The sequence below is a fragment of the Urocitellus parryii genome, chromosome 4, assembly GCF_045843805.1.
Source record: "Urocitellus parryii isolate mUroPar1 chromosome 4, mUroPar1.hap1, whole genome shotgun sequence".
Taxonomy (NCBI): Eukaryota; Metazoa; Chordata; class Mammalia; order Rodentia; family Sciuridae; genus Urocitellus; species Urocitellus parryii.
The window spans coordinates 176,807,330-176,951,508 of NC_135534.1; the positions used below are offsets into that span (position 1 = coordinate 176,807,330).

Consider the following 144,179-nt stretch of genomic DNA (forward strand, 5'->3'; position numbering starts at 1 on the left):
AATTGCTGAGGCTGACCTTGAACTCAAGATTGGAATTCTTGCCTCAGCCTCCCAAGCTGCTGGGATTACAAGTGTGTGTGATGGCACCCAGGTATAGCAAAAATTTTAAGAGACTGAGTAACTGAATTTGGGAAGAAGTATTTGTGCATCTGAGGACTCTTTGCTGACCATCAAGTGATCTACATGGACGGCCTGTAACTTATCTTCACAAAGTCTTAGGGGACAGGCTGGACTGGATTAATAACCTGATGGTGACACAGGACACTGCGACTCTGAAAGGCAGTCCTTCCAACAAGCTGCCCTGATAAGTGGGTCCCCAGATTATCTCCTGTGGAGGAAGTACTGGCACCTCTGGGAAGGTCAGGGCCCTGCAGGGCCTTTATCTGACCTCTGGAAACTCCAGCAAGTGTCCAAACCAAAGAAAGCGTCCTCTAATATGCCTCTTTTAAAATATAGAACTTTATTTGGTTACTGAGATTTTCACAAGTTCTTGGTTCACAGAAAAGTCATTTCTTACAAAATAACAAAGGCAGCATTTTGTACAGCGACTCACATTGGGGCCACCAAACAGAAGTGCAAAGGACAGTGCTGGGGATGGGAGGGACCAGCGCTTTTGTGTCTGAAGTCTTCACGGAGAAGCCAGTTCTCCTGGCTCCCTCTACTTCCTTCCCAACCCACCCCACCAGAGCAGCACCTGGGGCCTGACAGAATCAGCCTGGGAAAGTGCTGGACAGTGACCCCAATAGGCTGGTGAAGGCCCCGCTTGAGAGGCTGAGTGGAAGGGGATAGTTGAGGTTGAGCTGGCCCTGCATCTGGACAGCCCCCTCAAACTGTGGGGACCCAGCCCCACTGGCTTTGGAACCCTGATACATTCACAGGACAGTCCAATAAAGCCCTTTGGGAGCTGGCCTTCCTCTCCTCACTCAGGCCACTACCCCCACCCTAGCTCTGGGCTGGGACCTGGGATACAGATGTGGCTTAACCTTTAGAGTTCACAGGCAAGTGGGTGGGACAGGGTGTGGACCCAGATATTTCTAAAACAAGGCAAAAAGTGCTCAGTGCCCTGAGGGAACAGCAGAGGGACAAATGGGGCTCAGACAGAACAACACTGTCATCTGAGTGAGGGGAGAGAATGTGGAGATGGCAGTGTCTAAGCTAAACCTTGAGGAATGGGTAGGGCAGAGAAGGGCATGCTGGGAAGAGGAACGCTGGAGCCAAGGCACAGAGTGGGGAACACGGCAAGGCTGGTAAAGGCAGGTGATCACCCATGAGAAGGTGGACATATCCGGGGCCCAGTACCCTGATCTGGACAGGCTGGGGCCTGGAGGGCAGCGGTGGGGGTGCACTCACATGAGGTCTGAACCCTGCAGCAGGCACTGGACTAACATCCTCCTGAGCTTGGGAGCTCTTTGAGGACAGTGGAGCTTCCTGCATCCCTGCACTGCCCAGCCTAACTAGCACCTGCCGCAGGCTCCTGTTTGTAGTATGTCCTTTTGTCATCCCCAGGGCAGCCTTCCATGAGGGACTTCCCATCCCAAGCCCCTTACTCCCTATAGGGCCACGTCCAAGTCAAAGAGAACTGTTCATAAGGAAGCCTCAAGAGGCAGCTGGGAGGCTGTGGGGGAGACCAGGGGCATGGCAAGTCCAGGAAAGGGGGCAATTCTGGAGCAGCTGTCTCCTTCCCGCCAGAATCACTTCCCTCCCTCAGAATTAAATCTCTTCCCTGAGAAGAGTCTGGATTTGGTGTGTGTAAAACAAGTTTCCCTATAACTCAGAGGAATCCTGACTCGAAAGCTTCATGAACTGTATGAGTCTCCCCAACTCTGCATAATCTCCACAAGTGCTGGGGTGACTGGAAACCCTCCGTTTCTGTTCCTTCTTGAAAAGCATTTTCAAGTTCCTTCCTGCTGAGGCCTGTGGAGCTGAAGGGGTCTGGAGGTACCTTGTTCTTAGTCCCCAGAAGGATTGGGTTGTGGTTTTCCAGGGAACGATGGGAAAGAGGAGGGAAGGGTGGAGTGTTCTCAGGCACTGCTTCCAGCCCAGGACCTTTGCCCCAGCTCTTCTGAGTGCCTGTAAGGGCCTGAGCCTGAGGCAGATGTCTGTCCTTACAGGATGGTGCAGAAGATGCTGCGGTTGCTGTGGTAGCCCCCTTCCACACGGGCTGTGATCCTGGTTGCCATGGCTGTCACTTTCTGCCCACTATGGGCTGCAGAGGGGCCCCTGAGAGAGTTTTCCAGATGAGGCCGTGCTGGTGGGTTCACCAGGCGCCATGTGTCAGACCTGGAAGTACAAAAGGAAAGCCAGTGAACTCTGGGAGGTCTGGGCACTTGCTGAACATTCTCATCTTAGGCTCCAGATCACTGGATCCCCATGTTACAATCCAGGTGTAGGTCAGCTGGGGGCAGAGACACATGCCTGTAATCCCAGTGGCTCAGGAGGCTGAGGCAGGAGGATCACGAGTTCAAAACCAGCTTCAGCAACTCAGCAAGGCCCTAACCAACTTAGTGAGACCCTATCTCAAAATACAAAATAAAAAGAGAGCTGGGGATGTGGCTCAATTGCTAAGTGCCCCTGGGTTCAATCTCTGGTACCAAAAAAACAAAAACAAAAATAAAACCCAAACAACAACAAAAAATCCGGATGTAGGTTTTGTCTCCTGAGTTAGTGATAACCCAGAGAGGTGAGACATGACATGGAAGAACAAACCTCCTGCATTCTAAGTCCTGCTCTGCCTCTAATTCTATAATTCTGCATGGAACCTTAGGCAAGTTCCCTCCGAAGACCTCAATTTCTCCATATTTAAATAAGAATCTGGAAATGAGATCATTTGATCTCTTTCACTATCCTCTTTCCCCCAGCTATGTGACCATGAACATTTATAGAAGTTTTATTCATAACTACCCAAAACTAGCAACTACCTGCCTTTCAGCTGATGAATGAGCAGATTTCTACATATATACATGGAAGTTACTCAACAGCAACAAGGAACAAGCCACTCAAAGCAACACCATGGACCTTGAATGGGCTAAGCCAAGTGAAAGAACCAGAGTCAAAAGACTATGTTCTGGACTGGGGTGTAGCTGAGGTTATAGGCCTTCACCACCACACCTGGCCTATCACTGTTACTTATTTTTATTTATTTTAATTTTTTTTTAATTTTGAGACAGGGTCTTACCGAGTCACTTAGGGTCTCATTAAGTTGCCGAGGCTGGCTTTGAACTCATGATCCTTCAGCCTCAGCCTCCCCAGCTGCTGGGATGACAGGCATGCGCCACTGGGCCTGGATATCACCATTATTTATACAACCGTACAGCAATACGATGACCACTCAGAACAGAGGCCCTCCATAAACAAGTGAGGCAGCTGTGCTGGTAACTCCAGCCACAGTTCATGGTGAGGTGCTGAGACCTCAGATGCCAAATATAAGATCACTTTAGAAGTGGAATCAAGAGGGGTCTGGTGACTGCCTGAAATTTGGTATTAGGGGAGAGGAGACAAAGAGGCTTGATGAGTGGGAGGCAGTAGTGACACCCAGAGGCACTGAAACAAGGACAGCGGCAGCAGCAGCAACTAGCATTTATATAACACCTCAGATGTTCATCTAGGTCACAAGATTTTATTTTATCCTAAATTGGTGCCACAAAACAGGTATTATTAACTAGATTTTACTAAGGCCTAGAAATGTTAGGTGACCTTTCCAAGGTCACACAGTGAGTAATTGGCAGAACGGAGATTTAAAACCCACATGGTCCCAACTGCTTTTTTTTTTTTTTTTTTTTAAGTTGCAGTTGGACACAATACCTTGATTTTATTTATTTTTATGTGGTACAGAAGATCGAACCCAGGGTCTTGCACATGCTGGGCGAGCACTCTACTGCTGAGCCACAACCCCACCCAGCCCCATTCCCAACTCTTAAAAAAGCTTTTCCTGCCAGGTACAGTGGCGCATGCCTGTAATCCCAGTGGCTTGGGAGGCTGAGGTAGGATGATCACAAGTTTAAAGCCAGCTTTGGCAACTCAGTGAGGCCCTATCTCTAAATAAAATAAAAAATAGGGCTGAGGATGTGGCTCAGTGGTTAAGTGTCCCTGGGTTCAAACCCCAGTACTAAAAAAAAGAAAGAAAAAAAAAAGTTTTTCCCTCACTGGGCAAAATCACAGTGGCGCATGCCTATAATCCCAGCAATTTGGAGGAGGACTGCAAATTTGAGGCCAGCCTCAGCAACTTAGCAAGTCCCTGTCTCAAAATAATCAACAAATAAAACAACACAACAGGCTGGGGATGTAGCTCAGTGGTAAAGTGTCCCTGGGCTAAATAACCAATACCACACACACACACATTAAAAAAAAAAAAAAAAAAAAAGTCGGGGGTGAGTCCTCAGCTCGGGCCTGTCACAAAGCTTGAAGACAGGTCTTTACCTGACCAGAGCCAACAGCTGGCAGGATGCAGGGAGTAGGGCAGCAGCAATGACTATTGGCCTGGTCTGGCTTCCCCAGCAACTTTGCTTTGCTTCTGGAAGACTAGTTTAGGCAGCCCCAGGCACTTACTTTTTCTTTAAGACCAGGAACTTGTTGTTTTGCATGATGCATTCTCGGTTATTTGAGATCTGCTGAAAGATGGTCTTGTTGCTCTTGCCCTGGAAGATGATGTTCTCCTGTACCAGGGCCTTGGCGCGGCCCCGCACTGCGATGCCGTAGGCTCGGAATGAGTGGATCCGGTTCTTTAGTACCTGAGAGAAGTAGCCAGAGCTTGTCACACCTCAGAGACTCACAGTGGGGGGAACCAGGCAAGCGAATGATCAGTTATAAAACCAAGGGATACAAAGCTGGGTATAGCGGTGCAGGCTTGTAATCCCAGCTACTCGGGAGGCTAAGACAGAGGGTTGCAAGTTCCAGGACATCCTGAGTAACTTAGTGAGAACCTGTTTCAAAATATATATATATATATTTAAAGGGCTGGGGTGAAGCTCCGTGGTAAAGGACTTGCCCATCATGAGTGAAGACCCCCATTCCTAACACTGCAAAAAAACAAACCCTTGAGGGGTTTGAGTATGCTAGGTAGGTCAGCACAGATCTACAGGAGCTCAGAAAAGGATATGGAGATCAGCCTGGGGGAACCTGGGAAGGCTTCTTGGAGGCGGTGATAGTCAGTGTGGAGGAGAGGAGAGGTATCCAGGAAGAGGGAACAATGTGCAAAGGCCTGGAAACAGGGGATACTGGTGCCAGAAGCCAGGGCCACTGGCCACCCAACTGAGGCAACAGTGAGCCCCACCTCCCTTCCATCACTCCCACAGACCTCAGATGCAAAGTCAAGGAATTCCTTTTTTTTTTAATATATATATTTATTTTTTAGTTTTCGGTGGACACAACATCTTTATTTAATTTATTTTTTTATGTGGTGCTGAGGATCGAACCCAGCGCCCCACGCATGCCAGGCGAGCACACTACCGCTTGAGCCACATCCCCAGCCCAGGAATTCTTTACTCTTTGCTTAAGTCACCGACTCATGGAGCTGCAGAACTGAAAACCACCTTTGGGATTATAATTCTGCAAAGGTAGGGACTGCATTTGTTTAGCTCAACAGGGAAACGCTCGCACTCAGCACACTGCTTTGCATAAAAGTGCTCAGAGTTTACAGACTTGTGGGGAGACAAACAGATAAAGGAACAGATATGGAGCACTGTGGGTAGTGCTGTGTGAGGCAGGGGTGGGCATAAGTACCACAGAAGTCCAGAAAAGGGGCCCTTCAAAGGCCTGGGGAAATCAGGGAGTCTTCATGAAGAAGGCGACATCTAAGGTGCACAGCTGAGGTAGCACAGAAGGCAGAGGGACTCTCAGTACACAGAGAATAGTGCATGCAAATGCCTGGAGGCAGGATTTCTCTCCTCATTAAGTACCTACTGGATAACAGGATCTGTACAAGATTATTCTGTTAGGGAAGGCGATCTTAATCTGGAGACCATGAAGATACATTGATACCTCAGGAAGCTTCCAACTCCATGAGTACAGGAGATGACATCCCCATTCCTGGCTTTTCTTTATTTTTTAGGTACTGAGGATTTGAGGGATAACTCAGCTCCTTTTATTTTGAGATAGGGTCTCATTAAGTTGTCCAAGCTGGCCTCAAACTTGTGATCCTCTTACCACAGCCTCCTGAATTCCTGGGATTACAGGTGTGTGTCACTCTGCCCAGTTCATTTCTGGCTTTTTGGGGGGAGGGCAGGAAGGGTCCAGGAATTGAACTCAGGGGCACCAGACCACTGAGCCACATCCCCACCTATATTTTTAAAGACAGGGTCTCACTGAGTTGCCTAGCACCTCACTTTTGCTGAGGCTGTCTTTGAACTTGCAATCCTCTTGCCTCAGCCTCCTGCAACTGGGATTACAGGCATGTGCCACCGTGAGTGGCCATTCCTGACTTTTTGCAGGTGAATTGTTGTTCCAATGTCTGCTCCTGTGTAAGGCCCAACCACATCTCCCAGGCCCAGTGTGGACAGGAAGGATTATGTTCCTACAGGGCTGAATGCTTGTGGTTCTGCTTCTCAGAGCACAGCATGAGCCAGAGCTGGCCCTGTGTCCCACGGCTGGGCCCTATGTCGGCACCACACATCACACACATGTGCATCTCCTCACCTTAGTGTCAGACCTGGGGAGCAACTGCAGACCACTGCCCCGGTTGCCAATGATGTCATTTTCGACAACGACAGTGCTGTCGCCCTTAGTGATGATGCCATGGCCTCTGTTGTCATATATACCATTGCCCCGAAGTTCCACCTTGCACTGGGCCTCCACCTTGACCCCACTCTGGCGGTTACAGGAAATGCTGTTGTTGGCCACACGGGTGAGTTGGCCGCTCTGGGCCACAGTGATACCTCTGTCCCCGTTGGCGTGGATCACATTGGTGATGACTTGCAGAGCCTCGCTGCTCTGGACATAGAGTCCGGAAGCTGCAGGCAGAGGGGGAGAAAGCAGGTCAGCCCCAACAATACCCGTCAAGAAAGACTTCCCTGAACTGGATGCCTCAGGAGAGAGAGGGGAAGAGGCAGTGACTCAGAGCTGGCCTTGGGTCTCATCTTCTCAGTGAGGAGAGACAGCAGGAAGAAACCCAGGAGTATCAGAAAAACTCTCCCTGCTGAAGCAAGCCCTCGTGAAAGGCAACCAGGGACACAGGCTAGGAGAAGACTCTTTGGCGCCCCTGGACCTTTAGCCTAAGCTCTCAACCCAGTCTTGAATGCCTCCTACAATAGCATCCTACTACTGTTTGTACCTCCTGTGACAAGGACCTCACTACCTCCTCAAGGCTGCCCATGCCACCTCCAGACAACTCTACCTGCTAGAAAGGCATTTTCTTTCCCATACTGAACTGGAATCTGCCTCTCTATTATTTTGGGACATTTTCTTCATCAGGGACATTCTATAATTTTTGAGTAGAAAAATTTGTCAAGCTAAGTAATATGGGTCTAAAAAAGGTGTTAGATATTTTGGAAAGGAAAAATGGTGCTTGGGGACGGTATGCCCAGAGACACTGTATACATGTAGGACAAAGCCCAGAGCCAGCAGTAGAGCCCCTGTCTTGTCAGGGACAGAGCATGGCACCAGACCTGGTGTGGGGAGGAGTCTGTGGCATTACATCTGCCCTCTGATGCAGCAAGAGAGCGGGGGTGGCAGGGTGGGGAGGGTGTGGGGAACAATGACTGGGACCCATGGAAGCAGCTGAGCTGTGAGCCTGTGAGTTTGAACCTCTCAGGGGCATCTGCCTGCAGGTTCTCCTGGCTTGGTTGAGAAGAGCAAAAATAAGTTGTGAATTATGTGGCTTTGCCTGTCTTGACGGACAGCATGACCACATGGAGGAAACCCTGAGTGAGAGGGGACAGAACTCATTTCCCAGAAAGGTGGGCTGGGGCTGCTTGCTGGCTGTTGCTCTCCTTGTCCTCTGTGACTCCCAGATGAAAGCCAGGGATGGAGTCCTTCCCCACTGGCACCCGTCAGTGATTCCTGCCCTATAAACATGTCATTGGGGATGGGAGGAGAGCAAAATTCCAAGGAGAGGATGGACAGATGTGTTCACAGTGTTCAGAAGTTCAAGGTGACTTGGGATGTCTGAATGGGAGAAGGAATTTCAGGCAAGAGGGAAGCTTGTAGGGTAGGAGGTAAAAATGTGGCAGAGAGAAGTAGCTGATGAGGTCACACTGGGACCAGTCTGCGGAGGGTCCTTAAGAGAGTGAGTTCTGCAGTTGGGGCTGGGGGCACACTCACCTCCGTTGTGATTAATACTGTTGGACTCCACAAGGGCTATGGTGAGGGGCCGCCGCAGTGGATCGTCCTCCTTCTCTAGCTCTGTCTCCCAGAGGATGGCATCCCCGTCCTCGCTGAAGTTCTCTTGGGCCCCATGGCCTCCAGGGAACTCACTGGAGCCATCCTTCTGGCTAAAAACTGCCACTCCATACAGGCCATTATAGCTCACATGGTTGCTGGTGACGTGGGGCAGGCTGGATGACATCATCCACACACCACAGCCCTTGTTAGCTGGGACAGGGAGAAGAGCTGGTTACTGACACTCAGCAACGGGTGACCCAGCACCGTGTCTCCCCAAAAGGGACACAGAAAGGCAGCAGCCTGGAATAAGTCACTTTAGCACCCGAGGCTGTTGGCTTCTCCTTCATACAAGAGGGAGGATAATGACCAGGTCAATCTCAAGCCAGGGTCATTCCATTAGGTATAAAAGTGCTGTCAAGCCACTCTGCCAGATCAGGAACAGTGGCAGTGCCAAGCTCTCCCTGTACGGAGGGAGTAGCCCCAGTTTGAATCCCAGCCTTGCCACATCCTAGCTGTGTGACCTTGAGAAAGTTACCAAATCTCTGTGCCTCAGTTTCCTCCTAACTGTACCTTTAGAAGGCAGTCAGGATTAAATGTGATAATACATAGAAAGGAGCCAGCAGAGAGGTGGTCTGAATAAATACTATCTGAAATTATTACTAGAGAGGGAGTCCAGAAAGATTAAGGCCTTGCCCAAAGCCACAGAGTGAGGAAGAATAATTCTCTCTCATTATCCTGTTTTCCCATTATATTTCCAATTTTCTGGAGCAACAGGAGAGTTAGATGTGTTGGAGCTTAAATAGGCAGCCTCTTGGCATAAGCCAGCTCTTGCTTTTGCTATTTTACATAGGGAAAAGCCTCTGCTCTGCTGACCTAATGGGCTCAGGGTGGATTATGGGTCATTTATAATAGATACTCTTCATTCTGCGAGGCCTGAGGCAGTTCTTGTTCCTCAGATGAGGTCTCTGAGGCTCAGGGAAGTTGGTGACTTTCTCAGGACCTGTAGGCTGGAGATGGAATGTGGCTTCCTGTCTCCTTGGAGGGGCTGGACCCCAGAGCCAACCCCTGGGAACATGCTCCTCACCATAGATAGTATTTCCTTCTATTAGTCCTTTGCCTTCGTCACCTACGACCACACCATCTGAGTAGCCAAAGCAGATGAGGTTACTCCTGAGGACGGGGATCCCTCCACGGCGGATGTCCACACCTCCCCACTGATTCTCACGGATGACATTTTCTATGAAAAGAGGTATAAAGAAAGTTAAAACCCAAAGGTCACCTGCAGTGCTGGCAATGAGGACTCACACAGCTAAGAGAAAGGACACCCCAGACCAGGGTGTCAGCAATCCACACCCCAGAGTTTGTCCATTGCTGCTTCAGGACCTTGTCTGCTTTCCCCAAGGGCAAGGTTTGTGTGTGTGCAACTCCTATACCCCCACCCACTGTGCCCAGTGGCCTTGAGACCCATGAGTAAGAGCAAGCTGGCTTTTGAACCCCAGAAGTAGAATCCAGCCATTCCTGCTCAGCCTCAGCTCCACTGACTAGACCCTTCTCCTCTCTTCCCAGGATCTATCCCCTCCTCCAGGAGTGGATTAAGAGGTCCCAAGTCAGAAGGGTGGTCCTGTACATGGCTTCTCCAGCAGGGCAGACTCGCAGCCTCCTGGGACTAGGATGCAAGGGCTCTGAAATCCTGCGTGACTGGCCCTGTTCTGTTTCTGTGTCCCCATCTCATGTCTCTCCCCCTTGCTTGCCACACTCCAGTCCTGCAAGTGATCTCTGCTCAGGCGTGCCAAATCTGTTCCCTGGGGTGACCTTGTATGGGGAGGTTTTTTCCCCTGGCTCTTTACCATCTTCTGGGTTCTAACTGATGTTTTACCATCTCAGAAAGGCCTGCCCTGACCACACAATTGAGCAACACTTTTATCATCTCATGCCAAGGACCTATAAAGCCCTTATCACCCCAGGCCAGTTTTACTTATATATGTATGCTTAAACTTATTCACTGCTTTCCCCCCTAAAATGTCAGTTCCTGAGAGCAGGGACAGCATCTATTTCATTCACTGCTGTATCTCCAGCTCCTAGAACAGGGCCTGCACAGTGAGTGCTCATTAAGTGGTGGATGAATGGCAGCTGGATGCAGTCAGGGAATTCCCTGGGCCAAGATCCCAGGCATGACTCACTCTGTGCTGAGCCTCCATCCACGCATCCTGCAGACTTGATCCTGGCCTTGGGGAATATGCTGCCTAACATAAGAGATGGACAAAACAAAGCTCTAAGAAATTAAATAAATGTCCTGCAGAGGAGGCATCCTGGGTGCAGTGAGTATCTGTGTCTAAGAGGAGGTCAGGGAAGCCTTTCCTGAGAAGGGATGCTGGAGCCAAGACCTAAAGGATGAGCAGGTGTTGGCCAGACAGATTTCCAGAGTAGGTGGAAGCCCATAGGACATCTGACATTGGTGCTTCTGGAATGACTGTGAGGTACCCATTGAGCTACTGTCAGCTCTGGGCCTGGCAGAGAGCAGACACTCCCTCCATGCTGTGCCACGCCCATCTCATGAGAAGCCTGGCCAGCATGAAGCCCATGACCCTGCGAGCTTACATGGAGTGGTGTAAGGTCCTGAAGCTGGTGGGGATGATACCAGGGGACAGTGCCTTGGCTGTCCATTGTCTTTGCTGGCCATGGCTTCAGACAGTTCCCATCCCATACCTGTGATGAGGCCTTTGCCATTCTCGTTCACCGCTATGCCAGCTGCACGGCCCTTGAAGATGTGGTTCCCGCTGAAATGGAAGGCAAGTAAGACAAAGAGTAAGGCTAGGGTACCGACATCTGCTTCAAGAAAATGCCTTCCTTGGTGGATTTCCCAATGGTTCAAGTTCAAAGGGGCATAAAGCAGCTCCTGAAGTCCTATAAGCCATGAATTTAGAAACCTTTGGTTGTCCCTGGGATAGCCTGACCAAAAACTCAGCCCATGACTATATAATGGAAGCACAATGATATCCAGTTCTTTGTGGTTCCTCTTTACTGTCATCTACACATAAACATAATTTTAAATAGATGTCACCGTGCTGCATGGACCACAGGTAAAGTCTTGATGGCATGAAGAATCCATAGGAGGCTGTGCTAAGCTAGCTTGGGGGTATAGGTCATTATCTCTCAATGGCAAAAAAGATGCTATGGCCTGCCTCATCCTGGCCATTTCAGGGATCTCAAACTTCATTCTGTGTCCTTGCCCAGAGTCCTGCTTCCTATTACAAAGAAACCAAAAGGGGAAAAAGCACAATATATTCTCTCAAGGTGCCTTCATTTTTTAAAAACCCATGACACTGGTCTCATCATGATATTCTTCACTCAAAACTCTGCAACAGTTCCCCAGCACCATTGCCCTATGAGCACAGGTTACTTTAGTAAGCTGGGCATGGTGGCACACACCTGTAATCCCAGTGATTTGGGAGGTGGAGGCAGGAGGATCACAGGTTCAAAGCTACCTCAGCAACTTAGCAAGACCCTGTCTCTAAATAAAACATTAAAAAGAACTGAGGATGTGGCTCAGTGGTTAAGCACCCCTAGATTCAATCCCTAGTACTAAATAAAAAAATTCATAAATAAATAAAATAAAAGTTAGTTTAATAAGTGCCTTTAACAGAAAAAAAATTATCTGCCTCATAGTAATAGGAATGGATAAAAATTTTGGAATATCAAAAAAATGGAGAGTTCTGGGGCTGGGGATGTGGCTCAAGTGGTAGCGCACTCGCCTGGCATGCGTGCGGCCCGGGTTCGATCCTCAGCACCACATACCAACAAAGATGTTGTGTCCGCTGAGAACTAAAAAATAAATATTAAAAATTCTCTCTCTCTCTCTCTCTCCTCTCTCACTCTCTCTTTTAAAAAAAAAATGGAGAGTTCTGAAACCTTCCAAGTGATAAATATCAAAGCCATGCAACACCTATAATGGAATAATGTTGGGGTAAAATACCTGCTACACATTATTGCCAGATATTTTATTAAAGTGAAGACATAACCATGTGACTCTTTAAAACCTTTAAACATTCCCCATTATCTTGCCAGAAGCAATTTCCCCTTCCTCAGCCAGGACCCTTCCTGTCTGGCTCAAGCCTTTCTCTCCACCATTCCTTCCCACTGGCAGCATGACAGACAGACTGCTGCCCAGCTATAAAAGGTCATGCTGCCATGACCCCTGGGCCCAAATTTCTTGGGACAGTCCCAATTCAATATATTCTGGTGTTTTCAAGTCACAGTGGACTGTCTGCCCACCCTTGGATCTGTGTTCTGCTGCTTCTTGCTCATGCTTTCCCTTTGCTAGGAATGCCCACCCCCAGCTCCACAGGGGGTGGGCATTCCTAGCAAAAGTCAACTATTTCAAAGTCAACTCTAGGGTCACCTCCAATGGGAGGCCTTCCCATATCCTCTAGTCAAAACTATTCTTTCCTTCTCTTGATTCCACTCTGTTGCCACCTTCTCCATACTGTAACAGGGATGGCAGATACAGGGTCCCAGTCCTGATACCTCTTTTCCCACCTGTGGCTCACATCACTAATGGATTCCAGCATGTTCTCATATGAGGCCAGATGTAGCAGTAGAATCTTAACACCGAGGCACCCGAGGTAGCCTCTATCAGGTGAGCAGAGTTGGCATGTGAGTGAAAATCTCTGTGCTATTCTCATCTTACACTGTATTTCTGCACATGCATGTCCTCCAGATTAGAGTAAGTGCCTAGTGAGCAGGGTCCACCCCTTGTTTACCTTTATTATCCCTTGTTAGAAAGGCTCAGTAATGTTTGCTGAATAGAATGCCTACACCCAGTTAACTGCAAGGGAGCCAGAAGCACAAGAGCAATCGTGTTATTGGGGTGGGATATGAGCAAAGTCTCTTCTTTATTTGCATCTGTACAGTTATTGTAGTGAACAAAAAAGGTTTTCAATTGGAGGGAAAAAAGGGAGTAGGGAAACAGAAAAGAGGGAGACTGTGGACTGGCCAGACAGTGCCACTTACCTCACGATTGGATTTCCGTGATACAGGATATAAATGCCAGCTTCCTTATTTGAAAAGATTTGGTTGTTCCTGATGACGCCTTTCCCATTGCCAAGGACAACAATGCCGGAGCGAAGGCCGTGGTGGATCTGGTTACACTGCAAGTGAAAATGAGACATCAGAGAAGATAGGTCAGACCTGCAGCAAGAACCCCTGTGCTCAATCACTGCCACCCGACTGCCCAGGATGAACATGGTGGAGAAAAGGTCACCAACGATCCTTATCACATGGCAAAAGGATGGGACCACGCTGCTGCCCCGCTGTTCCTGCACAGGTGCATGTATGGAAACAGCGAGGGAGACTGTGGGGGGGATTCTCCCCCCAGCCTCTTGGATACAGTTTCACTGGTATTTATTGCTGAGGTCTCTTGGGTTCCATTTGCAAGGCAGGCCACGGAAAGTTTCTGAGCCTCTTCAGAGTCAGGGTACCACAACTGTCCACTCAGGCCTCATCTCCCATGGCCAGGAAGCCCATGTCTCAGGGAAGGGGAGTGCCCAGGGTCAATAGAATGTTAGCTCAGAGCAGTCCAGAGGGACTATATCCAGAGAGGGACAGGAGCCATTTGGTTTTGGTCCTCATGTCTCATTCAGGAGAAGGCCTGTGGAAGGACACAAATGCTGGGGGAATCAGCTGTCCTGTGAGGGTCACAGGAAGTATTTGAGCTTCAGGACACTTAAAAGATATATATTTCTGATACTTTGTGTAAACGGAGAAACAGGCCAGGATTTTATAGTACATTTGTAATAGAGCTAGATCTGAAACCTAGTTTTTCTGTCTTCCAGTCCAGTTAGTTGCTTTTGTAGAGACTTAATATATATATTTTTAAATATGTATTTTTTTTATTTGTAGGTGGACACAATACCTTTATTTTATTTTTATGTGGTGCTAAGGCTCAAACCCAGTGCCCCATGTGTTCCAGGCAAGTGCTCTACCACTGAGCCCCAGCCCAAGACTTAATATTTTTTACATTATAAAAAAATACAAAAACATTGTCTCACCTTATTTCCTGAAATACAATCTCATTCTGCTCCTGCCCTTATACTGGGGATTGAATTAAGGGGCACTTTACCACTGAGCCACCTCCCCAGCCCTGTTTGGTTTTTATTTGAGACAGGGTCTTGCTAAGGTGCTGAGGGTCTCACTAAGTTGCTGAGGCTGACCTTGAACTTGGGATCCTCCTGTGTCAGCCTCCTGAGTCACTGGGATCACAGGCATGTGCCACCTTGTTGGCTTAATCCCACTCTTAAAGGCTAGGTAAATCTCTTCCAAAATGATTTTATGGAGACAATGATGGAGTTTGCTTTAAAGCATTTCATGCTGCAAGCTTTCCTTACTGTCACTTACTTTCCTGACACCTCCCCCCCACCCCGAAACCTGGTGCTGGGGATGGAACCTAGGGCCTGCCAGGCAAGCATTCTACCACTGAGCTACACCCTCAGTCTTACTTTCCTGATTTCTGAAGGGTTTGGCAGACCCCCAGAGGCAACCACTATCTGAGAGAAGTCCCTTGAAAGCTGACAAGCTCAGAGAGTGAGGCATATGCAACAGTATATCCACCCTCATCCCCACTCACAAAGCAAGGACTGAAACATGCTGTTCTGTTCTCTTCCCCCTCCACCTGCTAAGGTGATCTACCCCTCTTCCCTCTGCCTATAGGAAAGAGAACTCCTCTGATCTCTGGCAACAGCGATAGTAAGTTCCTAGGCCAAGGCAGTGCATCAGCCACCTGCTGTGTGACAGGAACATAGCAAGTGGAGTGGTGGACAGAGGACGCTGGCTAGTGTGTCTTTTTAAAAATAGTTAGGAATTTTCCTTTCTCTACGCTGTCATTGCCAGTCTAGATATAGACTAAGAACATCAACTGAGTCAGACTGCCTGGATTCAAATCCCAGCTGTCACTGGTTATATGGCTGGGCAAGATCCTTTTGCTCTTTGTGGCCAGTGCCTTCACTTGTAAAATGGGGATAATGCTTTGTCTACTTTCCAAGGCTACACAAGGATTAAAGAGGAATTAAGTAAATATCTACACAGTGCTTAGAAAAGTATCTGGCATATAATAAACTTTACACTTAAGGTTAGCTATTACTTTTCCAAGTGTACAATTTCTGGAAATCTGTCTCTCAGCAATGCCAGACTGAAAAGGGGGCTGGTTTCTTAGATCACTGGTCAGAAATTCTAAGATTTTTAAGTGGTTTTCACGTTGGTATAAAATCAAACTCAATATGTCCTCACAATATCCATGAACCAAATCATTTTCTGAACTATATATCTTACATGCCCTCTTGATTTTATAGAAAAGAAAGAAACTAACGAGGGAGTCTTTTGGGGGGCTTGTTTTTAAATCCAAGTGTCTTTTGGAGCAGGCACTGTGTATGTATTCTTTTTCTTTTGAGTACTGAGGATTGAACCCAGAAGGACTTTACCAAAGAGTCACATTACCAGCCCTTTTTTTATTTTGAGAAAGGGTCTCACTAAGTTGCCGAGGCTGGTCTCAAACTTGTGATCCTTCTGCCTCAACCTCCAGGGTCAGTGGGATTACAGTCATGTCCCACGGAGCTGGCTTTTGTGTCTGTATTCTTAAACTCAAAGCCACCCATAACCTATCAGGGCTGTTGGGAGGGCCCTGTGGAGTTTCCCTGTCCATCCCATGCTCTTCTTCTTCACTGATGGGGAAAGGGCAGGAAGCAACTTGTCCAAAGCCATTACTAATGTATGGAAAGACAAAAAGAAGCGGAGTCACAGGACACACAGAGAGGAGCAGAAACTACCTGCAAACAGGAAGCATGTAAATTCAAGAGGGCAACACTGATTTAAATATCCTCGGAAAAGATTTCTGAAATCCTTGAGAGCCAGCCTGAACAGGGGAGGAAGACAGAGGAAAGTACCAGGATGAGCGGGTTGGACTTCTTCCGAATGTCCACGCCAGCCTCTGCATTGTGGTAGATGTTGTTGCCCGCGATCAGGCCTCCGCCTTCCAGGCGAAGAAAGATGCCTGAAGCTCGGCAGCGGTAGATGTCGTTCCTGAGCATGACAATCTAAGCAGAAGAGAGAAAGCAATTTACTCTCCTATCACAGGGAATTTGTTAGAGATCACACACCTCAAGTCTTTTTCTTCCCAGCTAGTCCCCACGGGTGCCTACTGTTAACCACAGGTGAGAGGAGTGCCTCCCTCTGCACCCGCCCTCCCACCGTGAGCTCCCAGGACACCTGCCTGCCTTGGTATTGCCCTGTGGGCTCTTTACCCAACACCTTCACATTGCGGCTTTACAAACTTGGACTGATGCTTGGCTCCAGGGCTAAGCTGCAAGACTGGATGACGGGATGCAAAGGATGCTTACAGAAGACAGGATTCGGGGTCTTCAAGCTTTATGCACTAGGGTTGCACAAAGACTTCCCAGGGGTCCAGGGGCACAGCTGCTTTTAATGGAATCAAGTTCTAGATCTATCACTGCTATTTGTACCTTTCCAAGTATTCACCTGTCTGGGCCAGCACCAAATAATATACCACAGATTTTCCTGGACCACCTTCCCTTCCACTTTATGAAATGATGGCTGATTCTCAATTGAAGAACAAACCAACCAACAAATTACTTAAAAAAGAAGAAGAAGTCTACTTGTGCCTAACTTGAACCGATCTTGGTGTACTAGCTGGTATGGAAAAACCACTGAGACTCCAAACTAAGGGACAAATAGAAATACTGGTATAAGAAAGCGTCCTTTAAAGGAGGTACCAAGCTTATTTAGAGGATGTGTTTTCAATTATATTTTCTTCTTATATTTAGTAAGTATATGTGGTTTTAAACAACTGTATATTAACACAGTACATTATGATAAATTGTGTACTACTATTAAACAATATAATATATTAGGATAAATTTTGGGAGGAGTATAATGGAAGTCCAATTCCAAGGAGGTCTTAGATTCTTCTTATGATGGAAAAAGCTGCTCCTACACTTACAAGACAATAAGATAGTACGCACAAACATAATAACCTTTCTGGAACTCATCAGAGAGCTGAGGGTGCAGGACAACGAGTGCCATACAATCTGGTAAGAATTCTGCTGACATTCTTAATGAATTGTTCAAGGCTAAGTGTGAGCTAGGTAAAGAGCATAGAAACTGGTGGTAGCTGCCCCTATTTACTTCTCCATGGATCTCCCTGGGTGCTCATGGAGAAAGACTGGGGACAGGACAGCAGGAGACAACCTTTTTGGAAGTTCAGGTTTGGGGGAAAAGATAGCCGACTCTGAGAAAGGCACCAGGCCCCTCCTGGACTCTTCCCTAACTTTCCTATAACACAAGCCTTAAGTAGCTGGAATCTGGGATAAGAGCAGCAAACCCTGTGGCACCCAGTGAACAGCTTCACCTTTGGGGGCAGTGGGAGGAACCCATCTTGGGTCAGTGCCTCTGAGAGAGCACCCTTTATGCTGGGGGTGAGGTAGGGTCACTGACAAAGTCCTTTCCAAGACCTGTGGACATAGCACCAGCCCAGACTAAGGATGAACCAGGATAATAAAGAAAATCTGTCACCATGCTGGCAGGTTCACTTGTGCAGAGTGACATATAACAGCAGCCTACTGAAGCAAGGAGGATGAGAGCAAGGAGAGGCCTCTGCGGAGCAGGTGCAAAGGGAAGATTCAGGACAGACAGAACCAGCACAAGGTTGAGATAGAGGAAACTGAAGCCCACGGGAACTGAGGATAATCCAGATGACATCATCCAATTCCCTAAGAGATTGATCCCAAAAGAGCAAGCAAAAGCATTTCCAAACATCAACACAATTTGCCTCGGTCTCTGCTGGCCTATTATAGACACCTGACTTCCAACTACAAATTCCAACCCGCAGGAAGGAGAACATCACAGTCGGTGCTGCTTTTCATCTTGAAACCTCAAGTGACTGGGCTCCTTCTGCCAGCCTTCACCCTGCTGGGATGCTCTAGAGTCAAATGGGCTGAATGCAGCACAGAGACAGGCTCAGTAAGCCCCACACTCCCACACAGCTCCCTGCGTCTATCATGCGGCTTAGCATGCCATTGAACCTGATGCTGGGTACGCGTGAAACATTGTGGACCTTTTTTTTTTTTTAAGTTAAAAACCCCTGAATGTGGCCAGGCACAATGGTGCATGCCTGTGATTCCAGTGGGGCTTGGTTTTTTGTTTTTTTTTTTAAAGAGAGAGAGGAGAGAGAGAGAGAGAATTTTTTAATATTTATTTTTAGTTCTCGGCGGACACAACATCTTTGTTGGTATGTGGTGCTGAGGATCGAACCTGGGCCGCACGCATGCCAGGCGAGCGTGCTACCGCTTGAGCCACATCCCCAGCCCTCCAGTGGGGCTTGGGAGGCTGAGGCAGGAGGATTGCAAGTTCAAAGCCAGCCTAAGCAAAAGTGACACCATATTTCTAAATAAAATACAAAGTAGGGCAGGGAATGTGGCTCAGTGGTCGAGTGCCCTGAGTTAAATCCTTGGTACCAAAAAAAAAAAAAAAAAAAAAAAGAAAAGAAAAAAACACCCCAAAAACAAAACAAAAAAACACTGAAAAAAAAATATATATATATATATTTTTTTTTTTTTCAGGTGAAAAATACTAGAGCTTCATCAGGAATTTCTGGCCACACAACTCCTGCTAAAAGTCGCATGGAGGCAGTTATTCAAGAGGGCTACAACTAAGGCTGTATAACTTTTTGTCTGTCCATGTGGATATCTCCAGTGATGGCCTGCACAAAGCCAAGTCCCTACACGCTGCCAGCATGTCAGTGCACATCTTTCTCCAAAGCTCCAGATCCAGACAAGATGGCACATCTGCCAGATGTCACAAGTGCTGCAAACTCAAGGTACCCCAAACCAAGCTCATGTTCTTCAAACTCCAGCCATTGCCTCAGCTGCTTGGGCCACAAATCCAGGCCTCGTGCTCTCGACTATTCCCTGCCCAGGTCCTCCTTTCCTAGGCTGCCCTGTCCCCTCCTGTCTATCTCTGGACCACAGTCATCAACTGCTTCTCATGGACCTCCTTGCCTCCATCCTTGTTCCCCCAGTTAGTCCTCTAAGAGGTTCACGGAAGAAGCGTTTAGAAGGCAGATCTGCATATAGTTCTCCTCTGCTTAAAATCTCTCAGCAGGCTCCCAGCAAACCTCAAGGTCAACTCCAATCTTTTTGGCAAGACCTTGACTAGACTCCAGTTCACCAGTTTCCTTCCTTGGCAACTCTTGCCAACCTCATCTCCAGTTCTGGCCTGCTGAGCGATTTGTAGCTCCTTACTTCTGGGCCTTTATACATACACCCGGTGCCACACAGCTTCACCCTGCTAACTCTTACTCCTCCTGAATAGCATGGGCCAGGCACTGTTCCTCGAGGAAACTTTTCATGGTTCCTTGAGGCTGGACCAGATGCTCCCCTTTCAGGTCTCTTGTGCCACCCATGGCAGCTCTGTCATTGAACTTCTCACACTGGACTGTCAACATCTTTTTTTAAAAATGAGTTTATTGAGCACTGGCTATATACCAGCTTCATGGCTGAGCACTTTACATATGTGCCCTACAATAATTATCCTTGCTATGCCTTGGAGATAAGTAGTATCATTAATCCAAGGGACTTTAGTGGCAGATCACAGGCATATTCTTAATAACTATGCAAGGAGGAAAGCCCTCCCTGAGGGCTTGAACCAGACCCTTTGATCATGGTGCCTAAGAGCAAAACCATCATCCTTCCTCTTTTTTTTTTTTTAAATACATGTCTAGGGATTGAACCCAGGGGCACTCTACCACTGCACTATACCCCAGCCCTTTTTTATTTCTTTGAGATAGAGTCTAAGTTGTTGAGGGTCTTGCTAAGTTGTGAGGCTGGCCTGGAATTTGTGATCCTCCTGCCTCAGCCTCCTGAATCACTGAGATTTCAGAAGTGTGTCAACATGCCTGGCCACCCTTCCTCTTTTTTTAAAAAATATTTTTATTAGTTGTTGATGAATTTTTATTTATTTGTATGTAGCGCTGAGAATCGAACCCAGTGTGTCACACATGCTAGGCAAGCACTCTACCACTGAGCTACAACCGCAGCCCCCAACATCCTTCCTTTTTTATTTTATCATTTTCTTTTCTGTTTATAGTACACTTTTATGTTATGCTTTCTGAGTAATATCACCTCCTTAAATCCTCTTTGGAAGTGGGCTGGGTAATATACTACTAAAATGCAATTGCTATTAACCATTCTGGAAACCTGTAAGATCCATGTTTGACATTTGTACAGTGCCCTTTAGTTTACTGAGGACAATTTCTAATACTATGGCAACTGGATCCTCAACCTTAGTGAGAGAAACAAGGTAGGAATGCTTACTTCTCCTGTACAGAAGCAAAGGTAATGTGCACAGTGAATAACAGAGATGTGATACTCAAACCTAGGTGCTGGGCCATGCCTTCTGCAAGGCCTGTCTTGCACCTGCTCCTCAGAGGGGACCTCTCTCCTTACTTTCATCCTTTCCCTGCAGAAAGAAAGAAGCCTTTCCTGTCACCAATCGTGTATGAGATTTTTAGGCTGTCATCAAGCATCCAAAGTGCCTGCAAATGTAAGGTGCTGCTGGCAGCAATGGCTGGTGGTTTGCTCTTAGCATCAACTCCAGTGTCTTGTCAGGGCTTTCCAGGCCCTGGGTGGGGTGGCTCCTTTTTGCCTGAGTCTTTTCAACCTGTCCCTGATGCGTGGGTGAAGTCAGTCTCACATCCAGGACCCCCAGCACAAGATGTTTCTGCTACTGGAATGTCCCACTCTGTACCCCCTTTTCATCACACATGTCCCATTTGCCCCAGAACCTTCACTCACCCTGCTCAGCATAGACATCTCCTCTGGGAAGCCTTCTCAACTACCCTGCTCGAGTTTGCACGGAACGCTGTGATCATTTCTCCCCGAATTCTCTCTTACCTTGCTTCTTCTATTAGGACTTGGGCAACAGGTTTGAGAAGCTGTGTGATATAGTGAATGGAGGCAGAAGACCTGGGTGCTAGTCTCAGATCTGCCTCAAACTTACTGTGTGACCCTGGGCAAGACACCTTCCCTCTCTTGGCCTATTTCCTTTTCTGTGAAATGGGAAAAATTTCTGTCCTGTCCAAATCAGATGATGGACACAAAGTCCTGTGTGTGTTAATAAGATTTAGAAAAGATTATTTTTAAAATGCAAAACAGCCCCTCACACCCTTCCTACACAAAGCTGCAGGAGCCCGCTCAGCTATCAATAGTCATGTTTCTGGTGACCCAGTAAAGCTCATGTCTACACTCAGCACCTTGCTATTATGTATACACCGCACTGCGTAAGTCAAGTTCCGGAAGATGTTTCCTTCCATTTTGGCTCGGCCGTAGGAGCAGACAAAGACACCTCCCTTCCCGTCCCGGAACAGGCACTTGCGGATGAGGCAGCCCTGCACGGAGCTGGCCAGGGCCATGGCCTCCTTGTCCTTCTGCAGCTCCTGCTGCAGTGAGTGCAGCACCAGGCAGCTAGGCAGCTGAATGGATGCTCCTGGCAGTGGTGGGCCCAGAAAGGAGCCGCCCAGAACGGGGCGCGGGCCTTGCACTTGGTAGGAGAGTCTGTAAGTGAGCTGGTCCTCATCCTCATCCTCACCGCTGGGACTCAGGCCTCCATCGCTGCTTTCTGGCGTCTGGGCCACCCTTTCCCCATCGCTGCCCACGTCTGCCTCCTGGGAGCCAGCCTTGGAATCTGGCTTTGGGGAGCTAGAGGCTGGGCTGGTCGGGCTCTGGCTGCCTTCGATGACAATGTCACAGGTCCTTGGGCTCCAGGCCTGGTCCCGGCTCTCTAGGTCCAGGGACATTAAAAAGTCAGAATCCTCTGTGGGGAGCAAGCTAGGAGAGGACTTGATAAGCCCCAGTAAATACTTGTAGGCCCAATTCTTATCTGCTGATGGGTGACCTTCAACTGTCACAGAGTTGTTTTCGCTGCCCACAAATTCACAGTTTTCCAGAACACACAGGGGCACGTTGTGCAGGAAGACATGGGTGTTTTTGAAGGTGCAAAACTTCACTTGGCAGGTGCCTGGGCCATGAACCTGAATGTGCCCATTCTCAAAGTTGCAGTTGTCAAACTGGACATGACCTGATGTGGTCTGGAGAATGAAAAGGAGAAACCGGTTGTAAGAGGGCTAAACTTTGCTTTGGTGGTCAGCTCTCCAGGTGCTCTTTAAGAAGAGTAGAGCAAGGAGAGGCCACGTGTTCCATCAATCATCTCCCCTTCCCTACCAGGGCCTGAGCTGGGGAACTGCTCTGCACCAGACAGAACTGGGAGCTGCCTGCACTAGTTCCCCTCTGATCCCAAGGAAGGGGGACAGGAGTGGATGATGGCAGAAAAGTTCTCACTTTGCATCATGGCCTTCCTACATGTCTTCAGTGGATTCTCCTAATACTTGTGAAATGCTTAGTGAGAATTCCTCCCTCCCTTCCCTTCCCTTTCTTTTGTAGTGAAAGTTGGAAGGAGGGTAAAAGCTGTATCTGGAGATGTTGGGTGAGATGGAATTGACACATGTTAATAAGGGAGATAAAGCAGGAGAGGGTCACTCTGTAGAGGATCCAAAATGGTCAGAAGAGCCTTTTTTTTTTTTTGAGAAAAAGGTTTATTGCTTTGCTATCAAAGGAGAAACACAAGGGATTCCTGTCCCAAAGGCTGTGATTCTGCCCACACCAGGAATGGGGGGCTTATAAAGAGGTAATTCAAAGGCTACATTCTACATGTTCTCTGTTGGAGTTGTAATTCACTTGTTAATTTGGGAGACAGTCATTTCTGAGATCTTCTGATACCATCTCCAAAGTCTGGATTACTTGTTCCTATGGTGGGTGTGTACTCAGGGACAGATAATTCTGCCTAGGATGGGGAAGAAAGGTAATCCTGTTCCCCCGGAGATTAGGGAAAGGGAGAGATTAGAGCTCAGGAGAGCTTTGAAAAAAAAATTTGGGGGGTAGGAGGTGGCACTGTGATTTGAACACAGGGTCTCACACATGCTAAGCAAGTATCCTACCACTAAGCTATACCCTGGTCCTTAGAGGTTTGAATTTTTATAAATATAGGCATTAGCTGGGAACTGAGCAAAACCTTATTAATCCTCCAAAAGGCAGGGGAGTCCCTGATCAGTGACTGGGTTATATGAAGAATGTGTCAAATCATAGGCATTTCTCCAGGTCTCACGCTCTCAAGCGCTTTCCTTTCATTCCTGCCCTCTCTTGGGCCTGTAGGCAGGTGCCCTTCACCTGAACCTTCTGCCCTGTTGAACATCTGAACTCAAGGCCTCATGGAACCCTGATCACTGGTGGAGGAGAGCAGGCAGGAGGGCTGATCCCTACCTGAGCTGAGACAGGTGCTGGGAAAGGGTGAGTCTGTGCGGTGACTGATGACTGCAGTGCGGTGACTGCAGCAAGACAGCAGATCGCTTCTCTAGAGAGAGGACCAGGTATGCCGCCAGAGCCAGGAAGTCCTGAGCAGTGGTTAAGAGCACAGGCTCTGGAGGGTTGACCATGCAGGACAGCTCCTGGCTCTGCCTTTCTCAAGCATGAACATGGGGCAAATGACTTCACCTCTTTAAGCCTCAGTTTCCTTGTCTGCAGCCCAGGGCTTATTAGTTAATAAAGCATAAAGCACAGTGCCAGGTGCAAAGCTGGCAATAAAAGTTACCATTATTGTCTGGAGTCAGGAACACAAGGAACAGAGAGCCCTCAGGAGTCTGGGGTGGGGAGGGGATGCCCTGAACCCACAGCATAATTCATCTGGGCCTCTTGGCTCCAGGCCTGACTGAGAGGCAAGCTTGGCAAGACCCAGTTGCTTTATATTTCTGGGGGTGGGGGGACCTGTTTCTGGATCTCAAATACTATCAGATGCCATAAAATGAAGGAGGGGGTGTCTCATGATTCCATTTAACAGTCCAGCCACACCTATCCCTTGAAAAATCTTTAAAATTCTCTAGCAGTGGCCTCCCTTGAAAGCTTGTCCAAGAGCTGAAGTCCCCTTAACCTCTCCAAGTCCTTCCTTACAGCTAACTTATTTTTTCCTAGCTGCAATTTAAGTCCATCTTGTCTTCCTTGATCCTTTCTAAGGATAAAGGCCAGTGCTCTGGAGATGCAGAGCCACTGCTAGGGTCCTCGGGATTCACTGCAAACTGCTGAGAATCGTCCTGGTCTTTGCATTTTTTAGGAAAGGCCATTTCAGGCCACTGTGCCTCTTTTATGCAAAATACTATCATGGACTGAGCACTAATACATGCCAAGCACTAAGCCAAATGGTGGGCCACCCAGAGGCCCAAGGCCAGGCTCTTTCCCTTGAAGGCCTATGGCTACACTGCTGAGGGGGAAGCAGAGATTGAAATTAACATATTCTTCAAATAATTAATATATTATGAAAATGAGGGGTCTGGAATATTGTTTCTAGACAATGTTCCCTTTCCATGTCTGTGGACCAGCACACGGGAAACATATCAGACCTCAGAGGACTGTGTGTATAGGAATAACTATTGAACTCTCAATTCTAACAATTCTAACAGTCCTTCTAAAACATTCTGGAGTCAAAAAAGCAGGATTTTAAGCTTTCAAGGAATCCAACATGATGTGATTTTATAAGTGCTTAAATCAGGAGGCCCAAATTTGAGCTCTAACTTCACTAATTAACCACCTGAGAAAGTTACTTAGCATCTTTAACCTCTAGTACCCCTCATCTACAAAACAGGGACACCACATCTACTCTATCTGCCACAGTGTTTGTTGAGGGGATCAAGTGAGGCCATGGATGGAAAGTCACCTAGATTATAAATATGGGTTTTGGATCCTAGCTGTCCCTACTGAGTCTGTGACCCTGGGTATATCACTAAATCTTGTTGAGCCTCAACTTCCTTATCTATAAAATCAGATGTCACTACCCATCCCATCAGACTATAGGGAAAGTAAGTGAGATCACGGCCCATACCGAGTGCACATCAAGTGCTTCCTAAATGGCTAGTGGTATAATGACCATTACAAATGCAAGAGACAAGCTACTAATGGTAGTAATAGGGGAAATATAATTTTTACCAAATAGGTACATAATCCAAATATTGCAGAAGGTAGGCAAGATATAAGCTGTAGACTGTTGTGCCAGGAACTACCAACGCCTTCATACATGCTTTGCTCTAAACACATCTATGTGTTCATGGAAGGAATATGTTGGAATAACTTTTCCTGATCCCTTCTCCAGTCACCCTTGAGAAGTAGCCACTCCTGGTAAAAGCCTGACCTGCGTAGGGCGGGGTGTTCATGTGTTGAGATTTGCTGCCCCTGCATGACCTTCTCTCTGGCTCACCCATGAGCAGCTAGCTAATGAGTTCTCTGCTTCCTCTCACCATGTTGCAGCCTGGCTTGCCCACCAGGCTACTCAACCTGTAGCTCCAGAAAATCTAGTTGGAAAGGGAACAGCAGTTTTGACCCCAAAGCCAAGGCTCATTTTCTAATACACCTTTGATGGGGATAAAACTGTGCCCATTTCTCAATGGGTTCAGACCTCAGAGGACTGTGTGTATAGGAATAGCTATTGAACTCTCGATTCCAACAAAAATTGAGAAGAGGCCATGACCCTGGGTTCAGGGCTGGATGGCATCTACTGGATGTGACACCCACCTTATACATGATGGGTGAGAACCAAGCTGGCATGAAGATGAGGTTGCACAGGCGTGTGGTTGAGCAGTGCTGATCAATGCTGGCTAGCAGGGCCACCTCACCCAACTTGCCATGGCCTACAATCTCCACAGGCACCTTCAGGATGATTTCACCTTGCTCTTCGTACACACCTGGAAACAGCACAATTCGGTCATACAGGCTGGCCATGGCCAAGGCGCTGCCCAGACTGTCAAACTCATGGCCTGGCCCGACACTTAGGGTGCGTCGTTCCCTCCTCCTGCGGAATAGAGAAAAGCAGACAGAGGACTCCAAGTCCAGGGCGTTCTTGGTCCATGTCTTGGAGGCAAGGTAATGCTGCTTGAAGGCCTCCCGCCAAGACTCGGGCTCCACGTCAGGCTGGTTGGGCCAGTTGGGATGGCGGCACTCCGTACAGCCTAGGCACAGCTGCCGCCAGCGAGTACTGTCAAGACTGAGGATCAGTTCATACCAGGCCCTACACACCAGGCTGCAGCGGCCCAGATCAGGAAGGTGCAAGTAGGCTAAGATCATGCGCCACAGCTCCAGGGGCAGGCCTCCAGCCTCCATGGTCACCTGGAGAAAGATACAAAAGAGGCTTTTGTTTACCCTGTTTACCTTTCCCCTTCATAACATACCCCACCATCTCCCTAGGGATGAGCGAGTGAACAAGGCCCAGCCAATCAGTGATCAGAATCCTTCTCTGACCAAGTGTTAGAAGGAAGACTCTTTTCTCTTTGGTCAGACACTTTAAGGATATGACTCCAGAACTGCTGGCAGCTAGGTACCCCTCTCCGTGGAGAAAACCTTGTGGAATGAGAGCGAAGCAGAAAAGAATAGAGATGGAAAATGAAAAGTGAAAATGAGTATGAAAAAAGGTGAGTACACTTGTATGTGTCTGGTGGTGCCGAGTACAGATTCCTAAAGATACCCTCACATCTACGGTTCTTCCTTCAATCTAGTGAGGGGCTCCAGTGGCCTTCCATAAATCCCCTTTATGCTAAAACTAGTTTGATTTAGGTTTCTGTGACTTGTAACTGAAAGGGTTTGGATTCATAGAGGGGGAACCTACCTTTGGCTCTGATGGTCCTATGGGTGTGGATCCCTTAGTTTCCCTGGGAAGAGACCACTATCTCTTCATACCAGTAGGAAGAAGAATGGAGTCTGTCTGTCTCTCCTTATTCCCAGATCAAATCACTGCTACTATTTTCCATGTGGGGCAGCCCCTGGAAAGACTGCGTGGGTTTTGGTCCTGGCTCAGTCACTGGTTACTGATGTAATCCTAATGTCCTAAACATCTAGTAGGCTGGCTGCCCAGCCATCTGCCTCTTTGCTTACTCTGGAAAATATCCTTCTCTCTTACTGATTTATACCACACAGTTACAGAGGCTTCCTGAAGATGTGTATATAGAAAAATGATACCCCAACTCCTAAGCTGCAACTGATTGGCTGCAATTGATCCAAATGGCTCTTCGAGACCTCCGAGAGAATATGAGGTGCTATTCTAAAATCAGGGTAGTTTCCTTTCTGAGTGATGGGAAATGGATGCCTTCTTTCCTAGGCTATAAACTCAGGAATAGGCTGAGCTTGGTGGCGCACACTTGTAATCCCAGAGACTCAGGAGGCTGGAGGCAGAAGGATTGCGAGTTCCAGGCCAGCTCTGGCAACTTAGTGAGACCTTGTCTCAACAAATAAACAAACAAGTGGGCAGGGCCGGAGGTGTAGCTCAGTGGTAGAGCACTCCTGGGTTCAATTCCCAATTCTGCCAAAAGTAATAAATACACAATATTTAAATAAATACAAACAAACTCAGAGATAGTTGCTGGTGATCATTTTTCCCTGAGATGGGAGGCAGAAGTGGGTCTATAATGAGAGAAGAATGAATCAGAGACACAGAAAAAAAGCCGAGAAAAGAGCAGAAGCTTCCCGTTTCTCTGGGGCAGGCCTCACCTCAGTCCTCTCCCCAGAGCTCAGCTTTATCCTTGCCCTTTGAATGCCATCAGGTCTCTTTGCTCTTATAATAGATTCTCCTTTTGGCAAAGCTGACCTCATTGAATTTCTGTTCTTGTACCTCGAGCCCTCTTGTTTATTTTTATTTTCTTTGTGGTGCTAGGGATCACACTTGGCCTGACATGCTAGGCAAGCACTCTATCTCTGAGCCACACCCCAGGCCCCTCTCACTTATGCGTCAACTTGCCCATCTGAAAAACCAAAAGGGTGGAGGAGACAGATGACCTAGAGAACTTGCTAGCATGTCTCTAGACAACTGGAAATAAGAATTAGAACAGGGCAGGCTCCACGACTGACCTTCTGTCAAACGGCTTTCCTCCCCAGGACCTTGCTTTTCCTCTCAGTTTTCTGAAAATGGTGCTCATACCTATCAGGTATCTAACTCCAATAAGGTTAGAAGCACAAACGTGTGATCACATCTGGAAGAAATGCTCAGCTTCCTCAAGCCTGGTGTGGCTTGAACTGTACAGGTTAGTACTAGAGCCTGGGCACGGAGGCTCCTCTGTCATGGTCACTTTTTACCAGGTCCTCAGCAGCACTGGAGAAAAGCTGGGCTTTGGACTGTTACACTTCATAGAGAAAGACCATTCCCCTAGATAAACGCCACTTTACTCATGATGGTTCTGTGATATTGATATCTCCTGTCCCTCACTTCTTTCTTTAGCTGTATTGTCTTGGTCATTTTAAGAGAAAAACATTCTTTTATCCATTTCTGCATCAATTCTGTAGCTGAGTGATCATATCCATCTCCTTAGCTTCCACTACCACTGTACATATATGACTACAAAATCTGAATTTCCAACCCCAGATGTCTCAAGTTCCTTAGGGGAATGCACAATTTCCTGTTGGGCATTTCTACTTGGCTATTCCAGAGATTAAAAATAAATAAATAAATAAAATACAAGGGAAAAAAATCAACGTTATGTCCAAAACTGAACTCTGACTTCCATGTTAGGTTATGACTGGAACTGGAGTCCCCCTCTGGCATAAACAATTATAAAGCTGGATAAAATATATGAGGCAACTGAATATATACTCAGGCACTGGGCAATGAGCTGCTCAGGACCACCATTTTTGAGAAAAAGAGAAGGTGGGAGGTGAGTGCCACAAAGGCCTTTTTATCCGGGGCACTTTCTTACTATGGTGGGGAGAGATGGAGGCTGAGCAGAGTGGTGGTCTCACTGAGCGGCAGATTTGAGTTCTGAGCTGCTGAAGAGGCTGGTGTTTGCAAGGCAAGGTACCAGACCAGAGAGAGCAGCACAGCCGGGCTGTACATGTGCAGGCCAAGACTGCATGAGCCCTAGTGGCCTGCTATGGGGTTGAGAACCCAAAGGTGAACCTTAAGAGATCATGCAGAGCTGGGAGACAATGGAATTCTAGCCCAGACAATGTGGAGAATTCATTTGGAGTCTCAGGAAGAATTGGCCATATTCTAATTCAAATCTGAAGAATAAAAGCAGGCCTGCTGGGGATGTAGCTCAGTGGTAGAGCACTTGCCTAGGATGGATGAGGTCCTGAGTTCAATCCTTAGCACTGCCAAACCAACCAACCAACAAATGTGCAAAACCAACCAACAAATGGATACAATGACAACAAATATAATTACTCCTTCTCCTATCAAAACAACAGCAACAAAAACTATTAAAAAAAAGTCAGCCTGACATATTAAAAGGTTCTGCCATTGATTTCACCATCTGTAGAATGAAACTGAATGAACACTCTTTGAAAAAAGAGAACAAAATCTAGACACCTTCAACCCAACAGCCAGAAGATATACTTGAGTATGGCCTAGAAAAACAGAGTTCCAAGTAGAGCCACACATGTATCAGTCAACTGAGTTGGAAAAGGGTCAATGTAATTCAAGGGTGAAGAGCCTTTCAATAAAAAGCTCAATATTCACAGATAACAATTTGGTATCTGTATGGGAAAAAAATGAACCTTGACGCATACCTCAGACTATACAAAAACCAACTCATGATGGGTTGTAGACCTAAACATTAAAGCTTGTAAAACTTCTAGAAGAAAACATGGGAAAATAAAAATTTTAACCCCTGGGTAAAGAAAAACTAATAAACCAGTCTATCAAAATTAAAATTTTCTGTTCATCAAAAAATACAATTAAGAACAAGAAAAGACAAGAGAGAAAATGGGAGCAGATATTTGCAATACACATATGGGACAAAGGGCTTGTATCCAGAATGTTAAGAAATCGAGCACTCAGTAACCAAAAAGTTCAATAAAAAATAGGCAAAAGATCTGAACAAAAGTTTCACAAAAGAAAAATAAGCAGCCAATAAACTCATGAAGTTAAAAATCATAGTATTCACTGTAGGTTGAGCATCCCTTATCCGAAATGCTTGGGGCCAGAAATGGTTCAGATTTTGGAATATTTGCATACACTAATGAAGTATCTTGGAGATGGGCTCCAAGTTTAAACATGAATTCATTTATGTTTCATGTCTTAGAATCTGAAAATAATTTATGTGATATTTTAAGTAATTTTATGCATGAAACAAAGTTTTGTGTTCTGGAATTTTCGACTTGTGGCATCATGTTGGCATTCAAAATTTTGGATTTTTAGATTGGGGAGCTCAGACTGTAAAACCATAATGAAATGCCACTTTGTATGCAAATGGCTAAAATTAAAAGTACCCAAAGCATCAAATTAGCATAGATGTGAAGCAGCCAGACAGACCTCTCCAACATCACTAGTAGGAGTATAAATTACTAGCATCAATTCAGAAAACTGGCACTTTCTTCTATAGTTAAAGGAATTCCATTCCTAGATATTTACACACAAAAAATTAAAGCACATATATCCAAAAAAATCCCATCCAAGAATGCTTACAGCAGCTTCAATTACAATAATAAAACAACGAAAAACTGGAAACAACCCAAATGTCCACCAACATAATCCTGGATAAATAAATTGTGATGTATTCATGACAGAATACTATTCAGTGATAAAAAGGAATGAACTACAGATGTAGGCAATAATGTGGATGTATGTCAAAAACACGTCGGGAGCAAAAAAAAAAAAAAAAAAAAAAGCCATTCACAAAAGACTAAGTATTCATGTTATAATTCCATTTAGGTGAAGTTTAAAAACAGACCTAACTAATCTATGGTGATAAAAATCAGAACATTGCTTGCCATAGGGTCTTGAAGACAACTTTGGAAGTGAAGGAAATGTTTTATATCTTGATTGGTATATTGGTTACATGGGTGCATATGTTTGAAAAAACCCTCACTGGATAGTAGTATGTTTTAAAATGTGCAATCCATTGTATGTGAACTTCATCTCAGTTTTATTTTTTTGGTTCTGGGGATGCTTAACCATTGAGCTATATTCCCAGCCCGTTTTTTCCTATTCTTTTTTTTTTAATATCTATTTTTTAGGTGTAGATGGACACAACACATGCCTTTATTTTTATGTGGTGCTGAGGATGGAACCCAGGTCCCGCCCATGCTAGGCGAGCGCTCCACTGCTGAGCCACAATCCCAGCCCTTCCTTTTCTTTTTTTGAAACAGGGCCTCAATAATATTGTTGAGGCTGGCCTCAAACTTGTGCTCTTCCTGCCTTAGTCTCCCAAGTCACTGGGATTACAGGCATGCACTACCATAATAGTAGTTCATATTATAATCTCTCCATCCATCTGTATTCTATATCATGGTTAATGGCACCAGCTTCTTCCACCTGACTGCTCAAGTCAGTAACTAGGGAAAGCTTCTTGATTTCTTCTCTTCTCCCTCTTTTTCTCTCTTCCTGCTTCAGATAGTCTCTAAAGTTCTGTTTTTCACTTCCTTAAATTAATCATGTCCTTGTACTTCTTTATGGTTTTATCTTACAAGTATGCATTCCCATGTACCATAGTTTTAGTTTTGTCCTTAGGGTTTTAGCTTCATAGGTCTTTTGATTCTGATTTATTTTATTTATTTTTTTTTAGAGAGAATTTTTTTTTAATATTTATTTTTTAGTTTTCAGCGGGCACAACATCTTTGCTTGTATGTGGTGCTGAGGATCGAACCCGAGCCGCACGCATGCCAGGCGAGCGCGATACCGCTTGAGCCACATCCCCAGCCCATGATTCTGATTTAATCTACAGGTTCCATTCTCTCTGTCTCTTCTTTACAATTTATTTGTTGAAGAACCCAACCCTTTTAGCCAGTTTCCCACAGTCTGATTTTTCCCGACTGCACGCATACTCATGGGAGAGTTCAACTTGTTCCCCTGACATCAGTATTTCCTGCATGTTGGCCGTTGGATCCAGAGACTTGCTGGATTCCACTCCTGTATTCCACCCCCAGGATGCCTAGTAAGTGGTACTGCTGTCTTCTTAGCAGGAGGCACATTTATGGTTGTCTCTCTTTGAGACATCTTTTGCCTCATGTTGGTTCCACAGTCCCTTTGACACAACCCAGGAATCTCTGATAGCTTCTTAGCTCTCTGTTATGTCCAAAGTTCCTGGCTTATTTTATACATTTCCTGCCCAAACGTGGTACCAGTCATTTCTTTAAGAAGCTGTTTTTTTTAAGTATGGATATAATTGCAGATCTACATCCATTTATAAGAAATAATATAGAGAGGTCCCTTGTATACGTTGTTCATATTTCCTTCAGTGCTAATATTTTACAAAACTACAGTATAAGATCATACTCAGCATAAGGACCCTGATAATTTTATTCAGATTTCTTGTTTTATTTTTACTTATGTGTTTCTGTGCTTATGTATTAAGTTCTGTACAACTGTTATCTGTGTAGGTTTGTGTATCCACCACCACACAAGAAACACAGGATCCTTCACAATGGCCTTTTAAGTCACACCTACTTGATAGCTGCCTCCCCTTCCTCTAATCTCTGGCAACCATTAATTTGTCCTCCATTTCTGAAATCAGGTCATTTAAAAATATTATATAAATGGAATCATATAGTATGCAATCTTTTGAGATTAGCTTCCCCCCCCACACACACTCAGCATAAGTCCCTGGATATTCACCTAAGCTGTTTTGTTTATCAATAGTTTATCTCTTTAGAATGCCACATTCTTTAATATGGACATTCCACAGTATGCTTTTGTAGAATTTTGACAAATGAAGTCACATGTGTAATCCAAACCCCTATTAAAAAAGGGAACTCCAGGAAGTTCCCTGAGTCTTTTTGGTTAATTCCAACCCCAAGAGGAAATCATTGCTCTGATTTTCCACCATTAGTTTTGTCTGTTCTAGAATTTCCTATAAAGGAAATCATGGAGTATATATACTTTTGGAAGGCTTCTTACATTCAGCATAATCTGAGTTTTATCTCCTGTTGCATATCTCAATAGTTTATTTCTTTTTACTGTGGAATTGTACTTTACTGTATATGTTAATATATCATTTTCTTAAAAAAAATCAATTGTCCTATGATGGAAGATTGAACAGTTTCCAGTTTGACTGTTATAATAACGCTGCTAAGAATAGTTCCCAAAAGTGCTTTTGAGAACCTGTTTTAATTTCTTTTAAGTAAATACCTAGGAGTGGTATCAGTGGGCCCTTCTCCCAAAGAGGCTCTACCATTTCACACCAAGAATTTCCAAGAAACACAGTTCCTCTACAACTTCAACACCTGTTGCTGTCAGTCTTTTAATGTTACCATTCTGGTATGTAATGCTATACTGTTTTGGTTTTCATTTGTTTCCCTCATGACTAATGATGTTAAGCATGTTTTCAGGCAGTCATCCATGTATCTCCTTTTTGAAGTGCCTATTCAAATCTCTGGCTTATTTTAAAATCAGGCATTATTTTTATTATTGAATTATAAGATGTCCTTATATATCTTTTGCCAGACTTATGTTCTGTGAATATTTTCTCCCAGTTTGTGATTTGCCCTTTGTCTTAATGGGATCTTCTGATGAGAACTTTGTAAATTGAGTGAGTTCTTGTTTTACCATTTCTTTCATTCTGGGGTGTGTGTGTGTGTGTGTGTGTGTGTGTGTGTGTGTGTGTGTATGGATGGTACTAGGGATTGAAACCAGGGCATTCTATCACAGAGCTACATCCCTAGCGTTTTAAAATTCTATTTTGAGATAGGGTCTCGATAATTTGCCCAGGCTGGCCTCACACTTGTGATCCTCCAGCCTTCAGAGTTACAGGAATTACAGGTTTGCACCATCATGCCTAGCTAGTTTTATCATTTTTTCTTTCATGATTATTAATTTTTTTCTTGACTGGAAAACTTCTGGTAATCACTAGGTCATAAATACAGTCTCCTATATTTTCTTATGAACTTTGTGGCTTTTAACTTTTACTTTTGTTCTATGATCCACTGTGAACTAATGTTTGATATGGCATGAGGGGGTGATTGAGGTTCATTTTCTAAATTTTTTTCCTATGCAGCTATCAATAGTGTGGATCTATTTCTAGGCTATTATTCTGTTTCCCTGATCTCTTTGTCAATCCTAAGGCCTGCACCACACCACCAACACATTTCTGACATTTTTTTCCTTTCATGAATTGTGCATTTGATGTCAAGTTTAAGAACTCATTACCTAGTTCTAGATCCTAGAGATTTTTCTCTTGTTTTTTCCTAAAAGTTTTATAATTTTATATTTTACACTTAAGCCTATAATCCATTTTTTATTTGGAGATAAGATTCAGACTGAAGTTTATTTATGTATCTATTTATTTGTGTGCCTATGATGTCCAGCTGTCCCAGCACCACTTGTTGAAAAGGTTAGCCTTTCTCCATTGAATTGCTTTTGTACTCTTGTCAAAAATCAACTCAACATATTTTTGTCCTAGTTTCTTTTAATGGACGTTATATTTCAGAACCACAACCTGGGTATCAGACCTGCTTATTTCTACTGGCCTGGTCATTTTTCTAAGCCTACTTGGTAGACTTCTGTATCCTCCATAGGACTGTGAGTTTCTTTCAAGTAGGGTCTGGGTACTTATTTCTGAAGATTCAACACCCAAAGTTGACTCCCTTCTCAGTTCCAACTCTTCAGGACAAGAGAAAAGACAAGAAGAGCATTCTTAGCTATAAGGCACTGAGATAACTCCTGTGCCACTGTCCCAGGCCCTTTGAGAGCAGGGTTTTGAGTTTTCCCAGCCCATGGGTTCTTTCAATCAAATATGCCAATAAGTGATGATTTATCATTATCTCCAACCAACCACTAGCACCTCAGCAGGCTGAAATAACCTTTTTGTCTGACCCTCACATAACCTATTTCCCTCACGAGGTCTCATTTTCACATTCCACATCCATCCCAACTTTACTCAAGACCTTTCAGAAAGCTTTACAGGGCTCTGTCTCTAATTGTTTCATAATTCAAATGTTGCTTTTCTTATCACAGTGCTATTTGCATGAAGAAGGAGCTCTGACAGCAAGGCCACTCTGAGGGGGTTAAATACAATTCAGCCTCAATAAGCCCCTCCCTGTCAGCTGCAGCTGGCCCTCTGCGTCCACAGTTCCATATCCATGGATTCAACCAACTGCTTATTGAAAATAAAATTGTATCTGTAATGAACAGGTACAAACATTTTCTTGTCAATTTCCTAAACAGTACAATTTAACAAAACTATTTATATAGCACTGACATTGTACTGGGTATTATATAAGCAATCCAGAGATGATTTAAAGTGTATGAGAGTTCTGCCGTTGTGTATAACAAATTAGAATAAATTTTAAAAAATAAAGTATATGAGAGGATGTGCATAGGTTATATGCAAATACTATGTCTTTTTTTTTTTTTTGGTACCAGATTCTTGACCCCAGGGGTGCTTAACCACTGAGCCACATCCCCAGCCCCTTTTTGTATTTTATTTAGAGACAGGGTCTCACTGAGTTACTTAGGGCCTCATTAAGTTGCTGAGACTGGCTTTGAACTCACAATCTTTCTGCCTCAGCCTTTGGAGCCACTGGTATTACAGGTGTGTGCACCCAGCTATACTATTGTCACTTTACATGAGGGGCTTGCTGCACACTGGCAGATTTTGGTATTTGTAGTTGTGTGGCTATGGGGCAGGGGGTGGTATTCTGGAACCAATCTCCTACAGATGCTGAGGGATGATAATATGTTCTTGGCTTCCCTCAGTTACAAAGTAATAAAAAATATTATTTTGCTTTCTCCATATAAGTCTTGGTAACCTGTACTTGGTTCTCTAAATTCAAAGACTTCACATATTATACTTCTTCTATCTAGCCCCGACCCTTCACGCAGGCCACTTCTGCTAACTAGCTCAGATTCAGTCTCCTCCTTCCACATAATAGATGCCACCCCCTCCCCCATCACACTATGTCCCCACACAGTTTACACTTTTCTTTTTGAATGTCTCTATCCTCTTAAAAAAAAAAAAAAAAAACTCAGGCTGGGGTTGTGGCTCAGAGGTGGTAAAGTGCTCACCTAGTACATATTTTATTAACTGGTGACTTCAATTTAAAATCACTAGAAGAATTATATTATCCCCATTTTTATAATTTCCCATATGAAAGTATGCAAACCATCCACTATCCAAACAGTTCATCCCTGAGGGCCAGTTCATTTTAAACAGGACCAATTGCTGCATCTGGAAGGAATATCTTTTGATCATTATAAGAGCTCTGACCTACTTCTTCTTAGACCTCTTGTTCTCCACCCCATGTCCTACTTTCTGATTAGTTCTTCTGAGTATAACTGGGTACTGTTTTTCCAGGGAGTGCCATATACTATGTACTTTCCAAGAAGTTCTTTCCTTCTACAAGGAACAACTCTGACAGGTAGGTGTTTAAGAGTGAATGAGCTGGGCTGGGGATGTAGCTCAGCTGGTACAGTGCTTGCCTCTCATGCACAAGGCCCTGGGTTCAATCCCCAGCACCACCAAAAGAGTGAACAAGCTAACCTTAATCTACATAGCCTTCCAGGTAAGAGGCTTCATGTCTGTTCATGCAGGCCCCTCCCTGGGACCTCTGCTAATATTCCAATTCTTTGGAGGCATGTGATTTAAATCACTATTAATGAAACAGGAGTCCATTCCATGCTTTGGACATAATTGTTTCTGCCTACCTATGAGTCTTATTTAAAAACTGACCCCCCCATTTTTCTTCTCCTTCTTCCCAATCTTGGGGGAAGCAAGATTACCCTTTGTCCCATCCTAGGCTGAATTATCTTTTTTGAGAAAAAAACTACACCAGTAGGAGTGAAGTAATTCAAACCTCAGGGACAGAGTCAGTCGACTCTAAGAAATGGCTATCTCCCAAGTCCACAAGTGAATTATGACCCCTGAGAAGGCACACCTGGAATGTAGCCTTTGAATCACTTCTTTAAAAACCCTATTTCCCCTGATAGGCAGAATCACAGCCTCTGGGACAGAAATCCTGTGTTTCTCCTTTGCTAGCAAAGCAATAAAACTTCTTTCCCCTTTTTCTCAAAACCTTGTCCTAATTATTAGATGGGCACTGGGGACAGGACTGAACTTTTGATAATACTACCTGCATTACAACCACCGTGCTGGCCACTGAAGCTTGCCTCCCTGCCAACTTCAGCCTAGTTTACTACATCACATGTTCCACCCAGCCAACCCCTTGTGTGCTCCATGTTACATCTCATAGCATCCAGCACTGCCAATTTTGGTCCCAGATGGATTTGTCATGGCTACTCAACAGCCCATTAACAAAAACCTGGGCCACAGTTTAGTTAGAATACAGCAAAAATCCAACACAGCATCTAATATCTAGCAAAAAGTATATGCTTATTAACACTGCTTTTAATAAGCAGAAATGAATTTCTTTCCATCAAGTCTTTACCTCCAATTTTTAGGTGAATAATTAGTGTTTTCTTAATCTTACATAATTTATTTACTATGTAAACAGAGCTTTGGGGATCACCCTCCTCCCCATGAGATAGCTGCATCAACCTAGAAATTTCCACATATTCTTTTGTTGTTGTTGTTACTGGAGGTTGAACCAGGTACATATTTCCATGGAACTACACCCCAGTTCTTTTTATTTTTTCTTTTGAGACAAGGTCTCACTAAGTTGCAATTCTCCTGCCTCAGCCTCCTGAGTCAATGAGATTATAGGTGTGTGCCACTATGCCCAGCCTACACAGAGATTCTTTTTTTTTGGGGGGGGTACTGGGGATTGAACTCAGGGGTACTTAGCCACTGAGCTTCATCCCCAGTTCTATTTTGTATTTTATTTAGAGACACGACCTCACTGAGCTGCTTAGTGCTTTGCTGTTGCTGGCTTTGAATTCGCCATCCTCCTGTCTGAGCCTCCTGAGCTGCTGGGATTATAGGCATGTGCCATCTACACAGAGATTCTTAAGGTCTCAATGTGCATAAGAAATTAAAGAATAAAAATCCTTTTCATTCCTCAGTTTATTTGTTTTCCCACATGGCCCTTCAGGAATTGGGGGGACACGGGGATGAGAAAAAATGATAAGCAAATCAAGTGATAAGCAAATCAACACAGCTAATATCAACATGAGACAGAGAGAATTAAGCACTATTGCAGCTTATAGAGCTCCAGAGTAAAGAGAATATTTGAGGCAGATTTGGTAGGACTTCCCATAGAAGTAGATCTTTAATCATGGCTCTTGACTATCTGCCTATGAATCACCTAGGGCTTGTTCCTAGCACCACTTCAGGCCTCCAGAATCTTGATCTCTAGAGTAGAAGCAATTATGTGTGTTTTTAACAAGCTGTCTATAGATTGTGTTAGCCACCCGCCATCCATACCTCGATGCAGCATCCTTAACATATGACTCTCCTCCTTAGCTTCAACCCTTTCAGTAATGTGGCCTTTGCTGCGTCAGGCAAAGAGCAGTTATCTCAAAGAAGACCTGGGATCAAGTTGGAAGTGAACTTGAGCAAGTCCATTAACCACTCTGGGCCTCAGTTTTCTTACATAAATTGAGGATTTTGATACCACCCCAAAGGCTTATTGTGATGATTAAAAGAGCTCTTGTAGTGTGTGTGAGGTCCTGGGGTCCATCTCCAGCACCCATGCTGGGTGGGAGGAGGGTGGTGACCTAATGTACATCTGTTGGTAACTGATGCCTTTTGATTATTTCCAGTTTTTCCTCCAGGCACTTGATGAGATTTTGGTCTCTTGTCACTCTTGAAGGTGGGCAGGGCCATATGCCTAGAATTAGCTAATGTCTACCCGCCCTACCACTGATTGAACCCAGGGGCACTTACCCACTTACTCACATACCCAGCCCTTCTGGTGTTTTGAGATAAGGCTGCCTCAACCTCCCAAGTCCCCAGGATTATAGGCATGCGCCACTGAGCCTGGCTAGCAAATGGGTTTTTAGAAGAGATGAGTGTTACTTCTGGGTTACAGCATTTAAGATCCTCCAGAGCTCATTCGCATTCAGCTCTGGTTCTGCAACTGGCAATATATGATGACTACCCAGGTAACCTGAATCCTTGAGTGATTGAGGTATGGAAAACAGACCTTCATTTTGAGTTAAGGCATTAAGAACTTGGGTAGTATCCAGGTACGGTGGCACCCACCGATAATCCCAGCAACCTGGGCGGCTGAAGCAGAAATATCTCAAGTTCAACACTAGCCCCAGCAACTTTAGAAAGGCTCTAAGCAACTTCATGAGATCCTGTCTAAAAAAAAAAAAAAAGGCTGGGGATGTACCTCAGTGGTAAAGCACCCCTGGGTTCAATCCCCAGTTTCAGGGAGGGAGAGAGGGAGAGAAGGAGAGAGGGAGAGAAGGAGTAGGGGGAGGAGAGAAAGAGAAAAAAAAAACAACTTGACAATTTGTTACTATAGCACTATAGCATAACTTAATTATACCTTACTGATGGAGCACATGGAACTGTAAAGGGTACTATTATAGAGCCCCTGGACACCTTGTGATGGCCCATTCTATGGCTATTCCACAGTGACTTCAGTATTCTTTCCCAAACTGAGCCAGAGTCTAGCTCTCAATTACTTCCCTAGTTGATCTCAGTTCTGTCCCCTTGGAACACTGAGGTTCTCCCCTCTTACTCATTTCACGTGGGTAAAAGCCTTGAATGCCAGGCTCAGAGCTGGTACTCTATTATCGATTTCTCAGGAGGTGATCAGAGATACCTTTTAAGGCAGTCCATCCAGGAGAGATATGTTAGGTGGAAGAATAAAGGCAGAAACTCACAATTTTGCAAATGTTAAATGATAAATTTCTTTCCTCAAGATGACATGGAGGTATCTCAGAAATTCTGGACAAACCTCAATGTTTAAAACAACACAATTCACAATAGCTAAATTATGGATGGAATCAACCTAGATGCCCATCAACAGGTGAATGGATTAAGAAATAGTGGTGTGTGTGTGTGTGTGTGTGTGTGTGTGTGTGTATACATACATACATACAATGGAGTTCTACTCAGCCATAAAAAAGAATGAAATTTTGGTATTTGCTGGTAAATGGAGAATATCATGCTAAGTGAAATTAGCCAAACCCAGAAACTTAAAGGTCGAATATTTTCTTTCACATGTGGAAGCTAGAATAAAAATAAAGGAAAGGGGGAGGGAAGGGTAACATAAAGATCCCCATCAAATACAAATTAACAGATGAGCAAAAGGAAGTTTAGTAAAGGAAGGAGAATGGGAGAGGGGAGGGAGGACAGAAGGGAAAAGGGGGGGATCATGAACTGAAATCAATTTCCATGCATGTATGAATTTGTGGGGATGAACCCTAGTACTATGTATAACCATAAAGCTCTAATAATAACAATAATAACAAAGGGATTCTGGGCAAGGGTACCTGCTATGATTTGAGTGTGTCCCTGGGAATTCAGGTGTTGGAAATTTAATCTCCAAAGTCGTTTTAATGATATTTGGAGGTTGGGCCTTGGGAAGTAATCACAATTAGATGAGGTCATGAAAGTAGGGCCCTATGATGGTCTTAGTGGCTTAATAAGGAATAGAGACCCAAGCTAGCACAGTGCGGTCTCATCATGTGATGCCTTCACCAAGTTATGATGCAGAAAGAAGGCCCTCACCAGAGGCAGAGCAGATGCAAATACAGGCTCTTGTTTGTTTGTTTGTTTGTTTGTTTTTTAAAGATCAGGTCTTCAATATCAAGTGGGGAAATAGAAGAAGCCATCAAAAGACTACCAACCAAGAAAAGCCCAGGACCGGATGGATATACAGCAAAGTTTTACAAGAACTTTAAAGAAGAACTAATACCAATACTCTACAATCTATTTCAGGAGATAGAAAAAGAGGGAGAACTTCCAAATTCATTCTATGAGGCCAATATCACCCTGATTCCCAAACCAGATAAAGACACCTCAAAGAAAGAAAACTACAGACCAATATCCCTAAAGAATTTAGATGCAAAAATCCTCAATAAATTCTGGCAAATCGGACACAAAAACCTATCAAAAGGATGGTGCACCATGATCAAGTAGGATTCATCCCTGGGATGCAAGGCTGGTTCAATATACGGAAATCAATAAACGTTATTCACCACATCAATAGACTTAAAGATAAGGGGCTGTGGATGTGGCTCAAGCGGTAGCGTGCTCGCCTAGCATGCGCGCGGCCCGGGTTCGATCCTCAGCAGCACCACATACCAACAAAGATGTTGTGTCTGCCGAGAACTAAGAAAAAATGAATAAATGTTAAAATTCTCTCTCTCTCTCTCTCTCTCTCTGTCCCTCTCACTCTCTAAAAAAAAAAAAAATAGACTTAAAGAACCATATGATCATCTCGATAGTCGCAGAAAAAGCATTCGACAAAGTACAGCATCCCTTTATGTTCAAAACACTAGAAAAACTAGGGATAACAGGAACTTACCTCAACATTGTAAAAGCTATATATGCTAAGCCTCAGGCTAGCATCATTCTAAATGGAGAAAAACTGAAGGCATTCCCTCTAAAATCTGGAACAAGACAGGATGCCCTCTCTCACCACTTCTATTCAATATAGTTCTCGAAATACTGGCCAGAGCAATTAGACAGACAAAAGAAATTAAAGGCATTAAGATAGGAAAAGAAGAACTTAAATTATCACTATTTGTGGATGATATGATCCTATACCTAGAAGACACAAAAGGGTCTACAAAGAAACTACTAGAGCTAATAAATGAATTCAGCAAAGTGGCAGGATATAAAATCAACACGCATAAATCAAAGGCATACCTGTATATCAGCGACAAATCTTCTGAACTGGAAATGAGGAAAACCACCCCATTCATAATATCCTAAAAAAAAAAATAAAATAAAATACTTGGGAATCAACCTAACAAAAGAGGTGAAAGATTTATACAATGAAAACTACAGAACCCTAAAGAAAGAAATAGAAGAAGATATTAGAAGATGGAAAAATATACCCTGTTCATGGATAGGCAGAACTAACATCATCAAAATGGCAATATTACCAAAAGTTCTCTATAGATTCAATGCAATGCCAATCAAAATCCCAAAGGCATTTCTTGTAGAAATAGATAAAGCAATCATGAAATTCATATGGAAAAATAAAAAACCCAGAATAGCAAAAGCAATTCTAAGCAGGAAGTGTGAATCAGGAGGTATAGCGATACCAGACTTCAAACTGTACTACAAAGCAATAGTAACAAAAACAGCATGGTACTGGTACCAAAACAGGCGGGTGGACCAATGGTATAGAATAGAGGACACAGAAACCAATCCACAAAATTACAACTATCTTATATTTGATAAAGGGGCTAAAAGCATGCAATGGAGGAAGGATAGCATCTTCAACAAATGGTGTTGGGGAAACTGGAAATCCATATGCAACAAAATGAAACTGAATCCCTTTCTCTCACCATGCACAAAAGTTAACTCAAAATGGATCAAGGAGCTTGATATCAAATCAGAGACTCTGCGTCTGATAGAAGAAAAAGTTGGCTCCTATCTACATATTGTGGGGTCGGGCTCCAAATTCCTTAATAGGACACCCAAAGCACAAGAGTTAAAAACAAGAATCAACAAATGGGACTTACTCAAACTAAAAAGTTTTTTCTCAGCAAGAGAAACAATAAGAAAGGTAAATAGGGAGCCTACATCCTGGGAACAAATCTTTACTCCTCACACTTCAGATAGAGCCCTAATAACCAGAGTATACAAAGAACTCAAAAAATTAAGCAATAAGAAAACAAATAACCCAATCAAAAAATGGGCCAAGTCCCTGAACAGACACTTCTCAGAGGAGGGTATACAATCAAACAACAAGTATATGAAAAAATGCTCACCATCTCTAGCAGTAAGAGAAATGCAAATCAAAACCACCCTAAGATACCATCTCACTCCAGTAAGATTGGCAGCCATTATGAAGTCAAACAACAACAAGTGCTGGCGAGGATGTGGGGAAAAGGGTACATTTGTACACTGCTGGTGGGACTGCAAATTGGTGCGGCCAATTTGGAAAGCAGTATGGAGATTCCTGGGAAAGCTGGGAATGGAACCACCATTTTGACCCAGCTATTGCCCCTCTTGGACTATTCCCTGAAGACCTTAAAAGAGTGTACTATAGGGATACTGCTACATCGATGTTCATAGCAGCACAATTCACAATAGCTAGACTGTGGAACCAACTTAGATGTCCTTCAATAGATGAGTGGATTAAAAATGTGGCATTTATACACAATGGAGTATTACTCAGCACTAAAACATGACAAAATCATGGAATTTGCAGGGAAATGGATGGCATTAGAGCAGATTATGCTAAGTGAAGCTAGCCAATCCCTAAAAAACAAATGTCAAATGTCAAATGTCTTCTTTGATATAAGGAGAGCAACTAAAAACAGAGCAGGGAGGAAGAGCATGAGAAAAAGATTAACATTAAACAGGGACGAGAGGTGGGAGGGAAAGGGAGAGAGAGAAGGGAAATTGCATGGAAATGGAAGGAGACCCTCATTGTTATACAAAATTACGTATAAGAGGATGTGAGGGGAAAGGGAAAAAAATCAAGGGAGAGAAATGAATTACAGTAGATGGGGTAGACAGAGAAGATGGGAGGGGAGAGGAGGGGGGATAGTAGAGGATAGGAAAGATAGCAGAATACAACAGTCACTAGTATAGCAATATGTAAAAACATGGATGTATAACTGATGTGATTCTGCAATCTGTATACGGGGTAAAAATGGGAGTTCATAACCCATTTGAATCTAATGTATGAAATATGATATGCCAAGAGCTTTGTAATGTTTTGAACAACCAATAAAAAAAAATAATAAAGATCAGGTCTTGCTATACAAGCTGGCTTCAAATCCCTGGGCTCAGTATGTCCTCCTTCCTTGGCCTCCCAAGTAGGTAGGACTATAGTTATGCTCTTAGACTTCCTGCATTCTGTAACCATAAGCTAAATAAACCTGTATGTTTGAATTTTATGGTATTGGGGACTGAACCTACGAGTGCTCGACCACTGAGTTACATCCCCAGATTTTAAATTTCCCCACTCCTCTGCCAGACAGGGTCTCACTAAGTTTTCCAGGCTCACCTCAAACTTGAAGTCCTCCTGCCTCAACCTCCCAAGTTGCTGGGCTTACAGGCATGTGCCACAATGCCTGTCGGAACCTGTATTCTTTGTAATACCTGGTCTCGAATATTTTGTTATAGCAATAAAAAACAGACTAAGACAGCATCTGACACAGAAACTCCTGGGGCTTCAGGGTTCTTGGGGGCCCAAGAAGCCCACTGCAGTAGGAAGCAAATGGGCTACAGCAGGCCTCTCAGGGAAAGGAGGACACCCAGCAGGTTTGTTTCTATCCTTCAGATTTGCCTTCCTCTAAATAAGTCCCTGTCCCTAACTCCAAGGCTCTGAATCTAGAATGAAGCCAATAATTCTCCCCTTAGGACCCCCTGTGAGCTCAGATGCGGATTTCCTTTCTCAAATGCCACACTGCCTGTTGCTCCATTTGGCTTTATTTACTGTCTTACACCAACCCATGGGGATCCACGCAGCAACAGGGTTTCCATAACCAGGTAACACTTTTTAAAAATGTACTCTTCAAGTTTTGCCCTTCCTACCTGCCATCGGGGCCTCCAGTGTAGAATTAAAGAGTAACGAACATCCCCCAGGACCTGCGCACCCGGAGTGTGCTGCCTGAGAAGAAACTGGAAAAACACTGTCTGGGAAGTAGGGAGCAGGTCCTGCGGTGCGCCCCAAACACTTCCATTTTCTTACGTTCCCAAGAGTGTGGGCTCAGGGTGTCTATCTGACTCCCTCATAATGTCCCCTGTAACTGGAGGAATCCACATGCTCCAGGCCACCTGGTGTCCCCAGTCTCAGGAGGAGAGGCAAAGACCCGCTCTGGGGAGATGAGTCTCATAAGATTTGGCTCTCAACAAGCTTTCTCTCCTGCTTCCTAGTCCTGTAACTTGAGGCAAGTCTTTGAACTTCACAGGGTTGATTGACTTCCTCACCTCTCTGAGGCTAAAGATGGCTGCCAAGCCACACCTCATGCAGATTTTGAAAAATTCTAAAGAAAACAATCATTTATTCAACAAGTATTCATTGTCTACGCGCCAGGCACTGTTCCAAGTCCTGAAAAGCTGTAAACAAGAAAAGGACCCTACCATCCGAGGCAGACAACAAATTAAACAAATATTAATGTAAATACTATGAAGTAGGGGCTAAGGGGTACATGTGCGTGTAGGGGCTATTTTAGATAGGGTTGTCAAGGAAGGTCTCTGGGGGAGAGACATTTGAATAGAGATCTGGAGGACATTTCAAACATAACTTAAGAGAAGATTACTAGTGACAAAATAGAAGAGGTCTCCTGACCAAGTCCTTGGCTAGTTCAATGTCTAACGGGTGCATGACGGAAAAGGACTCACGAAGGGGATAGTGCAGATGAACACCCTTGGAAAACTACAGACCTCTGTATGGAAGGCACTGGAATGAGAGCTTTGCCTTGTCTGGTTTTGCTGTCTGCACTTCCACTGCTTCTGAGAAAGGTATGCTCTCTGGGCTGTTTAGTTTGCTGATCATCATGATGGGTGGGTAGTTGGGGTCAGGAACCGAGGTGTCTGTTCCTGAAGAACCTGTAGATGAAGCAGTGTGGTGAAAAGGGCCACCAGGGGAAACCTAGGTGTTAACAGAGGTTGGAAGGGAACTATGGTACAGTCAAGTTGCCTAATGTGAAGCCCTTTCTTTGGCTCCTTCACAAAACTGCCAGTAACATCTTTGCAGCTCACTAATGCTTTTGTATGAGTGGATTTGTGGGGTGGATGAAGGGGACGTGAGGAAACACCCAGTTACCCCACTGGAATCAACTATGTGAACAGTGAAAGGGCACGTGCAGACCCACGTTGGCCAGCTGGTGTGGGGCCTGAACACCATGAGGAAATTCACTGTGGTGAATTAAACACCTTCTCTGCTCTTAAGGAGCTCATGATTTTAGGTATGTTTTTCTTTATTTATTACCTGTCTCCCTGAAGTAAAATGTAAGCTCCTTTAAGGGCAGAAGCTTTTACTATTGTTTTATATTATGACTGGCCCACAGTAGGTGCTCAATACTGAATAAATGAATGATTATGCTGTTATCTGATACCTCAACACCACTCTCTCTGTCCCCTTCACTGCCACATAGATCCCTGTGGAATAAAAAAAAAAAAAAAAAGTAAATAAAGCCCAAGTATGTATTCAACACTGGCTGTGTGTAAGACCACACTGAAGGCACCATGAGGGGTCAGTAGGGAAACAGATCAAAGGTCTGGCTCCCAAGTCTAGTAATGACAAAGATATATCCACCAACCCCCGCCCCCCACAAAAAAAAATGCATAACAAAACCAAAATGAAACACAGTACAAGGGGAAAAGCCCTTAGTGCCACAAGAAAAGGGAAAGCCCAATGGGTGCAGTGGAGCATGCCTGTAATCCCAGCAGCAGAGGAGGCTGAGGCAGGAGGATGGCAAGTTCAAAGCTAGCCTCATCAACATAGTGAGGCTCTGAGCAACTCAACAAGACCCTATCTCAAAATAAATATTAAAAAGGGCGGGGGATATCTCTCAATAGTTCAGCACACCTGGGTTCAATTCCTGATAACCTCCCCACCCAGCAAAAAAAAGAAAAATTTAGTGATCCCAAGTTCAAAGCCAGTCTCAGTCAGTGAGATCCTATCTCAAAATAAAAGGGCTAGGGATGTGACTCAGTGGTTAAGTGCCTCTGGGTTCAATCCCCAGTACAAATAGATAAATAAAAACAGTTGGGGATGTAGCTCAATGGGAGAGCACTTGCCTAGCATGCATAGCGCTTGGTTCAACCCCCTAGGGGTGGCGGGGGTCGGGGGAATAAAAATGTGACTTCCAGCCAGGGAAATCAGCCAATAATAATAGAATGTAACAAAAAACAGCAGCAGTCACAATTGACTAAGCACCACTGTTTAAAAGGCACCATCTTGAATGCCTTTCATACATAATTTCATTTCATTCTCTCAACACCTCTTCAAAACCATGCAACTCAAAATGTGTTCCCATGAGCTAGGTATTTATTAGAAATTGCAAATCTTGGGCACCACCTCACACCTACTAAGTCAGCACTGGCATTTTAACAAGATCACCAGGGAACTTGTATGCACCATAAGCTTGAGAAGCACTGATTGAAAGTAGTTATTGTTTCATTTCACAGATGAAGGAACTAAGCCTGAGAGAACTTAATGCCTTTCCTCAAATCACTCTACTGGAAAGAGAGGATTGGAGCCATTGAAGCCAGGCTCATCCAAGGTCTTTGTTTTTAACCAAGCTTCACGGATGAGTCGGCATCTGAGCTAGACCCTGAGATATGGGTAGGACTAGGATATCCAGAGAATGGAGGGCAGGCAGAGGAGATGACAGCATCAGCAAAAGCCCTGAGTGGGGAGCCTCCAGCCAGGCTTAGGACATGGTTCTTAGTTCAGTCTGGCTGCAGCTCCAGGAGTCTGCAGTGATAGCAAAAATGATCAGTTTGGGGCTGGGGATATAGCTTAGTTGGTAGAGTGCTTGCACAATGCCCTGGGTTCAATCTCCAACACCACAAAAGAACAAGCAAATAAAGAGTGGTCAGTTGGTTCACACAGACACCCCTACCAAAGGGTATGGGAGCTGCTAGTTAATTGGGTGGGCAATGGAAGCTGCCTTGAGTGCCTGTACAAAAGGCTCTATCCCTCCTGCTGAAATGACTTGGACAGGAGGGGCTTAATGGGCTTCACATTCTAGTTTGGGTTCTGCCTCTGCTTCACTGGCTAATCTTGAGGGTAGGTGACTGACCTCTGTGTTCTTGTACCATAATTATTATAATAATAAAAAAATCAGAGTTGGCAATCTCAGTACAAAAATGGTGGGAGCTTAGGTTTTAATAAAAAAAAAAAAAAAAAAAAGGGATGGGGGATGATCCAGGGAAGCTCAGAACTCTATTTAGTACCAAAAAGTGTGTGTTGGGAGGTGGGTGGAGGGGTTACCCAATATTGTGAGGCATACAAAGTACCAGTGTAAGTACAAACTGTATTAATTGAACAACTGTAATAGATTAATGGTTTAAAATCTTAAAATCAAAGTAGATTTGTCTACTTTTGTGGATTTGGGTTTGAAACTGTTCTTAAGGACTAGAGAGTAAAATATGAACCACAAAAGCCCTGCACTTCTCCACCTACACACACTGTTGGAAATGAGACAAAACTGAAAACTTTGGAGGTGATGAACATTTCAGCTGGGCTTTTCACTGTTTCTTCAAACCTCAGGTCTCTACGCCCTGTGAAATAACCAGCTGTTTCTCATTTTCAGCTTTGACATTTGATGCCATTACCCAGAATGCTGTGTTCTGATGTGAGGGAGGTGTTTTCTGAGGGGTGTGAAGCCACAGGACCTTCTTCCCCTATTTCAGCTCACTGCCTATGCACCATGATTCTCCTAGGAAGAAGCATGGGGCAGGGAATCCTAAGACTGTGTTTTAGTCCTGATTCTCACATAAATTCTATGGGCAACCCTGAGGGGCCAGCAAAAGGTGTTTTAAGGGCTTACTAAATGGCAGGTACTCTCAAGAGCACTTCCAACAACTCAGAATGCAGGGGTAGTCTTATCCCTGGCTTCCAGGAGTACCTCAAATTTTACTGAGCTGCTAAGCAGCACAGGTGGGTTCCTAACAGGAATGGAGTCCAAAGCCTCTCCACCACATCCCAGGTCCTATCTTGCAGTGCTGGGGTCATTAATTTGTGAAACAATAGTATAGGGCCTATTAGCCTTACTATCCCAGATATGTACACCAGTAGACCATCAAATAGAAATGACATTTCCTGCAATTAACAGGCACTTGAGTATTGTACAATGTCTGAGTTGGACCGACAGTTCTCTGTTAGGAAGCCTTGCCCCAAGATTTAGGACCTCAAGCCAGAATCCATGAATCCAGGGCACCCCCACCTGGCAAGTGGACCCAAACCAACCTATACATTATGGTTGCTTCCCTCTGGCCTATCTCCAGGCAGTCTGATGGTCTGAGAAGGGATCTATCTAATTGGGGTCCCATTCCCACCATCTCCTGCTCCTCTCCAGACACAATCTACTTCCCAGCCACTTCTCTTTAATCACTCTCAGCTTGAGGCAATTCCACACCAAGTGATGGCTAATTTACTGTGACATTACACATTCAGTGGAGTCAGACCAGCTCTATCTCTGCTTCCTCATCTATAAAAATGGGGGTAATACTACCTTAGGGAGTTGTTAGGAGGATGAAAGGAGAGAATGGCTAGAACGCAGTTAACACTGTGCCTGACGCTTGGTAAACACACAACAAATGGTGATGGACTCCCTCTCTCCTATGACTCCTTCCTTTCCCTAAATCCATTTCTCTTTCTCTCTCTTCATCACATTTTTGGGAGGGGTGGAGGGTGTTACCACAGAATGAACCCAGAAGCACTTAATCATTGAGCCACATCCCCAGCCCTTTTTGAAATTTTGAGACAGGGTCTCACTAAGTTGCTTAGGGCCTAAGTTGCTGAGACTGGCTTTGAACTTGTGATCCTCTTGCCTCAGCCTCCCGAGTTGTTAGGATTACAGGCTCTACCATCATACCTGGCTTCTACATCACATTTTTTAAAAAAATTTATGTTTTAGTTATAGGTGGACACAATATCTTTATTTTTTTATGTGGTGCTGAGGAGCGAACCCAGTGCCTCATGCATGCTAGGTGAACACTCTACCTCTTGAGCCACAACCCCAGCTCCTCTGCATCACATTTTGAACCAATCCTCTCTACACCCTAGGGGGAAAAATAAGTTATACCCATCAGTTAAGTCAGAGTTTTCTGTTGTGAGGTATGGAATGAAGAGATCCAAAGAGAGTGACGCTCACTGCTGGCCTACAGGCAGCCGCTCAACTACCTGGCCAGCCAATGGCTGTCCAGACCCCACTGTTATAACCAAGGCAACAAGGTTCATAGCTCCCAATCATCCAATGGCAAAGAGAAGATGTTCTGCAGAAGAGGATATTGGAACAGCATTGGAAGCAAAAAAAAAATTAACCTAGGTGAGCAATGCCCCCCAAGTTTTGAACATCTGTTCTAGGCAGTCTTTTTACTGAAAGTGCAAATAAGGTAGCGCTTATTGTAAGGGTGTTTGTGGTCTACTAAGGATTACAGGAGCTTATGGAAATGGAAGACAAGGACCCTGGGAGGGCTGGGTCTCTCAGAGTCAAAATGAAAAGTCTGGATCCACAGCAGCTCCAAGACCCTCAGTAGCTCAAGTCCGTGGGGCTTTACTCATCTCATGCCTCAGCCACTCTGCCTGGGCCTGCTCCAGTCTCTTTACCTGGACTCGATGCAAACTTTTCTCCACCTCATCACCATCATCTTGCAAGGACTCCTCAAAGGCCCCTTCTCTATCTCACCATCTCTCTACCATTTCAACTTGTCTGTCAGTAGTCCCCAATTCAAATTTCTGAGAGACAGCATGCATCTCTTTTTCCTCACTGGTCACATCACAAGTCCCTGGTGATCCTGTGAACTGGGGCTATTCGTGCCTCTGATGTCTATCTCTGGTCCAGGAAGTTTTGATTAGAGGGTGGAGATGGAGCACAAGTTTATGGGAGAAAACATGGTTACCCGTATATGAACAGGAGTCATGAATGTACACGTTTCACTTGGAAAGAACTGTGAGGACAGCAAGCACCGGGGCTGACATGTTGACTACATCCACATGCCAGACAGCCCTACACCAGCCCTCCCTCACCTCTGCTGCTACAGACAACCAAGATGTCCCACCTGACAATGCCCAAGTGCTCAGTGGCTGGTGGTCAAAGGAACTGTCAGACCAGACTCCTCCTGTCTCCTTCCTTCCCTGTCAGTGACCTCTTCCCCTTTTTTCTTATACAGATTGAGTTCATTCCAATTGCAACCTCCAACCCTCTTCCTTCTGTCACTTCCCAGCCATTCATTACTCAGTGTAGTAGATGTGGTAGGTATAACTTTTTTCTGTCCAGCACACTTTGTTTTTCTTAGAGGAACTCTGCTCCCAGTCCATGTAGTCCTAATGGAGCTGTCATTGGCTATGCCTCAGTCCTCTACTACACAAGATGATACCTGACCCAAAACAGACAATTGGAATATCCATCCCCCTTGCCAGGAATGGGGGCAACTCAGGATAGATCATCTGAGGAATGCGGCCAAATATAAACAAGCAAGGTTGAGGGATTAAGAAGGAGAGATTTTCTTTTTAAAGTTCAGATAGTCTAAGCTGATCGCGTGCAACCAGTTCCCACAAATACCTACTTCTCTCAAGTAAATTCTTTGTTCTCTCCCCTTTTTTCTTTGTAGGTCCCTAAATGACTCTAATCAAAGCTGATACACTACATTTGCAACTAGTCTACTATTAGGTGTGAAGGGGATAAATGAAATTCAAGTTTCTAAGGTCCCTGCACAGTCCCCCCAAACAGTAAGGATATCACATCTAACTTTAATCTATCAACTTTGGTTAAATTAAAATTTCTGGGGTAACTAAAGAAGAGAAAGTTTATAACATCCAAAACAGGAGAAGTAAAAACACAAAAAAACAAAATGATTTTAAAAAAACCAAAAGAAAGCAAGCTAAAACAAAATGGAGGGGCGGCATGACAAATTATATATAGAGAACATAAAACAAGGAGGCAGACTTAAACCCAAACACAACAGTGGTGATATTAAATGAAAACAGACTAACCATTCCAGTTAAAAGACAAAGAGTCAGCCTATAAAAAAAAACAAAACAAACCTGCTGGGCATGGTGGTACATGGCTATAATCCCAGTGACTCCAGGGGCTGAAGGAGGAGAATCACAAGTTTGAGGTCAGCCTCAGCAACTTAGCAAGCCCTAAGCAACTTAGCAAGACCTTGTCTAAAATAAATAAATAAATAGATAGATAGATAGATAGATAGATAGATAGATAAGATGTAGCTCAGTTCTAGTGCACCCCTGAGTTCAATTCCTAGGACCTGCCCCCACCCCTGAAAAAAAAAAAAGTATGTGAGAGCCAATCTTAAAACATGGATACATAAAAGTTGAAACTAAAAAAACAGTAAAAATATAACTCATCCAGATCAACTAAGAAGGTGACATAGATCTACTATCAGATGAAATAGAATATAAGGCAAACAAAAAAAAAAAAAAGAAAAATCTACTAGGATAAAAAAGGGCAGCTTCCTAAGGATAAAAGGTTAACTCACCAGGAAGATATAACAATTTTACAATTATATGCACTTGATAATATGGGCTCAAAGGCATAAAGCAAAAAAAAAAAAGGTGAAATAAATTCATAATCATGGTTGGATATTTTAACACAACTCTATAATCTCATAGAGGCAAAAAATAAGAACAAAGACCTGAATGTGACTGATAAACTTGATAACAATGGCTTTATATAGAACAATGAATCCAATAACTGTAGGATGCACATTACTTTTAACCACACCTGGAACATTTATTAAAAAAAAAAAACAACTAATCATAAATATAGCCTTAACTAGGATTTCGAAAAAAATTAAAATTATATAGAACAAGTTCACTGACCACAATCAATTAACCAAAGATAACCAGAAGATACTCATAAGTTTGGAAATTAAGAAATGCATTTCTTAGATACCTATGGCTCAAAGGAGAAATCACGATGTGTGTGAAAGAAGCTCATTCACATACACCACAGAAAATGTCTATGGATATTCCTGGCAGTCAGAGACTGTAAGCAATCCGTGTCCATCCATCATAAAATGAATAAACACACTGTGACCTATTCATACCATCAAACACTATCAGCAATGAAAGTCAGTCAGGCTGCCACGTGGATGGATGCCACAAGCAAGAATCTGAGCGAAAGAAGTAGAACAAAATGCAAACAGTATGCTTCCACACATATGAAGTTAAAGTAGTAAAACTAAACTACACTGCTTAGGGATGTAAATATGGAGAAGTAAACTATTTAGAAAAGCAAAGGGATGGTTACCATAAAAGTGGAGATAGTGGTTTCTTCTAGGGGAAGAGGTTATGATTTGGAAGGAAGGACTTCGTATGTACTGGCAACATCCAGTTCTTGAGGTGGGGGTGGTTACACTGTATTTCCCTTATAAACCTTTGTGGGGTTTTTTTTCCTGTATGCATATTTGTTATTTTTCATACTAAAAAAAGTTCATAATAAAGATAACGGAATATATTGATCATTGTTTGATTCTTAGAAAACAGAGAACTATTGAAAAGACTTCCTTTTTTCTTCAATCACATAACCAGCTTTTTATTTTTTCCTTTTTGAGACAAGGCGGGGTGATGGATTTTTCCATGTCGCTTAGATTAGTCTCAAAACTCCTGGGCCCAAGGGATCCTCGTAAGTAGCTCAGACTATAGGTGTGTGCCACTGCCCCGGCCCTGGCCAAAATCCTTCATTTAAAAATTAAAACCTTGCCTCCCAAACCTCTAAGATATATGTCAAGTAAATTTTCAGTCCTGTATATTTTCATTGTCTAATCTCTTAGGAGTGTAGGCAGAGACAGTCTCCAGAGAACAGAAGTGTGTTGTCAAGGGTCACCTGAGGGTCCCTCCTACATGTGAAAAAGTAAGATTGAGTAGGTACCCAAAGTCCTAGAGTGGACATCTTGTTGAAGGCTGCCATTCCTGAGAATCCTTGGTTAATTAAAATGCTGAAGAGAAGTGGAACTAATTTACTAAAAGGACTTGGGTTAAATTTAGGAAAAGAAAAAAAAAGTTATTGAGCCCTTAAGCTCTGATAAAAGATTTGAAAATAGGATATCTTGGATGGTCTCGGCTGACTCCAGGAGACCAGGGAAACCCAGCCTGGTGACAGCACAAGGCCCAGCATATGGTGCTGTTGCCAAGAGCCTAGCCCAGAGACACTGCCTGCATCCCAATTGGCTACATTCAGCCACCCGCCTGCAAAAGAAATAGGAGAGAGAAAAATGAATAGTGAATTTTATACAATTTGGTTGAACTGAGGGAGAGGAGCAGCTAGACTATTTCTTTGCAGGTCTCACAGAAGCAGTTATAATTTATAGAAACAAAACCCAGGTGATATACATTGGAGGATTTAGTTGGCCTAGGTTAGACAGAGTGGGGGTAGGAAGCTGGAGATCTTGGGTTCTTTGGCACCTGTCAGGATGTGGAGGTTGCAGCCCTCCCAGCCTCCATGGCTGGAGGATGCCGTTCCCAATTTCAGATGGGAGGGACGGTGGCTCCCAACTTCAGTCCGTTTCAGTGCTTTGGAGAAAATGGCTAAGAACGTGAGCATAAACTGGGGGAAAAAGAAAAAAAAAAAAAAAGCTCTAACTTGGGAATCCAAGCATGGGATACTGCTGGCAGGGTTCTGGACCAAAAAGGGTGTCAAGCCACAATGACCGCACATCCACACATCTTTGGACCAGGCAGGACAGCTCCTCAATAGTGACACCATATAGCTGTGTCAGAAATAACAAAGTAGGTACACCAGTCAGACACTGTTCTCTCTTCTGGACAGTGATGGTTAAGACTAACCCCTATAGACTGCATAAGCCTCCAGAGGGCTTAGAATTCTCACCACTGAGGGCATTAGAGGACTTGGGAAACTACTTGGGGGAAAAAAAAACAACTCTGTGACTGCATTAGAACCCAACTTGTGAAATGAGACACACTGGTTAAACATTTAAATTAATAGACAAAATCTTAATGTCTCTCTTTATCCTACCTTTATGTATACAATATCCAACATTTCAGATGAGTGGGAAACTAATCATTAAGCTAACAGAGGGTAATAAGGGAAATGAACAGGCATCTCAAACAAAGCCCATGAAGGTGACTCAAGAGAAGGTTCATTCATTAAGGCAAATTGAAAGAACAAAATGCTTGTTGTACCATCTATTGTTCCTGTGTGACTGAGGCCCATAAAAAAGAACTAGTTTCTTTGACATTTCCTTTGAAAAGCGTTTGATGTCTTCTTGGTTGCCCGGGCCACTATCCCTTCTGCCTCAGAGAGCTCTTGCTGGCTTCCATGTACATTTTTATCAGAGACCTGCTGATCTGCCTCTTGATGTGGCAATGTCCTCAGTTTACCCAACTCTCCCTCCATCAATTATGAGGTCCCCAAGGCCAGGGTCTCTCTCTATTTTTATCTGTTCTTATTCCCACTTCTCTTGGCCCTGCCACCAGTGTGCATGTTTGTTGAAGAAAAGAATGAAAAAAAGGAAGAAAAGGAGGAGGAAAAAAAGGGAGAAAGGAGCGTATGTCTGTATTGCAACTGAAAAGCAACAAAAATCCAAGACAAATCCTGGGTGAACTGGTTGAGGACTTGACCAAGCATTGCTTAATAGCTACTTGTGCTATCATAAAAATACAATTCCCCTGATAACCATGGAAACCAGAATGAAGGCATTATGGTGAGGGTTGCTCTTTTCAGAAATTTAACAACAATAAGAGGCCTGAAACCAGAAAGACAAAGAAGTCCAAGTGTTCCAGACCAGAAGGAAATCCTTTCCTAAAAGCTCTGACAAAGCAGCTTTTTCTCCAGTCTCTAAAATCTCACCAGGCTTCCACAAGGGCTGTGGAACAGCAAGGGATCATGAAACAATTCAGGCCTCTTATGTACTGCTGTCCCTTGGGGCCAGCTGCTATGAGGCAAGCTCACTGGGAGCCGGAACTTATTGTTATTATAAAACGTATTGCTTGTAATGTTTATGTTATTATAAAACATACATATCCTCAAACTAACATAGCTAGTTATGGAAAAAGCCCCAAGGGGACAGAGACCATGTTTGTTTCATTCACAACTCTAACTCCGGTTCCTGGTGGGTGTACAAACACACAGTAGGGACTCTGTAACTATTTGTAGAATAAAGCAAAAATTATGTTAGAACATAGGGAAAGCACAGTGCCTGGTAAGATGTACATCCTCTCCACCACCCAGTGCCAACACTCTGTTGAGTCCTGAGCAAAATCAAAGTCCTGTCCTCATTCCAGGTCCAGTTTCTCTGTTTGCAAAAGGAGACAGCTGGATTACATGGTTCTCCAGGCAGCTTCCAGTTCTGACAGTCAATCACTGTACTGTGCTTTTTTTGGTGGCAGCACATGCCTGGCACTTTTCTCTCCCCCACCCTCCCAAAGGGAATCTGATACCCATCTGCTCAAGTAAATTAATGTTCCTATCCTGCCTGACTCATTTGGTAGGAACAACAGGTTCACATGCCATTGTAAAACAGAAGGCAAAGGGGGCCCAGAATGACAGAAGGGGAAAGGATTCTACAAACCAAAATGGCACTGTATTAGGACCACATATAAGTGTGATTATTCTACTAAACCTTACTACTTCAACAATGCTAATATTAACAGCACTATGTAATGAGCTTTCTGTGCCCAACGCCTCGCTAAGTCCTTTATATTTAATCCTCACAGCAACCTATGAGAAAGGACTATTATTTTCTGCTTTTAACAGATAAGGTTTCACTCTAGCCCAAGGTCACACGGCTACTAAGTAGAAGAATTAGGACTTGAACCCTGGGCTGAACGCCTCCGGAGTTCTGGCTCTTCAAATGGCTTTCCCATCTCTTCTTCACTCAAGTCCCATGAGGGAGGCAGGGCAAGGGTTACCCCTCTTCCTTAAAAGAGAGAGACTTTCCACTAGTACAAAACGCAGAAGACCCAGTGGGTACCCCGCCCCAGACTTGCTGGTGTTCCTAGGTGCAGCTTCTTTCCATCCCGAGAAGCACGGTTCCTGTTGGACTTAACACACTCGCAAAGCCCCATGGCTGGAGGCAACCGCGGAGTTACTGGCTCCCAGCAGGGTGGTTTTACAAGAGAACAACAAGACTCCTCCAGCAGAGGTTCCAGGTGGCTTTAGAGCACCCCCTCACCAGGAGCCAGGCCCCTCATTCCAAAGCCCCACCACTCGCTCAGCCTCTGCCAGGACCGAACGGCGCCTGCTTCGCGGGTCGCCTGGTGAAGCGCCCGCTGTTCCCGGGAGGCAGCCTCGAGGCACCCCTGCCCTCCCCCGGCAGTTCCAGATCTGGGAGTGGGTCACTCTGGGCCCGCGTCGGCCGCCGCTTACCTCGCAAGGAGTCCTGGGGCCGCGGTCGCGGTGCTCTGGAAGCAGCCCCCGCCGCCGAGCCGCAGCGCAGCCGGAGGACTGCAGCGCGCGCCAGGGGCGGGCGGACTGGCGCCCTCGAGCCCCGCCTGGGGCCGACAGCTGCCGGCGGCTCGTGCGGGCCGCCGCGTCACGTGACGCGCGGGACTGGGGCTGCCGGGAGCGGCGGCTGGCCCCGGGTTGGGCTCGCGACCACTGCTGCGGGGAGGAATTTCTGCCGGCAGGGGGCCGGGAGAGATGTGAAGGGGCGGACTGGGCTTCGGGTGCTGCAAAGCGAGCTTGGGGAAGGACGCTGCAGACTTACATTGCGTGGCCCCAGAAGGGGTAGAAAATAGAATCGGTGGGCGGAAACTGCAAGGAGGCGTGCTTGGGGGGTCAATACAAAGAAGCTTCTTCCAAGCACCCGAGTTATCTAACAGTGTAATGGGCTATTTCAGGAAGTGGTGTTTTCTTTGTGGACGTACACTTAGGGGCTGAACGACCCTGACCACTAGCTGAGGGCCAAATGATCACTGGGTGTATATATTAAATTAGTTATATGTAAAGGGCTTAGCATAAAGCATTCCACATAGTAAATGCTGTGTAACAGTGTTAGTCGCTTCTACTGCTGATTGTTATTATGGGCACAGAAGTGAACAAAACTGTTATGGCTCCTATTCTGAAATTCTCTGGGGTAGAAGAGGCAGCAATCAAGTACCATTTAAATAACATGTTTAGCTGGGGGCGGTGGTGCACACCTGTAATCCCAGCGGCTTGGGAGGCTGAGGCAGGAGGGTCGCAAGTTCAAAGTCAGCCTCAGAAACTTGGTGAGGCCCTAAGCAACTTAGGGAGACCCTGTCTCTAAATAAAATCTAAAACGGGGCTGGGGATGTGGCTCACTGGTTAAGTTTTCCTGGGTTCAATCTGTGTCTGTGGTACCCACCCCGTCCCAATCAACACATGTTTAAAATTATGGCAAATGAATAGAAGGAACTCTAATTTAAAACTGATGATTGAAACAAACTGAAACTAGGAGCCACCCCCCGCCCCCCAATCTGAAATTGGGAGTGACTTCCACAAGTTAAGAATGGAGGCTGGGAGAGCTGCAAACCCCCACTATGCAGGTGCTAACACAGGAGGACAACTAAATCCTCAATGTTTATCACCTTTTTTGAGGGGGATATTGAATTCAGGGGCACCCAACCACTGAGCCACATCCCCAGCCCTGTTTTGTATTTTATTTAAAGACAGGGTCTTACTGAATTGCTTGGTGCCTCAGCCTCTGCAACCACTGGTATTACAGGCGTGCGCCACCGTGCCGGGCTCCTATCACCTGTTTTTTGTTTCTATAAAATTATAACTGTGGGGCTGGAGGTCGGGAGAAGCAATCCAGCTGCCCCTGCCCCCCAGTTTGATCAAACTGCATAAAGTTCACTATTCATTTTTCCATCTTTTGTCTGTCGCTTAAGTAGGCAGGAGGCTGAATCCAGTCAGCCGGACCAGGCAGGGTCTCTGAGATAGGCTGTTGGTAACAAAATCAAGGGTGGTTGTGGAAGACCTCTCAGATGAAGGTGAAGTTAGCCAAATTTAAAGACAGGCAAGGAAGGCCTGGGTGAAAGCTCTTCGGCCAGGGTAGATGGAGAAAAGATTGCTCCTTTGGGAAATGTAAATGTCCAGTTTGTCTTAAGTTTTTTGAGTTATGGGGACAAGAGTGTGAGTGAGGTCAGAGAGGCAGATACTGACCAGATCATGCAGTCCTTAGTAGGATCTGATAAAAACTTTAAAATTCTATGTAAAAGGAATCCACTGAAAGGGTGGAGGATGTGGGTGATCTGATACTTTTAAAAATAGTATGGCAGCATTATGTGGAGAAAAGACAATAATTTTAGAGTGGAAGGGAAATTGGTTACTAAGACTTGGACTGGAGTAATGGTAATGGGAGTGCAGAGACATGGGTTGGGGATACATTATTTGAGGTAGTCAAACTTGGCTTGATGTGGAAAACTAGAGGGATTCCCAGTCTTCTAGTTAAATCTAGTAACTGCACCCACAGAGGTGCTATTTATTGAAATAGGAACTATTGTAAGGGGTGTATTTGGAGGTGGGGGAAGATCAAGAACTCAAATTTGGACTGTTAAATTTAAGATGCCTATGTATCATCAAATGGTGATTAAAGAAGCAACTGGACTCAGACCTCTAGATTTTAGAAAATATCAGTTACAGAAACCTTACCTACCAAGAATATTAAGAAACTGCTATACCAGATTAAGGTTTAAAACAGCTGACCCCGTGGGCCCACTGACCTGTCAGTCCCTGATTCTATATTATTATGTATTCTTTTAAATTGTATTCCAGCTACTACTACTATATGATGAATTTGGTAGGGCTTTGAAAGAGGCCTAAGTTACCTAAAATGTAGCTGGTTTTTGTTTTGTTTAGTGATGCTGGCAGTCGGACCCAGGGTCTTCCTTATGTGTGCTAGGCAAGTGCTTTAACACTGAGCTACACTTCAGCCCCTCGCTGCTCTTTTATAAATGGAAAAACAAAACACTATACCTGAAGACGATGATTTTTAAAAGTAAAGATGAAGCTGTACATAAAGCAGCCAGATAAAGAGAGACTACACTTAGGTCAGGTCAGATCAGAAACTCATACTACAATAAACTTGATGATTTATCTTATTATTGATGACTGGCAAAACATCACATTTAATCCTTTGAAGTGTCCCATTATATGAAATTGATAATCTACACAAGATTGTCAATAAGGAATTAAAATCATGAGTTGCTGGTGTGCCAGTCAACATTGCTTTGACATCTTTATAAAATAGCCAAGCTCCTAACAATCTCCCTTCTACTTTCATGATGCACACCCCACTGTTGTGTATAATTAATATACATCAGTAAAATAAACTATAAAATAACTAAGAATTTCAAAGGAGCATAATAGCAGCTTTCTACTAGGGCATGCTGTCTGGCTTCTCCATTAGTGTTGCAAATATTAAATGCCACATAGGAATTTTTGTTGTTGTTGTTGCACTGGAGATGGAAGCCATGACAGTCTACCATGGAGCTACATCCCTAGTCTTTTTTGAGACAGGGTTTCAGTAAATTGCTTAGAGCCTTGCTAAATTGCTAAGGCTGGCCTTGAACTTGTGATCCTCCTTCCTCAGTCTTCTAAGTAACTGGGATTACAGGCATGCACCACTATGCCCAGCGCTGTATGAGAGATTTGATTTTTTAAATATAAGTATTTAAATGTAAGAACATAATTTGCAAACTACAGTTGACTCCTCCCTTCTTTCTGCCCTCATCTGTCCTGTGCATGCCTCCATCTTGCTTCCTGTTGATTTTTCTCCTTCATTAAACTAGAGTAGATCTGTTTTTCTTTGTATTCTGGCAGGTAATTGGTGTACACTGTCAAATGAAGAAGGGAACATAGGTATCTCCTCAGTCATGTGAACTTTTAGAAAGATTAGACTCAGGCAGTGATTTATCCAGGGTCAACACAGTGGGTGTCTGTCATCCTTTTTGGCTGCCCTTCAGGGATCTGAACTTCCTTCCTACAGTTTGGGAGTTCCCCACTTATGAGCAGGGCATGCCTTTCACTATGGAAGTGGAAATTCCAGATATTATGTTTTCCCTTTGCTTTTCCATGTGATTCCAATGCTACAAGTTAAATATTCCCCAGATTGAACTGAGATCCAGAGACACAACAAAGTCTCTGAAATAATTCTCTGGTGACCATGACAAGTGCAGCAAGTTCTTTAGAGTGACACTTGCTGGTCAGGAATCTGTGCCTGTACCCTTGGCAAAGTAAGTGGTGGCACCTAATGCTCAGTAGGGATGGTGTGCTGACCACACCAGGTCTGTGATCAAATGGCAAAGGTGATGTTCTAGTGGCCTGATTCTCTAGGCTTCCTTGTGATGCTTAACTCTATTATCCTTTTAATTTTTTTTCCCTTAAAGCTGCCAAAATTGGATTTTAATGCTTGCAACTGAAAAATCTGACTCATACAGTCATATAATAAAAGCTGATAACCTAGGAATCTGAACTCCTAATTGTAGTGTTTTTTCCCTACAGACAGACCTCCACTTTCCAACAACCTACAATTTTTACATTTATTGATGTCCCTAAATCACTGTTTACTAAATTCACACTTTCATATGTAAGCTGATGAATGAACATTTCCATTGCCTGCATGGTGAGGTAGCTTACCAGTGGAACATTCAGTTTCAAGTGCAGCAGAATCTTTGTCTGTGTATCTGCTTATGTAATTACTCCTCCCTCCCCCATTTTTGGCCTGTATAGACAAGTGGAAAATGGAAATATTATTAATGTGACTGAGAAAAAGATGAAAACTATTATACATGTTTAAAGTCAATCTTTAGCCTTACTAGAATGATCACTGGACTAAAATCAGCTGTTTTTAAAAAAATATTTTATTAGTTGTTGATGGACCTTTATTTATTTATATGTGATGCTGAGAATCAAACCAAGTACCTCACACATGCTAGGTAAGCGCTCTACCACTGAGCCACAACCCCAGCCCCTAAAATCAACTGTTTTTATTGTTGTTTTTGTTTTGTGATCCTGGAGTACTCTAGGCAAGGGCTTTACCACTGAGGAGCTACACTCCCAGCCCCAGCTGTTTCATTTCTGAAGGAAACAAATTGTTAAGAATATGTTTTCCAACTCTGAAAATATTTCATCAGATGCTGTTTTTAAAAGATAAAAACAAATGAGTTTATGTTTTGATGTCTCCGTAACAATTTTATTCAACTTTTCTTAAGTGTGATTTCTGTTTTTGTGAATTTGTACTAAAGTAGGCAACTAGCACCACATATGCATATCTATAATACTGAATGTTTACAAGTAGCATGTGATTAACAACTGTTCATTGTCCCCTCGGTGATGTCCAATATGCAGAGGAGAAAAGACTGTTTTATCAAATTTATTATTTTTTTTACAAAAAAAAGTTACTGAGAGTTGTTTCTTGTACAGTGGAATTTGGAACTGCAGAATGTACACTAGCCAGCAGATGTCAGAGTGGGAACTGTTTCTTGAAATCAAGTATGAAAATATAATAACATTTCTGGAAGGACTGAGGGCTTTTTGCTTTTTGTGCTTAATCCATTTCAGTCTTACTGGTCTTCTTTCTTCTTCAAACACATTTGGTTTAACACTTTCAAAGGCTCCCACTCTTTTTTTAGGGTGCTGGGCACTGAACCCAGGGCTTTGCACATGTTAGGCAAGCACTCTACTAAGCTATACCTTCAGTTCTTCCCACTCTTTACCTTGCCAATTGCTTTTTGTCCAAATCTTAATTGATGTGTCTCTTCTTAAGATAGCCCTCCCTGCTTCTTCCCCAACCAAAGAGGCCCAGGCTCCCCTATCCCATGTTCACATGGCTATCTGAACTTTACTTTCGTAGCAGTTTTTATGATGAAAGATTAGCAATGGAATGATGTAATGTCTGACTGATTCCCCTGCTAGATTGCAAGTCTCCTAAGGGCAGGGACCATGACTGAATTCTCTACTATATGCCTCCTACTACACTGCCTGCCCCACTGCCATCACTGAACACAGTATGATTGTGAACACCTCCATTAGACACACTGCAAATGTGTTTCTAAGGCCTTGGCAATAGATTGTATCCAGAAAGCTAGTATTTTACTCCTTTCAATTTAGTTGTTATTATCCCCCCAAAAAACAAATGCCAAATGTTTTCTCTGATATAAGGAGGCTGACTCATAGTGGGGTGGGGGTGGGGGAGCATGGAAGGATTAGATGAATTCTAGGTAGGGAAGAGGGAAGGGAGGAAAAAGGAGGGGGCAGGGGATTAGCAAGGGCAGTGGAATGTGATGGACATCATTATCCAAAGTACATGTATTAAGAATCAAACTGGGTGTCAACCTACTTTATATATAAAGAGATATGAAAAATTGTGGTATATTTGTGTAATAAGAATTGTAATGCAAAAAAAGTACATGTATAAAGGCATGAATTGGCGTGAACATACTCTATACATAAAGATATATGTGTACTCTATATGTATAATAAGAATTGTAATGCATTCCGCTGTTGTGTACTTAAAAAAATAAAATCAATAAAACTAAAAAAAAATATGTTTTATTCAGTTTATTCTTGGGGCAGAAAAATATGAGACAGTACTTGAACTCAAATGTTTTTCAGGAACAGGGAAGACAACAAACTTTTGTCCTACAGTGACAACACCTGTTAGAGGGTCTCCAATATTAATTTACAGTGAAGTATCCCTTGCACAACACGGTCTGTCTTGGTCATAGTGGTTGTTAGTAAATTCAAGGAATAACTTTCCAAACATTTATTCTATCTTGCCTTCTGGAATACTTACTCCTTGACAGGACAACCTTTTTTATCTTTAACAACAGCTCTCTGACTTCCATCTCCATCTTCCCCAGGCCAAACACTCATAATCTTGTCAATCATTTCTCTAGCAGTTCCTTTAGTATTGAACTAACCCTCCTCTGGTAAGATGGCTACCCTTGAAGCATCTGTCAGACCTGGAGACCTTAATACCACAATTTTACTAATGAAACCTAAAACTGCTTTCATTTTTAGTTGTGCCTCTAATTCCCAAATTTCAGAAATAGAGACCTTTCGTTAAACTAATTTACCAGGTAACCAGAGCAGTTCTTGAACTAATTAGATCACCTCAATGGTTCTGAAAAACAGATTTATGGTTCTAAGTCAAAAAGTCTTTGGAAAAAGCTTCCTAGGTGATTTGGTTTGCAACTTGTTTTGGAAAGCACCTCTGTATGTGATGCCTGAAAGTATGTGACATATATAATTTGGTACTCTTTCCTCCATTATATCTGAGCCTCTTCTGTGGCAGGGAGTCCATTACCACAAGGTACCAGTGTATGAAAAATCCTTCCAACCCTCTATAGGAAGTGTTCTTTGATTCTCAAGTACATGACATCCATCACCTATTTATTCTTTTTTTTTTTTTTGAGAGAGAATTTTTTTAATATTTATTTTTCAGTTCTCGGCGGACACAACATCTTTGTTGGTATGTGGTGCTGAGGATCGAACCTGGGCCGCACGCATGCCAGGCGAGCGCGCTACCGCTTGAGCCACATCCCCAGCCCCCTATTTATTCTTAAAAGTAATGACTAGAAACTCAGTTATCCTTCTAACATAAAAGATAGATTTACCTTAGAGTCCTTTTTCTACCAACAAATAAGTATTAAAAATATAATATTTTACCATGTTATTTACACATGGAATTGAGAAGAAGCAAATAAAAGGAATATTTTGAGTCTAAATAATTTAGTGAAAAGATTCTAACCCTTCCGCTGCTGTACTCTGTAAACTTAGGAATGGGAAAATAATTAAGGGGGGATCTAAACCTGATATACTTAAGAAAGAAAACATGTTGAAAGGGAAGAAAACAAAAACATTAAATACTTTGTTAAAGCAGGTACCCCCTTTAGTTAACAGAGACACTCAGTACCTTCTGTTTCTTTCTCTCAAAGGAAAAAAGGACCCAGAATGAAGGGGTCCTATTTTTCACAGTAAGATCATCAAAGGCAAATGGCAGCTGTGGTGAAGCAACAGCAACCAAGAGCTGGCTTCACCTTCAGGTAAGAGTGCTGCACCATGGGCACCCTTTAACTCATGAACATAAATGAAAAGCAATTGCTCTTTCATGGTGGTAATTTGTAAAGCAGTTGAGTGCTTGCAAACAAAGTGAGGGTTAGGTTAAAGAGGAAAAAGTAATTGTTGCAGTAAATATTTTTCTCTTCCAACTTCTTCAGCAGCCTTGTGTCACTGACCTAATAGCACTTTATAAGAATAATTCTTTTCAACTTAATACCTCAAATAATCAGAGGCAATGCAACTTGACTTCTGTGAAGAAAGGCTCCCCTAAACTCCTACTGTTGTATCAGATCTTTCAGAAGTCTCCAGTTTCAGCGTTATCCCGTGAAATTAATTTGTTGATATCACAAAAACATTTGCACTTTCCTCCTAAATAAAGAGCATAAATTGTGGTGGAAGGTCCCTTCCAGGCTACTCCATGAACACTTAGTTGTAAAACCAAAAAATTCTAACTTACCACCTCTTGTGGTAATACTCTGAAAGGTCACTGCTGGTAATTTCTCTCTCTCTGAAAGCAAAACACAATGAACGGGTTCTATTTTTTGCAGTAAGAACTTCTCTCTCCATTCAAAATGAAGGAAAGATATTTGGGGCATTAGAGGTTTCAGGATTATTGCTGCTTACAACTGTCCTCAGTGGGACTGACCCCTAGATTCCCTTCCTGCCTTCTCGTCCTCATGCAGCTTGTGTATCATCTCAGACATCCATCAGTTCAAGTCATCCACATGGCAAAGGCACCATCCTGGATGAATCTAATTCTCCACCTTCTCCAGGTTTGCTTCTTGGCAGAGCAGTGCCAGAGAAAAATGCCACATCCAGCGCAACTGCAAATTAATGATCACCAATCTGGGGCTTACGATCACCTGACAGACAATCTTACCTTTTTCTAATTACCTTATTTTCACATTTCCCACAAATAATTATAACTACTCCATTCTAATTCTTTGATTCAACAAATATGGAGTGCCTACCGGTTTCCAGGAATTCATCTAAGTTCATAATGAATAAAACACACAGAGATTCTGGCCCTCATCAAGCATGTATTTAATAGGGAAAACAATTAACAAAATAATTAAGAAAAAATACATTAAATGATAAGAAAAATAAGGCAGGGAAGGGGGAGTATGAAATTCTGAACAGGCTGTAATTTTTAAAAATTATTAGAGTGTAGGGCTGGGGTTGTAGTTCAGTGGTACAGTGCTTGCCTCACATGCGTGAGGCCCTGGATTCGATCCTCAGCATCACATAAAAATAAATAAGATATTGTGTCCATCTACCACTAAAAAAAATTTTTTAAAAATAGATTATTAGGGGCTGGGGATGTGGCTCAAGCGGTAGCACGCTCGCCTGGCATGCGTGCGGCCTGGGTTCGATCCTCAGCACCACATACAAAGATGTTGTGTCCGCCGCTAACTAAAAAATAAATATTAAAAAATTCTCTCTCTCTCTCTCTCTCTCTCTCTCTAAAAAAAATAGATTATTAGAGTGTAACATAAATACAAAAGAATGCCATAAGCACATAGCTTGCTGGATCTTCACAAGCTGAAATATTCTATGGTCTATAAAGGAATTGGGTTAAAGCCTCACTCAGAAAATATCATTTGCTGGGCATGGTGGCACATGCCTGTAATGCCAGTGACTCGGGAGGCTGAGGCAGGAGAATCCCAAGTTCAAAGCCAGCCTCAGCAATTTAGCAAGATGCAGTCTTAATTATAAAATAAAAAGGGCTAGGGATGTGGCTTAGTGGTTAAGCACCCCTGGGTACAATCCCTGATACCAGAAAAAGAAAGTTATTTAGACAAAGGCCTGGAGAAAGCAAGGCACTTGAAAATCAAGAGAAGAGCATTCCACGCAGAGGAAACCTCCCATGCAAGGTCCTGAGGCAGCATCATGTCTGAGCTGTTTGAGGAAGCAAGAAGACCAAGGTGGCTAGAGCACACTGAGGTAGAGTCTACAGAAGACGTGACTAAATTGTTCAGAACCTGTAAGCAACCATAAAGGCTGTTTGTTTGGGATGGGGCGGTGGCTCAGCGGTAGAGCACTCACCTAGCATGTGCAAGGCCCTGGGTTCAATCCTCAGCACCACATAAAAATAAATAAATTAAATAAAGGTATTGTGTTCAACTACAACTAAAAACTTAAATGTTTTTTTAAAAAGACTGGTTTTTAGTCTGAGTGCAACAGGAAGACACTGGAGGGTTTTGAGTCACATTTTCTGACTAGGACCATTCTGATTGCTGTGTTATAAAAATATCGCACAGGAATAAGGGTGGAAGGCAGGATACTAGTTAAGAGGCTGTAGAAATAATTCAAAAGAGACAACGGACACAGTGGTGCACACCACTAATCCCAGTGACTCAGGAGGCTGAGGCAGGAGGATCACAAGTTGGAGGCCAGCCTCTGCCACTTAGTGAGACTCTATCTCAAAATTTAAAACAAAATGAGCCAGGGATGTAACTCAGTGGTAGAGTTGCCCCTAAGTTCAATCCCCAAAAAAGAGAGAGGGAAAAAGAAAAAACAGAAGTGAAATGACTGGACTGGATCATAGTAATAGAAATGAAGTTGGTGAAGTCAGATTTTGATTGTAATTCAAAATTAGGACAAAAGGATTTCATTAGGGACTGGTGTGGGGTAAAAAAGAGGAATCAAAGATGATTATCAGGTCTGTGGTCTAATTGACTGGAAAGATAAAAATTATTTCCTGAGACTTAGGCACAGGTTGCATGAATGGAGCAAAAGACAAGTACTTTGCTGTTTAGATAAGTCTGAAATTAAAGGGGGTGGGCTAGACTAGATTTAAAATTTGGGAGTTTACAGCCCAAAAATGGCACTCAGTACCAAGAGGCTGGATGAGAACAAGTTGATGTGGAATCTGTAGACAAAGAGGTCTGAGGACAGACACATGGGGCACAGCAATTCTCAAAGAAGTTGGAGAAATGAAAAGAAACCAGCAAAAAGAATTTGAGGAAGAGTGTTAGAGAAGAATTAGGAAAAGTGTTGTGATGAAAGGCCTGAGAGGTGCTTTCAACAATGGAGCAGTGTGTTAACTGCTTCTCCTGAAGGTGGGGGTCAGTGTCAACCTGGACAAGAGCAATTTCAGACTGATGGGGATGCAAGCCTGACTGGAATGGGTTCAAGAGATAACGAGAAAGTAAATTAAGCATATTAGCAATTCTACTGAGGCATTTAACTATGAGAGCAAAGAAATAGAATAGCAGATGAAGACAGGCAAGTGGTAGACATTGTGGGAACCACCAACACCCAGCACCAGAATTCACTCCCCCTGTGGCTGGAGTATTGGCTACTGAGAGCTCACAGCAAAGCTGCCTCCCCTTCATACCAAGCAGCACACATCCACGATCAAGTCCTTTAGGGGTTCAAAGGATGTCTAAAGCTACCACTGCAACTAGAGTGATCAACATTCCCATCTGCTCAGGACTGAGGGATTTCCCAAGATTTAGGACTATGAATGGTAAAGCTGTGATAGTCCTGGATAGTAGGGCACCTAGTCAGAGGTGTATCACTTGTTTTACTCACTCCCTAAAAGGGTCTCTCCAAAGACGATTTGCACCATAATCTCAACATTCTCACCAGGGAACAGATAGACTTTAATCAGCTGGATTTTGCCAGGAAGGACAATGAAACCAGGGGGAGGAAACAGAACTGAAGGTGTATTCAAGAATGATCACAATGATGAAATGTGAGCAGAGTCCTGGTAGGAGGGGAGAAGAGAACAGATGGTAGGGTGAAGAGATTATAGGGCTCGGTGGAGTCAACAAATTATTTGTATTGGCTAAAAGAATGCTTTGAATTAAATCTAGGTAATGACTACAGAGTTGAGTGACTAAGGAAATGACCTCCCAAAGAAAGCAAATATTTGCACAAGGGAACTCTCAACTATTCCACACCAAATCTAAACCCTCATTGTATGTGGCAGACCTAATGCCCCCACCCCAACATGCGCCCATGTCCTAATCACCAAACCTGTGAATTACCTCTTATAGCAAAAGGAACTTTGTGGATGTGATTAAGGATTTTGAGGTTCAGAGATTATTCTAGATTATTTGGGTGTTATGATGTTACCACAAGGGTCCTTACAAAAGGAAGAAAGTTCAGTCAGAGAAAATGTGACCGCACAAGCAGAGGTGGGAGTGAACAGCCTTCAGAGTGGAAGTGGCAAGGCAGAGTCTCTCCTAAAACCTCCACAAAGAAAGTAGCTCTCCTGAAACATGGATTTTAACCCCATGAAATCCATTTTAGACATCTGACCTCTAGGACTGCAGAAATTCAACTAATACACTGGTGTACTCTCTTGTCTAAACTTGTTCTACTCATTCCCTAAAGGGGAGCAGCAATAGGAAACTAAAACACTGATGCACTCCTTCTTCCTTTTCCTGTTTTGTAGACCCATTCTCTTCATACCTACATAAATTCCTCACCTGTTCTGTTACATTTTGCAACCTTTTATCTGCGGCCTATGTGCTCATTCTTGAAATATTTCCAACCCTGAATTATCACACACACACACACACACACACACACACACACACACACACACACACTTTCTCTCAGCCACACCATGGTTTTAATTAGCATCTAGCTAAAAGAAGCTCAATACTTATTTATTTCAAATCAAAGTATTAGAAATATTTGGATATCCGAATGTCCACTCAATTATCTCCATCTCATGAAAACTTGCAACTCAGGTCCAAAATTGAACACATTGTCTCCCCCTGAAACCCTATTCTTAGTTCAGTAATTGGTACCATCAACTCAGCTATTTAAGCCAGGAATCAGAGAGTCTTTCTTGATACTTTTCCTTCTTCACTTCACTGATTCAATATTGGTCCACTCATTTACCCCCTTAATTTCCCCCTTCAAATCCAGTCTTCATACTCTCTGTCTAATGCTGTTTAAAGTGGGCAACTCTGAACTCCCCGCCTTGAAAAACCCGGCCTGGTCCTACCTTCTCTACCTTTTCCCTTAGATGACCAACTGACCCTTCAGGTCCCTAAAATCACTCCTTCAGAGAAGCTCTCTCCAGCAAGGTTAGACCTTTCAGATGTCAACTCACACAGCATCCTTTGGTAGATGAGAGACCTCAAAGGGCAGTCCCGTGACTGTCCATATCCCCAACTTTTAGCAAGGTGCCTTGTACATAGTAGGAATTGATAACTTTGATGAATAAATGAGTAACCTATAGGGCTCTGTAAAGCCCAGACTATAATAAATCATTTTCCCTATATGATCTGCAATAGAGTAAATATCTTACCTTTCAAGTAATAAAACACTTCTGTGATTTGGTCACCATTTTATACTTTGCTAACTTCTCTGTCTTTTAACAAGGTAGTCCATAGGCCAAATCCAGCCAGCCATCTATTTCAGTAAATATATTGAGACACTGCCCACACCCACTCATTTACATATTGTCTTTGGCTGTTTTCACAATTGCTTAAAACAAGAGTTTAGGCTAAAAAGCCTACCATTTGACCCTTAACAGAGTTTGCTCATCTCTGCCTTTATGGGTTCTTTGATGACTCAATTTATGAAGTGATCACATTAGAGTGAAAGAATAAAATGTCCAGCTGATTTCCTTTCTATACTATCTATAATACTGAACGGTGCCTGGATCTTACAGGTAGAGACACACTTTACATTAAAAAAAAAAAAAAAGGTGTGGGAAGAGAAAAATGTTCAGATTCCAGTATTCTTCCTTTGTGCCAAAGGAAGGTTCAAATTTACAGACTCCCAAACTACTGAACACATTAACTGTAATGCTAACTTATTTCAAAGAGCAATGAAAAAGGCAGTTTTTATTCATTTTTTTAGGTGTCTATGAACCTTTATTTAATTTATTTATATGTGAATCGAACCCAGTGCCTCACCTGTGCAAAACAAGCACTTTACCTAAAGGCAGTTTTTAAAAACTGTGCTACTGCCAGCAGTGGGGACATTAACTTAGTGGCCACATTTCTAACTATTAAAGTGGTATTCATCTACCACAACCTGATTGTGGGGGATTAACATTCCTCTCTACCATCTCTTTTTCTTCCAATGTTCCCATTTCAAGAGCATCCAATTTGCTATGGTTTTTTACTTACTATTTTACACTACACAGATTAAACAAACAAATAAAAAAACCACTAAGCTATATATGTATATAGTCCAACTATTTCAAGTATTGAGATCTCTCAGAGGGTATGGCCTGAATTTTGAGAAACTAGTCAAAAAACGAAACCATTAGATTTTTTTCATATCACATAACATTGGAATCCGGAGTAACAATCACACTTTTCCCCCCTCTCTGCAAAAGCATCTAAGGATAGGATTCCATAAGCAAACATTAAAAGTCCCCTAAGCCTTGACCAGCTGCTATTTATTAGCCATACTGAAACTTTCAGAATCTCAACCTCTCCATCTGTTGAATGTCATCAATGATTGGTTAGAGCTGATTCCAGACAATGAATAATAATTTTGAAGTCTGTATACAATTAGAGGATCAGCATGCTATCTCCTAGCAACTGGAAACATGAATGAACTTGTTTAAGCAGTGAATGTCAGCACAAATCGCTTCTAAACACATTACTCCAAACACTAACAATTAATAATATTTAACAAATGTCAACAATTGTGCCAACTGCCCTACTTGCATTTTCCCATTTAATTTTTACAATATTTTGAAGCAGGCAGATGTTTCTATTATCCTAATTTTACAGTTAAATAAAATGAAATTTAGAGGTTCACTTGCTGAAAGCCAATCATATCATAAGTATCAGAGTCAGGACTCAAAATCAAGTCAGCCTGTTTTTCAAGCCAGTATTCAAGAGCGTGATACTATATACTGTACCTTCTCAATTAAGTCAGAAATAGATATAAATGATCACCATGAAACAAAACAACAGGGTTCAAAAATTACATGCTGGGCTGGGGATGTGGCTCAAGCGGTAGTGCACTCGCCTGGCATGCGTGCGGCCCAGGTTCGATCCTCAGCACCACATACAAACGAGGACGTTGTGTCTGCCAATAACTAAAAAATAAATATTAAAAAAATTCTCTCTCTATCTCTCCCTCTCCCTCTCTCTCTCTCTCTTAAAAAAAAAAAATTACATGCTGTCTGGGTAAAGATGGGATTCAGCACATGTACATACTTCTCCTTCCTGAAATTCCATTAAATGACAATGAAGTTTTTTTTGTCTGTTTTAAGGTCTAACAAAAAAGATAGAAGAAAAGACAATATCAACAAAAAATTAAAAGCTGGAGAACAAATTACAATAGTAAATAACAGAGTAGACCCAAGGAAACTGAATTCTGAGCAAACAGTAGGAAAAGCTACTGAATTTGAACCACAGAATTTCTTAAAGGCTCAGGAACTGGTGGCTTCATGTGTCTCTGGAATGTGAACAGGTAGAGACCAAAACAAGAATTGATTAAAAGTCTAAGTAATCAGATACCCTCTGCAACTTTGTACACAGCTGAACAGCCTCCTTTTCCCAGCTCACTCTCCAAATTAGAAGTTTCTTTTCTACCTGGGCACAATGGAGGCTGAGCCAGGAGGATTCCAAGTTCAAGGCTAGCCTCAGTAACTTAGCAAGACCCTGTATCAAAATAAAAAATAACAAGAGCCATGTAGTTTAGTGTAGGTGTAGTTTAGTGGTAAATTCAATCTCCAGTTGTGTCAGGGAAAAAAAAGTTTATCCTTTGGAAATGAGTAAAACAGTTTGGGTTGTAGAAAGCTGGGCACTTTTGGCTGATATACTGTATTTAAAATGCAGAGCCTCAATAAGCGAGAATAGTGAGACACACACAATATTCTGGGCCTCACCTCAACCCTCTCCCTCACTTGGCTGCCAGAATACTGGCAAGTCATTCATTTTTCACTTAGGAGCTTGGGAGAGTCTTTGCTGAGGAATGACCAGTTCAATAGGAAATACCTAAAGAGAGGAACATAAAAGTTTTTCCAATTAAATGACCCAATAGATTACCCTTCAGCAGAGCCCAGCATCAACAAACTCCATCTATTGAGAGTCTCTAATCAATTTGTTAGTATCCTATTTTTAAATATGAGCATACAACTAATGTCAAGCAAAAATCAACAAAAGCAATTTTAGATAAAACTGGCTGACTATAGAGGAAAAAGAAAACATCAAATATAGCATCATCCTACAAATAGAGAAAGAGGGAAAATAAAAGGGGAAGAAATCATCAATAAAATTGACAAAATTTCTGAGAACTAAAGGACATAAGTTTCAAGTTTAAACTGGTTTAACAAGTGACCAGCACAGTAAATTAAAATAAAAACACACCAAAGCGTGTTAACATGGAACCTAAGATACTATGAACAAAAGATTGTTTCTAAGGTAGGAAAAATTTAGGTCTCCCAAAAAGGTCAGGCATCAGAATGGTTTCAGATTTCCCTGTAGCAACACTGAAACTTAGAGGCAATGGTTCAATGCCTTTTTCTGAAGGAAACAGCTTTCCAATCTAGAACTCTATATTCAGCAAATTATCAAATATGAGAATAAAATAAAGTCTTTTCAGACCAACAAGGTCTTAAAAACATTTACCTCAAAGCCACCTTTCCCCAAATTGAAAAAGGGCTCTATCAAAATAAAGGCATAAATGAAGAAAAGATAACAGAAAGCAAGAGATCCAACATCAGACAAGAGGAAAAGGAATTCTCACAATAAAGGCGAAAGGAGCTGAGTGCAGTGATGAGTGGTGCACAGCTGTAATCGCAGCAGCTCAGGAGGCTAAGACAGGAGAATTGTGAGTTCAAAGCCAGCCTCAGCAACAGTGAGGCACTAAGCAACTCAGTGAGACCCTTTCTCTAAGTAAAATACAAAAAAGGGCTAGAGATGTGGCTCAGTGGCTGAGTGCCTCTGAGTACACCCCTGGGTACTCACCCCAAAAAGCGATCAGAGTTCCCAGGTTATAGCCATTTGTCAGGCACAGAGGTTATCAGTCTAGAATGGGGCAGATCAGAAGGCTCCAGGAAAAATTTATTCAGGAAGATGAAACTGGGTGCCCAATGAAACCAATAATGTGTGCAGTTTAGACAAATGGCAAAAAGTTTCATTAATTTAGAGGAAAGTTCATAGAAAAATGAAGCCTATGGGCTGGGGATGTGGCTCTAGCAATAGCGCGCTCGCCTGGCATGCGTGCGGCCCGGGTTTGATCCTCAGCACCACATACCAACAAAGATGTTGTGTCTGCCGAAAACTAAAAAATAAATATCAAAATTCTCTCTCTCTCTCTCCTTTCTCTCTCTTTAAAAAAAATGCATCCTCAGGATGTCTTTAAAAAAAAAAAAAATGAAGCCTAGGCGGGGGAAAAAATTCATCAGTAGTCAATGAGCAATTCCTATAACAGAAAAACAATGAAGTAACAATACCATCATGCTATTTAGAAACACAAATAGCTAAAAAGGGATGAGTGTAGTTGCCTCAGGGGAGGATTATCCCCTTATGTCAACAAACCTGGAGGACTATTTGACTTAAGAATACGGCATTTTTCTCCTTTGGTGGTACTACATGCACTCAGCATCAAGCAGTACTATTGCTTTCACAAAGACTGCTTGGCAGTAGAACTTAACATTACTTTATCAGGATTGGCAAATTATCAAATTCAAGACAAAAAGAACAATTTAATTATTACAATGTTGTAATAATCTCACCAGTGATTGTTGTTTATCAGCAGAAAGTGGGATAAGAAAAATAAAAACCCAAATTTTCTTAATTGCTATGTTTATTAAAAATATAGACTAATAGTCCTGTGATTAAATGTCATTGTGGTTGGGTGCTGACTTCATAAGACATAATTGTAAGGGCCTCTTCACAAATATACTCTGGACAGAGTAAAAATGTAAACAGAAATGACTGACAAGACAGTGCCATTTCAGACATAATCCCCTTATAATTAATGAAAGGGAGTTTGACACTATTTACAATCATACCAACATTCAGAGGCCAAGTATCACAAGCATAAGGTCACACTATAATTACAAGATGTCTTTTCATACTTTCCAAATTGTTGTATATTTTAGCTATGAAGGTCAGTAATCATAGCCCAACTTGTTCTTAATAAGTAGAATTTTTATGTCCATTCAATCAAAGAGTCTCTTACACCATTCTGGGCCCATTCATTTGCAGATAGGAGGAGAAACTGTAACCAGGTTCTTCATATCATGCATGTACACGTGGTGTCCAATCTTCATATGCTGTCCAATTTCTTTAAGATAAATGGAGCTTAAATAAAACAAAACACCCAAAATTAGTTTCCAGGTCTATCAGTCCCTAGGCTACATGTCAGAAAAGACTTGGGGGTGGAGATCCTTATAGGTTTAATTGAACATGTTTTTGAAAACAACTCTAAATGATGGTAAGGCCTTTGCTTGTAAAAAACAAGCAAGAGATTTCCCACCTTCCAAAGCAGCTCATTTCAGTGCCATTCAACTATAATTACTATAAAGTTCATTGTTATTCTATTCAAAATTTTTCATCCAGGTAGTTCTCCCCCTTAGGGCCATAAAGATGTACTCCAGCCTTCTTTCAAATGACAATCCTTTACTTTAGTGATTTATTTTAACTGTAGAAGGAACTCTAAAGACTCATTTGATCCTGCCATCTTGATGGCTGCTCTTAGCTAGGGGACATCTTGCATTTAAGGCAGGAGAATGGTAGCTGCAAAGAAGACAAAAAGTTTCTGGAGTCAATCAACTCTAGGCTCTGCTTGTTATGAAAAGTGGAAAGCATGTGCTGGGGTACAAACAGACACTGAAGATGATCAGACAGGGCAAAGTGAAACTGGTCATCCTCCCCAACAACTGTCCAGCTTTGAAGAAATCTGAAACAGAGTTCTATGCCATGTTGGCCAAAACTGGTGTCTATCACTACATTGGCAATAATAAACTGGTGTCCATCACTACATTGGCAATAATATGTAATTGGGTACAGTGTGCAGAAAATACTACAGAGTATGCACACTGTCTATCACTGATCCAAGTGATTCTGATATCATTAGAAGCATGCCAGAACAGACTGATGAAAAGTAAAACATACAAAATTTCTCTTAATAGGGCTGGGGATGTGGCTCAAGAGGTAGCGCACTCGCCTGGCATGAGTGCGGCCCGGGTTCAATCCTCAGCACCACATACAAAGATGTTGTGCCCGCCGATAACTAAAAAATAAATATTAAAATTCTCTCTCTCTCTACCTCTCTTTAAAAAAAAAAAAATTTCTCTTAATAAAATTTGGCAGAGCTTGTTAAAAAAAAAAAAAAGACTTATTTGAAAAATGGCAGACAATAGGGGCAAAAAAGAAAGAAAAAAACTACTGAAGTAAGAAACAAAACTTACTTTGTTCTCTCTTGATGAACTATATATCACTTATGCCCTCCAGATCACAGCATCTTATTCAGTTACTATAAGGGTCTAACAAAATGCCATACACAAAAATATCTAGAAAATTAAATGTGATCATATAGGTTTATTTATTTATTTATTTTTTGAATTTTTAATATTTATTTTTTTGTAGTTATCGGCGGACACAACATCTTTGTTTTGTATATGGTGCTGAGGATCAAACCCGGGCCGCACGCATGCCAGGCGAGCGCGCTACCGCTTGAGCCACATCCCCAGCCCAATCATATAAATTTAAAGAAGTGATATTATTGTCCTGTGTAAAAGTGCTGTGGTCACAAAAAAAAAAATAAAAAAAACAGATGAACTTCTTTCTTAATATACACACTTAAAACATTTTATTAATATGAAACTAAGCTATTGAGATCTGTTGGAAGTTGATAAAGTCAGTAATACATCCAACCTTCTCTACTAATTCTTAATGGGGGGAAAAATCCACAAGAAATGATGAGTGGATAAACAAAACTCGGTATATCCATACAATGGGACCTTAATCAAATATAAAAAGAGGTTCTGTCACAAGCTGTAAGTTGGATGAACCTTGAAAACGTGCTAAGTGAAATAACAGACACAAAAGGTCACATATTATGTAATTCCTCTATATGAAATATCCATAAAAGGCAAATCCATACAGAAACTGCAAATAAGTGGTCGCCAAGGACTGGAGAAAGGGGGAAATGGAGTTACAGATTATGGACATAGTATTTTTTTTTTTTTTAGAAGAAAAGACAATGTTTCTAAAATTGATTGTGATGATGACTGCACACTTCTGACTATGCTGAAAACCAGTGAATTGTGCACTTTAAATATGGTTGTGTCATATACAAAATTATGTCTCAACCTAAAATGTGATAATAAGTAATTACAATTAAAGGCAAAAATCATTAAGAAGAAAATATTTTACTAGCAGCTAGATCAGCAACAACAAGTTAGGAGGAAATAAGTACATTTGGGAGTTATAAAAAGTTCTCAAGGGGGCTAGGGTTGTATGTAGTTCAGTGGTAGAGTGCTTGCCTAGTACATGTGAGGCACTGGGTTTGATCTTCAGCACCACATAAAAATTAATAAATAAAATAAAGGTATTGTGCCCACCTACAACTATATATATTTTTTCAAGAACTTTCATTGATATATGTATATATATGAATGAATGAAAGTTCTTGTGTGTGTGTGTGTATATATATATATGAAAGTTCTTGAATGAGCAGTATTATTTCGTGTTTCTATTCCCCAAAGCTCCCTCTCCTGGGGAAGCAGAGCAATACAGGGAAAGAGTACCCAGTAAAGAAACATCTGAATGAGAGAGACCTCAGCCTCAATGAGTTCAGACTAGGCCTAACAAAAGACTTCTACAGCATGACCTTGGTATGGCCTTCAGTGATTTGACTTTTCCTGCCTCTCCATTCAGACCAGACAACAATATACAAATTTTATAACAATGAAAAGGATACTGTACTAAGAATGAAGTGACAGCGGCAAGTCATTTCTGAAACAATAAAATTAGAGAACTGCTCTATAAAGCTGCTTCCAGTTCTTATATTCAGTGTACTGTAACCCTATGCTTTATGTTCCATTTTAAAATCGAATAGTCACTTACAAAAAGGATACAAAGAATCTTAGGCCCTACTCTCCTCAAGGAGTCACTGCCAAGACCGATTAATGAATGTAACTTTCTGCCAACTGTAAAGATCAAATATTTTTCTATTTCCACCAATCCTATAAACTCGTTTTCCTCTCATTCCTTCCCCCAGAAGCAATTATTTACTTCACTTTCTGTACAAATAAACAGCAAGGAGGCAAAACCTTTTGCATTTCAATGGTCGGCACTACAGGAGGAAAACCTGGCACGGAGTTAAGAGCTTCGGATTCTAGGTCAAGCCCATTCACTGAATCGCTGGATGACCTTGGCCAGCCATTTCCCTAACTTTGGCACTGTTTCTTGGTCTCCAAAATGAGAGAACTGCTCTAGGATAAGCTTTGAATCTCTTTGCACTCACTGTTGAGGTTGGGCGAGCTAGGATGAGCTAACCTCGCGCGCAGGGACACCACCACGTGCGCTTCGGTGTCCCAGTCAGACCCGCAGACTCTAGACTGTCGTCGCCCTCGACGCGCACACCTCTTGCTCCCGTGACGGCTCAGCTCGGCTTAGCTCCCCAAGGCCTCACAACGGCCTGGGGAACTAGAGGTGGCTGGGCGGTGTCGGCAAGGTGGTCTTATGGTCACTGCCCGGGAGGACACTTACTGACTCTCAACAGGGCCACGTAGATAAGGAAGTTCCGTATGGAGGAGATCACGTCCTCACGCATCTTCCGCTTCATCTCCTCCGGGTCCAGCTTCGGCGCAAGGCCCTCGATCCGGAACATCGCCGCTCTGCCTCACCAGCTTCCAGCCGCAGCGTTCAGCTCTCCTGTCCTCACTAGCCGCCTTGCACCCGGAACTCGGCCTAACCCTACTTCCTGTTCCCGCCCCTCGTTTCCGCGCGAGGCGACGGGAGCCTGCGAGGAACAATCCTCATCCTAATCCGGTGGCTCTGAAGAAGGGCGTCCTGAAGGGGGCAGCAGCAATCTTAGCTACCAAGCCTCGGGCTCCTGAAAGTGTTCCTTAAATATTCTCTGCCTTTAGCCAAAAAGTGCCACCCTGCAAAGAGGTTTCAAAACCTCCCGGTAAGGGGCTATGCGCATAGGTTCTACCATAAATAATAGCTGACATTTATTGAATACTCAATACGCTTCTCCCTGAATTACGTATTACAGTCTTTATTTCCCAACACAAACGTGCTTTAAAATACCTCAGGTAAGGAAAAAAAGTGTTGGGGAAGAGAGATGAAATATTAGCAAGTATTGAAAACTACTTAAGCTGGTGATTGGTATATTATTTTGGTTAATTATTCTAGTCTTTCAAACTTGAGTGTTTGAAGTTTTCTGTGATTTAAAACAAAAAGGCAAAGCTGGTGAAACTTGCCAGAGACAGGGTTTTTAATATTTTCCATATTATTGCTGTATTCTCATTTCTGTAGTTACAAATTATTATATAGGCCTAGTAATAAACAGCCTGTGTAATGTAAACCAAGTTCAAAACTGATCAATATTTACATATTGGGAGAAGGCAGCTCAGAAACCAAATGCACTAAGTCATTATATTACTGTTATTGACACCTTAACCCAGGGACCCTGCCTGGATCCCAGCTGGCTGAATTCAGCGCCCCAATGCATAAGAAGTAGTTCAATTTTATAACAGAGCCCTCCCAAACAAATCACCATAGGTCTGTACTTCCTCTTAGTGTTTATTCCAAACAAATTGGCACTTGACAATCCCTATCAAACAAATAGTTCAAGAAAGAACTCCAAATTGATTTCAGAGAAATACCAAATTGTATAAAAAGCTCCAGAGCAAACAGAACTCTCAGTTCATTTCATAGAAATCCTGAGTGGGCTAGAAAGCTCCAGAAGACAGGTAAGAAAGGATAAGGTTGAACGGGCACTGCCAATGAGACTAGGGGACAGTTAAACTTTGGGCCCATAGATTACTAAAAAAATATTTTTCCATTTTATTAAAGTGGCAAAGGGCAGTTGGCACTTGTTTGAAGGAAAAGAAGGAAAGTCCCACAATTTAAATTCAGTTTCATATTAGTTCCCTTCCTCCAGAGTAGGCTAGCCACAGGTGGCATTATAGTCCCAGCATGTGGTGTCCCTTCTGTTACCTATGGCCTAGCCCAGGGACCTTATCTGGATGCCAGCTGGCTGGATTTGGTTGCCTGCCCACATAAAAAATAGATAAAAGATGGAAAAACTGGTCAGTTCAATCAAATTGCATAAAGTTCACTATTCATTTTTCCACATTTTATCTATTTCTTAATCATCAGGTGGCTGAATCCAAGCAGGGTCCCTGGGCTAAGCTATAGATAATATTGCTGAAGTGAAGGGGCAAGGTTCTACTGCAGATAATTACATTGTCAAGTTGAATTCTCTTTCCTCTGCACACTACTGATACTGGTAGTTTTAACAGTTAGTACCTGCAAGTGTAGACATTCCTGGAGTCAGAAAATAGGAGTTTAAGGCAATCAGACTTTCTGTCACAAAATCATCAACCCATTGTTAATAGGCTGTTACCTTGAGTTATAAATGCCAGCTAGCTGTATATAATTTCCAGACATGAACCAGATGACTGCAAATTTACTCACAAAATTGATTTTTTAGAATGTTTCTTCTTGACAGCACATTGCATTGCAACAGTGAATATATATATATATATATATATATATATATATATATATATATATTTGTAGGTGACACAATACCTTTATTTTATTTTTATGTGGTGCTGGGGATTGAACCCAGTGCTTCACTCATGCTAGGTGAGCACTTTACCACTGAGCCACAACCCCAGCCCCAACAATGGATTTTTAATAAGTTAAAAACAATAATTTATAATTTATCAATTAACTGTGGCAACTAATAACTGTAAGCTTTGCCACTCACCTTCATGATTGACAGAATGAAAAACACTGGGTGAGAAAAAGAACTCATCTGCTTATCCAAACTTAAGTAAGCTTTTGCATCTATAATTCATGCAGTGGAATAGCACAGGCAGCTCTGGAATGGGAGAGGCTGACACCCAAGAAATAGCCTCCAGTCAGCCATTTGTGAATGTTTGGAAAATCTTTGCTGATTCTGGGAAGCAGCAGGGGCCACAGAAATAATTTGATCAGGAAAACCTTAGACATGGTCCTTAGATCTGACACCACCACTCACTGTCCATGTGAAAAGGAACAAGTCTCTGTGTCACTGCAACTTTACTTCTTTAGTTGTGAAGGGAGGACATAGCATTAAATGTTCCTGACAGTTCCTTCCAGTTCTAATAGTCTATGCATTTTGAATTCTAATCATGACATCTAGGACATAATGATTGGGAGTGTATGGATATCATCAATGTGATCAGAGAGCAAAATAGCCAGTATGTACATTTGCCATTGTAGGAAGAATAAGGCACATCTGATCCATCCGAGTGGTGAGGCAAAAACAGATTGGGAAGGAAGAAGTTCTTATTCTGATGTTCTTATTATATGATTCTAACTTAGACCCTAATGCTAGTCTAATTTAAATAAACAATTCACCTATGGAACTACCATATTATTTTCTTTACTGAGATGCTTTTGAGTAACTTGCCTGGATTTTTAGGGAGCCAAAGAAGGGAGAAACTACCCATAATCAGATTTCTTGTTCAAAGAACAGGTTTTTAAACTTTGAATTTTATTCAACTAATTCTAGGTTAAATAGGTACCAGTAACTTGGCAGATAATGTATTAAACCGCTACGCTAGCCTGTTAAAAGGCAGAGTTATTCTTATTCTCACAACAATGTTTTAGAAAGGTCTGGTGCTTGCCTGCCTTTTGAAACAGAGGAGGGTAGTGGATAGAAATGTAGAGCAGCTGTATCTTGGAGTGAGAGACTGGTTCTGAATACAGTCTAGGAAGGTGAACTTTCTGTCTCAGATATGTTCATTCTGGTAAACTTGGCCTTCCCCCTTTGCATGCCCTTCTCTAGCTGTAATAAAGGAAATTCATTAAAAGAGGTTAGGATCCTTTCGTTGCCTTTTAAAAAATGTGCTTATTCACGTATTTGGCATATAGGTGGTGGTATTGACCAGTTACAGAGGGTTTAGGTGAGGCAAGTTGAGAAAACTTGCTTCAGGCAGTCAACATTGTGTTGAGCTGTTTCACATATTACATCCTTTATTTTTCATCATTGGGATAACGAAAAGTTTGGGCCTAAGCTTTAAAGTCACCTGCAGCTCTAAGATGCTTCACTTTTGCTCATTTTTCCTTTTCTGTGTACATAACCTTGAACTAAAGGCTAAGAGCAACCGATGTATTTGGATTTGCCATGAAAGGCAAAAATAAAATATGCACACATAATTTAATATTGTTATTTATATTATTTGGTCTGATCACAGAGGAAATGGCAGCTGATGTCATAGCCTCTTTTGTTTTCCATTTAGATCCCAGGAGGGATTTTGGAGCCATTTCCTTTGCCTCAACTTCCCAGACAGTACTGCCTGCAAGCATTCAGAGTGTACAACCTCCCCATAAGAGAATTAAGTGCTTTAATTTCCTACACTGGGGAAGAATTTGTATTTGCAAGGTCAGGCATTGATTTATGACTCATGACTGAGGAATAAATCCAATATAAAATCACAGGAACCTTGTGTTTTCTGATTTATAGGGAGATATGGACTTTGGGTATTGAATAGTTTGACTCTCTGAAACTGAGGCCAGAAGGAAGGAAGCTAGTTAAAAACAGAGCTTCTTGGAACTAGGGTAGGTCTCTGAGCTCCCTCTTTGATGCTTTTCACCATCATACCTTGTTATTTCTGATACTTTGTGAACATTCTCACTGAAAATTCTTCCTGAAAAAGTGAAGATGGGAAGAATGAGGTGCTGTTTGATCCCAGTTTTGGAGAGCCAGGACAAACGATGGCTGCTATTCACCCACAGGCTCAGGGAAGCCCTTCTTCCCACACTTCCACACCCACCACCACTCGTTAGTCTGGACTGTGTTATTATCCAGCTCCACACCTCTCCTTCCTCATTCCTGCAGGGGAACATGGCCTGGAATTCCTCAAATAAACATGGCTTTTAGATCCACTCAGGACCCAAAATGAATGACACAAAATCCAGGACAAGGAAAGTACCCTCAGATTCTCAATAAGAGCAGTTCTGTGGTAGATGATAACCAGAGTCCTCACCTAGCAGATAGGACCTCAGCAAGAAGCTTCTTCAGGAAGGGAGACTTTTGAACCTTAAAGAATGAGTAGAACTTTCATAACCTTCGCCTTCCTGGCATTTGCTTCCTATAATATCCTTTTCTCTGTTCTAATTTTTAGAACTTTGTTGTCTAGGTGACCTTTGAGCATGTGCTCTCCTTCCAAGTGAACTCAAGTACAAGGAACATATTATCGTTTATTATTGAATCCTCCAACAAACCGAGGATAGGTATTTATACATGATAAAAACTCACTAAGTGCCCCTGAGTATAAGAAGGAATGAATTTCATTTACACAATTTAGAATTTTAAAATGAGTAGCTGTGTATATATTAGGTTGAAAGGAAATCATCCCCAAAAGAAATTAACCCAAAATTCTCTATAATTTATTTATTTATTTATTTGAGAGAGAGAGAGAGAGAGAGAGAGAGAGAGAGAGAGAGAGAGAGAGAATATCTTTTTTGTAGATGGACACACACAATGCCTTTATTTTTATGTGGTGCTGAGAATCAAACCCGGGTCCCGCGTGCGCTAGGCGAGCACTCTACCGCTGAGCCACAATCCCAGCCCTCTATAATATTTTTATATAGCTATTTTATTTCTGACTATTTTGGTATAACTTGTTTTTGTTTGACTAAATAAAAGTTCTTTAAATAATTGTAGAATGTCATCTCGAAGTTAAAGAATGACCTTTAACATTTATTTTCTTTACTATTAGCAATATAATTATGTAAAATCCATATCATATTTTTAGTAATTTGCTTTTCCCACAAAAGTAAATGCTTATTATAATAATATTTAGAAATACAGAATTAAGGAAAAAAGAAAACAATCCCCTTAGTTCCAAAACCACTATTGATATTGGTGATAATCCTTTCAGACTTTCTACCAGCATTCATTCTCCATCCCCTTCCCTGACGTTCTCAGGATGATAGACCTGCCTGATTAGATACCCACTCATTGTCTTACAAGAAACACAGTTTCCTAAAGGCAGGGATAATTTTTTTTCTTGCATATCGAAGTTTAATTGCTATACAGATTGTGAATCAAGGAACATGCACATATTTCCATTACATAAGATTTATAATTCATTAGGGGAGAATAAAGGCCTTAAAATATGAAACCTTACCTTAACCATTTTCTTCAGAGGGTCTCCCCAAATCTCAGGGTCTTCTTCCATGCTTGACCTCCAACTCCAGAATCCCTGCTGCTGCTTGAGCATCTTCACTTCCAGGGAGCTCATCACTCTCCTGGGAACTCTAGTTAGTGCCACACCAGCCTCTTCATACCATGTGCCTGCTAGTCCCAATTATGTTCTGAAGAGTATGAAATGCAAGTTTCCATTTTCCCCTCATGATTCTGTAGCAGCAACCTTAAGTCTTCCCTGATGCTTTTCTCCAGATTAAAAAAAATTTTTTTCAGATTTTTATAAAATTTTGTAATTTTCTCTTACTCAGAACCTTAACTTTTCTAGTAAACAATGATGGCATGGTTTATTCTGAGCTATCTGGCTCTATGTCCTCCACACTATATGCACAGGTACACATACACATTCTAAAGGGGACTTTTTTATTCCTGAGCAAGGACCTCTAGAACTCAAAGCCAGAGACTCTATTCCTTACTCAGAGATTGTCCTGGAACAAGAAGAGTGTGCCTGGATATTCATCTCTTCCCTCAAATCTCTCCCAGTGGTGGGTGGAATTCCCTGACCACCCATTGGAGTTCTTGACTTTCTCACTGAAGACCAGCTGCAAGAAGTATTAGGAGAGGCCTTGTAGCTGCAGTAGAAAAACATGGGCTTTGGAATGAAGGTTGGGTTTCAATTCCAGCTCCTTTATGAAGTTGTTTTGAGACCTTGTGCCAGATGTCTAACCTTTCTGGGGTTTTGTTTCTTCATGAGTAGAAGAGGAACATAGTATGGACTTCAAACTGTTATTTAGAGTGCTAAATTAAATAATTTATTTAAAGTGCTTGACTTTTGGTGGGCATTTTATAGATGATAGCTAGTACTAATAGTAAACAAATTTCCATTAGAAAAATTATGGCTTAGTTATACTCTAAATGGAACAAGTAAAACATTTTTTTACTACAACAGTATCTATTATCATTTGTCAGTCCCATTTAAGTTATCTCTGTGCTCTTATTCAGAGTAAATCTTTTTAAAAGAATGACAAGCACTCATAATCCTCTTGTCCTCACTTCCTATTCATTCTAAAGCCCAAGGACAGATTAAGCTTCTGGCTGCATCCATTCTCTGAAACTGCCTCTTTGAGGGAGGACCTTATTGCCAAATGCAAGGATTCTTGTGAGTCTCAGTTTCTCTGCTGTTGGCTAAATGAATGACCCTTTTAGGAAAGTTCTTCCCTCTTTGCATCAGGGATACCACATTCTCTGGTTTTCTTTTTACCCTTCCAGATGCTTGACAGCCTCCTTCTATATCTCTTCCTTGGGTCATCTCTTACATGGCAGAATTCTTTTAGGTTCTTTCTTGTTTCTCTTCTACACTCATGAACAATCTCGTCTAGCTTCAATTACAATCTTGAGAATGATTTACCACAACATGTCTCTACTTTATTTCCCCCCAGAAACGCAGACCTGTATGTTCAATCAACCTCTTGATTTCACTGTCTCCTCTGCTGTCCCATCAGTACCTCATGTGTCACCTGTACAAAGTGGAAACAATCATCTTCCCTTTGTCTTAATCCATTTTGGGCTGCTTGAACAGAATACCTGGGACTGGGTAATTTATAAAGAACAGAAGTTTATTTTCTCACAGTTTTGGAAAGTCCAAGATCAAGGCACCAGCGTATGGTCTGGTCAGGACCTTCTTGCTGAATCTTCATAGAACTTGGGAGGCAAGAGAGAAAAATCCCACTCCTGAAAACCCTTCTTATAATGGCATGACTCCGTTCATGAGGTCAGAGGCATCATGACCTGAACACCTCCCCTTAGGCACGTATCAACACTGCTGCATTAGGAATCCAACCATAGCACCCTCCTAATCAACCTTCACTCCTGTGCCCTGTAGCCTAAAAACTGGCACCACTATCTATTCCCTCCAGTTGCTAAACCAGAAATCTGGAAGTCAACTTGAAGACACATATCTAAGTAACCTCTAAGTTTTGCCAATTCTGTCTTTTTAAGTATGTCATATTCTTTCTGTCCCCTCTTCCATGACTTTTGCTCTGGCCATCCTCCAATTGTCTTTCCTCTTCTATCTTATCCCTGCTGGTATACTTTCCACCTTGCAGTTTTAGTGTTATTTCTAAATATAATCTTTGTATGTCAGCATCCTGTATAGAATAATTATTTTCCATTGCCCTCAGAAAAATGTATAAATGCTTTGGTCCAGTTTAGAAAGTTTTCTATTGATCTGCTCTCCATCTCCCTCAGTGACATCATCCCTTTCTACCCCCTTCCTCAACCTCGTACCTCTTCTTCTCTCTTCCTTTATCCTCTTTTTCTGATCAATCTCCCACCCCTATCCTCACATACTGAACTACTAGTTGTTCCCCGAACTCACCAGATTCTTTGTTTTGTATTTTTGCATATACTTTGTGATTAGAATTTCTTTTCCTATCTCTTAAAATCTGTCTAAATCCTAATATCATCCAGAAATAATCTTAGATGTCAAAACCTCTCACCTAGTTTAATAACAGCAATGGGTCAGTGCTGGCTCCTTACTTGTAATAGTTGTACCTGTGTAATATAAGGTGTTCATACTAGGGAAATCTGGGGCATGGGGTACATGGGATTCTTGGCATTCTCTGTGCATTTTGCTGTAAATCTTATATCATTCTAAATGAAAAAGGTCTTTTAAAAAATGTCTCCACTAGCTCTCCTGTGCTGGCTTAGATGTGTGTCTATGAGACCTATGCCTACTCATGTCCAAGTGTCAAAGCACTTACCTTAGTATCTTGTCATTGTCTATGTGTCTGTTTCCTCCACTGAAAAAGAGAGAATCCTGTCTTCTCATGTTATAATCCTTGAAGCTGGTATAGGAACTGCTCAGTTTATAGTTAAATAAGTTGATTTTGGGGGTCAGTACCAAAGCTTTTGTTGTAGAATAAAATAAACCTGAAAGTATGGGAAAAATAACTTAAAAATTTCAGAGGTTATAAACAACTTGTAGGCTCTGCTTGCTTGTCGGCATGAGTGACTTGGCAGACATGCAGTGATAGATGTACTTGAACATTAAATGCATCCCTATATGATGATCATGTTTCTGAGAGAACCACATGACACTCATTCCTCTATAGGTAAAGGGCCCCAGGCCAGCAGAGCTGAGTTCACTCCAGGTGAACCCTGCAGGCTGCTGACACATCCCAGAAGGGTGTGAACTGTATGTCAAGTGTACAAACGCCAACTAGGGCAGAGAGCAAAGAACTGGTTGGAAGAAGAATGATACCATAGAGTGATGAAACTCCAGTTTGGCAATTCTATTCCCAGCTCCTAAATGAATGAGCTTTGTGACCTTGACCAAGTGTCTACCTCTTCATAGGTTCCAGAATTGATGCTGGTAAAATGAGGGTTTGGATTGGCTGGTCTCTCGAGTTCCTTCCAGGACGGATGCTCTGTGATCACCTCGAAGATTGTGGACACCAGTGGAAGAAAGCAGGTGTGTATTAGGAGCATGTGGCAACTGAGCCATTAGCTCCAGATCAGCAGAGGTTTTTTAGCAAAAAGGAACTAAGCTGGAACAGATTTGTTTAAGTCGCCCTGGAAGTAGAGAGCTCTGGGGAACAATAACTCACCATAGTATCTTAAGGATCTAACTCAGATTTCTCAGAAGGAAGCATTTCTAAGGATTGGAGTCAGTAGAGGCAGGTGTTAGAGCCGTGCTAATTTTCACTTAATAAAATGACCATATCTGAGGAAACTCTTTATGCTTATTAGCTGAGAGTCTACATCCTTCACTTTGCACTGAATGTATCCATTTAAGTACTAGAGATGATACAAAGAGTACCACCTGAGTTTGACTAGGTTAGGTATGACAGCAACACAGTGTCATTGAATGGTTATTTCATAGATTGAGATTATTTGGAATTTAAAATTGCCATAGCTCAAGTTAAAAAAGGTTCAGTTTATTTTGAAATTTACCCATCTTAGCTGGTTGGTAGTGGCTTTGAAAATCACGTTAAAGATTCCTTGAGACGCACTAGGAAATGTATATCTGCCTAATTGAATAATTATGTCACAATCAATAAATACTACTTTAAAAAACTTAGCACCTGGTAGAGAATTTAGAGTCAGTAGAGAAGAAAATAATATTATGATTGTTAAAAATTCTGGGAAGATTCTTTCTCTTCATTAAGAATTCCCGAGAGGCGGGTGAAAATGATTCCCAACTTGGTTTTTGAAAGAATTGGAAATATATAGGTACAAGGTTTGCTCTGAAACACAGGCTCCTGGATCATGGCAACTCCTTTCAAATCTGGCCCTTCATCTGGGCTGACCAAGTTTTTTCTCTTTAGAAAAATAGTTACAAAATGATTCACTTGAATTCAGAAAAGTAGACACTAGCTGTAACTCTAGAAGATTTTGGATTTGAATCATAGGGGACAAGCCACCAGTCAAATGTAAGTGTAGGGATATGTCCTTCTTGGAGGACCAGCACCAAGGGGGCCAGGAGCAGAAACAAGACCCTCCCAAGAGATGAGGGAACCAGCTAGAACCAGAGAAAATTAAAGGAAATGGGCTAAGCTTGAGGTTTCCGGGAAGAAAAGCTGAAGCATTACTGGGCATTTACTCTGTGCCAAGTATGGTCCCAAATTATTGAATATTTTCACATCAACCATCTGAAGCAAACTGTATCAGTTTACAGTGGAAAATGATGGTTTAGAAAGGTTAAATCTTCACCCAAGGAGAATCAGGTCGTACGTTGTAGAACTGTAATACAGATCCAGGCAGTTTAGCTGCAGAGTTGTTGGTATTAATCAGCATGCCATAAATTTTCAAGGTTATATATGACTCTTATTCATTCTGTGTCTCCAGCACCCACCTTGAGGCTGGGGAGGTAATGGACTTTGTTGAATGTTCCTCAACTAAATGGAACCCAGCAGGCTCAGCCTGTGCCCAAACCTCATACCTGTAGTCTGTGGGAGGTTGTTTTTGGCTCATTTATTGATTATGTCATAGTACTGGGAGACACTGAACACTGGACAGTCCCTGAGGGCTGGGCGGCAGAAGCCTAGTCCAACAGCTGATTGAGGATCTTGGGCAGGATTCCCTTCACTGAACTGAAATCGAGGAGGAAAATCATAGGTACTCAGGAACCCAGAGCTGAGGAAGGTGAGGAAGCTGCCTGATTATTCTACAGCATACATTGTGAACTCTACACCAGTCCTGTGCTGGGCACTGGCCACTGTAAGCATAGAATTAGGCAATGCCTATTCTGTGTCCTAGAGGAGCCCCAGACTAGTATGAAGAGGGCTGTCTACCCGTTAGGACTCTGGAAATTTCTTTAGGACCTCTGTTTTGGCTTGTAGAGGCAGATAAAACTAATTCTAAATTCTGTTGTCACTCTCAGTGAAATTTTAAATATTCATTTCACTGCCCACTAACTGAATGCAGGAGACAGGTCACATAAACTTCAGACCTCAGAATGAACTTTCTGGAGCAAGGGTGTAGGGGCTAAGGCTGCAGCAAGGCTGTGTAGACAGAACCTACAAAAGGACTTTGCAATTAACATGGCTAGAGAGATTGTTAGATGAGATAAGGGGGAAAGAAAGAAGGAACCGTGCTCTTACATTCACAAACACCAGGACCTATTTATCCCAGCAGAAAAGGGCATTTATGCTATGGGTAGCCCTGGAACTTTCCTTTGGGTCAGGTCTCTTCAGTGATGAGGAAATTTGGGTAGTCTAGGGATTTCTTTGGTGATAAAGGTGATGTCAGATTTGACTGGATGGCCCAGTTTATGCTTCTTCCTCTGGTGGCATTTATATTCCCTTGTTTCACCCTCTGAAATATTCTGGTTCAGATGATAAATTTTATGTGCCCATGAACAACAACAACAACAACAACAACCAAAACCTACATTTTTCTGGTGGGCCTGAGTTCTAAATTTTAAAGCCAAAGAGTTGTTGAGGTATAAACCCCTCTTTCTAGCCTTTCCCACTCTCACTACTATGCTTGTGTTTGAATCAAGTTCTTTCCTTTTCCCTTTCAGCTTGGCTGGAAACATATAAAACTAAAATGTATTTAAAGTTAATAAAAGAGGTATAGGGTACAAATTCATTAAGTTCTTGTTACAAACTTTACCAGCTCAGAATTATCAGTTCTTGGATCTTTTAGTTCTACTCCTCCTGGGTTTCTGGGGTACCTAACCAGGAAAAGGCAGGATTGGGGTGCTTATAGGCAAGCATATATATGAGGGGGCCCTCAATCCGTCACACATGCTACTGGGCTGGGGGACCTCTAGGGGTTAGTTCTTGAGGTGTTCTGCTCTCTTGACTCCTGGGAGGAAGGGTTATTTTTTTCACATTGGAGCAGCCACTTGAAGCATAGGAACAATGAATGTAGAAATTATTAGAAATTTACAAAAGAGTCAGAGAGAAGGAATGAAATCTGTGCTTCATGAAGTTTAATTGAGCAATGACCTCCTCATTAACAGTAATCAGTTCATGAGGGTTTTTTTTTAAAGATGGAAGATAACAAGGATTCAGGGGAGGAGCCCTTCTCTGTGTTATTGTGTGTTTTCTCTCTGTCCCGGTGCTATTATGTCTACTTGTGTCTGTGTTGTGCTGCTCTTGCTAAATTCATCAAAAGGAGATTTTATAGTCAAAATTCAAAGAGATGTAAAAATAATGAGAAATCCCATTGTTAAAGTTCTGATGTTAGATTCTTATGGCTTCAAAGATTTAGAAGTGTGTAATAAAACCACATCAGCTTTTGTTTCTACTTTCCCAGCATACAACAGCTAAAGATCTCTGAGTAAATTAATAGAAGATGGAAAAGTGTGCTTCTTCAAGGAGAGTTCCTCTGAGAAGCTTGCTATTTCAGGTAGACACAGGTCATGGCTTTTGTGAATCATTTTGAAAAGGAACCAGATAAACTTGTGACCTGTGATAATATCTATAGCTATTGAAGTCTAGACAGGGCAGCCAGTTCTCATGCTTCATTTCATTTAAACCTCCATTGTCACCAAGGCCACAGGAATGGCTGGGAACTCTTCCCCATAGAGGCCTTGCTAGAATTCAGTTTCCCCTGATAAACCGCCTCATTTTCCATGTTAGATCCTCTCCAAAACTTGTAATAAATTCTGGGTCAGTGAAGTAACATACTGATTATGTAAGAAACTCGACATAATCTCCCAACCAAGACTGTGGAATGCAGGATAAAGCCTTCAGACTTTTAAACTCTGTTTGCTGGAAACCTTTTCCAAACACACTGGCATGACTTGAGGCCTTGTTTTCTTTTGCAAATCATTCCTGGGAACTGATACCAGAGACATTTATTGATCCCAAAGGCAACCACATTCCTGACTTTATAGTAATGAGAAGATTGGAATTTTAATAAAAATTATAGGTAAAATGTGAGGTAGGCATCTTATATGTATCATCTTGTTTAACTCTCCAAATAATAATTATTATGTAGATATGATTATATTATTCCAAGTTTACAAATGAACATTGTTATAGCCCAACATCCAACTGTCCACTCAATATCTCTGTTTAGATGTTTAATAGGCACCTCAAGTTTGTTTTGTGAGGTGTTTTTCATGTTGCAGTGTGGTCTCAACCCTGTGGCCTCAAGAAATACTCCTTTCCTTTTTAAAAAAAATATTTTTTTTGTTGTAATGGACACCATAGCTTTATTTTACTTATTAATTTTTATGTAATGCTGACAATTGAACCCAGAAACTCACAGGTGCTAGGCAAACACTCCACCACTGAGCTACAATCCCAGCCCAATCCTCCCTTCTTTAGCTTCTGAGTAATTGGGACTACAGGTATGCACCATCTCAAGTTTAAAACGTCTTAAACTTGGCTCCTAATATTCCCATCTCATCCCCTTGCCCCAAACAAACCTCATCCCAAATAATGGCAACCCCCATCTTAAAGATGCCGATGCCAAAACGCCTGGAATCATCTTTGACTCAGCTCATAATACATCCTCAGTCTGGTCAGCAAATCCTCCACAGCTACTTCCCTGGTTAGACCTCCTCCTCTCTCACCTGGATGATAACTTCCTTCTGCCCATGTTCCTTTCAAGTCTGTTCCCCTCATGGTAGCCAGAACTTTTGTTAAAATGCAAGTTTGCAATCTTCCAGGACTTCCCATCTGACTCAGTGGAAATCAAAGCCCTTTCAGTGGCTACAAAGCCTCTCAGCAGGGGCCAGTTTCCTTTCTGACCTCATCTTCTCTTAGCCTCCCTTTACTGGCTCTAGCAACTTTAGCCTCCCGGCTTTTCTTCAGGAAAGCCAAGCCTCCTCCTGCTCCAGAATCTTCATCTTCACTCTTTCCTCCACCTAGAATGCTCTCTCCACCACATCTGCACAGGATTTGGATCTGCTTCTCTCTTAGGTCTCAACATTGCTTTCCCAGAAAGACCTACTCTGAAACCCTATTTAGTTTACTGCTCCCCACAACAGCCTGCTTTGTTGTGGGGAGCAGTAAACTAAATAGGATTATTTATTATTCCCTGCTTTGGTCTTCTCAACCATTATCACAACTGGACATACTATATATTTTTTCTTACTTATTTAATTTGTTCACTGTCTCCCTGCGATAGAATATGAACTCCATGAAGGTAGGGATTTTTGTTTCTTTTCTTTACCGATACATCCCCAGTGGCCAGAACCGTATTTGAAACATCACAGTAAGTATAAAAGAGACACTCAAATTGTCGAATAACTGAATAAATGAGGAAAGTGAAGCTTAAGACTTGCTTGAGGGCTGGAGATGTGGCTTATTGGTAGAATGGTATAGTAAGCACAAGGGCCCTGGGTTTCTTTGACAGCACAAATAAAATAAAATAAAATGGAGAGGGAGGGAGACCACTTAACTTTACACAATTATTACATGGTTAAACTGGGATGCAAACTTAGACACTTTAATTTCACATCTGGGCTTTAACAATTATGTATGTAGTAGTGCATGTGGCATGTGCTGGATAGTATGAGGCTTATATGCTTCCAATTTGAGATGTTCAATCTTGAGGCTCTTATGTGTAGTCTGCATTTTTAGAGTACCATGTTTTCTGTACCATATCTCAGTCACCATCTCATAACATGGAATGCAGAAGCTTTCAGATTTGCATTTTTTTACTAGGTAACACATTATAAGAAATTTGAACTTGAAAGGGCATATCGTGAAAAGCCTTCCTTTAAGAATATGATCAAGGGCTGGGGTCGTGGCTCAGAGGTAGAGTGCTTGCCTAGCATACATGAGGCACTGGGTTTGATCCTCAGCACCATGTAAAAATAAAATAAAGGTATTGTGTCCATCCACAACTGAAAAATAAAAGTTAAAAAAAAAAGAATAGGGCTGGAGATGTGGCTCAAGAGGTAGCGTGCTTGCCTGGCATTCGCACGGTGCTGGGTTCAATCTTCAGCACCACATACAAATAAAAAATAAAGATGTTGTGTCAACCGAAAACTAAAAAATAAATATTAAAAAATTCTTTCTCTCTCTCTCTCTCTTAAAAAAAATAGAATATGATTAAGAAAGGCCCCCTGAGAAATTCTGAGGAAAAGACAGTATTTTTTTTTCTTGACCTAGCAGGTGGGTACAGGATGGCTGTTTTATTTAATTTTTCTTAACTATGCACAAATGTTTTATATATAAATTTACAAATGCAATATAGTTTATAATTTAAAAAGTTTCCTTCTCTTTCCTATCATTAGCTCCTCTCTGGAAGCAACCAGTGCTACCAATTTCTTATGTGCCCTTCCAAGGGTATTTATATGTATACTACATATTTATTTTCATTCCTCTATTTTTTAAAAAGTGTGTATATTCCATAAAAGTATAATATTAATTATTTTTAAGTGTGAAATTCAATAGTGTTAAGTACATTCACATTGTTGTGCAACAACAATGTTCTTCAGAACTTTTCATCTTACAAAACTGAAATTCTATATCCATTAATAACTCCCAATTCTCTGCTCCCTTGAGCCCAAGGGAACCATCACTTTACTTTCTGTCCTCAAGATTCATCCATACTGTAGCATGTGTAAGAATTTTCTTCCTTTTTATAGATGAATAACTTTTCATTATATATATCACATTTTGTTGATCTATTCATTTGTCAATGAACATTTGGGTTGCTTCAACCTTTTGGCTATTGTAAACATGCTGTTGTGAATCTGAGTGTATAACTATCTCTTTGAAGCCTGCTTTCAATTCTTTGGATGGAGACATAGCAGTAGAATTGTTGGGCCATTTAGAAATTTGATCTTTAATTTTTTTTAATACTGGGGATGGAACCCAGGGGTGCTTTACCATTGAGCCACATCTCCAGTCCTTTTTATTTTTTTTTTTAATTTCAAAATTGGATCTCACTAAGTTGCTTAGAATTTCCCTAAGTTACTGAGGCTAGCCTCAAATTTCTGATCTTCCTGCTTCACCCTCAGAGTCACTAGAATTACAGGCATGTGCCATCCTGCCTGGCTGATTTTTAATTTTTTGAGGAACTGCTATATCTGTTTCCATAGCAGCTATTCCATTTTACATTCCCACCCGACCTTTTTTATATAAAAATGGTAGCACACCATTTATACTGTCTTATATCTCACTTTTTATTTTTTGTTTGTTTTTGGTACTGGGAATTGAACCCAGGGTCTCTTTACTACTGAGCTGCATTCCCAGTCCTTTGTATTTTTTGTTTGAGACAGGGTCTCACTAAGTTGCTGAAGGTGTCCCAAAGTCGCTGAGGCTGGCATTGAACTTGCGATCCTCCTGCCTCAGCTTCTCAAGTTGCTGGGATTACAGGTATGTGCTACCATGCCTGGCTCTATATGTCACTTCTTTCATTTATCATATCATATATCTTAAGACTATATCATATCTGTACATAAATAACTTTGTCATTCTTTTTTTTTTAAAGAATGATTCATTGCATTCAATTTATGGGCATACTAAAATTTATTTAACCAGTTCCTTGTTGGTGGACATTAAATTTGTTTCCAGTCTTTTTCTATAATAAATAATGCTCCGTTCATACCTTTGTGCAAATGGCATTTTGCTTGTGTAATATATATATATATATATATATATATATATATATATATATATATTTGTAGAGTAATTTCCTAAAAGTGGAGGGACTATGTAAAAGGGTGTGTGCATTTATAATATTGATAGATATTGCCAAATTTGCACTCTCATCAGCAATGTATGTGAGAAGTTACAAGTTCTTAGCTTTGACTTCACAGATACTGAAGTTGTATGCAATTGTTCATGTGTGAACCTATGTTTTCTCCTGGGGAAAGTCCATATTGTTACTACCATATTCCCACAGGACTCAAAATCTCCCAAAAGGTTAAGAATCATTGCTTACAGAAGCCTTGCACTTGAAAATAAAATGTAAAGAAGGAATTTATTCAATTTATAAATGATTTTGAAAGGCTTCTTTGCTTTTCTAAAGGAATCACTGAAAATGTCTTGTGTATTTACAATACAGTGACGACAAAGCAATTGAATACATGTACTTATTTTAGTAGACTCTGTGACCCAAGTGTATCAGTTCTAAGAGGATTCAGAGTAAATCCCACTACAATAAAAACTGGATAGGAAATGATATCTGAGCCTCCAGCTAACACTTTTTTATTTCAAATACTAATATCAAACCTGTGTACATAGCTTTTGGGCCTGTTATGTGTGAGATGTGGTATTTGGAAACATTTTTTACATATTTCAGCACACAGATCCTAATGCAGAGCTTAGTTCTCAGTAAGCCCTCAAGGTTTGGCTTCTGTATTACTCCTCTCCCTTTACCTCTCATTCTAGTATCTCAGCATTTCACAGACCTGGTTATATGTTGGTCACTAAGTGATTCTCTCAACCAAAGAGCAAGCCAGTAGTAGATAGATCAGCCTGGATATGGACTCTCAGTGCACTAAGATCTTAACACTACTGATCTCAGGCCACAGCATGCATGCAAAATACATATTCTGCTTCATTCCCTCCACCATTTATGGGCCTGGAAACTCTGACCTATATCTTAGGGGTGTTATGTGGATTAATCTGTAAATCATAATTAATAATGAAGTAAGCATTAATTATTGTTATCACTGTCAGTTCTGGCCTGGCTTCCTGACTTGGAGAAAGAACCTGCTTGCATACTGGCTCTCTGTAGGAGTTCATAACACCCCACAAACCTGTGAGGGGTGTGTCCTCCTTTAAAGTATGCTAAGAGTACTTTAAAGTCTTTTAAAATATGTGAGTGCACACTGGAGAGGTGTGCTGTTTGTAAGTGACTGCAGGGAACCTGGTCACTGTCCTCATTATCAGAAGGGCTGCCATAGAGCAAAGGATGTGGAGTTGTCTTTCATGGGTCCAGAGGGCAGAACTAGGTCCAGTGGGAAGGCAGATATTAGCCCAAGAATAGAAAAGGACTCAAATGGCTAGAGAAATTCAACTAGCACCCTAAAAAGCAGAGTTCTTCCCATATTTTCAAAAATTATTGAATACCTGTCATGTGCAAATCATTGTCCTAAGTGCAGGGGGAACCCCCATGTGAACTGGGTAAGTACTGTGCTCTTAGAGAACTTATGGTGTAACAGGGAAGACAAAATCCATTTATCCATCCACTCAATGAACATATGCCAAGCACCTATTATGTGATGGGCATCACAGCACTGGGGCTACAGTAGTTAACAAAATAAAGACTTTGTATCTTACAGATAGAAGATGAAACTGACAATAAGAATTCCTAAAATGTGATTTTAATTTTTTTTGTTTTAATTAGTTACACATGACAGTAGAATGCATGTATGCACTTTAATATTTTTGATCTTTAATGCTCTTAAGAATCACCTTGGAATCTTATTTTAAAAAAAGATTGTTGAGTTTCACTCCCAGAGAGTCTGATTCAGTAGGTCTGGGGTGGGATATGAGAATTTACATGCTCCTTGACAATGCTTAAGTAGCTGGGTGGAAGACTACACTTTGAGTAGAGCAACCTCTCTGGTGATGATTGTGGTGGGGATGAAATCAGGTTTCCCAGGACAGAAGAGTTACTGTTACAGTCAGGGTCTGTGGTGGAAGCTGGTTTTTTTTCTTTTTTAATTAAAAAGCATGATATTAATGTTACCCTTTGAGACCAAAATTAGGAAAGTTAACATGAAACAAATAAGAAAAATGAAATGGCTAGTGGGGATGTGATTATGACTTAAGAAAGCTTAAATGTAACAAATCATATCATACTTTGATGACTGTTAGTATAAATGGAGTAGTCTGCTTGGAGCTAGAAGTAGTAGTCTGCTTGGCAGCTCAGTTACACTGGCCATTGAAAGCATTCAACCCATACTTTCCCCACACTCTCAAGGACCTCTTCTCTTGGCTTGTCCCTACCAGGTTTGAACTGAAATGTGACTTTTCCAGGAAGGCCTGTACCCTCACAGTACTATGCACACAGTACTTCTCCAAGCTGGAATTTCACTTTTTTTTTTCTTTAGTGTCTCTCTTCTCTACTAGACTGGAAGCTGCATGAAGGAAGAAGCCCTGTCAGTCTTCTCCACCATTGTGTTCCATTGCCTGGCACATAGAGGCACTCAGTAGATACTTGCTAAATGGCAAATAAATAAATGAAAGACTGAATAAATCTGATTTCTTAAGAAGGTTTTCCTGCAAGAGAAGAGAAGCTCAGAGCAAAGAAAGGAATTTTATTTCTGATCCTACTCTATGGCAACACACCATCACAAGATAGGAAATGCAGGTGAACAAGAGATAAACTATGGGACTTCTGAGTTGGAGTAACAATCCTGGAAGCAGTTATGGAAGAGAGAGTAACTAGTCTGAGTCTTGAATCAAAGATGAGATTTAGCATGTGGAACTAAGGGGAGGAGTAAGTAGAGATGGACAACACAACAGAGCTGCCAACTTCAGCATTCTGACTGAGTGCAGGGGAAGAGTAGAAAATATCATGGGAAGGCAGACTGGGATCCCAATTACAGAGGCATAAAGAGTGTGGATTTATTAATCTGGGATTACAGGCATGCCCCACCATGGCTTTGCCATGGGAGGAATCTTTGCATAACATGGTGGGGGGAGTCTCTCCCATCTTTTATGTTCCAAAAGGAATGGCGTGAGCAATGACAAGGACTGAATGACTCCTGGGAAAGGCCAGCTGGAATGTTTCCCAAAGACTTGCATAATAGGGCATTACTTCAATGATCTTGCATGGTCCATGTCTGACTCTCTCCATCAGGCTCAGAAATCTGATTTGCCAGCACTCCGTTGTAGGTCTAAGCTCCCAAGGCTACTGTATATAACCACGACACTCACTTAGTAATTTGCAAGAAAATTAGAATTGTTGAAGGTAGCAAATGTCCAAGTCCTAGAACAAGAGTGTTCTAGCTCTGTAGGCAGGCCATATGAAAAGTCCTATTATAATCTGGGGTCAGTTTATTAACTCTGAATAAGAAATACAATTACCAAAGGATGCTCACATCCAATGACTAGTGTATTCATTTCCTGTAGGTGGATTTAAACTTATAGTTTGAGAAGCTAAATTATAAATAGTTTGCTTGATAAGTTTGGAATTAAAACAGGGAAAACATTAAAAGAATGTTTTATGGCATCTGGCCTGGACCTCTATATGAAGAGACTTGTCACCAGAATTACCTCATCATCTTTCTTTCTTTTTTTTTTTTTTCCTTTCTTGTACTGGGGATTCTACCACTGAGCTATACCCCCAGCCCTTTCTATTATTTTGAGGCAGAGTCTCTCTAAGTTGCCGAGGCTAGCCTTGAACTGCTATCCTGTCTCAGCCTCTTGAGTTGCTAGGATTTCAAGCATGCACCACGGTGCCAGGCTACCTCAGTTACCTTTTCAGTCACCGTCTTATTAATTTAGCTCCTTTGTACTGGATGGCATTAGATAAGCAATGCCAAGTTTTGCTTACCCAACCTCCTTGGGTTTTCATGGCTAGTCAACCCCCCCTTCTGATTGAGCTTTCCTTAAGATTCCATCAAGTTTTCCTGGTCTGAGAACCATTCTGTTTCTTTAAGGTGACTTAGCAAATCTCTGCTCTAATCCATTATGTGTTGATGTCCTAGTTTAACTCTCAGAGGACAATCTCATTTCTAATTCTTAGAAGATCATTCACAATTGCTCTGAAAACTGACAACATTTTATGGCCCTGAGATTCCAAGTTGATAAGGGAGAGCCCCAGATGGTTTAGAACAATCTTACTTAACATTGTCAGAATTTCAGACTAGATGAAACCTCAGTGATCATAACCCTTTCCATTCCATTCCTGTGTTTTTTGTAATGAAAACAGAATCATTCTTTTGTTTTATCCCATCATCTTTAAAATTCATAACATAAAGAGGGCACTGACTGGAATTGCTCCTGGTCACAGTTAATAAGGGACAGAGACAGAGCTCAGACCCCAGGCCACTCTCTTTTATATCCTGCTGCTTTCCCATGGGCAATAAAAAAAAATAGTTTTCTTTTTAATTCCCCCTACAATGAAAAGAAACATCAAAAATAAAGAGATGGGCATGGTAGGGCATGCCTGTAATCCCAGCAATGCAGTAGGCTAAGGCAGAAGGATCACAAATTTGAGGCTGGCCTGGGTGACTTAGAGAGGGCCTGTCTCAAAATAAAAAACTTAAAAATGTTCTGGTGATGTAACACAGTGGTAGAGGGTCCTGGTTCAATTCGCATTAAAAATAACACACACACACATACACACACACACACTAAAAAAAATACTGTTGAATTTATCTATTTGAAAGTAAAGCACATATTTTAGATGTTAAGAGTTGGTATGAAAGCCATGATTGAGAATTCTTCCAGAAATAGGGTTTGATTAACAGAAGAGCCCAGGCCCATCCATATCTTTAGGAGGGAGAACAGCAGGATTAGACAGATCTCAAAGAGCAGAGCTGCAGGAGCAGGAGCAACAAAGACCAAATCCTAGACTGGAAGGCCTATCCCATTGTCGAGCCCAGAGCTAGCAAAAAAGGTCCTGCTGTTGCTTAGGGATGTTGCCACCAAGCTATAGGGAGCATAGGTATGAATGCCTCTTTTTGAACTCAGGAATCTTTTCCTTTAAACACTTGTGGATGCATGAAGATATCCTCTTCCTCATTGCTTGCTTTCCCGACTACACACAGACAGTGTTCATGATCATTACTGAACACCCACACTGTACCAGGCTCAGGACTAGGTACATTATTTTTCTTACAAGTTAAATAACTTGCCCAATGTCACTAATATATGATGTAAATGGGTTTCTGAGTCAGGTCTGTTTGGGTGCAAAATTCAAGGCTTTCCAGTTGTGCCACATTGACCCTCAATATCTTCATGAGTCAACTGAGAGACACTCTGAACGCAGAAAGGTAGGAAAATGTTGCATTCTGTATATGTGGAAGCCAAAGATGGCTCATTTAGAAAGTAACTTATCTGGTTAAAATTCAGGCTCCACCTCCTGCCTACTATGTGATGTAGGATAAGTCTTACCCTCTCCGTACCTATTTCCTTACTTGGAAAATGGAAATAATAGTACTCAAACTGTAGGGTTATTGTGAGGATTAAATATGTTAATATAAGAACAGTGCTTAGAAAAATATCTGACACATCAACATGCTCAGTAAAATTAGCTAGTATTATCTTTTGATTAAACTGGAGTCTCGACCTCAATCTTAATCGAACCACATGATTGGATTCTGGGGACTTATGGCAGCTTCATTAATTCCATAATTTTAAGCTTATCTCTTGAGATTGGTTTATTTATTTACTTTATCCCTCACTCCTTCTTTCTTTCTTACCAGGGATTGAACCCAGGGATGCTTAACTGCAGAGCCTTTTTATTTATTTATTTTAATTTTTTGAGACAGGGTCTCCCCAAATTGCTTAGGACTCTCTAAATTGCTGAGTCTGGCTTTGAATTTGTAATCTTCCTGCCCCAGCCTCCCCAGCTGCTGAGGTTACAGGCATGCACCATCATGCCTGTTGAGATTCATTAATTTCTAAATGAGTCATTTTAACCATTTTAAAATATCCCCACAGTTGAAAAATCAGGCCTCATCTGGAATTCTGGGATCACACTGTCTGTGGGTAATCACTGCAGTTTTCCACTGCTCTACTTTCTTCCACCCTTTCCTAGAAATGTCTGCCTAGGGGGACTATGAATTTACTGGATGGTTGCCCTGTTGTGGGTCATAGAAGCCCTGTGGTCTTTAGATCTTCCCATAAGATCCCATACTTTTAATGCTTTGGAGCTCAGCAGGCTCCTGAGAAGTTTGCCAGTGATGGTCCAGATGACTAAGCTGGCAAGAATAGGTGGGGCAGCCCCAGCTGACTCTAGCAGAGAACCCAGGGCTATTGGTACAGATGACTACAGACCAACTAAAATGGTGCATGAGATAGTTAAGGACTGCTCCAAAATGCCACAGCTCTGAGGTGTCATCAAAATGCCAGATAATGACATCTTTGGGCACGGACATTCTGTGACATAGAATTGAATGACTTAGGTGACAGGATTCAAACAAACAGAACAAAACACCTGCAAAACATAAATTCAAATTCATACTTTTCAATTGAACCTTTAATGTAGTTCAGTTTCAAATACTTGTAAAACTTACTCAGGATACAAAATAGTGTTGGCTGTTACAGAGACACACCAGTAACACTCAGTCCCTGACTCAGGAGTAGCAGCTCTCCATCCCCACCACCACTTCTCACCAGTGGTGACAGTCTCTTTCACCTAGACTACTGCAGTCACCCCACTAACTGGTCTCCCTGTCTCTTTCCTTAGTCACAATCCATGTAAACAAGTTTGGTTACATAATTGTTCCACTCAAAACTTTTTCCCACTGCCTATATATTAAGTGGAAATATCTTCTTAATATTTAAAGCTCCCATGTATTGGTCTAAATTAGCCCTTCCAGGTTTATCTCTACTTCACCATGTACTCTACAGGCCATCCTTATTGGTTTACTACACTTCTCACACTGTCTCATTCTTCTTGCCTTCTCTAAATCTCTTATATAGTATATCTTCTGGTTTAGTCTCTAGGGAAATCTTGCCCATCTTTCAAAGCTTATTTCAAATGCCACTGCTTCCCTAGAACACTCTGTGATGTTTGCCTCTCCTCATGAGTTGTGCCCATGTTCTCCTCCTTAGCACTTGGTTTATCTATCCCTTGTGAGGCATAGCTTTCCTCCTGTGAGTTCCCTGAGGAACTGGTTCTGGGGTTGACTTTGTCATTTTCCTCTTGCACAGCACAGCCTAGCACAATATGTATATGAAGTGAGTTATACTCAGTGGAATGGAGGAGATAAACCTAGCCCAAAGTGACTAATACAAGCCAAAATGCCACCAGGGTTCTGCCACAGTCTGGCTGGGCACAATCAGGAGCCACTTGTCAAAAGAAACAAACTTTATTTTTAGAACCACACACACACCAAACAAAACTGCTACTCAGGAAAAACCTTGAGAGCCCAACTGCCACCACGGGCTTCCCCCAAGCCTCTCCACCTCCCCCCCTTCCTCCTGCTCTTGAGGCCGATTGGCTGGGTCGCGTGGGCGGAGCCAAAAAGCCTCCCAATGAGCAGCTCCGTGGTCTGAAAGGGCAGGGAAACAGCCCAATGAGCATCACCGCAGAGGAGCCAATCAGCTAGAAGTTGCTGGGGCCGCTGTGAGCCAATCATTAGCTGGCAGTCTGAAAGTTTGCTGGCGCCCCTTCGCCCCTTAGGCTGTGGCTCTCAACATCTCCCCCTCTCTGTTTAAACAACAAGCATGTGGCTTAGGGACCATGCCTGCCTTAGGTTGTCCAATAGTACATATGGTCCTTACCCGTTATCGGATGAGCTGACCTCAAGGCGTCAGCCTCCTGTCTTAGGTTGGTACCATTGCAATTGGATCTTACCCGTCACTGACTACCGGTCCAGTATACAGCCACACCTGTGGAGAGGTCTTTGTACCAGCGGGGGGGTGAGGTTCTTTGCCTCACCTCTGTTGGCCCCCAAATTTTAGCTGAACGATCATGACAAGCATAAGGGAGGAAGATACACCAAGCCAATTGACGGCTCCTTTTGGAAAAATTGTACCACCGATGACATCATCAACAAAAATACCCCAACACTACCACAAGTCGCTGCACCAACAGATAGTTCACAATGCATACAGGTGAGTTCACAATGCATACAAGTGATACATAGTCCAGGCAAGTTCTGCAAGCAGTTCAGTGATGGCTATTGCAGAAGCAGTAGATTGGTTTTATCTTTGTCTTCACCGGCACTGGGATGAAGATAGAAATTCTGGCAATAATGGCTAAAGAAAAAATTATGTAACATTCCAGAAGGCACTAAAAGAAAACAATTTTCTTAACAATTTACATTGGAGGAAAAGAAAAGAAGGTAAATGGAAGAAAGACTGGCATATTCATGTAGACATGGAGGAAGGCCAAAGCTGCAGAGACGTTGAATCCGAAGAGATATAGAGATGTGCTGTGACCCTATCATATTGTCTTCATGGATTAGCTTTGATAGAGTGAAGATATTTACTAGCTGTATACTGCTTTTGTAGATGTCAATTGACACTGAGTAAAGGTAAAGGAAACCCTGTCCACTTGTACCCTTTCTCCCTCCACATCCTAAAACTGGTGCTGTGGTACTTTACTCAATAAGAAATAATTAGGAGGCACTTGGGAACTGCCCTCCATTCTTACTCTGTAACAGAGGGTCATTGTGATTGCTGAAGGTTTCACTAACACCAGGACCATCAAATGGCCACTTAAGTAAAGGTAGCTCTTAACAAAACAAAAACTAAAGCCTTCCAAATGAGGCTAGAATTCCTTTTCCCCCTTCACTTCTATACAATAGAGAAATTAGGAGTGGAACTCTCCCTTTTGTGTGCCTCCAGGTCAGAGCATCATAGCATAGCAGAAGGAGCAGTGACTCTGGCATCACCAAGAACCATGCAGGATTAGCAGTTTTCCCACCTGCAAGGCACACAGATTCAGGCAAGAGTCTCAATCACAGAGATTCATTTCCCTCATCCATAAAATGAGAATAAATAGTATATTCTTCACAGGGCTGTTTTGCGAATTAAATAACATATACCATAAATTCCTTAGTTCAGCATGGCAATTGAAGAAAATTCTAAGTAGCTATCAACCATCATGATTATTTAAAAAGCTATTTGGGGCAAGTATGCAAGGACTCAGTGAAGTAGACAGCTGTTATATGATATTGTAGAGTCCTGTTAGATATTCCATTGTCTGGCAGAGCAGTCTTAGGGCAATTGATATTACTTTCAACTCCTGCCTTCATTGTATCCTTTTCAGATGCTTGTACTTAAATGCTACAGAAAGCATCACACAGTTATGTTGTGTTTTTAGCAACACTGAAATGACCTACTGGCTCCCAATCATCCTCAGCATCCTACTCCTGTCCCAGGCCCTGTGTACTAGGAGCAGATAACAATGTATTTTCTTTCCTATAATATTTTAGATTGTGTGTTTGCAATAGCACTTTGAAGTACCCAACTCCTGATGGATAGCTTTCAATGTTTTTTGTTTAAAAAATTCTGTGCTTCTAAGATTATTTGACATCCTTTAGTTTTATTATTTATTATAGTTTTACATGTAATTCTTTTTAGTTTGCTTGTTATCTATTTTGATATAGAAAATAAAAACATTTCTCACATGTATCTAAAATGATATCAGGGAATCTGTTTGGAGGGATGAAGGAAGAAAAACAGAGGGAGTGATTAATTTTTCATACATATAGGAAAGTAAAGAATGAATAAGGAAAAAAAAGGGAGGTAGTGGGCAGGAAAGATGTACATTAGGGTGGACCTTCAGTAATTGTTCACTGAACAAAGGAGTGAATGGTAACAGAGTGTTAGACTAGAAGAGAATCAAGACACAATAGCTCTCAGATCCCTTAGTAGAGTGGAAGACCACCCAGAGGAACTTAAAGTATAATTTAGCAGAAAGTGGTTACATCATGGGCACATTTACCAACAGCACAGGTCAAAAGAGGGGATGGCTGGAGGCTTTTGAAGGGGATTTCTTTAGAGGGAGCAGCTGGTGTGCAAAGTGCCATTCCTGGCCCCAGGGGTAAGGGATATATGGGTGCCCACTTCACTTCAACAGGACCCCTCGGAGTTTAGACTATGCTATCTGCAGTCAGGGCCCAGGGGACTGGGCTGACTCCTGCCCCGGAAATTTATTGCAAAAGAACAGAGGTGGCTAATGCTTTGGCAGCAGAAATGCTGCTACTTGGGGATTGGCCAATACTCTCAGAATTTGTTCAGGCAAAAAATGCTCCAAGGAGCAGCTCTGGGCCCCTGCTGGGGAGAGCCGGAGTGGGAAGTACCATAGATCTGTCTGGTGGGGAGTGAATAGGCCCCAACAGAGGAGAAGCTGGATGTGGGGTTTGGGGCCTGGGGAGGAAGTTCCTGCCAAAGTGGATTTGGGGATCCCCAGGTCAGAGACCATCAGGGGTTGAGGTTGAAGGGCAGGGACAGGTCTCTAAGGAACTTACAACTGTACCACATAAGCGAAAGTTTGTTTTAGACAACCCCTAGGCCTAGAAAATGTGAGGCCATCTCACCAGGGTACCAATCAAGCAAGCACTTTTCATTGGCTTTCTTTCTCTTCCCCTCACCCCATTTAGCAAGAGGGTGGCAGCACTATTTGCTCTTTGGAGCTTTTGAGGAAGCAGGAAACAGGCACAGCAAGTGAAGAGTGCCACCACCATCCTTTGTTTATTAAGCCCCAGCCTCCTTTTGTTCTCTTGCTACATTCATGACCTGCTCAAAGCCTCAGCCAGCTGTTCTGCTGAGAAGTGTTGATAATGCGTTCATATTCAGGCATAGACAAGTTAGAGTTAGCTATATATTTGTTTCCAGGGACAGTGTTGCTCTAACAGTGAAAGTGCCTGGGTTCAAAGAAGCAATGCCTTCATGGTAGGTTTTGGGTATCCAAAGCAGGCAAGTGCTAAAGCGATTGCTTTAGGAAGAGGCTCCCCAGATTCCTGGGAACTATACTTGCCCCTGTATTAATCTGTCTTGTGTTACTATAACAGAATACCACAGACTGGGTAATTTTTAAGAAAAATTCATTTCTTAGAATTTTGGAAGTTGGGAAGTCTATAGTTGAGGGACCGCATCTTCTTGCTGTATTATAAGGAAAGGTATCATAGGGTGAAGATGCTGGAATATAGGACTGAGGAAGCACAAAAGGCAATTTCACTTTTATAATAATCCCTTCTGTTCTCCTGGTGATTAACTCACTCCTTTGATAAGGACACTAATCCATTCATGAGGACTCCACCACATGACCCTATCATCTTTTATTAAATCCCAGCTCCCAACACTCTTACCTTAGGGAGTAAGTTTCTAACACATCATTTTGGGGGACACATTCAAACCCTGATTCAGCCCCTGAGTTCTGGACATGTGGGCAGTTGCTTCATTTGCTTGAGATGCTGAATGCAGAAGCATATTGTCAACTGTAAGGTACCATGTAGGCATGGGCCAGATTTGTTATCATTGTTCTTTAATAGGTGCAAATAACAGATTGGTAGACTCATTAAAGGGTTAGTTCCCACTCAGTTGCCTCCGCTCTCCTTATCAAATTATCTCAACTTGAGCACCCCAAAGAGTGAGTTAGTTAGAGTTAGTAGTAACCCTCACACGTCAGACAGACGAATTCTAAAAGTTCAGTCCCTCACAGGGCATTCCTTTTCTTCCTTTTGTTTCCTGGCACCTGTTCAGAAGCATTTCTTTTTCGGAGCCCATCAGTCCCACCTTGCAACTGAGGCAGAAGCTCCAGCCTGGCCTGGGCTTTTTTGTGTGTGTTAGAAATGATAAGAAACAGCTGTCCTCAGATTAATGCCATCATCCCTGCTATGATTCAGCTATTCGGCTTGTGGCAGCAATTGCGTGTTAGATGAATGTCTTTCTAAATTCAATCACTTCAAAATAAATACATTGCAGTAGCCTCATTAGACTAAATTTGATGCAAGAGGATGGGACTGACTGATAGGAAATGAAAGAGAAGTAGGATATTTCAAAGCTGCATGCATCCATTTGCCCTTCAGAAACCCCTTCTAGGCCTTTCTTCAGCTTTAGCAACATTTAGTTGTTCTTTTTAAAAAATGCTATATGTGTGGCACTACTTTCCCCAAAGAGAGAGATTTTTTTTTCAAATGGCATATGATAATATAATATATGACAAATTAAAGGATAGTCAAAATAGGCAAATATGGGCTGGGGATTTGGCTCAAGTGGTAGCGCGCTCATCTAGCATGCATGAGGCACTGGGTTCGATTCTCAGCACCACATGGAGGTGAAATAAAGATATTGTGTCCACCTAAAAACTAAATATTAAAAAAGGCAAATATGCAGATTTCATGTGGAACCTTCATTATAACTCATACTGCTTGTTTAGTAGGTCATTCAAATATTTTGAAATCTAACCACATTAGATACTACATTAAGTGCTAAGGGGGTATGGAATTGAATTTATCCATGCATTTATTCATTTAGTGTGTACCAGCTGAGATCGCCTCTACACTATGTCTGGGGCTTGTTGGAGGCACCATCATGAACCAGACAGCCTCCAGTTGTGAAAGGTGCTTAGAGCAGAGTGGGGAAGGAGAGACGCAGATTGCTGTACTGAGAGGTTCAGTGCCATAAAAAAGAGGACAAAAAATTAAAATGTTTTAAAAAGGCCAATGAGAGTTTTGAAGAAAAAGTGATTCTTTATCTGTTAAAAAAAAGATAAAATCATCAGGCAGGAGGAAGTGTTTGGCTGAACTTTGAAGTCTGTGAAGAATTTCAAAGTAAAGCCCCTTCTAGGCTAAGGGAACAGCATGAACAAAAACAAAGGTCATGTGTTTTGATATAGGCTTGGGGAATAGAGTACAGAAACAGGTGAGTCGTAGTTACAGTTGGGTATATAGTGAAAGCCCTGTGTGGTTGGCTGAGGAGTTTGTACCTTATTCTGTAGGCACTGTGGGGAGCCATTGCAGGAAAGATATGATGAGATTTGTGCACCAGGAAATTCACACCAGTAGGAGTCTGTGATTGAATTGATTGGAGGTGGGAGGCTTTAGGGACCATAGTCTACTTAGGAGACAGACTATAGCACAAGTTTAGGTAGGGAATAAATAAGGGCCCAAGGTAAGATTGTGGCAAATAAGCACTGGAGAAACAAACATTAATTATTGAAAGAAAAAGATCAATGAATTTGTGACTGTGGATGTTTTAGGCTTACTCTGTTCCTCTGGGTTTACAGATTAGGGCTTTGGGTGGGAGAGGCATTCAGGGACCTAGCAGGAAACTGAATATACAGGTGATTCAAGAGACTACAGTAAAGGCTCACTAGCATCAGTGGGGGCTGGGTCAAGGGAACCAAGGGAGGGGCTCCTGAGGCATCCAGAAATAAGCAAGAGCAGAAGACAGTTACCCCTTAGGAGTAAGGGGAGGAGCTGGTATTACCTGTTTCCAGGAGGGCCAGGCAGGAGAGCCATCCAGTTGGTGCTGAGGTCTAGGAAGGGCAAAAGGAGCAGGAAAGAAATCACTCCACTTTTCTCAGGTTTTGCCCTGCCATCTCCCTCTGGTTCCTCTCATTGACCAAACTCACCTAAGAAGTTGACCTGGTGATGGTTATAGAGGTGGATTTCTGAGGATATAGAGCAGGAGAAAAAGTGAGCAAAAATGTGTGTGGGGGAGAAGGGAAACAAATGGAGAATAACTAATGTAAGAGTGCTAAATCAGGCTGTGTTTTAGGTTTTCATGTCTTGGAATTTCTTAAATCTTGGAGACTTCAAATAGAGGGGCTGACCTTGCAACCTGATTCTGATATGATAAGTTATCACACACTTGATGGCAAAAGTTAGTAATAAAATCTAAATGATGGAGCAAGAGGGCCAAGCTTGGGCATATAATTTAACTGTTGAATCTCAGGTTGTCTGTAAAATGATAATATTAATTCCTGCTGTATCTATAAGGTTATTATGAAAATGAAATGAAGGACTTAAAACTATTTTTTAAATTAATGTTTAGCTATAAGTCACTGAAAAGCTTCTAGGCACTGTTCCATTCTTGTTTTGGTACTCTCCACGCTACCAGTACAGGATCTGGCCCAGAGGGCTGCTCAGATAAAAGTTATGGCATTGGAGTAACTTGAACTGAATTCTCAATACATCTGCCCTTTCTGCCATGGCTCATGCATGATCTGTGAATCAGTGTTGTTACCATGGGACTTCTTACTTTCCTCAACACATTCTGCCCTCTAATAACATGTCAGGGGGAATTAAAACCAATCAGGATCAAGGTAGTTGGGAAATATTTAACTTCACTCAACAAAGGAACATTCCTCCATATATTCTTGGAGTGATAGCATTAGGAATTTTGACCAGATATCCCAAGTGTGAACAAAGAATTCCTTATCTGAACTTACTAGTTTCCTTTCACACTTGGGAAGAGCTTCACACACTGTAATTTGGATGAGATAGCAGTTTGAAAGACAAAAGCCCTTTAAAACTGTTTGAAATCAGTTTTTGAAGACTCACTTTTTTTCCCTCCCCCTGTGTGAAGAAACACTCTACCACAGAGCTACACTCCCAGCCCCAAAACTCAGTTCTTGTACGTTCATTGCTTTTCTTCATCTGAACCTCAGGAACAGGAAAGAAATGAAATGGTAGTCTGGCTTCATCTCTAACACTGGTGATTTGGCTTCAGAATTCAGATTTGGTGAAGCATGTTAGATGAAATGCAGGTAGAAAGCTTCCTGCTGGGAAGCCTTTTGAAGAAATCCCTAGGTACTGTTTGCTTCAACAAGCATGCAAGGATCCTGCACTCTCACCAGTCCTCCCCTTTCCCAGTCCCAGATATCACCCTGAAAAAATGCAGTAAGCAAGTGCCTCTCCTGAACCCTGGGCAGTTCCTAAATGCTTACATGATCAGTTGGCCAAGGATGTTTCCCAGGGTGCTGTTGATACAATTGCTTTACATTATTTCCAGAGCTGAAGGACATGGAGAAAAATGTGTAGAGCTAAAGGAACTGCAGGCATGGGCATAGAAAAGAGAGAACTGAGGCTGGGGGCTATGATGTCATTTTCTCCCTCCAACTATCTTAGAGAGTGGGTCTCTCCTTGTGTCCACACGTTTGTCCCTCCTTGCTAAGAGTGCTCCTCCTCCTTGACTGGCTGTGTGGTTGCTATTCAAGGTGTGGCCTGCAGATGAGCAGCAGCAGCAACATCAGGATGCTTGCTTAAAGATTAAATTATAGGCCTCACTTCACACCTACTGAATCAGAATCTTTGAGGTTGGGGTCCTGAAGTTTGTGCTTTGGCAAAAGTGCCAGGAGTTCATGTGCAGTTTGCACTCTGAGAAGCACTGGTTTAGAGTACAGATACTGCCTTGCAGTTTGTCTTCATTTCCTTTTGTGTAATAGAGATCTGCACATAATTGGGCTTTAATAGCCATTGCCTATTCCTCTGGGTCAGCTTTGCTAACCCAGTTTTTCTTGTATTTACCCAAGGATGTTTCTCTCAGCTCCATCTTTCCCCAGAAGCAGAGTTCTTTCACTTCCTTCACTGTACTCCAGCCCAAGTCCCTTACCTCAATTCCCAGAGTGTCCCTCATCTTTTTCTTTCCTTGTTCAAGGACTGTCTTAAATCCCTATGACACTCCTTTGCAATTCTCTTTCTTCCTCTACCTTTACCTTCTTTTTTAACTTTCAAAATAAAAAAATAGCTATCCTGAAAAAAAACTTATTTCTTGTTCTTTTTAATCTCTGTCACCTTCCCAGGTTTTTCCCCTCCCTGCAGTGCTGAGGGTCAATCCCAGGGCCTCATACATGCCAGACAAACATTCTACCCCTGAACCATATCTCAAGCCCTGGGTTTTCATTTTAAATACCTCAATTTTACTTTATCATGCTTTCCTCCAAAGCTGTTACTCTTAATCTCTTTAGTCTTGGGATGCCGGATGGCAAAGGATAGGTGCTCAGGTGCTATGACAAAGCTCCAATATTTTGGGTGGAGAAATCTAAGCCTCTGCTGGCTGTGAGATAATGGGAAGAATAGAAGGTCCCTGTGAGTTGTCAGCAGGTCCACGCAGGCTTAAACCCAGCTTACATAAACACACTTATTGAGTGCCTACACAACAAAAAGGATGTGTATTAGGTACTCAAGAACAGGGCCATGACTTACAATGGCCCAGTTAAAAGCAGGATGAGCCCTAGGCAAAAAGGAAAGTAGTGGCAGATCTCAGTTAATAATGAGGAATGCTCTTTTGCATCTAGCAGTCTCTTAAGAAAATGTGGGTTAAATGAAAATAACTTGCAGACTAACAAGCATTTGCTGTGTGTCTTTTCACCTAATTGCCATGAATTTGGATTTCCTCGGGAAGCTTGCTGTAGAACCTTGGGTTGCAAGGCTGTGGGCCCCCATCCTCTAGTCCTACTTGTCCTCCTTCTGCTTCTGTAATAATGGATGGGGCAGCAACAGGATGGAGTTTTACCGGAAAATGTGAAGGAGACACTTGGACTCGGGACAAAAAAGAACTCGTAAACATATTATTAGTCTTTGGGGAAATCTTTCTGCAAATTGCTCTGAAGAATGTAGACACAGAGAAAAAGAAGGACAGAAGAAAGAGGAAGGAGAAGTCAAGTTTTAAAAGCAAACAGATAATAGCTTAGATTGGATGGGTTTCATTAATAAGTCTAATGTTCCAAGGTATCTCATTTGATTATTAGCAACTGTATTTAAACTTCAAATATAAAACAAACTTTAAAGACACAGAGTATTTATCAGACACTTATTGCCCCTCTCTGGGTTGGCAACTAAAATAGCTACCTTGAGACTAGGGAATTTGTAGCATAAAGAAGAGAAGGGATTTATGTCCAGGCCTGGCTTTCCCATAATCTTAGTGTGCGATTGTTGCCAAGTTTCTTCCCTTCTTGGTGCTCTGGTTTCTTCTCCATAAAATGAATAGTTTAGATCAGGTCCATGGTTCTAAATGTGTGGTCCCTGAGCCAGCAAATGAGCATAAACATCGAGGAATTTGTTAGAAGTAGAAATTCTGTTCTATCAGAAACTCTGGGATGGGGCCCAGCAATCTGTCGTCTCCTCCTCCTCCTCCTCCTCCCCCTCCTTCCTCCTTCTCCTCCTCCTCCCTCCTCCTCCTCCTCCTCCTCCTCCTCCTCCTCCTCTTTTTCTTTTTTCTTTTGGTATTAGGGATTGAATACAGGGGTACTTAACTTCTGAGCCACATCCCCAGCCCTTTCTTATATTTTATTTAATGACAGGGTCTCACTGAGTTGCTTAGGGCCTTGCTAGGTTGCTGAGGCTGGCTTTGAAATTTTGATCCTCCTGCCTCAGCCTCCCGAGCTGCTGGAATTATAGGCATGCACCACCACGCCTAGCGCAGCAATCTGTCTTTTAATAAGTTCTCCAGATAAATCTGATTCATGTTCAAATTTGAGACCCACTGGACTATATGTTCTGTGTTTCTATAAATTAAGGAATTAAAGCAGATATAGGTAACTGAGGCAGATGTCATTGCTCTGGGTCACTAACTCCCAGCCACTGGAATGGGGTGGAGTGAGGCTGCTCTATATGGAGCAGACTGAGTCACAGCCCCTAACCTTTCCTTCCTCCAGCACTAGATGACCCATTTTAGACAAGCTAAGTGCATGCTTAGGGCCACCCACCAACATTGTTTTTGTTTGGAAAATGTTTGATATCTGATGCTTTCTAAAAGCCATTAAAGTGATTCTCATAAGGAAGAATTAGAATTTTATTAAACCTCTTTACATTAATTCATAGTTTAGTGCTTTAAAAAAAAGAATTTCAAAATTCTTAGGGCAGGAATAAGGACATAGTGGTTGCTATATGACCTTTTCAGAATATAGGATACTTGGTACTTGAAGTTCTCCAACCTGCCTTTCTTCCTCCTTGCATCTCCTTGAAGTCACATTGAATAACTTACAGTCTTAGTCTTTTGGGGTTGCTATAAGAACATGACATAGACTGAGTAGCCTTAAACAATAGAAATTTATTTCATACAGTTCTGGAGGCTGGAAGTCAGACACCCAGCATGGCTGGGTTCTAGTCTGGTCCTTCTCTTGGATTGGGGACTGCTGACATCTTGTTTTGTCCTCCCATAGTAGAAGAGAACTCTGGTTTCTCCAGTCACTGATAAGGGCTCTAAGTCCATTCATAAGAATGGACTTAGGTCACTCTCATGACCTAATCATCTGCCAAAGGCCCCACCTCCTAATTACATTGGATATAGGCTTCCACAAATGAATTTCAGGAAGACACAACCACTTAGTCCATGGGTATTCCCCATACTTCACCAGTTCCAAGAAGACATCTTTTTTTTCTTAACCTATGAGATTGGGATATGCCTTAAAACCAATAAAATATAGTATGTTATTGGCACTGTGGATGTTCCTTGGAAGCTATCCTGTGCCAAGCTTTCATCCACACCCTATACTGAAATCTAAAACTCTCCTATAACCCTTGTGTCTGAGATTAGAGTTCCTCACAGGAAGTGTGCATCATGGTTTAGGCATCTGACAAACCTGAGCAGACAGTAACTAGTTTGTTCCTTGTTGATATTCCATGGTTATGTTGGCCCCTAGATCTTCAGTGCTAGGTATAAGCAGCTTCCTTCAGGAAGCTTGACTACTTCTGGGCAATGATTCATGTTCTGGTAGTAAAGGTATTAGACTCAAGTCTAAGGTGACTTGTGTCACTACATTATAATTGCTTGCAATTATAATGCAATGTGCTCAGGGCAAATAGAAACTCCTACAGAAGAAGGGAAAAATTAAATGTGCTTAGATTTGTTGGGTGTGACTTCATGAAGAAGGTGACATCACCTGGGTCTTGAAGAAGAGGACATCACTGAGTGGCAAAGGAAGGAAAGAACAGTACATTCAAAACCACTTAGGGTACACTTACAAAGGGTGAATTTTATGGTATATAAATTGTGCTTCAATAAAGATGATTTTAAAAACTTAAAAAGGAAAGTGCTCAGACCCTAAAATACAAGGTACATTTATGAAATGACAAGAAATTTTTTGTGGCCAGCAAAGAGGGTGCTTATATGAAGCAAAAGGGTTTGGTTGTAATCACATTGTGCTATTTTGTACATCATACTAAATTTAAGTGGCAAGAAATTTAAGAGAGAGGTTTGAGTAGAAACTAGATGTTCAAAGTGACAGGACAGACTGTAAAGCCATGGGATTTGTTGCTATTATCCAGAAAGAGCTGCTATCATTTAGCACTAAAATAATTCAAATTTTCTTGGCAGTCAGCACAAAAAAGATACACATGATAAGTTAGACAGCTTTCATTAACCAATAAAGGGAAGCATGCCTGTTTGTCAAAAGAGAAAAATTATTATTTCATCATTAAACTCTAAACAGTGCTGGGGATATAGCTCAGTTGGTAGAGTGTTTGCCTTGCATACACAAGGCCCTGGGTTCTAATTCCCAGAACCACATACACACAAAACAAACAAACAAACAAACAAACAAACAAACAAAAACAACTCTAAAGAGTTTCTAATGTGAACCTTGATATGGGGTTCACTAAACAGCATAGTTGAAATAATAATTTCATAAATTCTTTATGTCTTTATACTAATTCCTGAATAAAAGTTAAGGTCATAATTTTCATATTTTTTCCAGAAGACAAAAAGTAATTTTTTTGTCATTATCATAGATATACTGGTGATAAAAAAAAAAAGTCACTCATCGTGCCATATCTAGTGTTTTGTACTCAGGGATAAGCTGCTCGGCATATGTAACATTGGGATTGTTTAATACATCTGTTTGAATCTACAATTCTTTTTACTTAAAAATATTTAAGGAACATTTCCCCACATCCAATTATTCCTCTACAATAAAAATTTTATTGTGCCATTTAGTGGCTATGCCATGATTTCACAATGTCGTATTTTGTTGCATTCACTTTTCTAATACTGTGTTCAATATGTTAATGAACACCCCTGTAGATAAATCACTGGGCCTATTCATGGTGTTTTCTGTATTATTATTGCTCTTTGGGCTGGTAATGTCAGAAAACCAAGCCAAATTATTTTAAACAAAAAAGGAATTTATTGTTGTAATAAGTGAAAAATTCAGGAATATATTGGCCTCAGGCATGGCTGGATTCAAGGGCTCAAAGGATGTCATCAGTGCTCTTTTTATGCTCTCAGCTCCACTCTCTTCTATGAGGCTTTATTCTCAGGCAAGCTCTCTCTCCATAAAGTCGTAAAAATGACTACCAGCAGCTGCCAGCTTATGTGGTCTTAATAATTCACAATTCTAGAGAAAGAGAGCATTTTTCTTGGTAGCTCCAGCAAAAGTCTCAGGGAAACACTGATTGGCCATACCTGGGTCACATGCCCATCCCTGAATCATTCATTATGGCCAGAGCCAGAATACTGTAATGAGCCAAGACTGAGTCATCTGCCCACCTGGTGGGTGGGTCAGCTGCCCTCAGTCACACAGATAAACAAGATTACTATTGAATGAGGAAGGGAGGATCTCTCAAAGGAGGGGGTGCTGGTCAGACTAAAACCAAAAGGAGTTCTCCAAAGACAAATTTCTTCAAGAGGGTTATTTAAATCAAAAGATACACTTTTTAAACAAAAACTTCTAATACATATAATTAAGTTGTATTTCCAGAAATGTGTCTCGACTTTCACTTTCACTAACAGTATATGAAAAAGTCCTCTTCCTTAAACTCTCATAATCATCTGGCAATGCCATTGTACTTTTTAAATAGTTACATTTTTAAAACGGTAATACTTCTATAAACCTATAAACCCCAGAAGAACCAGTGATGTGCTGTAAACTGGCTCTCTGGAAAAAAGAAAAATCCTCGATGTGTAGTTTTTACCAAAGTCTGTGCTTCACGTGCTCCCACTAAGGCTTCCCCCTAATGGAGGTGTTTAGCAGCAGTGTTTAATAAGAATCAGTGTCTCCAGTCCCCTCCCTCGATAACACTCAGTCTTTCTCCCCAGCGGGAACCACACTCGATTATTGTGTTCTATTTTATTCACCTCTGTATTTCTAAATCACATGCCTGTACTACTATACATTCATTTATCCATTTTAAGCATTCCCTGTAGGAATAGAAATATATTTCCCTATTATGGTAAGATGAAAATTTAGTTCTTACACTATCTCCTTACTTCTCAGTTCCATCATTTCTCAGATTTCACTAATTTTGTTTCTTTCTTTGTGTTCATTTGCCAGCCAGTGCTTACATTATTATAAGCTTGCAAATTTTCTTCATTGCTAGGCCCAAAAGTACACATCATGCCTCCTCGTACAGCCCCTAGCTTTTCTTGGAGTCAGTCATTTCCTTGGTGTATTTTGTCTCATTTGTTTGACTTTTTCTGTATTTATTACTATTTTTCCTCAAGTGTCCCAAAATATCTGTTCTGTACCTATCAATGCTTTGGATTAATTGCGTAACTGCACCAATTCTGCTTTCCCCATGCAGACATCCTTCTCACAGTCCTGTGCTTCCAGTGCCAGTGCCGTCTGCACTGGTGGTTTTCTAGATACAAACTCTCATCCTGGTGCTTCCCAATTTACTTCAACTCTCTCCTATTTGACTCTTCTTTTTTCTGAAACTTGTCCCTTTTTCCTTCTTCATTTACTGTCAGTGTTTTAAAGAAGCTCTTCCCGATGCTTCTTAAAGACAGGACGCATGGAAGGTCACATTTTGGATATTTGTTTAAAAATTTTTTTTTAGTTGTAAATGAACATGATACCTCTATTTTATTTATCTTTATGTGGTGCTGAGGATCGAACCCAGGGTCTCACACATGTGAGACGAACGCTCTACCACTGAGCCAGAACCCCAGCCCAAATTTTGGATATATATTTTTAAAATGTAGCATTCCAAGTCAAGGCTTCTTTTACTTAATATAATGCTTTTGAAATTCATCCACAATGTTGCAGTTATCAGTTATTTGTTCCTTTTTATTGCTGAATTATATTCAATTGTTTGGATGGTTGTTTATCCATTTCCCAATTGAGGGACATTTATGTTGTTTCCTGTTTGGGACAATTATGAATAAAGACATTTAAACATCTGTGAATAGATTTTTGTTCATGAACCTGTTTTCATTACACCTAAATGAAGGTGTAATGAGGCATATGATTGCTGGGTTTTTAACTTTAGAAGAAACTTTCAAACCATCTCCCTAAGTGGAGCTCTATCATTTTCCATTTCCACCAGCAATGAGAGTGAGAGTTCTGGATGCTCTATATCTTTACCAGCATATAATAGTGTCATGTTTGTCTTTTTTAAAAACCTTTTAGCCATTCTAATAGATACATTATGATATCTTTTTAAAACTTTTTAGATATACATAACAGTAGAGTGTATTTTGACATATTATACATACATGGACTTATACTTATTCTAATTAGGATCTCATTCTGTGGTTGTACATGAAGTGGAGTTTCACTGGTGGTGTAATCATATATGAACACAGGAAAGTCATGTCTGATTCATTCCACTGTCTTTCCTATTCCTATTTCCTATTCCCCTCCCTTCCCCTCATTCCGTTTTGTCTAATCCACTGAACTTCTATTCTCCTCCCACCCCACTGTGTGTTAGCATCTGTATATCAGAAAAAAACACTTGACCTTTGGTTTTCTGGGATTGGCTTAATTTACTTAGTATTATAGTCTCTAGTTCCATCCATTTACTAGCAAATGCCATAATTTCATTCATTTTTATGGCTAAGCAATATTCCACTCTGTGTATGTACCACATTTTCTTTATCCATTCATCTGTTGAAGGGCACCTAGGGAAGGGTTCCATAGCTTAGCACTTGTGAATTGACTGCTATAAACACTGATGTGGCATGCTACCAAAATACATTGATTTTAAGACCTTTGGATATATGCTGAGGAGTGAGATAACTGGGTCAAATGTTGCTTCCATTCCAAGTTTTCTGAGGAATCTCCATACTGCTTTCCAGAGTGGTCGCGCCCATTTGTAGTCCTACCAGCAATGTATTATGTACCTTTTCCCCACATCCTCACCAACATTGTTACTTGTATTCTTGATAATTGCCATCTGACTGGAGTGAGATGAAATGTCAGTGTAGTTGTAATTTGCATTTCTGTAACTGCTAGAGATGTTGAACATTTTTTCACCTATTTGTGGACTAGTCATATGTCTTCTTCTGTAAAGTGCCTGTTCACTTCCTTTGCCCATTTATTTATTTTTTTTTGGGGGGGGTTATATGTTTTTTAAGTTTTTTATGTATCCTGAAAATTAATGCTCTATTTGAGGTGCAAGTGGCAAAAGATTTTCTCCCATTCTGTAGGCTCTCTCTTCATGCTCTTGATTTTACTTCTAGCACTTTAGGAGTCTTGTTGAGGAATTTGGTTCCTAAGCAGACATGATGGAGAGTTGGGCTTATGTTTTCTTCTTGTAGGAACAGGGTCTCTGGTCTAATGCCTAGGACCTTGATTCACTTTGATTTGGACTTTGTGCAGGGTGAGAGATAGGAGTTTAATTTCATTTTGTTGCATATGGATTTCCAGTTTTCTTAGCACCATTTGTTAAAGAGGCTATCTTTTCTCCAATGTGTGTTTGTGGCACCATTGTCTAGTATAGAGATAACTGTATTTATGTGGGCTTGTTTCCATGTCTTCTGTTCTGTACCATTGGTCTTCATGTCTTTGTTGGCACTACTACCATGCCATTTTTGTAGCTCTGCAGTATAATTTAAGGTCTGGTATTATGATGCTTCCTGCTTTACTTTTCTCACTGAGAATTGCTTTGGGTATTCTGGGCCTCTTATTTTTCCAAATGAATTTTATGACTGCTTTTTCTATTTCTATGAAGAATGTCATTGTAATTTTAATAGGTATTACATTAAATCTGTACAGCGCTTTTGCTAGTATAGCTGTTTTGACAATATTAATTCTGCCTATCCAACACCATGGGAGATCTTTCCATTTTCTAAAGTCTTCTTCGATTTCTCTCTTTAGTGTTTTGTAGTTTTCATTGTACAAGTCTTTCACCTCTTTTGTTAGATTGATTCCCAGATATTTTATTTTTGAAGCTACTGTGAATGGGGTAGTTTTCCTAATTTCTCTTTCAATTGATTCATCAATGATGTGTGGATTTATGGGTGTTAATTTTATATCCTGCTACTTTGCTGAATTCATTTATGAGTTCTAGAAATTTTCTGGTGGAGGTTTTTTTTTTTTGTCTTCTAATATAGGATCATGTTGTTGGCAAATAGGGATAGTTTGAGTTCTTCTATCTCTATTTGTATCCTTTTAATTTTTTCATCTGTCTAACTTCTCTGTCCAGAGTTTCAAGGACCATGTTGAATAGAAGTGGTGAAAGAGGGAATCCCTGTCTTGTTACAGTTTTTAGAGGAAAAATTTTCAGATTTTCTTCATTTAGAATGATATTGGCCTTGGGTTTAACATATATAGCTTTTACAAAGTTGAGGCATATTTCTATTATCCCTAGTTTTTCTAGTGTTTTGAACATGGATACTGTATTTTGTCAAATACTTTTTCTGCATCTATTGAGATAATCCAATCCCGTGATTCTTGTCTTTAAGTCTGTTGATGTGGTGAATTACAATTATTGATTTCCATGCATTGAGCCAATCTTGCATTTCTGGAATGAAATTTACCTGGTCATGGTGCACTATTTTTTAAATAAGTTTTGGCATGGGATTTGCCATTATTTTACTAAGAATTTCTGCATCTATGTTCATCAGAGATATTGGTCTGAAGTTTTCTTTCCTTGATGTGTCTTTTTCTGGTTTTGGTATTAGAGTGATAGTAGCTTCATAGAATGAGTTTGGAAAGGTTCCCTTCTTTTGTCTTTCATGGAATAATTTGAGGAGGATTGATGTTAGTTCTTCTTTGCAGGTCTGGTAGAACTCAACTGATAATCTGTCTGGTCTTAGGCTTTTTTCTTTGTTGGTAGGCACTTGATGGCATCTTCAGTTTCATTGCTTTAAACTGATCTGTTTAAATTTTCTGACCTTCTGATTCAATTCAGGTAGGACATATGTCTCCAGAAATTTGTTGATGTCGTTAAGATTTTCTATTTTATTAGAGTATTCATTTTCAAAATAGTTTGTGATTCTCATCTGACTTTCAGTAGTGTCCATCATATTTTCCTTTTCATTATGAATTTTAGTAATTTGAGTTTTCTCTTTTCATTAGCTTGACTAAATGTTTACCAATTTTATTTATTTTTTCAAAGAACCAACTTTTTATTTTGTTGATTTTTTTTTATTTTTAAAAATTTCAATTTTATTTATTTCAGCTATGATTTTAATTATTTCCTGTCTTCTGCTACTTTTGGTGTTGGTTTGTTCTTATTTTTCTAGAGCTTTGCAATGTAATGTTAGGTTATTTATTTGGACTTTCTATCCTTTTAATGAGTGAGCTCAATGCAATTGAACTTTCCCCATAGAACTGCCTTTATAGTGTCCCTGAGATTTTGCTACTTTGTCTTGTTTTTCTCATTTACTTCTAAGTATTTTTCAATTTCATCCTTGATTTATTCCATTATCTATTGATCATTAAATAGTGTATTATTTAGTCTCTAGGTGTTAGAGTGGCTTCTATTTTTTATTTATTGTTGATCTTTAATTTCATTCTACTATGATCTGATAGAATGCAAGATATTATCTCTATTTTTTTGTATTTGTTAAGAGTTGCTTTATGGCTTAAGATATGGTCTATTTTGGAGAATGATCTGTGTGCTGCTGAGAAGAAAGTATATTCAGTCATTGATGAATGAAATATTCTCTATATGTCTGGTAAGTCTAAATTATTAATTGTATTTTTTAGTTCTATAACTTCTTCATTTAGTATTTGTTTGGATGATCTATCCAGTGGTAAGAGAGGCATGTTAAAGTCACCAGTATTATTGTGTAGTAGTCTATTTGATTTCTGAAATTGAGAAGTGTTGGTTTGAAATATGTAGATGATCCATTGTTTGGGGTGTATATATTTAAAATTGTTATGTCTTGTTGTTGTTAAGCAATATGAAATGTATTTCTTTGTCCCTTCTTATTAATTTTGGCTTGAAGTCCATTTTATCTGATAGGAGGATAGAAATCCCTGCTTGCTTATGAGATCCATGTAAATGATATGTTTTTTCCCAGCCTTTTACCTTTAGCCTGTGGATGTCTTTGCCTATGAGGTGAGTCTCCTGGAGACAGAATATTGTTTCGTACTGTTTTTATATCCAGTCTCCCAGGCTATGTCTTTTGATTGATGAGTTTAGGCTATTTATATTCACTGTTTTGAGAAATGATTTTTATTCCCTGTCATTTTGATTTATTTCTGGCTTTTAATTTGAATTAATATTTTCTTTGATTGACTATTCTTTTTTTTTTTTTTAAAGAGAGAGTGAGAGAGGAGAGAGAGAGAGAGAGAGAGAATTTTTTAATATTTATTTATTTTTTTAGTTCTCGGCGGACACAACATCTTTGTTTTATGTGGTGCTGAGGATCGAACCCGGGCCGCACGCATGCCAGGCGAGCGCGCTACCACTTGAGCCACATCCCCAGCCCATGATTGACTATTCTTTTATAGTAGTTCCTCCCTTTGCTGGTTTTCAGTTTAATTTCTCATTTCTTCTCATGAAATATTTTATTGAGTATGTTTTGTAGTGCAGGCTTTCTAGTTGTGAATTTTTTTTAAAGAGAGAGAGAGAGAGAATTTTGTTTTTTAATATTTATTTTTTAGTTCTCAGTGGACACAACATCTTTGATTGTATGTGGTGCTGAGGATGGAACCTGGGCTGCACGCATGCCAGGCGAGCACGCTACCACTTGAGCCACATTCTCAGCCCTAGTTGTGAATTTTTTTAACTTTTGTTTACCATGGAAGCTTTTTATTTCAAAGTTAATTCTGAAGCTTAATTTTTCTGGGTATAGTATTCTTGGCTGGCATCCATTTTCTTTCAGAGCTTGGTATATATTATTTCAAGACCTCCTATCTTTGAGAGTTTGGCTTGAGAAATCAGCTGAGATCCAGATTGGTTTACCTCTAAATATGACTTGTCATTTTTCTCTCAGAGCCTTTTAAAATTCATCATTCTGTATGTTAGATATTTTACAATAATGTGGTTTGTTGTGAGACTGTTGTAATTTTGTATATTTGGGGTCCTATAAGCCTCCTGTGTTTGATTTTCCATTTCATTCTTTAGGTTTGGGGAAATTTTCTGATATTATTTCATTGAAATGATTGTGCATTCCTGTTTTGTATCTCTAAGCCATCATCTATCCAGAAAAATCTTAAATTTGGTCTTTTCAGGTTATCCCATATTGTTGGAATTTCTGTTCATGGTCTCTTAACACCTTTTCTCTATTGTCAACTTTATTTTCAAGATTTTATATTTTGTCTTTATTGACTGAAAGTCTGTCTTCTATGTGGTTTAGTCTGTTGGGGATACTTTCCATTAAATTTTTAATTTGGTTTATTGATTCCTTTATTTTGAGGATTTCTAGTTGATTTTTTTCAGAATCTCTCTTTATTGAAGTGATCTTTCACTTCCTACATTTTCTCTCTGATTTCACTCCTTACATTGTCTTTTACCTCACAGATCAGTTTAACTTTGTACATTCTGAACTCCTTTTCTGACATTTCTTCCACTGTGGTGTCAATGGATTTTGGTATTGAAGTATCTTGGTTTGTTTGGGACAATGTGTTCCCTTGCTTTTTCATGTTATTTACGTGTCTACCCATCTAATGGTATGGATCTGAGGCAATAGAGTTTCTACGCTGTGGACTTATAGTGTCCCTGAAGATTTTCAGTACCTCACCATTTAGGGGGACAAATAATAACAACACCAATATAAACAATATACAGCATTAAACTAAACATTTCCTGTTATGATGTCTACAATGTTAATTGTCATAATAAATGGAAATAAAATGATCAGTTATTGCCTACAATAAAAACAGTAAGTTTGCAGAAAGGGTTTACAATTTTGAATGGTGGACAGGGAGAGAACAGAAGTGATGCAGTATGTGATGATTATGAAGGAGAAGGAGAGAAGATAGAAGTAAAAAATTAAAGGATGAGTGAAAGAGAACAATAGAGATTGGGTGTTATCAGAAGAAAAGAGAATCAAGGAAAACAGATAAGTGAGAGAAAATATATATATATATATATATATATATATATATATATATATATAGTAAAATTTTAAAAACATAAAAATTAAAGAATACAAAGCAAAACTGAAATTACTAACCAAACATCCTAGTCCTCACAGTTCTATCCATGAAAAATGAAAAGCTTCAAAAATGCTAGAAATGAGAAAAAACATGAAAAAAAATATACATATACACACACACCCATGAACCATTAAGGTAAAAATTAAACTAGAAAAAAATATTGTTGAAAAGTTAAAGAATTGTTTCCTTAGGAGTTCAGAAGATTCTCAGCTCCCTTCTCAATAGTGTTAGGTGGGGTCATCTTAAGTGTGATGCTTGCTCCACAATCAGGGTGGGGTTGTTGGAGTGAGAGAAGTAATCCTGACTTTGGAACTCCTGGAGGTGGGGTTTAGACTCTAGGTTCTTGGTTGAATGCAAATTGGTCTAAAGATTTTAGATCAGTGCACTTCCAGGGAACAGCAATTGCCAGTCCACACTGGAAGACGGCATTCAGGGATCTCCCCTGGGTTCCACTCATATGGTGGGGGAGCTAATTCTTGGTCCACTATATCACCTGTGGGCCCCATATTAGGTCTTGGGTTTTGTCTCCAAACTCAATCTCTCTCACCCGCTGCCTTTTGAATTCCTGGTTAGGAGTGTTTCTCCCAGCTGGTCCTGCAGACAGCTGGATTGGAGGGGAAGGGGGAGAGCCAGGTGGGTTTCCATGACCAATAATCCCCTTTGTAAACCTCTCTCCACGTTTAATTTTCTTCTGGTCACTTAGGCACAATCTATGTCATGCAATGTGGATTTGCCAGGCTTATATTTTGGGCCAAACTCAGGAATGCCAGGAGTTGGCTCCCCTAGCTGCCAGAGCCTGAACTGCAGTTGCAAAATGGTTTCTTCCTCTGTCCTCCACACGCAACCCAGGAGCGATGGAGCTTCTTTCCTGCATAAGGGTATTAGGAAGCACACCTCAGTTTAGTTGGGCAGTATCTTTGACCTCTAAGCTCTCCATACCCAGACGCACTTCTGGATTCCTAAAAATGAAACTTCCTTTAATTCCTTTATCCCTTCACTTTGCTCGGGGAGGGACCACTCTGGCTTTTGCCTCCAGTGGCAACAGCAGAGGTGGTCCTGGGGGTTTCTTCCTTATTTTATTATATCCAACTTCCTGACTCCCAATCTGCTTTGAATGTCCAGTATTAAATCTCAGTAAGGCCCCCTTTATTTGTTCACCCACCTTGCTGAGAAGCTGTCTGCTTTCTTGGTTTCATGCCACAGAGCAGCCAGGAAAGCAACCTTCTCTATTCTGCTATCTTGAAAAACACCATGACTGCTTATTCTATTTCTATGTTATAAATAGCATCATTGGAAATTTAAAGGGAATTGCATTAAATCTGTATAGCGCTTTGGTAATATAGCCATTTCGACAACATTAATATGTCTATGCAAAACCACGGGAGATCTTTTCATCTTCTAAGGTCTTCTTTAATATCTCTCTTTAGTTTTCTGTAGTTTTTAGTGTACAAGTCTTTCACCTCTTTTGTTAGATTGATTCCCAGGTATTTTATTTTTGAGGCTATTGTGAATGGGGTACTTTTCTTAATTTCTCTTTTGACTGACTCATCATTGGTATATAGGAACCAAATTGATTTATGGGTGTTAATTTTTTTTTTTTTTTTTTTTTTTGGTGCCGGGGATTGAACCCAGGGCTTTATACATGTAAAGCAAGTACTCTACCAACTGAGCTATATCCCCAGGTGTTAATTTTATATCCTGCTACTTTAATGAATTCATTTATGAGTTCTAAAAGTTTTCTGGTGGAGTTTTTTTTTCTTTATTTCTTTCTTTCTTTTTTTTTTTTTTTTTTTTAGTCTTCCAATATAGAATCATGTTGTTGACAAATAGGGATAGTTTGTATCCTTTTAATTTCTTTCTTCTAATTACTCTGGCCAGAGTTTCAAGTGGTTTAATAGAAGTGGTGAAAGAGGGCATCCTTGTCTTTTGTTTCGGTTTTTAGAGGGAAAACTTTCAGATTTTCTTCATTTAGAATGATGTTGGCCTTGAGTTTAATGTATATAGCTTTTACAAGATATATTTCTGTTATCCCTAGTTTTTCTAGCATTATGAACATGAATGAATGCTGTATTTTGTCAAATATTTTTTCTGCATCTATTGATATAATCCAGTCCTGTGATTCTTATCTCTAAGTCTGTTGATGTGGTGAATTACAATTATTGATTTCCTTATGTTGAATCAACCTTGCATTTCTGGAATGAAACCCACTTGGTCATGGTGCACTATTTTTTTTTAAAATATTTATTTATTTATTTTTTAGTTATTGGCGGACACAACATCTTTGTTTGTATGTGGTGCTGAGGATCGAACCCGGGCCGCACACATGCCAGGTGAGCGCGCTACCGCTTGAGCCATATCTCCAGCCCCGGTGCACTATTTTTTAATTATGTTTTTACATGTTACTGCCCAGTATTTTATTAAGAATTTTTGCATCTGTGTTCATCAAGGATATTGGTCTGAAGTTTTATGGTATCTCATAGTGATTTAAAATTTCATTTTTTCTGATGACTAATGATTTGAGTATCTTTCATGTCCTTCTTTACCTTCTGTCTATCTTTTGTTAATTCCACATATCTTCTTTCCTCTTAAATTCACATAAAAAATTCATGTCCTTTACCCAATTTAAAAAATGGTTGTTTTCTTATTAGTAAGTTTAGAGGGCTGCTTATATATTTTAATACAAGTCCTCTATTAGATTTGTGATTTGAAAATATTTTCTTCATCTATGGATCTTTTCATTCTCTTAATATTATCTTTTGAAGACTTAATGCTCTTAATTTCAATGAAGTTCAATTTATTAGTCTTTCTTTTCTTGATTGTATTTTAGTGTTATATCTAAGAAATCTTTGCCTAACCTGACAAGATTTTTCCTTCTGTTTTAAGTTTTACATTTAGAAATATGTCATACTCTGAATTAATTTTCATATATAGTGGAAGATATAGATTGAGATTTTTGTTTGTATTGCTTTTTTAAAAAAAAATGTCCGTTTTAATGTAGCACCAATATCATTTCTTCACTGAATTGCCTTTGTACCTTTGTGGAAGATCAATTGACTGTGTGTGGTTCTATCACTGTACACTCTATTCTGTTCCATAATCTAACCTTTCCCCAATACTAGACTCTCCTGATTAATTCAGTTATACAGAAAGTCTGAAATTCAGGTAGTATGTATCCTCCAAGTTTATTATTTTGGTTTTATAGTTTCTTTGCCTTTCCATATAAATTTTACAGTCAACTTGATTTCTACAGAATCCTGCTAGAACTTTGATTGGAAGGTCACTGACTGTATATATCTGTTTGGGGAGAATTGACATTTTAATAATGTTTAGTCTTCTAACTTATGAATATAGAATATCTTTTTATTTATTTAGGTCTCCTTTCATTTCTTTCACTAATATTTTATAGTTTTAGTATATAGATCTTGCACATATTTAAAAGATTTTAAACCTATGATTTTAACTCTTTGGGGTACAATTAAAAATAGCACTGTTGGGGCAGGGGATAAGGCTCAGTGGTAGAGCGCTCATCTTGCATGTGTGAGGCACTGTTGAGTTGGATCCTCAGCACCACATAAAAATAAATAAATAAAATAAAGGTATTCTGTCCATCTACAACTAAAAATATTTTTAAGTGGCATTTATTTTTTATTTTGATTTCCATTTTTCATGGCTACTGTATAGAAATAAGGCTGATTTTTAAAATATTGACTTCATACTGTGCTAGCTTTTTTGTATATTCTTTGGAATTTTCTAAGTAGACAATTATGTCATCTATCAATAAAAATGGTCTTATTTCTTCCTTTCCAACATGTATGCTCTTTTTCTCTTTTTGTCTGGCCTTTATTTCACTAGGTATGACTTCCAATTAATAGAAGTAGTGAGAGCAGACACTTTGCCTTGTTCCTGACCTTACTGAAAAAGTGTTCTTTCTTTCACTATTAAATATGCTAGCAGGAGGTTATTGTCGATGCCCTTTTCTAAGCTAAGGAGTTTTGTACTATTCCTAGTTTGCTGAGAATGAATGGATATTGGGTTAGTCAACTTTCCATTACTATAACAGTTCCTGAGAAATTTTCAACTTGTAGAGGGAAAAGGTTTATTATGCCCTACAGTTTTGTAAGCTTTAGTCCATGATTGATTGGCCTCAGTGCTTTGGGCCTGTGGTGGTACATCATGGCAGGAGTGCATGGCACCTCATGTCAGAAAATGAAAGAGAAAAATGAATAGACCCAGGCCCCACAGTTCTCTTTGAGAGCATGCCTCAAATGATCTAAAACCTCCTGCTAAGCCCCACCTCTTAGTTTCAATCACCTAAACAGGACTGAAATTTTAAAGGGGACACGGAGGACCCTTGGGGGACATTCTAGACCCAAACTATACCAGATGTTAAATTTTATCAAATATCTTTTTTTGCATTTATTAGGATAATTCTGAGGATTTTCTTTTTAGTTTGCTTATATGGGTAAATTACATTTATTAATTTTCAAATGTTGTACCAGACTTGCATACCCAGGATAAACCTGATGGGGTCATGATGAATTATACTTTTTAACATATAAAAAAGATTGTACACCATGACCAAGTGGGATTCATTCCAGGGATACAAGGTTGGTTCAACACAAGGAAATTAATAAATATAATTCATCACATCAATAGACTAAAAGAAAGAATCATATGATCATCTCAATAGATGCAGAAAAAGCATTTGACAAAATACAGCACCCTTTATGTTCAAAATACTAGAAAAACTAGGGATAACTAGGAACATATCTCAACATTGTAAAGGCTGTCTATGCTAAGCCTCAGGCCAACATCATTCTAAACAGAGAAAAATTGAAGGCATTCCCTCTAAAAACTGGAACAAGACAGGGATGTCCTCTTTCACCACTTCTATTCAACATAGTTCTTGAAACAGTGGCCAGAGCAATTAGACAAATGAAAGAAATTAAAGGGTTATGCATAGGAAAAGAAAAACTTAAATTAGCACTATTTGCTGACGATATGATTCCATACCTAGAAGAACAACAACAACAAAAAAAAACTCCACCAGAAAACTTCTAGAACTAGTAAATGAATTCAACAAAGTAGCAGGATATAAAATCAACACCCATAAATCAAAGGCATTTCTGTATATCAGTGACAAATCCTCTAAGAAGGAAATGAGGAAAACTACCCCATTCACAATAACCTCAAAAAAATATATATACTTGGGAATCAACGAAAGTGGTGAAAGATCTATACAATGAAAACTACAGAACCCTAAAGAGAGAAATCAAAGAAGACCTTAGAAGATGGAAAGGTCTACCTTGCTCTTGGATAGGCAGAATTAATATTATCAAAATGACCATACTACCAAAAGCACTATACAGATTTAATGCAATTCCGATTGAAATCCCAATGGCATTCCTCATAGAAATAGAAAAAGCAATCATGAAATTCATCTGGAAAAATAAGAGACCCAGAATAGCTAAAGCAATCCTTAGCAGGAAGAATAAAGCAGGTGGCATCACTACACCAGACCTTAAACTATACTGCAGAGCAATAGTAACAAAACAGCATGGTATTGGCACCAAAGCATACTGGTAGAACAATGGTACAGAATAGTGGACACAGAGACTAACTCACAAAATTACAATTATCTTATATTAGACAAAGGTGCCAAAAACATGCACTGGAGAAAAGAAAGCATCTTCAACAAATGGTGCTGGGAAAACTGGAAATCCATATGCAACAAAATGAAATTGAACCCCTATCTCTCACCATGCACAAAACTTAACTCAAAATGGATCAGAGATCTAGGAATTAAACTAGAGTCTCTGCATCTAACAGAAGAAAAAGTAGGCCCTAATCTTCATCATGTGGGATTAGGCACCAACTTCCTTATACTCCTATAGACTCCTATAGTGCAAGAATTAAAACCAAGAATCAATAAATGGGATGGACTCAAACTAAAAAGTTTCTTCTCAGCAAAAGAAACAATCTGTGAGGTGAACAGAGAGCCTACATCCTGGGAGCAAATTTTTACCCCTCACACATCAGATAGAACACTAATCTCTAGGGTATATATAGAACTCAAATAGCTAAGCACCAAAAAAACAAATAACCCAATCAACAAATGGGCCAAGAACCTGAACAGACACTTCTCAGAAGAGGATATACAATCAATCAACAAATATATGAAAAAATGCTCATAATCTCTAGCAATCAGAGAAATGCAAATCAAAACTACTCTAAGATATCATTTCACTCCAGTCAGAATGGCAGCTATCATGAAGACAAACAACAACAAGTGTTGGCAAGGATGTAGGGGAAAAGGTACACTCATACATTGCTGGTGGGACTGCAAATTGGTGCAGCCAGTTTGGAAAGCAGTATGGAGATTCCTTGGAAATCTGGGAATGGAACCACCATTTAACACAGCTATCCCTCTCCTCAGACTATACCCAAAGGACATACTACAGGGACACAGCCACATCATTGTTTATAGCAGCACAATTCACAATAGCTAAACTGTGGAACCAACCTAGATGCCCTTCAGTGGATGAATGGATAAAAAAAAATGTGGCATATATACACAATGGAATTTTACTCAGCATTAAAAGAGAATAAAATCATGGCATTTTCAGGTAAATGGATGGTGTTGGCTAAGTTAGCCAATCCCTCAAAAAACAAATGCCAAATGTTTTCTCTGATATAAGGAGGCTGACTCATAGTGGGGTAGGGAGGGGGAGCATGGGAGGATTAGATGAATTCTAGATAGGGAAAGAGGGGTGGGAGAAGAGAGGGGACAGGGGATTAGCAAGGATGATGGAATGTGATGGACATCATTATCCAAAGTACATGTATAAAGACTTGAATTGGGTGTCAACATATTTTTTTAAAGAGAGAGAGAGAGAGAGAGAGAGAGAGAGAGAGAGAATTTTTTAATATTTATTTTTTAGTTTTCAGTGGACACAACATCTTTATTTGTATGTGGTGCTGAGGATCGAACCCAGCACTGCACGCATGCTAGGCAAGCATGCTACCGCTTGAGCCACATCCCAAGCCCATCAACATACTTTATATACAAACAGAGATATGAAAAATTGTGGTATATAGGTGTAATAAGAATTACAATGCAAAAAAAGTGCATGTAGGGGCTGGGGATGTGGCTCAAGCCGTAGCGCGCTTGCCTGGCATGCGTGCGGCCCAGGTTCTATCCTCAGCACCATATACCAACAAAGATGTTGTGTCAGCCGAGAACTAAAAAATAAATATTAAAAATTCTCTCTCTCTCTCTCTCTCTCTCTCTCTCTCTCTCTCCCCTCTCTCACTCTCTCTTTAAAAAATAAAAATAAAAAATAAAAATACTCTTTCTCTCTTTCTCTCTCCTCTCTCACTCTCTTTTAAAAAAAATTTTTAAAAAGTGCATGTATAAAGGCATGAATTGGGGTGAACATACTTTATATACAAAGATATGAAAAATTATGCTCTCTATGTGTAATAAATATTGTAATGCATTCCACTGTCATGTTATTTAAAAAATAAAAGCAATAAAAATGATGAATTATACTTTTTATATATTGCTGCATATTTTTATTCAGTTCCCTTTTATTCTGTCCCCTCCATTGTGCTTAGTTTGATAGCTCTGGCTTTCAATGCTTTAGAATCTTCTTCATTTTCTTCTCATCTCTTTGTCAGGAATTAATTTTATTATGGTTTCTTCAATCATGAATACTTATAACTGTCCTTCTTCTCATCAGTCAAAGGATCCCAACCCCATACCAGAATAAGCCTGCTTATAGGGGAAATGGTGGTAGAGAGGGTGCTTACTTTTAATTCCATTTAGAAGTCATTGTGAATTCTTTATCATTTTATTGAATAGTTGTCTGCTTTTTATTTATTTTTAAGAGCTCTTTATTTATTAGATTGTAATTTCTGTGCAATTATTTCTATGGATTGTCGTAATAATGTAAATCTAGAACATAGCTTCATGGTGATCTGAATTGATGCAAGGACAAAGCTTAGAAAATCTGGGAAATAAGTACTTAGTGACCCTCACTTTTTTCATTCTCAAATATGACTTCTTCAAGCAGACTCTTTTTAAAAAATATTTATTTTTTAGTTATAGGTAGACACAATATTTATTTTTATGTGGTGCTGAGGATTGAACCCAGTGCCTCACACATACTAGGTGAGCGCTCTACCTCTGAACCACAACCTCAGCCCCTCAAGCAGACTCTTGATAGGAGTTGGAGAGCAAACAATTCTAGGTGAAATGCTACATCATTGTCACAAATTTAGTTATTTTTCATAAGAAGAAATCATCACAGCAAATTCACAAACTCTTCTCCATCCCTATTTCCTCCTTTTCTTCCATTTTTACTCTCGTTCTTGTGCACTACGTTTGAAAGATCTGACATTTAAGAATTTTTGGAAGAGGTAAAATGATTTCCCATCTCTTTCCCTTTGGTAGTCTGGATTTGAAGAGAAAGAGACTGGGTGGCTGTGGCTGTTCGTAACCCCATAGGATCTGGATCCAGGACAGGCGATTGTAAAGACATTTAAAACAAGTGAAAACATCCAGAAAGATTAACTAAGCAAGAGTCCTGAGACTGCATATGTCCAGCTGCAAACATCCGATCAGTGTAGAGATCTGGACAGGAAGAACAGGGCCAATAATGGTGGAAAGGCCAAAGATCAGAGCCGGGCAAGACCAGAATGGAAACATGGTTGATTAGAAACTAACTGGTGGAGATTCTTAAGACACAGCAGAGTGTGTGGTTTGTCCTTGCTGGCTGCGGAAGGAGAGAGGCTCACTTTGCTGATGTTTCTGTTGTTACTAAAGGAGTCTTCTACATAAATCCTGTTACTGTTATTTAGCGCTCTTCTTCCACTGGATTTTGAGCTCATGAGGATGGTGACTAATTCATCTGTGTAACAGCACAGGTCATGGCTCAGTATGGCGTGGTGGAATGACAGTGCCTTTCTGAGGTAGAGGGAGACTTGGCACTCAGTAGCCTGTTTCCTAGAGAGGAGACTGACTCAAACCCCAGAAACTGATATGTGTCATTTAGGGCCCACAGGGCAGGCAACATCACAGTGAAAGTAATGGAGAGAGGTCACCTTGTGATGAACTTGTCATGGGACTTTGGATTAAGTTAGGCCACATGCAACAGAAAATCCAAAATAATGGTGGTATTAACACATAGGGATTAATTTTCTTTCATGTATTTTCACAAAGTGAACTCACCCATGTGACCAGCAACAGAGAAAAAGCAGAATCTTACCCAGAAACCTCTTGTGCCTCTTTTTAGTCACTAGCCCTACCTAAGGGTAGCTACTCTCTTGACCATTATCACAGATTAGTTTTATCTGTTTTTGAGCTTTGTTAAACAAAATCAACATGTGCCTTAATTTTTTATTATTATATTAATTGTACATAATTTATGGAGTATAACATAATAATTTGATATGTATATATAGTATATAATGATCCAATAAAAAATAGTCAGCTTTTCTATCTTCTTAAATTTTTTTTAAAAAATGTAATAATTATACATGTTTTCATCTGGCTTTTGTTCAACCTTTTTTAAAATATTTATTTTTAGTTATAAAAATATCTTTATTTTATTTTTATGTGGTGCTGAGGATTGAACCCAGTGCCTCTTGCATGGTAGGCGAGCACTCTACCTCTGAGCCACAACCCCAGTCCTGTTCAACCTTTTATTGTGAACTCAAACACAGGTATAGAAAACTACAAGCAAATATATAGTTTAATTTTTGTTGTTGTTGTTGTTGTTCTTTTTTACTGGATATTGAACCCAGAGGCACTCAACCACTGAACCACTTCCTGGGCCTCTTTTTAAAATATTTTATTTAGAGAGGGAGTCTTGCTGAGTTGCTTAGGAGCTCAATAAGTTGCTGAGGCTGGCTTTGAATTCATGATTCTCCTGCCTTAGCCTCTGGAGCCACTGAGATTATAGGTGTGTACCACTGCATGTGGCTAGTTTGTTTTTTCTTTTCTTTTTTAGTTGTAGTTGGAAACAATACCTTTGTTTTATTTATTTTTATGTGGTGCTGAGGATTGAATCCAGGGCCTCACACGTGCTAGGAGAGTACTCTATTGCTGAGCCACATCCCCAACCCCTGTCTAGTTTAGTTTTTAAAAGGATTATATGTAACAGGTTCTTAGAATTCAGGTGAGGAAGTAGAACTCTGCAAGCCAACCCAGGATTCCCACCATGAGTCCTGTTGCAACCTCAATTCCATGCGTTTAAAAGTAATAATTCTCCTGATTTTATTTTTTAAAATATTTTTTAAGTTGTGGATAGAAAAAAATATGTTTATTTTTATTTTATTTATTTTTATGTGGTGCTGAGGAACCCAGTGCCTTTGCGTGCAAGGCAAGTGCTCTACCACTGAGCCACAATTCCAGCCCAAGTCTCCTGATTTTAAAGTGAATTCCTTGCATTCCTTTATGTTTTATCACTCAACTCTGCATCTCCAGACGCTATATTTTAATCTCACTCATTACAAAAGTTGATATAGTTGGCCCCAGTGGCTCACACCTGTAATCCCAGCTAGTCTGGAGGCTGAGGCAGAAGGATCATAAATTTGAGGCTAGCCTAAGCAACATAGTGAGACCTTGTCTCAAAATTAATGAAATAAAAAGGTCTGGGGATGTAGCTCAGTGGTAGCATGTCCCTGGGTTCAACCCCCATACTGGGAAAAAAAGTTAATTACGTCATTTAAATATTTTTTAATCTATTAATTTCTCCTTCACTCCCTTCTTTTTCTCATAATTTATCTGTTGAAAACCTGAACCATTTAACCAGTAGAATTTTCTACAGCCTGGATTTGCTTATGGCAGTTCAATGTATTCCCTGTTTTTTGTATTTTCTGCTAAACTGACAGCTGGATTTAGAAGTTTTTCAGACTTGGGTTCAATCCCATTGGTAAGATCCTAAGGGCAGTGGTTCTTTCAGCAGGAGGCACATAGTGCTTGATTGGTCTATCCTAGTGTGATGTTGTGTGAGCTGTGGGTTGACAATGTCAAGATCCATTGGTTCAATAGAAGTTGCAAAATGATTATGTTCTAACTCTATCATTTATTTTTCATTTATTAGTTAGATTAATGTTGACAAAGAGATGTTTCCCTTCCTGAACTATTTTGTTTTTCAGGGATTTGGTCAGTGGCATGCTGAAGCCATGTCTTATCTGCTCATGAGAGCTGTCTGTGCACATCTCTTCCTAGGCCCAGGCTCACCAGTGTCATATTGATAACTTGAAATTGTGGGTTCCATAAGTATTTACACCATGGAAGCTGGCAAGTGATGCAAATTAGGACTGTCCCCACCAAACAGCCAGTTGTTAAACATTCATACAACTGGGCATGGTTCTTATAAGAAAAACAGATAAGTATGTGGTTCTCCCCTCTTTTTTCATCAGCTTACAAGATAATAAATTGGTTTCCTAGGATCCTCCAAGGTGACAAATTAGGTTTTTTTGTGTCGTTATGAATTAATGAATTAAAACACATTATATAAATTTCAATCCAATTCTCTTATTATTTTCCCTTCTTTGGCCAGTGTGTGGATATGATAGCAGTAACTCCACTAGACATTTGGGTTCATGATTTGAGTTTATATTCACCATCTTACCACTTGTCTCATCTGTTCTATATTCTTTTTTTCTCTTTTCCCTTACTTTATTTTGGATCAGTCAACTATTTTTTATTATTCCATATTTTTTTTCTCTTTGTATTTCTTAGTTATACATTCATTACTATTATTTTAGTAGTTGCCCTTGAGATTACAGCATATATCCTTGATTTGTTATAAACCTAGATTCCTTTTATCTTTTTGTATCACAGTCTTTAGCATATTATTCCATCTTCAAGGTCAGCTCTGGTGCCATATGGATGCTGGAGCTCCAACCATCATATACAAATTCCAGGTAACAAGGAGGAGGAAAAGGAAAAGAGAAAAAGGATTATTCCTTTAAAGAATTTTCCCAGCATTTCTTCTTATAATTTCTTAAATACTAATGTCTGCCTATATTTGAAGGACAGGTTAGGAAATGTAAAGTTTCAGTTGAGTACAATACCCAGGATTCTGTTTCTAAGGAGGAAGCAATGAGAATGGGTCCGTAACGGGCCTACCCATTCATATTAGAGACCTCTCATATAAGGTCTTTATACCTTATGTGAAAAAGCAGGGACTTGGACTAGATATCAGTGTAAGTATTTGAAGTAAAGTCAAAAATACTTTCATTTCTCTACAAAACTTTTTCCTTAATGAAAGAAAAAGATGGTACCCATTTTTTATGTTGTGAAGAAAATTCAGTGTTGAGACCTATTTGAAAAGTGAACAATTGAACAAAGCTATTCATCTGGTTTTAGGAAGGAATAATGTCCTATATGCTCCAACCCCATTTCCTGCAGTGATCTATATTTTTATACCAAAAAATATTGAGAAAATATATTCTTTTAGCAATTTGGGCAAAGATTATTAGAGTTATATCATTTAAGTGTTTCAGGAATGCAGCAATGTCAGAGAAATACAGAATGAGGGTGGATGGTGTAGGCAAAATTACACAGAATTATGGACCAAGAATCGCAGGGCCCAAAGGGACCTCACCCATTATTTTATTAACTCTTTTTTCATTTCTCAGGTGGACAAACTAACAATTGAATTGGACTATTTGGCTAACTACCTCTTGAACATATCCCAGAAGCCATTCCTTTAATTTTTTTTCTCTGCATGATCTTACTGTGATTTTTTTCTTTTAAAAAATAATCTGGATGAAGTTAATTGGGAATTCACTAAGATTACCAATGGCTCAAAGAAAAACTCTATCTCTAGCAATGTGGCATCAGAAAAGCTAGATAGAGTGAGGAATGTCACTGTGCTGGCAGGGAGCGTGGAGAGACAATGCCCTCTAACCATCTGTCACACCCTCTCCTAACCTTGCACGTCCTGTGCTGGCATTGCCCTGTTGGTGTCGCTTTGAGCCTCCCCGCTGTAGAACTGACCTGGCTGTGGGTCTTGTAGTAGGGAATGACAGTATTGACCATCCCCTGAGTTGTTCAGAGCACACAATATCCCTACACTGCCATCTTGGAAGGCAAGCAAAGAGAGGGAATATGCTTATTTGTGAGAGGGAAAGAGTTGATAAGCAGGGATAATCACCCTTGTTCTATAAATATGGAAACAGGTCCTGTGAATTTAGCTAACCTCCCTGAAATCTCCAAGAAATTTAGAAAACCAAAGTGTAGAATTGAAGGTCCCTAGATTGGTTGCCAAGCAACAGCTAAGTTGAAGGGTGTGGTATATAAATATTGGATATAAAATCCATTGAGTTCTGCTTAACTTTACTCTCATTTATGTTTCTTATAGTTAAGTTACTCATGTAAAGGACTATTAATCTGACTTTTAATGAGGCTAATATGTGATGATATATTTTTAAAAATTGTTTCTCTGGGAACTGTCCCTGTGCCAGGCTTTTCTGGCTAATGTCAACATTATCTTGTACTTCTGCTGGTCTGGACCACCATGTCCAAATGACACACTATATTTGAACTCTCAGTGTTTTTTAAGATTAGATGTTAAAAGGCAAATCAACATAAAGATATCCAAATATATAAACAATTTTAAAATTATTAATGATACCATAAATGAGGAATGGGATATATTTGAATCTCAGAGAGTTTAAAGGTTGTTTGTCTTTCTGAGAACTGATAACTACTTTGGAATAATAAGAAACGTTCAGGAAAGAAACGTCACTTTGGCCTTCTGAAGCACAGTTTCCACCACTGTGATACGAAGGTGTTCTGGTATTCTATTGTTTAGAATCAGACTGGACATAGCAGTTTCCAGAAAAAATAAAAAGATATGCTGTTTCCAACACTGTCATTTAGACTGGACTCAGCAGGAAAGACTCCTACTCCACATGGCATCAGCTGGGTAGTTCAGTTGAGGGCTGAAGTATCCACTTACTTTCTTTCTTTCTTCCTCTTTTTTTTTTTTTTTTTTTTCAGTTTTGGAGGTCGGACCCAGGGGTTCTGTGCCACTGAGCTACATCCCCAGCCATTTTTATTTTTTGTTTTGAGACAAGGTCTTGCTAAGTTGCTGAGGCTGACCTCAAACTTGAGGTCCTCCTGCCTCAGCCTCCCCAATATCTGGGATTATAGGTATGTGCCATTGCACCCAGCAGAGGATCCACTTTCAGGATAGCTGCCAAGTTGGTGTGGCTGTAACTGTGAACTCAGGAAAGTGAGAAGACTATGGACCTTGGTTCTTCTCCATATGGCCTGGCTTCTTCTCAGGATGGTGGCTGAGTTCCAAGGACAAACATTTTAAGAGAGAGAGAGCCAGGTGGAAGTTATATTGCTTTTGATAACTTAGCCTCAGAAGTCACATAGTGTCACTAGTAGAGAAAAAAAAAGCCTCTATCCTATTCTTTTTTTCCCCTATTCTTGAGTCCAAGAATAACTATTGTTGAAACACAAATTTCCAGACTGTCCCCTGGAGATTCTGATTCACCAGTTCTGGATAGAGACCTGGGATCATAATCCTTCTAAGGAAAAAAGTACATTGGAACCTTGCTCCATCACTTATGACCAAGTCACTTTAGCTGTCATAGTCTTAATTTAGTTTTCCATCAATGGGGGAATATTTATAGGATTCACTTTATAGAGTTCCTGTTAAAAAAAATTAGACAGAGAGAGAGAGAGAGAGAGAGAGAGAGAGAGAGCGAGCTAGCAAAATATCTGGCCCATGGTATAAGCTAGCTATTACATTTTTGTTGTTATTATTTTTATTATTGTCATTTCTGAAATCTGACTTCAGGCATGTTCATACATAAAATGTATGAAGTTGATAGGTCTTTCTGGTATTTAATCCATTTTAGGCCAAAAACAAACAATCAAGTTCATTCTTTTGGAAGTCTAGAGTACTTCATATACATCTTAAAATAATCTCTCTCTCTCTCCTTCTTGTTTATATTGCTAATGAAAATTATTTGGCGATTAGAAAATTTTTAAATTTTTATAACTAATTAAATTTTAAAAATTACATATACATCTTAAAACAATCTCTCATATACATCTTGAAACAATCTCTCTCTCTCCTTCTTGTTTATATTGCTAATGAAAATTATTTGGCGATTAGAAAATTTTTAAATTTTTATAACTAATTAAATTTTAAAAATATATTTATTGATTAATGGTGGTGTGAAAGCTTCTGTGCTAAATGATGAATACAGAGAGGGCCTGCTTTCAGAGAGTTTGTAGTCTAAGTCTGGAACACAAAGATCTAGTATGTATTTCAATACAGACTTGATTAAGATTGGAGGGACCCAGGAGGACTTCATGAAGGAGGTGGTATTTGAGTGTCCTTGACTTACAATGAGAAGAGTGGGGGAAGAGCATTACAGGTGAAGGAGATAGGATTATAATGTCTTAGGAAAGAACCATACTCTACCTTCCCTTTTAGGATCTCACTCATTTCATGTTTAGAAGAGGCCCCTTTTCTACCTCTTTACACAGAACTTTGCCTTGGTTGTCATTTGGAGCCCTGTCCACAGATGAGAAGAAAGGAAAGCAGAATAAAGACCACCTGGGGACTCCAAAAAGCTGAAGTGCCTGGATCCTCAGGCCTAATCCAACTGCTGTGGATTCTGCTCTCCCAGAGTCTGGCCTAGGAAGTACTGAAAATGTGGACCTAACAGGTGAAAACCTTATGTGCTGAAGATATGATAAGAGAACTGTAGAAGTCTGGGTGTGGTGTTGCATGCCTATAATCCCAGCTACTTGGGAGATTGAGGCAGGAGGATCACAACCTCAAGGCCAGCCTGAGTAACTCAGTGAGACACTATCTAAGAATAAAAATTTAAAAATGGTAGAGATATAACTCAGTGGTAGAGCACTTGCCTGGTATACACAAGCCCCTGGATTCAATTCCTAGTGCTGAAAAAAGATTTTTAAAAGGCTATGGGAGTCAAGAAAGAAGATCATATCCACCCTGATGGGGAGAAGCATAAAAAGGATCAAGAAATATTTCCTGGAAAATGTGGTAATTAGCTCTGGGCTTAGACAGATTAGTAAGATTAAGACATGTGAAAAAAGGGAGGAAGGCAAGTAGAAGGGTTAGCAGGGAGATGGGAATATATGGGTCATATCCAAGACACCTTGAGTGGTTTTGTCTTCCCAGAGCTGTGGCACATGGAAGAGGTGGTAGATGAGAAGACTGGAATGGTGGATGGGCTGGGCCTTATTGTAGAGGGTCATGGATGCCAGGCAGAATCCAACGGACAAGCTGGGTGTGGAGGTGCATGCATGTAATTCCAGTGGCTTGAGAGGCTGAAGCAGGAATATTATAAATTCAAAGCTAGTGTCAGCGATGGTGAGGCACTAAGCAACTCAGTGAGACCCTGTCTCTAAATAAAATACAAAAAGGTCTTGGGATGTGGCTCAGTGGTCAAGTCCCCTGAGTTCAATCCCCAATCCCCACCCCCTGAAAAAAAGAATCCAATGGACAATAGACATTGTGATATCCGGCAATCTCTGCTTTATTTACTATTATATTCCCACTGTTGAACACACTTAGTTGGCAGTCAGCTTATGTTTGTTGAATGAATGAATAAATGAATGAATGAACACCTTCCTGAAAGGTATGGGGCAGGAAAGCAGGACTAAAGCTATGCTTTGTTAGGTACTCTAGCATCATCAGTACATTGGATAGCTGAAGGTACATGGGGTGGAAGGCAGAGAGAACAACAAGGGACTTTTTAAAGAAAAGCTTCAGGCAAGCAGTAATGGGGACCTATATCAGGATAGTGGCAGTAGAATGGACCAGAGGGAATGGCTGTAAGTCATAGAATTGATAATATTTGGTGACTAGATGTATTAGGTGAAGAAATAAGGCAGGCAGGGATTCCTGGGAGTGATACAAACTGACTAAAACATTTGCCTTGGGTTTGGCATAAATAGCATTTACAATGTTGAGATATGTTTCTACTACCCCTAGTTTTGAACATGAAAGGGTGCTGTATTTTGTCAAATGCTTTCTCTGCACCAAATGATATAATCATATGATTTTTATCTTTAAGTCTATTGATGGGATGAATTATGTTTATTGATTTCTGCATGTTGAACTATCCTTGCATTCCTGGAATGAACCCCACTTGATCATGGTGCACTATTTTTAAAATATGTTTTCGAATGCGATTTGCCAAAAAAATTTTTTTAGAGAGAGAGAGAATTTTTAATATTTACTTATTTTTTAGTTTTCGGCAGACACAACATCTTTGTTTGTATGTGGTGCTGAGGATCGAACCCGGGCCACATGCATGCCAGGCAATCGCGCTACCGCTTGAGCCACATCCCCAGCCCCGCCAAAATTTTATTGAGAATTTTTGCATCTATGTTCATCAAGGATATTGGCCTGAAATTTTCTTTCCTTGATGTGTCTCTGTCTGGTTTTGGTATAAGGATGATATTAGCCTCGTAGAATGATTTTAGAAGGGTTCCCTCCTTTTCTATTTCATGGAATAATTTGAGGAGTATAGGTATTAATTCTTCTTTGTAGGTCTTGTAGAACTTGGCTGAGAATCAGTCTGGTCCTGGGCTTTTCTTGGTTGGTAAGCTTTTGATGGCATCTTCTACTTCCTTGCTTGAAATCAATCTGTTTAAATTGTGTATGTCCTCCTGGTTAAGTTTGGGTAGATTATATGCCTCTAGAAATTTGTTGGTGTCTTCAAGGTTTTCTGTTTTACTGGAGTATAAATTTTCAAAATAATTTCTAATTGCTTCTGTATTTCAATATTTCCTTTTTCAACATAAATTTTAGAAATTTGAGTTTTCTCTCTCCTTCTTGACATTAGGATGGCTAAGGGTTGGTCAATTTTATTTATTTTTTCAAAGAACCAGCTTTTTGTTTTGCCAATTTTTTGAATTGTTTCTTTTTGTTCCAATTTCATTAATTTGAGCCCTGATTTTAATTATTTCCTGTCTTCTACTACTTTTGGTATTGGTTTGTTCTTCTTTTTCTAGGGCTTTGAGATGTAATGTCAGGTCATTTATTTGTTGACTTTTTCTTCTTTTAATGAATGAGCTTAATGTAATGAACTCCTCTTGGCACTGCCTTCATAATATTTCAGAGCTTTTGATATGTTGTATCAGAGTTCTCATTTACCTCTAAGAGTTTCTTTTTATCTCCTTCCTGATGTATTTTGTTATCCATGCATCATTCAATAGCCTATTATTTAGTCTCCAGATATTGGAATAGATTCTATTTTTATTTTATCATTGATTTCTAATTTCATTCCATTATGGTCAGATAGAATGTAGGGCAATATCTATTTTTTTGGTATTTTCTAAGACTTGCTTTGTGTCATAACATATGGTCTGTTTTGGAGAAGGATCCATGTGCTGCTGAGAAAAAATGTATTTACTTGTTGATGGATGAAATATTCTGTATATGTCTGTTAAGTCTAAATTATTGATTGTTTTATTGAGTTCTGTAGTTTCTTTGTCTATTTTGCAGTTATATTTTTTCCAGAATGAAAGGAGTAGAATTTATTCAAGTATGAATATAGAACTAGAACTCTTGCAAGGGCAAGAGGGGACCCAAATAGGAATTGCCCTTCAATTAGATTTTTTAAATTAAAAAAAAATGGATTCTTGGGGACCCAATACTCTATTTGATAGGGTCCAGTTTTGCTCTCACTGGTTGTAAAGTCAAACACTACCATCCTTGCCAGTCTAGGTAGGGAGAAAGCCTGACAGAGCCCCTGTTCTCAGACCCTTGCTAGGTGTCTGAGCTCCGGACTCAGGAGGCAAGACATGACCTTCCCAGGAACAATCACGGAAGCACATGGAAGCCCGAGTGAACTCAAGTTCTTCCTTTCATCCATTCCAGCTGCTTCCCAGACACTTCCTTCCACTGTCTGTGGCTCTGCCCTGAAAGGCCGCACAGAACAAACTTAGTCTATCTTATTCCACTTGGGCCTTAGTGGGTTGAAGGCAAGCGTCATCTTCCCTGCTATGACTGATGGTTCCTCTCTGGCTGAACTCATGCCATTTGTGATAGTAATGCAGCCTCTGCCCTGCACCCTGAGTACCTCTAGGAGCATGTCCTTGTACCCTGAGGGTGAGAGTACAAGAAGCCCCTGCAGAGACTAAAGGCCCGCAGAAGTAGCATCCCTATACTTTTCTAGGTCAGCTGCTATTTGGCTCCAGAATTTAAAGTTGCATACTGTGCACTACAAATATGGCCCCACTGACACACTGTGACAGATGCAGAAACTGGTTGGTTTTTGGGTGATGGTAAGTAGCTGTATCTAGCCAGCCACAGGCTAGTTCTTTCCAAGAGTATGGTCTGTGAAATCTCTTATCCTAGACTGGAACTCTGTATGTGCCAAGAACTTACAGATAACTTTCCTATGAGTGACTCACAGAATGTCAGAGCTTGCAATTAACCGCAGAGACTATCTGAGTGGATCCCTCTTTGGATGAGTAAATGACCATTGTCTCACCCTTTGTTGTTCTGGTACTCCATTTGCTGTGAGAGGCCATATATACCAATAGTTCCTTATCTTCACTCTGAAAAGTCTTTTCCCATGAAAAACCAACCAACCAACCAACCAACCAACAAACCTTAGCCAAGGGCCTTCTTCTGTCCTCAGAATCTCAGTTGCCTCAACTGTAAGTGAGGTAAATGGTCTCAGGTATCCAAGGCCCATTTCAAGTTTCAGAAAAAGTGAGCCTAGACTCAGACTGAGCCAAGAATAGGCTCCAGGTATTCTAGCTCCCGGCCCAGTGTAGAGTGTATGCTCCTTGCCTTCTGACCTGATCCCTCACGGAATGAAATAGAAGGAATCCTTCTTTGCCTCTTCAGAATGGTCTAATATTTTGATGGCTTCAGAGAACACAATACCTGACAATATTGAACAGGCCATTTATACAGAACCTCTGAAATCTGACCAACATTCAAGTAGGACCCAAGATCAGAAACTTAAGCAGATAATTCATGTAAGAATTACAAATGTCAATCGGCATATGAAAACACAGTTTCATTGGTAATCAAATAAATGTAAATAAAATTTAAAGTCATAAGATATCATTTCTTACATACATAATTAGCAATATTTTAAAAAATGATAATACCCATTTAGTTTGGGGTGAGGTAAAATGGGTACCTGCATTTGCACAATGATTGGTATATTCCTTCTGGAACAGTTTAATACTACATATCAAGAGTTACTTTGGCTCAGGAATTCCACTTTTAGAAATTTATTTTAAAACATAATCAAGAAGGCAGATGTGTACAAAGTTGTTCGTCACAGCATCAGTTAAGGAAAAATTGGAAATGAAATATCTAAAAATAGATGAGTGGTTAAATACATTATAGCACATCTTCATGAAAGACCATTTTGAAGTATTATAAATCATGTTTTTGAAAATCAGTTAACATGGTGGCCTTCACCATGTT

General features: G+C 41.1%; 2 protein-coding genes, 1 non-coding gene and 1 pseudogene across 4 annotated transcripts; 2 read left to right on the forward strand and 2 right to left on the reverse strand.

Moving 5' to 3' along the window:
• Positions 1-439: 439 nt before the first annotated feature.
• Fbxo10 (F-box protein 10) lies at positions 440-57,585 on the reverse strand. Of its 2 annotated transcripts, XM_077797065.1 has the most exons (12): positions 57,451-57,585; positions 42,113-42,174; positions 25,986-26,576; positions 21,629-22,462; positions 16,248-16,397; positions 13,324-13,460; positions 11,020-11,090; positions 9,398-9,550; positions 8,254-8,523; positions 6,631-6,944; positions 4,546-4,727; positions 440-2,280 (listed from the first exon to the last, which is right to left on the reverse strand). In XM_077797065.1, the coding sequence occupies exons 3-12, from the start codon at positions 26,568-26,570 to the stop codon at positions 2,106-2,108; spliced, it is 2,871 nt and encodes a 956-aa protein (XP_077653191.1). In that variant the 5' UTR covers positions 26,571-26,576; positions 42,113-42,174; positions 57,451-57,585; the 3' UTR covers positions 440-2,105. The 2 variants fall into 2 exon arrangements, with proteins under 2 accessions (XP_077653191.1, XP_026270586.2); XM_026414801.2 differs by lacking the exon at positions 42,113-42,174.
• Trnae-cuc (transfer RNA glutamic acid (anticodon CUC)) lies at positions 36,777-36,849 on the forward strand. Its single transcript has one exon. It is a non-coding gene; the product is annotated as a tRNA-Glu (tRNA).
• A 17,239-nt stretch (positions 57,586-74,824) lies between the features above and the next one.
• Tomm5 (translocase of outer mitochondrial membrane 5) lies at positions 74,825-78,982 on the reverse strand. The gene is made up of 2 exons (XM_026379233.2): positions 78,768-78,982; positions 74,825-75,353 (listed from the first exon to the last, which is right to left on the reverse strand). Exons 1-2 carry the CDS (start codon positions 78,886-78,888, stop codon positions 75,319-75,321), a joined length of 156 nt encoding a protein of 51 aa, XP_026235018.1. The 5' UTR covers positions 78,889-78,982; the 3' UTR covers positions 74,825-75,318.
• Positions 75,481-76,159, forward strand: LOC113175699 (large ribosomal subunit protein eL30 pseudogene; annotated as a pseudogene).
• Positions 78,983-144,179: the final 65,197 nt, after the last annotated feature.

Coding starts and splice junctions, on each gene's coding strand:
- Fbxo10 (XM_026414801.2), bottom strand. CDS start 26,570: ATGGAGGCTGGAGGCCTGCCCCTGGAGCTGTGGCGCATGATCTTAGCC. Junction 9,551..11,019: donor TGGCAAAGGCCTCATCACAG/GTATGGGATGGG, acceptor CTCTTTTCATAG/AAAATGTCATCCGTGAGAAT. Junction 4,728..6,630: donor TCCCCAGGTCTGACACTAAG/GTGAGGAGATGC, acceptor TACTTCTCTCAG/GTACTAAAGAACCGGATCCA.
- Tomm5 (XM_026379233.2), bottom strand. CDS start 78,888: ATGTTCCGGATCGAGGGCCTTGCGCCGAAGCTGGACCCGGAGGAGATG. Junction 75,354..78,767: donor CGTGGCCCTGTTGAGAGTCA/GTAAGTGTCCTC, acceptor GTTTTATTTAAG/CTCCATTTATCTTAAAGAAA.